General features: G+C 41.4%; 3 protein-coding genes and 1 long non-coding RNA gene across 5 annotated transcripts; 2 read left to right on the plus strand and 2 right to left on the minus strand.

The window, feature by feature from the left end:
- Positions 1 to 37,517: 37,517 nt before the first annotated feature.
- CITED2 (Cbp/p300 interacting transactivator with Glu/Asp rich carboxy-terminal domain 2) lies at positions 37,518 to 40,723 on the plus strand. Its single transcript, XM_015858421.2, has 2 exons — positions 37,518 to 38,022; positions 38,580 to 40,723. The coding sequence occupies exon 2, from the start codon at positions 38,587 to 38,589 to the stop codon at positions 39,298 to 39,300; it is 714 nt and encodes a 237-aa protein (XP_015713907.1). The 5' UTR covers positions 37,518 to 38,022; positions 38,580 to 38,586; the 3' UTR covers positions 39,301 to 40,723.
- Positions 40,724 to 55,016: 14,293 nt separating this feature from the next.
- On the plus strand, positions 55,017 to 88,654 carry TXLNB (taxilin beta). Of its 2 annotated transcripts, XM_015858413.1 has the most exons (11): positions 55,017 to 55,218; positions 59,150 to 59,243; positions 60,913 to 61,344; positions 62,921 to 63,012; positions 67,307 to 67,477; positions 72,570 to 72,764; positions 74,385 to 74,504; positions 79,603 to 79,677; positions 83,934 to 84,026; positions 84,240 to 84,335; positions 85,438 to 88,654. In XM_015858413.1, exons 3-11 carry the CDS (start codon positions 60,927 to 60,929, stop codon positions 86,206 to 86,208), a joined length of 2,031 nt encoding a protein of 676 aa, XP_015713899.1. In that variant the 5' UTR covers positions 55,017 to 55,218; positions 59,150 to 59,243; positions 60,913 to 60,926; the 3' UTR covers positions 86,209 to 88,654. The 2 variants fall into 2 exon arrangements, with proteins under 2 accessions (XP_015713899.1, XP_015713898.1); XM_015858412.1 differs by lacking the exon at positions 59,150 to 59,243 and having other exon boundaries at positions 55,018 to 55,218.
- A 10,841-nt stretch (positions 88,655 to 99,495) lies between these two features.
- Positions 99,496 to 129,002, minus strand: HECA (hdc homolog, cell cycle regulator). The gene is given in 5 exon segments (XM_015858410.2): positions 99,496 to 103,886; positions 106,827 to 106,981; positions 110,084 to 111,124; positions 128,761 to 128,879; positions 128,881 to 129,002. Coding segments are annotated over 5 exon segments (1,587 nt in total). The 5' UTR covers positions 128,988 to 129,002; the 3' UTR covers positions 99,496 to 103,721.
- Positions 112,106 to 122,437, minus strand: LOC107311673. Its single transcript, XR_001554186.2, has 2 exons — positions 119,036 to 122,437; positions 112,106 to 114,234 (listed from the first exon to the last, which is right to left on the minus strand). It is a non-coding gene; the product is annotated as an uncharacterized LOC107311673 (long non-coding RNA).
- Positions 129,003 to 144,179: the final 15,177 nt, after the last annotated feature.

Below are 144,179 nucleotides of genomic sequence, written 5' to 3' on the forward strand. Positions count from 1 at the left end.
TGAAACAAGGAATGCAAGAAGAGGAAATGAACACCAGAGAAGTCTCAGAGTGAATGTTATCACTGTTTCACTTAGCTATTTAGAAGAAAGGGTTTATGAAAAGTGCTCTTCAGTGACTTTTTGCACTAGCATTTTTGAACAAAATCTGGACCTCATTCTCAAAACATTTATGAGGAAAATCTAAAAATGAAATAAATATGTATAAGAAGTAAAAAGGGAACCTCTGAAGCTTTATCATTTAAAATAGAAGGCAAGTGTGTGTCCAGGTGTAGAAGAGGACTAAGTATCATATAACAAATTATGCACATGTGAGAAAATAATATTTTACCAGGAATTTCATAATGGAATCTATTTTTTCAGAAATGTTGACTCATCAAAACTGAAGTATTTTTTTGTTACAATAAAGGCAAGTATTGGCACACTCTCAAATTAAAAAAGTTGCAGAAAAAAATGCTTGAATATCTGATTTCTTGGTGTTGTTTGTTTTTGTTTTTTTTTTAATTGCAAATTATATTTTATCTTTTAAAATAACATGAAAGATAATTTATCATATTTTTAAAAACTTATTAAAATCAAAATGCTGCTCTGTCACAATTTTCCTGCTATCCATCTTGCATTTCAGTGCTGTCTATTCCAACATGATGTGGGCACAAGATTTAAATTGATAATTTCAAAAGGAGGCTTGTGCTTTTAAAATACGTTGCCAAAATAAAGTATAACACAAATATGACCACAGTATTTAAAGACCAAGGCCCCGCTCTTTAATCCAGAAAAAATCTACTGAATCCAAAGTTCCATTTTCTGGCTGCATACTATCCCTCACTTCCAGACTCAACCTGTATTACTGCATGCTCTTTCATCTGACAAAAACATGTACTGTGAGGAAGGGCTGTATACATTATACAAATCCAAGCAACCAGTATCTAGGAGCAGGCGATGAGTCTGTGGAGCCTGGAGTCTATTGGGAATGTTGAGTCTGCAAATGCCTTATACCATCCTTATGACAGCGCATAAAATTCTCTCAGAAATGATGAACATTGGCTATGAAAATGCATTTTAACATGCCAGGCAATACACTGTGAAAAGCAGAAGAGAGTGAAGGAAAAAATTGCATGGAGTACATTTTTCAGGAGAAAAAAAAAAAAAAAAAATAGAGTGATTTACTTTGTTTTCTACAATCTCATAAGTTTTCAAAGTATGAAGTAACGTGTTTTCTCTTTGGGTCAGAATTGTTTATAAGGAGCACCTTCATCTAAGAGTGGATTGTTGACTTGGTAACGCTGCTCAGTAGAAACTTCCTTCCTTTGCAAGTGCAGTAGAAACTGGCCTTCACCAGACATTGCCACCATCCCTAATGAAAGTGGCTAGCTGAATGGCTAACGAGACCTCTCATTAGGGAATGTTAATAGAGAGGAATCAACCTTATATGCAATAAGTGAACAATCAGGTAATGGAGTCAAGGAACCTTATAGGCAAGGTGGAAAATAAATGCCAGGGACTTGAGAAATCTAATCAATGCCTGATTAAGCTAATTGAAGCCTGGCCACTGAAAATTAATGATTCAGAAAATTGCTCCCAGAACAGAAAAAAAAGCAAAGATTGCTGGATCTCACATAAGAAACAGAAGGTTCAAATGTGAAAGCAGTTATCAAGAGATTAATACCTGATACCCAGGGTACATAAAAGTTTGCTATCTCACCTTTCGCCACATTAAGTATATTGCTTCCCTGCTGCTTCTTTAAGCCCATGCACCCACCAAGTCTTTGAAGCCCATTAGTCTGATTTTTTTTTTTTAACTGTAAGAATAAAGGGAGCACTAAAACAAAATGAAGAGAGCAGTAATGTTCTAATTACTCTGAAGTGTCTTCCTTTCCAACTTCAGTGCAAACAAAGGGCCTGTGTTCAAACTGCAAAACATAAAGTAGGGATGCTAAAAATAGCTATGGCATGAAAAGCAAAATACACTCTAAAATGTCCTTAGGTGCAATTGTCCTGATCCTGACCTCCAGAGTTTTCCTAAGTAAAACTGAATGTTCTTTTATACACTCTTACTGAACTTTATTTATTTTCTTAAACATATAGCAATATCTATTGATAGATCTATGGCTTCCTGGGTCTCACAGCTACTATGGAATCTGCAAGGGGTAATTCTTAAAGAGAAAGCCTACTATCAGAAAACTGCTAGGGAATTTTTCAAGGCAGTACAAATCAAAGAAAGGTTGAAAACTATTAGGTAGACCTTTGGCACAGGGAACTGCATGAGCTAGCAGGTAGGCAGCTTTAGTTCTGCTCCAGGCACTAGTAATCCAGGCACTTTGCTGAGCAATGAGCAGTGATACTCCATTTTTATAACCATTAAGATGTAAAAATAGTTAGAAGTGTACTTTTCACTAAGTTGTGCTTTCCTTAGGGCCTGACATCCCAAACCAGATTCTTGTGGTTTCCATGAAGCTCTGTTAAACCATGAAATGTAGACCATGGGCAATCTGCAGGAGCATATCAAACAGTACTACAACTCTTCCATTAAAATTCTGATGGGATGAAAATGCATGCTTTTACTACTAGCCATAGCATTCTTAAATGTATTCCAGACTCCTCAGATTATATGATCTGCAGCTCATTATTCATTTGAGATTTTTCACTTCTTTGCAATTACCTTTTTAAAAGACACCCATGGCAGAACCGAAGGTGTGACAATATCTTTTGGAAGAGAAAGATTTCAGGATCACAACTTTAAGGCAATTCTGCTTTTAGTCTGCCTTTATGACAACACTGCTGCCAGCTTTGTTAGTTCCTGCTGAAGTGTGTCCTCATTTCTTTGACCTTGATTAAATGACTTTGGAGTATGATTTTATACCTCACTGGTCTTCCATTAATAGACAGATTTTCTCCCACATGTGCAATCCTGAGATACCTCTAATGTTATCTTTCCCCTCTGATAAAAAAAAATAAGTACTTTCTTTCTATTTTGTACTTATATTTTTTTTAAATCAACGCACGATGCTTCTTTCTTACAATATGACTTCGCTCAGAACATCAGAGATACTAATGTGTTACTATGCCTAACTCAGCCATGCCCTGATGTGTAATGGCATACTTGCACATAATTAATATGCAGCTAAAGAGATTCCCAAAGCTAGCTGAAAGTGACACTGCTAAGCAAGTCAGCAGTGAAACAGAGGAAATGGGTGGGGTTTAGGCATCAGTGCAGCTGAGAGAGGCATTTTGCCAGAGACTGTAAATCCTATCAGAACAAAGGGAATGAAAAATTCACTCCTTGGAATCTTGGAAGTCTATCGATTTGAACAGCTATTTTGAAAACAGAGAATATAAAATCTAATCTGTCTCTGTGCTGATTCAGAATGAAGACCTGAATCTCAGACTTCTATCTCCTCTAGATATCTTTTTCAGGAAATTTACTTGCTTTCATTTTCTTAGCTCACACTTTTAAAATGTATCTGCGATTTGGTATACAAATATATAACCTTGTTTTAATTGATCTTATACTTTATTTACGCATTTAAAGAATTAGTGAGGTGCAATATTCCTTTAAGAAAATCATGCTGAATTTTGTCTGCCATATCGCCAAGTGCAGGGGTTTTTTTGGATTTTTTTTTAATATAACTGCATTTTTAATTATCCTGTGGGTTAAGTTGCCAAGAGCTGAAGTAAACCTTACTGGTCTGTAATTCTCCAGGATATTATCAGCATTTATTATAAATACAAGGTTTGCTGTCCTTCAACTTCTGACTTTAATAAGAGAATGTATACTTTAATTAGCAACCATTTTACCCTTAAGTTCATTAACATGTCCACTTAGAATACGTCCAGCTGGAGCTTTGTTCCTTATTATTTTATTCCCTTTGGACCATTCAGCAATTCAGACTGTGTCCCTCTCCACCCTCCCACCCCCCCGTCCCAATGGAAATAAATCCCAAGTCTCCATATTACTGAAGATGAAATTCCTTGACCTGTTAGTTGTTAAAATGCCTTCCCTTGGAAAAACAAAAACAAAAACAAAACACCTTTTCAGCAGGATCTGCCTTGACTTAATCTGTCAGCTGCCACTGCTCCCTCATCTGGGACAATCAAAGAATAATAGAAACAGAAACCATACATAAAAAGCATACATTAAAAAATCCTTCAAAATTGCAATAACTTGTATAATGTCTCTAAAATTTTATTATTTGAACAGACAGACACTACTGAAGTGAGTCTGCAGGGAAAACAATGCAGAACTGAGAACTGAATGAGCATTCCCTCCTTAGTGTGTGAAGTACAGTAATTTAGAGATGTGGAGCTCAAAGGTTATTGGAGTCACCCAGGAAAAGCTCTTCCATCTATTTGCATCTGCCCATTTGCATTCTTCATTTCCCCTAAGTTACTGCCCTGATTCAGGATATCTTCTTAATTATCAGTGCATCAGGTTTCTCCTATATAGCTGTCCAGCATTTGCTGTTGATTTAGGAGAACATCAGGTCAAAAGCCAACTAAACATCCTGTTCCAAAGTAACTAAGAAAAGCATTGGCTGCTGAGCTGCTATCAACTCCTTCTTCCAGACTGTGCAGTCCTCCTTTCCAATCTGCCAAGTGCTATTGCACAAGAAACTGTTTCCTGAAAATATTGGTTATTTCAAATGCAGCACTATGTCACTTTGTAACAGTCCTATGGAAAACCATCAGTTTCAATTACCAGGTATGGTTGCTCTCCCCATCTGGCATAAGTCTGTCAAAGCAAATCAAGAAAGGCCCTTTTCCTGATCAATTTCGACATCAACAAACTATCAAAAAGAACCAAAGTAATCTCACCCTAATAGCATGTTGATGATTTATTCTCATGAAATCTTCAGTCTTAAATATTCCTGGAACAGTCTCAGCAGGAAGAATTGACTGTTCAAAGAGAGATAGTATGAAAGGACAGTAGACATGATCAAATTTAAATTTGCACTTGAATTCAAATGACTACATACCATTTTTTTCCCCACTATTTAGTCAAATCTAGTCAGATGTAACGTTAATGTGGTAACCTACAGAAATATTTACATTGTGCAGGTACTGATCGAGTGTGGCAGAGTAAGACATTTATGTAGAGATTTAAGAGAAAAACACTTTAAAAACTGGAAAAACACCATATAAATACAGCTGAGCTAAATATTTCTGTTTGCTACAGAAAAATCAAACACTGTATCAGAGCTATATAATGAATACCCAAATCAATGCTGTGATATGTAACAAAAAGAAGCATTTTTAGGTTTACGATGAATTTTTCATAGTATTTACCCACAACTACATTGAGTGAAGTGGACAAGAGTGAGTTGCAGATTAGGAGTGTTTAAAAAAAAAACACTTCTAAATTTATTATATATCTGCACTTTTATTCCATGCAACAATTACAAAATGCCACTCATGCATGAAATGCCATCTCAGAGCTGACTGATAAGATCACTTCCTTATCACATTCTAGCTCTTGTCATTCCCCTTTGCCAGGCCTGTCAAAAAAACATACTCATGTTTATGTGTAAACATCTGAATAGTTAAAATGAGCCAGCTTTGCATATGGAAACAGCCTCACCATGGTCCAATGGGATAAGTTCTGGGGGCGGATCATATTTTCATGTGCTGGAACACACTGGAGACAATTTTTCAGATAAGAATTTCAGAGATCTACTAGCATATGCACAGGAACTGAAATATAAATATAAAATAATTACTAAGAATGTGTTCCACCTGAATCAGTAAAACATAAATCTCCAGTCTGAATTCATCTATTGCCAACAAAGAAGAACAGACTCTGATTCTTTTAACAATTTCATGGTGTATCCCAGTGTTACTGCAAGTCCTGAGAGATAAGGGTTTTCCTCTGCTAAGGAAATCAAGTTATTAAATTGGTCAAAGATGACTCTACCAGAAATGTATTCAAGTCTCCTTCAGTAATTACCTTAGGAATTTGTTTGAGAATCACATACAACATTTTGCTCAGTTTTCACAGATAAAATATACTATGCACTAAAATTCCTAGGATTTTAATTTAATAAAATCCCAACAGTACTTAATTGAACAAGTTATTGTCTGTGCAGAGAAGAGCACAGAACCGACTCATTCTTTTATAGTGAATTAGTTAAATCACCTAGGAGATTTCTAACAGACAATGAAATCTAAACAGAAGCAGGAACTTCAGTTATCTTTGGATGAACATACTTAGTTTCACATTCTAACCTAGCACCAAGGAAAATAAAACAGTCTAAACACACTTCAGTTTCATCCACGCAATTCATTTGACATTTTTTTGATTTAAGAAAGCACTACCAAACATTTTTCATTAAAGCTGCAGTTATTTTCATGTTTCCCTGTTTATAACCTCCTTGAAATAGAAGTCTGTATAATTTCTTCTTTTGCTATTTTCTGACATAAACCAACTGCAGTTAGAATTTACTTAGAATAGACAAATGAGTCAAATTTATAATTACAACAAATTATAGAGCAATCTTATGTTGTACCCAATATCTTTTTTTAATCATTTCTTGTGTCATACAGTCTCCCAATTATCAAGAGACACCAGAAAAACTCTCAAGACGTTGTGACAGATTTTTGTTTGAGCTGTTAACACTAAACTCTAATGAGCCAACAAAAATCAACAAACAGAAAGGACAAAATCATATTTTTTCCTTTTCAAAGAATATTCCTTCCTTGTAAGAAGAAAACACAGTGGATCACTCTCAAACCTTACAAAAAAAAAAAAATAGAGAGCTGATAATAAAACATACATGGTGACAAGTTTGTAGAGAAAACACGCATAAAAAGAAAGTGAATGTTCACTGCAATCTCGTCTATGTCTAGTTTTTCAGTGCCTTTGGCAGTTATAAACATATTTTGTTCTATAAAATTCCATATTTCCTCAAATCTTGTCCAGCTTTACATTTTTTAAAAAAATGACAAGATTATAAAAATATGGAATTTTAAAGAACAAATCCTGTCCAGATTCACATTTTTAAAATGACCTTTCTTTATTCATTTCTTTTCTGGTTAGTAATTGCAGAATTTTTCATAATCTATAAGCTCAATTGTTAATATTATTTAATGTGCACTACCTGGTTTTAAGATCTGAGTACATAATGAGAAACAAACATTCAGAAATATACCAAGTGGAGCTAACATACATACAAACTCAGCGCAGAAAAAGTTTTGCCGTAAAGCTCAGAAAGTTCTTTATCTAATGGAACTTTGAAGTAGTAAATGAATATCTATCTCCTACATCTTCTCTCCAACTCCACTTGATGTTAACAGTGTCAAAAGAGACACTACTGTGTCTTCCTATTCTGCCTGCCTACATATCAGATGGCTCATGGCTTTTCACTGAAGTAAGGATCTTCCCAAAACACAGGCAGATAGGAAAATCCTATCTGGATGCATAAAATGACTTGCAAAGGACGTCTGAATCCAGAGGTGGTAGAAGTTAGACTTACGTGGAAAACTTCTGGATGTCTTCATTCCCAGGATCAGTATATTGATTTATTGTTCTATACAACTTTGTTAATTCGAGTCCAATATTGCTTTTCTTTATTGTCAAGGAAAGCTTTGCCATCAACACTTTATGGAAGTCAACCTGCAGCTAGCAAATATAAGGACATATCTGTTCCTCTCCCTGGTAAAATCAGAACAGTATCGACAGGATAGAGTAGGTCAGACCTGCTTGTATTCTGCACTCATAGGTGACAAAGTCTGAATTCAGACTATGATGGCAGCAATAATAAAGAGTCAGTGCAATTTTTACCAAAGTGAACTGTGAGGAAAATGGGAAAGGTATGATTGTATTTCAGCACATATAGTTCTTAGATGCACCTTCCTAAACAACTGAAAAATAAATTGCTTGTTAGTGAGTATGTTTAGAATAGAACTTCTGTGTAGGAATATGAAGTCTAGAAGGGAAGGAAGAATATATACCACCACAAATAAAATGACACACAGTGAATAAATCTCCAACTGGAGCTCTAGTTTTAGGAAGTGGGTACTGAACTGAGGAAGAACAAATTACACTTTCTTCTAAATATTTTCATATGCAACTTTCACAAGAAACAATGTAAACAGTTACTAAAATAAATAACTGTTACTTAGATTGCAGTCTCTCTGATGTAGTTTCTTGAACTTTCTTCAGCATGCCCGGTTCACATCACCCATCTCATTACATGTTTCTCAGCAACAGTCAGTGGAAATGGGGTCTCAGTTCATAATTCCCTAGAATGCTAACAAATTTTAAGAAATTAGACCTGTCAGAACTTGCACAATCATTAAATATATTAAAGTACAAGCGAAGTTAAGATTTCCATTGCAGTCAGAGAACTAATGCCCACATGCTAGCTAGTTAAGTGATCAAATCAAGGGTTCCCTGACATCTCTCACAAAACCATTAATCCAACCAGCAATACAGATAAGATCTTATATGGTGATTCTCAGTACGAATTGTGATGGGGAACAAAAAGATACACACTCTGGAACATCTGTATAAGATTTCTTTTTGGTCAAAAGAAAGTCTTATTCAAAGACTAGCACCAGGAAATGAGTTCCAGGGCTAGCCAGATTTGGGTTCCCAATGTTCCTATCTACATGCACCTTTATGTTTCTGATCCCAGTATTGAAGGCATCAGTAGAACACTCAATATCTCTTCCTTTTGGGAAAACAAGTAAATAACAACATATAAAGAACAATTCCAGTTGCTCTGATGCTTAACAGCTATGGAAGTCTTCTTTGCTTCTCAGATTTAAATTTACCTGTTACTTGCCCATATTAATTTCTAGACCAAGGTAACATCTCCATTCCTCTCACCTGTGCTCTTATATTTCATTTTAAAAAAATGTGTAAAATTTATCTGATTAGAAACTAGAACGCTACACCCCATTTCCCCAGATGATAAAACAAATCCATTATCAGGTTCCTGTCTAGTGTTTAGTCTCTCCCTTCAAGCATGCCTCTGAGGATGAAAGAGAGAAGACAGGTCACAGATATGCATTTTAAGACCCTCATTTACATCTAAGTTCCATGCATAGAGAACTGGACACCTGACTTAAAGGACTTAAATGAGACACAAAACAGAGAGCTACCTAGAGACTGCCAGTAGGAAATATCAAGCTTGGGGACTTCAGTGAAATTCATACTATCATTTGAATATGACCCATAATCTTCCTATACCTTCCAGTGTCTTACAAGAGGTGTCTCTATCATGTAGTGAATCCAAACTACTTGTACATCTATGCCAAGCTAGACTGTACTACACAAAGATTCCTTCTCAGGTCCCAAGAACATGTAATCAAATTAGTAGAGAATGTAATTCTTGTTAATCCCTGTTAGTTCCTGTCATTCAGCAGGGCAAGCATCATACATGGAATCATATTATGACTGTTACAAAAACATAGCTATAAGATGTTAATAGGGTTATACTATTTAGGCAACTCCACACTGCGTTCTGTTCTGAAATGTAGATAAGTGTTAGCCTATCTGACTTTTTTTCTTCTTTGTTTATTTTGACACCTCTTGTTACTCTAGCAAGAATTCACAGTCTAGTGCCCACAGAGCACTTCAAGAGTGAATACACTTTATTTTAGAATATTGGGGCCTGACTCTAGGAAATTTTCTCAATCCAAATACGCTTTGCTGAGTGCAAATTCAAAGCTTGGAGCATGGCCCACAGGGTAATGAACTCAGGGGCTATTAATCCACAGCCTACAATTTGTAAATGTGCAGGATACTGAGTCAGTAGAAAAAATAATTTTAAACATCTGTGGTATTCTTTCAATCCCAGATTAATTACACTGCTCAGATTGTAATGTTAGACAGAAATTTCAAGTCTCTACACTGCTATGCTGAGAATGCTGTATTTCCTTTTGTGTTTATCACTGCTCTGCTAGAGTAGGTTTCCTGCACAACACAAGCTTGTGTTCAGTTCTGTCCTACATTAATTCCACTGCTCACCTTGCCTGCCTTTTCTTTCTCTCTTTGTCTGAAGTCCTTCTGAAACTCTTTCTTACAAAGCATTAATTATTATTATTACTCTTAAGAGAAAGGCTGTGTACATACCCCCACATCGCTCCATCAAAATGGTGATATAAATGAAAATCTAAACAGGCTGTTTAATCCTTTTGAGAAGCTAATAATTATTTTCAATCAGCAAAAACTATTCTGCCATTTCAAAGAATGATTAATGAGAGCAAATGTGTTTGTAATTTATTAGCAGCAGCTTGGGGGGAGGGGGAAGGACAACTTAGAAATGGCAGCCATAGCATCAACATCTGATGATGTGAAGGCACTTCTGCTCCATATTATAAAGTCAAACATGAGGCTGCCTCTTTTTTGATTTATGCTCTGTACAGTGATACCGAGTGCCTGGGTTTTATTCATGAATGGCTTTGTAGTTATTTTTTGTGGAACTGTAATGGAAAAAAGAATTCCTCTAGCATGTACCTCTTCCACAACACTCATTCAACCCTCAGAATTCATCAGAGTGTGTTTTTCTAAGAACAGAAGCATATCTATCACAATAAAACTGGAGGGAAAATGCAAACAAGGAGAAGAAAAACATAATATTGAACAGATTGAGATATAAGCAGTGTTGAATTCGTGTATCATAACACGTGGTGAAATAACTTCATGGCCTGCACACAACACATTGTCAGAATACCATGAAGATTTGAATACAAGAATAAACCTGTGTCATGAGTGGGGAAGCAGAGGTAGAGCAAGACTAAAAATTCCTTAAAACCCATTATGTTCCTACATGCTCAGTTAGTTACCTAAGTACTTCTAAAGTATGACTTTTAAGATTAGACACCCCTCAAAGAGGACTCTGATGACTAAAATGGAACCTAGGCAGACCTTAACTTATGTGCCTACACTGAAGATGAATTCATCTGGCAGTTGCCAGACTCGGGTATCATTTTGCCATGAAAGTGCCCTCAGGCACAGAACTTTCCCCCAGCCTAAAATATAATGACACCTAAAAACCAAAAGGTAATTCCTACATCAAATTCAGCCAGGAGCTCAATTTCCCTAATTAAAAACACACAGCATGTCCATGGGCACAAAAATTCAGCCTATGGTATTGCATACATTCTTCTTAGAATATAGAGGCCATGGATTGTCTGACAAATGGACAATATAGAAAAGCCTCATGATCCAAAACAATAACATTTTTACATGCAAAGGAAGCACATTGGGAACACTGACCATATATCCAAAGATCACCTCTAACCTCGCCCATACTTTGCTTTTGCTCAGACCTTCTTGTAGCCTGAAAATAAGGAAAGAGAGGTATGTCACAAAGGTTGACCTTCAGTGTTCAACACAACATCCACATTTTGAGGAAGTAATGTCTTAGCTTGTGAACTGTATTTAAACAACTTAAGCAATAGTGACTTCACAAAGGAGAAATGAATTAACTATCATGACCACTTTCTGAAAAATAAAAAAAAATAAGTCATTCCAAATAAATTCACTTTGCAAATTTAGCAGTTTTGCTCAAATCAGCCATAGCCTGTATAGGCAATAATAACATTTGGCAATCTTATATGAGTTATATTTTCCTAAGGATTAACTATTCTTGTAGCATTTTGCCTGTATGTTAGACACAGATACACCTCCTCCCCCAAATATCAGCTGGGATGTATAGTGTCTTGTTCCATTTCACTTTTATTTATCAGATTTATTTACAGTAAACAATAAAGTTCTTAGAAATTTTGGTATGATTAGTTATGAATCATGGATTTCAGGTTCTTCTTTTACATCACAAGGTAATGTCCACAGCTGGAAGCAGAACACAGTCCTCCTCAGATCAATGGTCTGCTCTGATATGACAAATTCTGTGTTTTCATTCTGTTCCCTTTGATGCCTCTCTCTTTTCTCAAGCTTCATCTTGTTTTTATTCTATACATTGTATTTGGTTAAATTAGACTACAAAGTCTTGCAAAAGACATTGGTTTGAACAAGACTTCAAAAAATGGCTTAGTACATCTGGATAGCTCAGAGTTTGAGTGACAGTTTAATATAACTGGATTTTTACAAAATGATGGACACCTGCTCTTTGAAAATAAGGCTTCTCTTAAGTTGTGTGAAGATAAGCACCACAGAAGTGATGCACCTGAAACTAATAGACACTTCTGAAAAATCCTGTGCCTTTACCATGACTGATAGAGAACCGCGTGCAGCATTCTTTTAAGAAAGAGCCACATTTCTGATTCAAGGGTAACAGCATCCCTAGTTTCATGTGCAACTACCTCTCATAGTGCACAGCTGTAATAATCTATTCTGAATAAATGAGAAGAGTGCTAAATTTTTAATGAACAGTGTTTCCACCTGTGTCAAGATAATGAAAGAATATAAAGCTGTTCTTAGAACTTTACAGAAAGCAAAAGCAATTAGGTGCTAGCAGCACCTATAACCTTGGGCTGATTGCATCCCCGCATTTTGTGCAGAGAAGGGATTTTTAAAATTTTTTTATTTTTTTATTTTTAATGAATCTGTTATTCTGAAAAAAAAATTAAATTAAAATAAAATAAAATAAAATGATTCATCATTGTTATAATGCTCAGGGGAACAGTGTCAGGAAAAATGAAGCTCTAGTCCATAGATTACTTTGTACTCCCAGTGTACTCCCAATGTTCCAAAGGAACATTGAGGTTTATAGAGCAAGGGACATCTATAGAATGTCTACTTGGGAATGTCTCACACTCATATCCCATCTAAAAGAATCCCTCTGCTGCAAAAGAAAGTGACCCGTTTCTGTATATTCATATAATTCTCATTTGAACTTCTGCATCTTATAACATGAAAATCTAAAGTGTTTTCCTTACCTCACTGCTAATATTTTGGCAGGGGAATGACAAACAATTTTCATGTCCACCTTTGCAACGAGTCTCTTGCTCTGCCTTATCATTCCAAACAGCTTGTGTGCAGTGTGGGTGACATGGTAACTCCTTGCTAATAAACAAAGTACAGCATCCTGTCTGTGACAGGACACTCGCTTACTTCTCTCAAGTCAACATGGTGTCGAATTTCTTTTGTCCAACTTTGAAATGCAACATCCCCCCCCCCCCCCAAGAAAGTATGTGTGATCTTGTAACACACACCAGACAGTGACACTAGTGACACTAGGGTAGCACAAGTCACATATGTGAGGCAGAAAGAATTTTCACCATTATGCTGCCTAATGAAATCAAATACGTGAGTAGATCCAATGCTAATGAACAATACCATTTATCAGAGCATGGATTATTAAGAGACGGTGTTTCTATTTCTCTGAGTTGTCAGAAAAGACCTCTGCAGTACAAGGCTGCAGGTGTCCTGGGACTGTTCAATTGATTCTTGAAAACTGCTGTGGATTCTGAATTTGGAGGACCTGCTGGCAGCATCAGCACTGTCCGTGATGATGTGGCGCCCTGACAGCTGGACAGGACAGATGAAACTCTTCAAATGTGAAGTAATGTAATGATCTTTCTCTGCATGCTCAAAATGCTTAACTGGACTATGGTGCAATCTTTTAATGGTGGGGGAATGAAGATATGAGGGGACATATTGAAAGTTTCTACTTATCACTCAGCGCAGGTTTATCCTGGTTTTCAAGAATGCAAGAAGGAACACAAACCAGCTATCTCAGCTTACCACAGAGATGAAAATAGTGTTATCAAAAAGAAAAATTCTCTCTAAAAAGTGAAGGGTAGTGACAGAGAGGTGAAAGGATGAAACGGAAACTGATCTCAATTAGTTATGTAGGGCATGTATAAGAAGAATCACTGAGACAAAAATGGGTAAAGGGCAGAGCAGTGCAAAATACTGTGGTGTAGGAATACTTAAAATCGAACTAGTCAGAGACCTTGACAGAGGACATAAGAATGTCTGAAGACCTGAATTAGGATTTACACAATCTAGTATTAAAATAAGCAGATAATGAATACATCCTAAAATGTGGTTTAAGCATATCAGGGAATAAGAAAGAAAGATGCTGATCTAGCATCCACCATAGCCAGGCACAAACAACGAAGACATATATAGATTTAAACAGGCAAGAGTCTGAAATGCTGTTGATTCTAAAAGGCTGACACCTGACAAGATTCAGCAATTATGAAAAATAAATTGTTGAAAAATAAGGACAAAAATGCATACTATCATAAGGTGTGTACCATAATTATAGAAAGATTCCTGCTTTAGCCTTACCTATAAAAAGAAAACAAACAATGGAACTGTGAAAATATGGAGCCTCAAGGCATCACAGAGGAGATAAATCTTTGGTTGGTGTCAACAAACAATAAAGGTTTTTGGAAGAGCGAATGTGGCATTATTGTAGTTGTATGCTGATTTCACACTGATAAAAATCACTCGTATTTTATCTGGCAGATTTTAAATATAGAAACCAAAGACAGCATAGAAAAAAATGTTATGTACATGTTTTACTTGATTTGAAGGGAAGTTACTCTGCACATCAATCAACTGTTCTAATGAATGAGGAATCAGACACTATACACAAGTAATTTTCCATATTCATAAAATCTGTTTTTATGGATAGCTACTGTGGCAGCTGCTCTGGAGAAAGGTTAATTCAACATATATTTCATAAGAGATTTGAGTTTGACCATGTAATCCAGCACAACTTGTATTATATGGGACAACTGTGCCAACACTACCCAATGCAGACAAACTACCTTAGTGAAAACAAACAAACAAATATTATGACTGCAGTTTTCTCAGAGTTAACTGCCTACCTTGGTGCAGGTAGAAGTTCTCACTGCAGATTAAACATGACTGCAAATACATCAGTTCATAACTCATGGCAAGAAAGCCTGAGTCAGTTTTATCTAAGACTGTGGAGTCTTCCATAAAGGCAGAAGTGATAGGCAGGTTTATAAATAAAACAAAGACACATTGTTTTACAAAAACAAAAGAGGGAGATGGAATCAAACTGCAACAGAAAGTGACTAGCAATGTACACTCCTGTCTTCCAAATGCTTTTGTCAAAATATATATTTCTTAAGCTTTAGACAAGGCATGTTACCTTTAATACACTCTAAAATTACTCTTTTAAAGCCTCACAGGGAACCCAGTCTCTACCAGGTTAGCATGGGTTAAAGTTGGTTTCACATGTTAACATCACACCTTTAAGTCTTTGTCTAGACAGAGCATTAGAAAAGATAACTTGTTTGTGGGATGCAAGTATATAGAATTAGATAACAAACTGCTCCAGTAGGCATAAAGAAAAGGTAATGTTCTGACAATGAATTGCAGAAGACAGAAGTAACAAGCTGGGTTCCTTGGGGATGCCTGTCTAGCTCTCTGTTCTTTATTAATGACCTTGAACAGTGCTGTCTGAATGTGGCCAAAAAAATATGTGATACTGGAAACATCATGAATGTCTTGCATATTTAGGGAATGTTTCAGCTATTCACATTTAAGTTAGAGGAGACAAACTACAAAGCAGCATTCAAGCACCTGCATTGACAAAGGTAATGCCATCGTGCAATGCATCTGAAAAGACTTTTGGGAGTACATCCCCTGCACCATTAGTTTGTATTAAGCTGAGCTTCTCTGCACATTCTTCTTCTGTGCTCAGTGGGAATGCACAGCCAATTTGTCTAAGCATCTGTAGGAGCCAATTTACCTGAGCATCATGGGAAAAGATAGAGGGGGTGTATAGGACTCTGGAAGAACAGAAGCACTTGAGTGTAACTGGATTGCTAAGAAGTTACATTTACATGTCTGATCTTCAGCCTTTCTCAACTGCCATTGATCAGTCTAGTAAAGGAGATGTATTCCTAAATTACAGAACCATAGAACGGCTTGGATTGGAAGGGACCCTTAAAGATCACATCATTCTAAGCTTTCAGTCAAGAAAGCCTTAGGTATTAATGTTTCCTTTCCTGATAATACTAATGGGCAGACTGATTCACTTAGCTGTTGGTTGCATGGCAATAACTATATCCTGGCTAAACCAAATCAACCAGTGTCTGATTTGCATGTCAGAGGTGGTTTAGCCATATGAAAATACATGGATGTTTTCTGCTGTGCACTTTATCCACCTTTTTTTTTGTAACAGTTCATCTAAGGCAACATCTAAACTTCATCTATTATGTCTCAGGCATTAAATTAAACTAATCAACAAACCATAAATTAGGAAGATATTTCCTCAGTGAATGATTCTGTGCTAACAGTGCAGCAAAAGCTAACCTGTACAGTTTGTTTCCTCTGATTCCAAACTTGCAGCTTTCTTTTTTCTGAAACAATCAGGACTTATCATTGAATCTGCCGGATTTTGTTGTACCTTTCTGTATAAGCAACCATTTGGGCCCTAAGTAGTTTAACCACTCAGAAGTATATCATAACAACATGTTCCCCCAGTTTTCAAATCATGTTCTGTCACACCCATGGCACCAGAACAGTATCACTGGAGATGTGGCAGATAATTGGGTGTTTGGCTGCTAGTTCAGTATCCTTCCATCCAGCTGAAACAACATATGAGAGGTGAGATAAATGAATGGTGAAAGCTGATAGTCAGGTTCACATCTTTTGTCCTTGAAGGAAAAAATAAATAATAAATAAATAAATAAATAAAGAGAGCATTCATATATACCTAAAACAGTCAGGAGTGAATAAATGCACATATAATTTCTCACTGTCTGAAAATCACCTGTAGGATTCTCTGTGCTTCAAAGATAGACAGGAAACCCTGGAAAACTGTTCAAATACAAAGGGAGTTTCCTCATAATGATCCATGTTTGAGATCCAGCTTATTAATTGCGGCACGGTTTATCTGACTGTACCTCCCTCTGATTCTAAAAATAGGACTGTCAAAAGGCATTGCTGTATCAGCTGGTTCCTCTCTGCAAGTTAATCTATTATACAAGAAAAGGACTTTACAAATGACTACATTAAAGACATCTAATGAAGTCAAAGCAGCTGTTTTAAAACATATTCAAACAAAATCCAGTCAATGAGATTTGGCCTCTGAATTTCATGTTGTACTATTAGGTATGTAAAAATGGAGCTTTTCAGTGAAATGAATTCTTCAATTTAAGTGAAAAGTCAGGCTATTTGAGCACCTCATTATACTCTGTATTGAAGATCTTTCTCATCCATATTATCCTATTAAGGATTGCAGTGATACCCACAACTGCATTCACTGGCATAATAAAGGACATAAGCAGCACTCATGCCAGTGCTTTTGATGCTTCTGTCTTTATTCAAGCTTAGTTCCTATTTATCTCAAAAGAAATTTTGTTACAGGATACGGAATTAAGCCGTGTGTTTTTAACCCAACAATATACTATACTCTGTAAAAATGTAATTTTCTGGGCCTTACAAAATATCAAAGCTTCAGATCGTTATTAATTACTGATGCATGCATATTATTCCTCCTACCTACTGACAGATCTTCTTTGAAGCAGAATGGGTGCATTTCCTTCAGGCTGTTCTGCTTTAAAAGGGTCAGCTTGAAAACTGCATCTATGTTACGCCTATCAAATGCAGTATCCACAACAGTAAAAATAACACTTAAGGCTACAGTAACTGAAAGAAGCAACAAAGAAATATACACCATCTCTTTGACATCTGATTACTTGCCCATCCTAAAAAAGCTGGTATAGGCACGTTTTCTGTGTTCAAGCTTGCATTTCTTCGTCATTCAGCACACTCCTGCATTTCATCAAGGAATTAAAAATTTCCCTTTTTTCTTCTTTTTCTTTTTTTTTCTTTTTTTTTCTTTTTTTTCTTTTTTTTTTTCTTTTTTTCTTTTTTTTCTTTTTTTAATAATCATGAGTATATTACTTAAGCACGCTTCACCAGAAAGTGCATTTGTTTAACTTTTTGGTTAGACATTGCAGGAGGGTCCCTTTAGTTGTCCAGAATAAAAAAGAAAAAGAAAAATGTCAGCCTGGTGATTCATACTCCAGGGTGATAAACAGGGAATATACATTCCATTCCAGGTATGAAAGGGATATCCATTGCGATGAATAGGAGACACAATGCTTAGGAAATCATTTCTGTAAAGGTATGAGCTTGCTTTAATTGCAGACAAATTGAAATCTGATATTAAAATCAGTGGGAGTAAGTGCAAATACTCTTTTTTGCAGGAATTGTTTTAAGATGTGGTACTTCAGCTAGCAATTCTGACAGCTATGTTACTGGTGAAAGGCTGGGAGATTACTCCCAGCTAGAAACACGTACCAGAAAAAATGGGAAGTCCCCATGATTTACCTTAATTTATCCCTTCCAATTTTCACTATTGCCTTTTACAAAAGTTACAGTACTGTATCTGGTGAGCCCTGCTAGCTGCGGCATGACTCACCTAGTGTCAAAGATGATCACTAGTAAGGATAAACAGGAGGAAAAAGCTTGCCATAAAGCAGTTAGTTACAGTCTATCACAAACTGCAAAACTAACCTTGTTAAATCCAAAACATCAAATAATCAATGGCTAAAAAGCTCCTTTCCATGTATTGTAGAATAAATCCCTACTTAAGAGTGGCATTGTCATGATGAATAAAAAAAAATTAAACAGATGGATATATATAGTGGATGCTTTTTCAAACCATAAGATGTAACATAAGCTAGCATGCTTTTTGTTTAATTTAACTCCACGACCTCTTCCCATCACTTTCTGCTTTTTCCTCTCATATTCCTCCCATTTTCTTCTCCTCCCACTCCCATCCCACCCTACCATAATTTCCCTCTTCTCGGTGTTCCCTCCCTACATACACATCTTGTTCCAACTCATGTTCACTGAACAAAAATACTGTCACAGCAGCATACCAAACACTACATCTCATCCTCTAGCCACGGCCTTCAGAGCTTTTTATTCACTGCTCTTTTGCTTCTATGCACTGCAAAGAAGCACATATGTATAAGTATTGATTTGTTTGTTCACATGCCAAGTTGGAGAACACAAACAACCTTCCAGGCAATCTCTTGGTGGAATGGATTACTCACCCTACAGATATCTTTATTTCAGCAAAGCCACCAATTGAGTTGCACATAGGACTGGAAACAAAGAAACTTCTAAGTGCAAGAAATGGCATTAATGAATTACTCTCTCAGTGGATCCTGGCAATTCATTAGTCCTCTTTGTCTCAGATACTCTGCAAAGATTGGTGTAATAATGCTTTGCTTGCCTTCCTCATAGGATCCGTGACAGTCTGACATACATACTCTTTTCTTAGATACATACACACTTGAATTTAATTTATTTCACTGGGTGTTGTGCTGCTTCCATCTGAAAGCAGAACTCAGCCCTTTCCCATTCAAGATTATGTTGCTCTCTGAAGATGTAGAACTCAAGTTTAGTTATTCTTTTAGTAAGAGACATATGCAAAAACAAAAGTTGAACAGAATGCTGTTACTTCTATTAAGTAGAGACATGACAGGAAAAAGCAAATAAGAAAAATGAAAAGTGGTTCTCCCCTTAAATAAGAATAAATCTGTGTCGTGGAATAGAATATGGAACCAGAAGATGCGTGCTTTCAGGGGAAAGTATGTTAAGTGCTGAAGACATTGACTAAATTGTTCAAGAACACTTCATGCTTACTTAATGACTGATTACTCAGTAATGTTCCCGAGGTCAGCAAAACCTTGAGTATCTGTCATCTGAATGCCATCTCCATGAGTTAAAGTGACCAAAATTACCATAACTTTGGGAAGCTGACAGTTTTAACACTTGTGTCCCTTTCTTACATTGTTTATTTATTTAAGCATTGTAAAAATAATAAGAATAACTTTAAAAAATAAAGAAATAAATCAGTATTCCACCCCTTCCAAGCTATGTTCTAATAAACAGCACTCATCTCCACTTAGACCTACTTTAACTCCCCAAAATTTTAAAAGAATTCTTCAAAAAGCCTGTCTTTAATCCCTTCATTTCTCCTCCCAGAGAATATGTACTAGAAGAGGCTGCATGACCCAAAGGTCAACAGATTCATGCTCTGGCAATAAATGGAGGAAGTAAATTCCATGGTAATAGATCCCTGACTTCGATGTGCCCTGCATCCAGCCCCTCATCTGACCATTAGCTCAAGCTTCTCAGGTATCCCCAGTTCAGTATTATCACAGATGGAGGAGATGTTCTTTATGTTAACTAGGAAAAACATACTTATGGCTTTAAGATATAAATCTAATCCTTTATCTCATAACCCTAAACATATCAAAAGGCAGTACAGATCACAGAACAAGAGCTTTTCACTGTTTGGCATAGGAAACAGGAGAGTATGCATATTTTGTTCCAGTGGGAGATCCAGACAGACTCCAAGGTGTGGCACTATGAAGATCATTTTGCCATGAGCTAATGATGAGGTTTTAATGCATAAATCAATGGAAAGGAAAGGTTACAAATGCCAAGTCACTATTTTCCAGCTTTTTGGACATGTAGAATCAGTAAGAATCTCTAATAAAAGCAGCACACACTCCTTCAACTGACTTTAATTTTCAGCTGTTCCTAGAATTACATTGGAGTGTCATGACATTACAGTATAAATTATGTCTTTACAGGAGTATTAGAAAACTAGGTAATTAAAAATGCCAATTTATACATACATGAAAAACATTTTATTGCTAAAATGAAGAGCTTATGGTAGAAACTGATTATTAAGCTATACCATGGTTTAGATTTTATGATCTAAATCTACGAATGGTTTGGGTGCCTAGCTCTACCTTTAGGTACTCCAGATTAATATTTCAGCATTACCTCAACCCATGAATCCCTTTCAATGGATACTGATATTTGAGGGTATAGTAGGAGATAGGCAGCTATCCATTACCCAGAACGTGAAGCTGCTCACAGCCCCATCCTCATGCCTGTACTGGAAATCTCACATTCAACATTTTTGGAGAAGGTAAGAGGGAGCATCAAGGTCAGGGCATGTACACAGAAGTTGGGAAATAGATTCTGAAGTCTCTCTGCCCAGTTCATTGAATGAACTTGAACTCATTCTCCTGTTTTTCTGGGAAGTGGCCAAATGTCAAAGCTACTCGGTATATTGGGAAAAAAAAATATATCTATCTTAATATGTCAAGCTACAGCTGCTCCACTTTGTATAAACATTTGTACAGTTATTGGAATGTGTGTGAAACTGAGTCTCCTGAATGACCACTTCAACCAGTAAGTTCGTCTTCCTGGTTCTCTTTCCCAACAGAGTAAAACAGCCTTCAGTAGGAGACGATTGTCCAAACGTACTGGAAAACTTTATTCATACGTTGCTCCAAATCAAACCAAATACAAATCTGAATATTAGCCTACTATTTCATATCCTCCCCCACAAACAAAACAAAAAACCTATCAAGGGATTTTGTGTTGTTTCACGAGAAATTATATACTAGAATGAACACTAAATTTTGAGTAGAAAAAGCAAATCATTCCAGCAAAGTGCATCTAGGGCTCTCTCAACCCATTCAGGTGCAGAGACAGAGCAGTGACTTCTTGGTCTGAACACCAAAAGGCAGAGAGAATAAATAGAGAAAGGTACTGGTCACATCCACAGCAAGCTAAGATAGGCTACCAGCTTCTCACAAAATGGTAAAGAGAAGACCTTGCATAAAAAAACAGCGCAACAGATAATTAGGAAATCAGCTCAATTATTGGAAAAAAATCCCTGAGCACACCAACATATTTCCAGAACATTCTTGTTTCCTATCAGCCCCAACTCAGATGACACTAATGACTAACAGGAAGATGTTATCTTGTGGTGAATAAAACCATCCCAGTCTTTAAAAGCTGCCCAGATAAGTGTTTGTCAACAGACTTAAACTAAAAATATTTTGCTTTTAATCAAGAACATTTAACTCAGATTTATCCTGAGCAAATAAAACCATTTAGTGACAAGTTGTTAGGTTCTGTGAGATTACCCTTTCTTAAGATAAAGAAGTAAGTATACTTCCTCAGACCTTTAGCCAGTAAGACCAATATCTAGAAACATATACAAAGCATTTAATTTACCAGTCAGCAACAGCAAGAGATGCCCATTTTAATAACCCACACTTGTGTTCATAGGACTGCAAGTAGTTGATGACGTAAGAATGGGGGGGGTATTATACCTGGCAATGAAAAATTAAGTCATTCTCAAACATCTATTTGTTCCCAGCCAAGAGGGTATTATTATCCACATGGAAATGGCAAGCAATTACTCATCTGCTCTGAAATCTCTCTTCTATAGAGCACCATCCTGTGACCACCCTCACATTAAATTTGGGCTTGTCTACACATGGGGTTGTTCCTGATTAATTATTCTTGATTAATGTCATGTGTGGCCAGAGCATTCACATGTGGCATTAATCAGAAATAGCTTTATGTGTAGACAAGTCCTGATATACGCTAGTAGTCCTAACAAGATTAGAAGGGTTGGCCTATGCTCAGCACCTCTTGGGGCCAATAGTTTTTATATAACACAATATAACATGCTCCTCACCCAGTCTAAGGCTCCAGCTACATGGCATCTTCAGAATATTTACCTAACCCCTTCTGAAGAGCCATCTCAGCTGCTTTCCTTAGGATCCGTGGTGCTTACCTTTAACAGAGTATTGTGGGCAGTTGCTCAGCTCAACTTGGAGGCAAATGTGCAGATGCTCTTTAATTAGTCTCCCTTTTTAGGTAAATATTTGCCTTCATGGAACTGGAGGACTGAATTTGTCTTATGTCTGTTTAAGCTTTGGATGATTTTTGCTCAGATGACAAAGAAAGAGGATTGAATTCACTTAGCTGACTAAACATAAAGCAGAGAAAGGGAGCACTTTTCTCATCAACAACCTATAAACTCATTTCTTTTTAGGTAGCCACCAAATCTTGCATACTCCTTCCTTCTTTGCCCTGGTGTTAAAGTTCTCATTCTCTTGAGTTCTTTTTACCCACATATTTCTGATGCATGGAGACATCCTTCTTTCTTAGCAAGATTTTTTTTCTTTTTTTTTTTACTCCAAGCTGGTTCAATTCTATATTGTATTATAGTAAGCCAAGCTGTTATTACTCCAAGTGCCACAATTCAAAACTACTTTCTTGAACAATTATTTACTGTTTTGTTTTTGGTTTTGGTCTGCTGGGCACCTACGCTCAGTTCTGGCAGCAAACAGAATTTAAAGAATAATTCTCAGCAGAAGTTATTAAACCAATGTCATCTGAGCACTCCAGTTTTCTTATTTATATACTCAAAACTGAAGCAGTACTTAAATTTACTGGCCATGATAAAACACACTTATTTTGATGGAGACTATCTCGTGAATGCTTATTTTCCTGGTTTCATACTAACTTGTTTCTGGTTTTATGATGATTCAGAAACTGAAAATTGATTTAATACAAACATTAATTAAAAAGAGAACAGTTCTGTAAACACACACTTTTCTGCTCTTGCCTACATCTTCTTCATTTTTGTAAATCTTATTTGTAAAGTTTTGAGATCTGAGGTTTTCTGGAGGGTTGGGGGGGGGGGGGAGGGGGCAGATGGGTATTTAACTGCCTGTTTATTTCATACTGTAACTTATACCTCTATGTGTTAGATGTGGCTTTGGAATTCTCTTTTAACAGTATATCACTTGTTTTAGACCAGGTGTCGACTGGTCAAATTACAGGAGCATGAAGTATAATTTGTACTTGTCAGGCAGGCAGCTGTTTCTTAAAGGTATTAAGTACTATCTTTTTCACCTGATTCAGTGAAAAGAGATCTAAATGTGTGGTGGGCAGTTACACCCTCCCAGTGTGCCTCCACCTGCATCACCCTATGGATAGTACTTTGTTATCTGAACCAGCTGGAAAAGAAGAAAAGAAAGCAATGTGGGAGGAGCGGAGCTCTTAGAAACCATTCCTGGTTTTGTCAATAGGGAAAAACAATTTAAATTTGAGGTGATGTCCTTTCTAAGTGATTAAGTCAGAGAGAAATATTAACTTATTCTTCCACTGAATTGGAAGAGGCATGCAGAAAGTCCCTAATGTATGCAAGAGGCCAAACTGCCATATAGGGGAGCAAAAATTATATTTCAAAAGTCTATTGCTATGTTTATAACTAGCCAGTAATTTGCTAATCTGGTCGGTGCAGGTCAGTTGGTCAAAGCTGCTGGTATTTAGGTTCCCTACATCTCCAATTCAAGCAGCCAGGGACATTTCAGACTAGGTTTAATCCTGTCCCCTGAATTAAATCCTTCAAAGGACTACTTATGGAGGTGGACTGTTACTGGCTTTCAAAGCTTTGTTGTTGTACAAGCAGAGTGAAGCTTCTGGTTTAGTTTCTCTGCAAGGAAACAAAATTTAGTTAGCACATACCAAAACCACTTTGCAAACAAAAACAGAGTGTGGTAAGCAGAGGCAATAGGGGAATTAACTTCAAAACTGCATTGCAGCCCCAGTCTGGAACACTATGCACAGCTTCAGGCACCTAAAATAATCTTGATTTCCAAAGAAGCCAAGTACTAAAAGTACCAATAGACCATTTATTTTCAGAAACAAAGCTATGTTAAAAAGAGCAATTAATTAAAGGAAAAAAAAATAAAGGAAGAACCTTCATCCATTCTGTCTAATGACTCACATGATAAATCACTGGATTAGAGAGCTCCTAAGCAGTTGTTAGAGCAGAGAACAGGAGGCCAAATATTCAGACCAAAAGCTACAAGGGTGTAAGGATCCCAGCAGCTGAATAGATGGTCAGAGCACGCTGAAATTACTTGATCTCAATGAGGTGCCTAAGTAACTTCTTGCATCCTGTTTTCTTTTCCACCAAATAAACTAGGACAAATAATTTTGTAATCTCTGGGGTTAAATTAATAGATCTCTGCTTAGGTTGTCATATAATAATTTTGTACTTTGTCATTTCAAGTGCAAAAACAACTGAGAGACTTTCAGACTATAGATAAACGAATACTACACACAGGTCTTTTTTATTCTTCATAGAATACTGCATAAACTGGGATTGATTTTGCAGCTATTGCACTTGTACAGCCCTTAGCTGAGGAAATGAGTGCTTGTATGGGAACAACTACTGAAGAAGCAGTCCTTAAAATGTGCTTATTTACAAGATTAAACCTCAGTTTTCCTTCACAGCCATTACAAGCTGCATCACCATTATTTCATTGTTCCTGGATGGCTTCTCTACATTTCCCAATGTGGTATTAACAAGAAGTATTAAAAATATGTATAGCAAAAGTTTAACTTTATTAAAAATTAATAAGTAAATCCCAGCAACTGTCCCTTAAGCAGGACATTCTTCTTGGTGATTCCTCCAGTATTATACAATTGCCTCCAAATTTAAATTGAAACCAACACGGCTTTAAAAGTTGGTTTGGACGTAACACTTAATTTTGCAGATGCCTGTTATGAATGACATAACATCTTATTGGCGTTTTGAAAGTCTTTGATATAATTGCCACTCTATGTCTCAGCTATTAGTAAAAATATAAGTTAATTTCTTTACTCTGAGGAAGTTGTGAGATGAACAGAGGAGTGAAAAGAGTAAAACAAATTCTGTATAACCAGAATCCCCAAAATAATTCAAAACGTATGTGGGAGAAAAGGGTAAAGGTCTATGGAAAAAAAAAATAAATAAAAAATTAAGTACAGCATTCAGTTAAAGAAAAAAAAAGTTTACATTGCTAGAAAAGTGGCAATAAATTCCATTCCAGCGTGCTTGTTGTTTCACTATTTTTGCCTCTTTTAAAAATATATATTTACCGTTCCATGCACCAATTATGAATTCTTAGCAGGCCTTCCAAGGAGTAGAAATTTAAATTAGATTACAAAAATAGCCTCAAAAAGCAGAGAGAGATTTTAAATAGATCATTGAAACTAACTGCAAAATTCTTTCATAGCGAGGGGGAAGGGTAATGCTTTTTAAGAGTGCCATAAAATTAACCTGAGTACCATTTACTTTCAACATGTCGGATTTGGCAGCTCTAGTATGAGGTTAATGTGGAAGTGAATGTAAAAAGTTTGAAAGCTTTTTATTTGCCAAACTGGAATCCCATGAACTAAAAGCTTTAGGAAACCATTGTGATATCAAGTACCAGCTACAGATTATGCATAATGCTCCAAGTGTTTTTCAGGGACTAGAATCAGGGCAGAAGTTGCTGTATCTCTTCTTTCTGCTACCTGGAATAATGAACAAGATATCAGAATAAGTGTTACTTGGGGGGATCAGCAATCCTGCCATGCAGCTGCTCCATTTGGTTTGATTCAGCAAAATATGTGATCCAACCTTGTCCCAAAAAACTCCCATTACCCTCCTACCTTTGCTGGCACAATGCTCACATCTTGACCAGAATCACAGCTGGTCTTGCATATTTAAACCTCTTATCTTTTACTAGCAAAAGCCAACAAGTAGTAAACAAAGCAACCTTCAAAAATGCAACATCTGCCAGTTGGGACAGAATGGCCTTGTCTATACAAGTGCATTTTCTGCATCTTACAAGACTGACAAGGCCAGTGTAACCCCATCTGAATCAACGGTGAATGGAGTACAGCATAAGATGAAGATCTCTGGCTGCACATATTTTAAACCTTGCCACTGAGTCTTTGCAGCCTGACACCGCAGTGCTAAATTTTCTAGCGACTGCTTTATCTTCACCAACACTCTCAAAGCTTCTGCTGTGAGCCCCACCCATTACCAGCACTTAAAAACAGAAGGAAAATAAATTAAAAAAGGAAAACAAAAACTAACTCCACTCAAAAAAAACAACAAACCCTACCTCAAAATCCCATAGGGAAGAAAGATAATGCCCTAGTGAAAGGCCCTAATTTTCAAGCAGCTTTGCTCTTCAGTTGCTCTACTGCTTCTGACACATTGTCACAGGTTTGTAATACTCTCTGCTATTACTTTATCCTACCTTTTTAGAAAAAAAAAAAAAAAAAAGATTTTCCATTCCTAATATGCATGAAGAAGAGTTTGGAAAAACAATAACACAAAGCAGCACAAATTGCAAAGTGTGAAAGTGAGTGAAAGAAAGAGTGTGTGTTCATTTTACACAACATCAGCGTGAAAAATGATCCCTTACAAATGAAATAATCACATAACCGTAGAATGGTATGGGTTGGAAGGGATATTTAAGGTCATGTAATTCTAACCCCCTGCTATAGACAGGGACACCTTCCTCTAGACCAGGTTTCTCAAAGCTCCATCCAGCCTGGCCTTGAACACCTCCACAGTGGGCTCATCCACAGTCTCTCTGGGCAACTTCTTTCAGTGTCTCACTACCCTCACAGTAAATTATAAATGATATTGTCTGATAAAATCAAGACTCAAAGTGGGCACTTTATCGAGCACCTAGCATGGAAAGGAAGTTCAGCAACCCATGGGTGGCCAGTCCAGCTTGGCCTGGCCTGGGGTCCACCTGGCCCTTCTTCCACTTCCCACAGGACACCAGCCAGCCCCAGATATGTCTCCTCTGCCCTCTGGGCCACAGATAATATGCAAGGGGAAAGGGAGGCTGCAGGCAGCCACCATGTTGCTGAGAAGTGTGGAGCCAGGAGGTGATGCAACTTGCCTGCCCACACAGAGCAGTAGCTGCTAGTGACAGATGCTGAAAGGCCTGTGTTAAAACTATTTGTGCAAGCATGAGATCTTTGAGTTGAAAGTGAGCCCTCAGCCAGTACTGGGATGTGAGTACTAAGATGCATCCTTGTTGAGAAAGTGTGGTTTCTGTTTTATTTCTGATGCTCTCAAGTGTATGAGAGAACTGTTTCAGAAGAGATTGCTGCTTGCACAGAAACAAGCAGCCCTTTGGTTTATTATGTAGCTCCCCTTCACAGCAGCACTGCAGTTAAATGTGCCTGGATCTCACCTGCCTTGATTGGACATGGAAATAACAGAGTCCTTAGCAGTGAGAACTTCTGGGTCAACAAATAGTTTGTGAAGACAAAAGGTTTAGAGTCTGAGCAATTTTGTGCAGCAATAGCAAAATGCAAGATAATGGGTAACCAAATGAACTTACTTAAGCAGCTGAGAAGACTTTGAATAAGGCATTTCACAGAGGGCTACTAAGGAAAGCTATTTCTCAGGAGGAGGAGAATCCTGCCTGTGGTGGGTGAAAATCTAGCACGTAGGGCAGGAGTAGGAATAACCACTCAGTTCTCTTTGAAAACTTCATCACCCTGGATCGTACAGCATATGATTTTCAGTACACTTGCTGAGGACATACCAGAAAGGATGGCTATTCAGGAGTGGCAGGAAAGAGGAGGCTGGTGAGTGGGGAGACACTTAAGAAAGTCTTGATATAAACAAGTAATTGGGGAATGCCATGGCGGATGGGATACAGAACAGATAAGTGCAGAGCAATGTGCCTTGGAAGACTTGATTTAACTACTTGTGTACGCATATGGGTTGTGAATTAATTGCCACCTTTCTACAAGAAGATTGAGGCATCAGTGTGGACAGCTTAATGAAGATGTCTGTTCAGTGTGCTGCAGCGGTCAAACTCAGAAAATAAACTGTAATTAAAAAATGGAAGACAGAAAATACTGCAATGGGATTATGTAAAGTATTGATAAAAAGTTTCTCTTAAGCACCCTCATAGGGATGTGGAAGAGAAATATGCCTACAGAGTAAATCAAATGACCTTGTTGAGGGCAGCTCTGCCAAGTCCTGAGTTATTTCCCTGTAACTGACTACAGGGCATCTTAGGCTCTCAGCATTTTTGCACAGCAAAATGGACATTTTTGAAGAAAGACTGCAAGAAGTTTATACATTGAAATGAAACAGACGTCACATGCATGTGTATGTTGTTCAATAATAATAATAATAAACAAACCAACCAAAATACAATTCACAAATGGATATAGTTTAACAATCTGTGGAAAACTAGTCATAAACTTTTAAAATGGCAAAGAGCTTAGTTTACTACCAAAACAGAAGAGACTTAGACATACAGAAAGAAAATAAATAAAAATGCAGGAAATGGTCTTTCAGCTGATGTAAATCGAGTTAGCCCATTAACTGCTGTAATCAGCAAAAATGAGCCAGGGAGGTACCACATTGTCTGCTGTACAGAAAATAATGTACAGCATACAAAGTTCAAGACTCAGAAATGTTAAGACAGAAGTTCTTCAGATTTACATCCATCAGTGATTATATGACAGCCTAGGTGCATTGCATTAGAGGTTTGTCTCCTCAGCTGTATGACCACAAGGAAATCCTACTCAAAGTACGGTATTGTTCAGCGCCAGATGCATTATGAGTTCTCTGGAAGATATTATTGTTGGCATCGCTAGTAGGCAAATGCTGAACGTACTGTACCAGCAGCTTTTTCTGTGCTTAAGTACCTATATTCAGGCATAATATGTGTGACTGAATTTCTGATATCCTTTCAGCTATTTGTTCTTTCTCAAATCAAGTTCCCTTGTGCTGTGCTAACAAAATTGAGCCAGGGATAGCTAACCATAGTACATAAGCAGCAAGGAACCTAAAATTACAGTTAAAAATAGCATTCATCAGAGCTATACAATCAATTTAAACCAGTATTAGTCACTGAGCTGTTTGTTTTATTCTGCAAGCTACATAAATATTCCCAAGCAATCAACTAGCCTTGAGAATTTATACACTGAAGACAATGAATGAAATGTTCATAAAACATTGTAAACTGGCAGGAGTTTTATCCTCAAATATGATGACTTCTAGAAAATCTCTAAATGAAAGTGCAGAGTAGGGAAAATTTCTCACACTCTTAGTGGAGTGTAAGCTAAATGTACATGGTTAGTAGTTTAGCTACCATGACATGAGAGTGGCAAGTAGAGATATGAAGAGCAGACAATCACAGGAGGTAGAAGAAGAGGCCAAGGAAATATTTTTGTCAAATATGTTATAAACTATCTCAGACAAGAATAACAGCCCTAACAAATACCCCTTCTATTGCTACACAGCTTTCATACTGGAGAAAACTGTTGGATATCTGTTTCATTGTAGGTAGATCTGTAGCCAGGGAAGTTGTTGGATTTAATACATTCTGTATGAGTGGAAATTGGTTATTGGGATGTCAGAGTCTGGAGAGAAGAAAGAGTGTATGGGTGAGGTTATGCAAAAAAAAGTTATTAAAGGACATAACTTCACTATAATAGGTTTTATGTTTTTAGACTGTTGCAACTCACTGGATGATGGTTTTGGTTTTTTGCAAGGGAGGGGATGTTGCATATAGCTGCAGGAAATAGGCTATTTGGAAGGAAAATTGCAGAGATCTTCCTAGGCAAGTGCTATGAGGATTGAAAGTTTATAAGAATAATTCATTCTGGAGCAGAAAGGAAGCAAGTGCCTCCAAAGAGTCTTGCAGGGGTAATTGGTAAGAGGCACTGGGAGTGGAATATTTAGGGCATGGAGAAGGCAACAGAAGAGAGGGGAGAGTTTTGATGGGCTTAAGGAACTGTTGCTAAGAGATTGTTGAAAAGGAACTTTATTTAGGGTGACATTGAACGTTCCTGAATGGACCTTGCCTAAGTTGAAGCTGATGGTGATAACGACTTTCTAAGAGAGATCAAGGTGGCCAGGGTCCCACTTGTAAAGTGAAAATAAAGCAGAAAACTAAGATACCTTTAAAATATTTTGACATAAATTATCTATGGCCACAGTAATAATACTCACATATTCACACCAAAAAGGTCACCACAAGGCATTTTTTAGGAGGAGACACTACTTTTCCCATTTTATAGGAAGACGGTCTAGAGTCTGTTTGAGACTTTCACAATGAAAAAGGAATTTGGGTGCTTAAGACAGAATTTCATTACACTGCCAGAACTGGGAAGTTGGGGGAGAGGAGGGAGAACAAATACTCTGACTCCTGATCTGTTGATGAAACCACTAACTAGGCTGTTAAAGGTCTTGTTTTCTTTTCTGATTACATATCACCATTTGAATCCATCAGCTTCTCATTTAAAAGGAAAAGAGTGCATGCTCAATTCTAGAGTAATTAGGTGGTGCTGGTGTTATGTACTGAAGCTGTAAAGTGCTAATTTATGTAAAAGGCAACTAGTAGTATTATTAGTGCTTGAGTGTGATATCATCAGTCTGACGCACAAGAACAGCAATGTGTGAAAAATCACGTACATCTCCTGTGCTGTCCTAAAAACAACTTCAAGCAAAATTAATCATTTGAAAAAATCACTGTATCACAGTTTTGCAGAACTTACATAGTTATGCTTGATCAGAAAACAGCGTTTATCTTTGTGTTTCCAAATAAGGGGCTACAAAACTTGGGTTTTAACTAACTTGAGGGAATCTGAACTATTTTGAACTGTTTATATTTACTTTCCTGGGTCTTCGTTGTTTCTTAAGCATCCGGATGTACACATTTCAGAGCAAGACTTGAAACATTCTGAAATTACTGTCTGTGGAGAATATTCTCTGTGGAGAATCCCACAGCCACACACACCCCCTCAAAGAAAAACAGCTACTTACACAAGTGGAAACAGCATTGCCTGGTGCCAGCCATAATGAAAGGCTGAGGGAAAACAAGAAGTAATCCTCATAGAAAGTGTGTAACTAATCTTGAGAGGAATAACAGCAAGCCTTGTCTGCAGCTAGCACTCGGGGAGGGAGAAGCCTAGATAGGTATCTTACACACCGAGAATGGCCTGTCTGTGCAAGATTAACCCTTGCCACAAGGAAGCCAGATAAGATAGCACAGCTCCAAAGAAAGATGATGTGAAGTACTGGATTGAGATGAGACACAACTTGAAACATAAAGCCTCAGAATAGAGGTTTGGATTACAGGCTTTCAACTAAAGAAATGCAGTGAAAATCCACTGAAAAGATGGGTCCGTGGTGGATTCTTTGTGCTTGTAAAGCTTGTAAAAGGAAACAAAATGGAGAAGGAATATGTGAAAGAATTTAACTAAAATGGTGAATGCAGTGGGAAGGTTTACTTCTTATAAATTCCCCGTGAACCGCAGCATATTCTTAAAGGCCTGGAATGAATGCTGCTGCCATCACCATACAGTACACACATTGCAATTATTTAATTTAGGAGAAAAACATAATCAAATCAAAGGAGAAACTGTAACTGAAACTGCAACTGTCTGCTGACTGCATGTGACACATGACCAACACCACAGCTGCCTGTAACCCTTTATCATCATCAAAAGGATTAAACTACTTCCCCATTTATTTAAGTAAAATTAAAAGTGCCAAGGATGCTGGAGAAACCTTAGCAACCACGGTGATTATATTATAGAACTAGTTTGCTACATAATACAACACTGTTTCAGCACATATTTTGTTGCTGTTCAGTGAACCCTTGAAGAGCCCCATGGGAGTCAGTATTTCTCCAGTGATTTAGGAAGACTCTGCTGCATGAGGCCCAATGAGCATTCTTAAAGTATGTGCTTACCCAAGTCGAAATTGTTGCCCCTTACAGTAACAGGACATTTCTATTATAAACATTATGCTAATTTCACTAACCTTTTATTCATATCAGAAGTATTGGAACCGTAAGGGGAAAACATGGACTTAATCAATGGAATAATACAATCAGATTTCAGATTGGATACTATTAAATTCCAAGCTAGACACTTACACAGCTCACTGTCTCAAGCGGACTGTCGAGCTGTAAAGACGCAACCACCTGGAAACCCAGACCCATCGTTGTGTTTAAGTTGAATCAATTTGCTCAGCTGGTGGTCTGAGAAGTCAGATTTTGTCACCCTTACTCATACTGAGAAGTATTTTACTTCCTGCTTAGACTCATTGGTTTGAAATAAAATATTTGTACATAGATGCAAGAAAATAGGGTAACTGGGTGAAATGATCTGCCTAAAAAAAGTGAGCGGTAATCATATGTATAAATGTATCCTGGACTGGGATTTATATTTGTAATCCTACATTTTTATTTATTTATTTTTAACTCCAATTCATCCTAATAAAAAAAATTCAATTATTCTATGGACTTTAAATAAATTACTTCTTAACTACCAGTTCAATTAATTATAGAATGTATGCAGTGAATACTTGGGGTGTAATCATCCAGGTCTAATACATACTTAGAAATATATACTTTACTTTCTAACAGTTTTTAATTAAATAAAACATTCCATTCTACTTGAACATATTTAAGAAGCCTTTGTTGACCTAAAATAATATTATTATTACTTGCCTCAGTTGTCAAACGGAACAAAATTGTATTCATACATCCTCACTGGTGGCTGCTTTTAATCTCTGTGCTAAATTTGAACCTGGTGTCATTAATTGGCTTATTGAAGAAGGTACTACCTACCACTTCCCCAAAGTGACATGAACGTTTTCCTTTTGTAATATCTTTTTTACCGCTGATGCCTAAAAGTAAAAAGGGTCCAAAAAGACCCACATTTGGATTTTGTGTGATAGAATACAATGGTATGCTGCTTTATCAGTCATTTGTGTATATATGAGTTTATTTTTGTACGATTACATCCTCCTGAACCTCTTCATGAAATAATGTTCTTAGTAATAGTATTTATTTTTACAGAACTTTATATTCAAAGAAAATACTTTCCAATAAAACTACTTATGGGTGAATCTCATCAATCTTGAAGCACTGCACCAAGAGCACACAACAGCAAAATGATGGAACATGTCACCCTTCCCAAGACTTTCTCACACATATATAAGACAATATAAATGAAGGGTGTAAAGCCACATTCATTATCACCATTACAAAGCACACCAGCATACTACTATCTTGAGCCATCTAAATAAACAGGAAAAGGTGGGTGGGAGAGAGAGCAACACGATTTACATAGCCCGTATGCCTTAATTTAGAAGACAATTTTAATTCATACATCTTCTGTTCCTGGCACACAAAAATGGATGTAAGAAGGAAACCCTAAAACGCACTTCCAAATGGCTCAGAAAGTTCCTTGCTCTGAGTAATTCTTTGCTTTTCCTAACGGTTCGTTCCTAACAAATAGACTGCTAACCACTGTTCTTAGCAGAATAATCACAGCAATGTAAGCACAGCAATCATGACATTGTGAAGCCTGGCAAAGAAAAAAAAATGAGCCCTGTGCTGCCTGATGACAGACTGCCAGACACACACTCTGTCTTTCCATCCACTTTTCCACACTAGCCAGGTACAAGGAATATGGTAAAGATTTTCTCTTGCTTGGACATCTTTCCAGTAATTCCTTCAAACGTGACACCACCAGTGGGGTCACCTCCTCCACACCTGGTGACCAGTATGGCAGGCACATCACCTCACCAACCTGCAACATTCCCAAGGAGAGAGGATTGTTGAAACAGGAGAGCTTACGCTGAGCTCTGTGGAACACCTGGTCAGTGTCTGGAACCAGCTGTGGAGAGCTGTGATTGTTTTAGGAATTGTATGGAATGAATCGAACCAAGTTAATTCTATGCATTCTGCCAATCTTTGTGCTTGTCAAACAGCAGAACTTGCCAAGGTCATTCCTTCCCACCTGGATTCTTGGAGGATCTCCTGAACAGGCCCACAGATAAGCACGTGTCCATCTCAAATCATTTAAGAACAATAGGTCTCTCAATAAATACGTCAGAAAGAGAAACACCTCCTCTAGTCAAAAATCTTGTGTTTTTTCCATAGGCAATAAACTCACTGATCTGAAAAAGGGGGAAAGGCACACTGAGAGGTCAAACAGATCTCTGTGCTTCCTGGGTACCTATTTGGAACAAAGTTGCCGAGTTCATTGTTTTTCCTAGGGATGGGTTGTGAAACAGGCAGCAGCTGTGCAGCTGGTGGAGCCATGGCTGGAGCCGTCCTGCAGCACAGTTGTGTCTTCCAAGTGCCAAGTGCCCAGGGAAGGGTGGGATTGAAGGAAGCCGTGACGAGTACAGAAGTGAGAGGTGCCAGAAAATAATGGCTTGCCTTCCAATACAATAGCTTAATCATTTCTACAGAAAGGGCATTTCTTCCAGGATATCGTTCTAATATAAAATTTCCTATCAGATAACCCTAGCAGATGTCCTGAACTGGGTTTTCCTGACTGCTTTGTGTCAGCGTGGGAGGGAACACATAGAAACTCACCTCCAGGGGTGATGTGGGAGAAACAAGTCACAGAGAGTTACAGACTGTATTTGGAGTTGGAAAAAAATAATAATAAAAGTAAATAATAAAAGTTAATAAATAAATAGAAGACCTAGAGGTCCAAATCTCCCAGAAATTCATCATTCATTTGGTTCCAGAGGCAGATCCCTACAACTGTAAGTATTGAGTTGACTTGAGCATTATCCTCTATAATTTTCCTTTCTGTTCCAGCAGTGTTCCAGCCTGGAAGGAGTGAGTAGGGCTGCAGCCAGAAATCAGACTTTGTTCCCCTGTGACTTTCTCATATAAAATGTTAACACCCAAATGAGGACCATTTTTCCTTGCTTTTCCATTGCCGTGTTTAATCGTTCTCAGTGGTTTTTCCTGAATGGGCAAAACAATCACTTTCTGATTCCAGCTGTACTTGAGATCCTCACTGAGGAGTACATCTGTGAGCTCTGTTGTTCCATCCTCACCCTGCCCACTTCCTGCATTCTCTGGCTATGCGCTGCCTTTCTTGTTATTTTACTGAAGAGCCAGTTCAGGTACGCAAGATGCCTTTGTAGACTATGGGTGACAGGATAGCTTTAAATAAACCTGGCTCAAATCAGGAGTGGCATGCATGAGATCCAGCTTGCTACCAGCTCCATGATGGTCTCGTGTTTTGTCCTGCATTCCCTTAGCTGCCTGTCACCAAGTCTTCCAGCCATTTCCTGGAAAGCAACCAGTTGATTGTGTTCCTATTGTGCTACAGCCACAAGCCAGTAACAATGAAAACATGTCTTACATCACTCTGCTCAGGTTTATCTCGACACACTGCAGCCCCTGATGAAGAAAGCTCCATCATGCCTGCTTCACTGCACGTGGGCTGTAAATACCTGAAGATGCATTCTGTATGAGTGAGGTGTCACAGAGGCTGTGACATGCCTTCTATTGCTTCTGGCAGTCTCTTGCCAATTCTCCATAGCTCATTTTGGCATCTGATACCAGCTCCCAACATCTGAAAGCTGAAAATAGGAAAGGGCATTTGCAGGGCTGTGATATGATGTGTGCTTGGCTTTAAAAAGGATCTAAAACTCAAAGCAAGGGAGAGCAAAAAGGCATACCGATATCACCATGGATATGTGACATTAAACAAACCACTTGTCATGATACACAGCTGACAACTTGCCAAATGGAGCAGTATCTTCTTCTTATTCATGGCTTTGCCCTGTAAAACCTACACAACTACAGGAAAGGAAAACCTCCAGAAAGGTAGTGTCACTCTTCTGATCTCCCCAGGCCAGAATGGAGGTCCTGCTGAACAGCTTCTCCTGAAAGTGCACCTACTCAACATGTATCAGAAGAACAAAATACAACTTTATGATGGCATCCTGCAGGGTGAGGTCACATCCTCAAGGTAACTCTCGTACTTGAGGCATTCCCTGTCCACCCAGGGCTTTAATTCCATCCTTGCCATGCATCTCAGCTGGGGTTTGAATGGGGTATTCTTCTGGTGTTTTGTATGAGTGAGAACTGCAACAGCCATCCAGGGATTTACTGTATTACTTCACAGAATAGTAGAATTATAGAATATCCTGAATTGGAAGAGACCCACAAGGATAATCGAGTGGATTATCTCTGTCTCCACCACAGTAGAGAGAGGTGGAGCCACTGCTCCTCCTTAATTTCCTGTGGCCAGGTGAGGGCCACACAAAAAGCAGCAGGAGGGCTGCCATATGGTCTGTACTTCCAAGTTACCCCTGTGGCCTTTGCAGACATCATCTCCCCAGAAGCACTTGTGCACCTCTTGCACTGCTATGTCTTTGCACAGTACATGGAGGAGCAGAAGCTCCAGCTCAGCCTACATGATGGCTGCTTTGACCTCAAAAGAGGAGCGGATGATCCCTCCTGTTTGGGGAAGAGTCCTCCTGGACAGCCAAGAAGGGGAAGCAGAGAGGAGAAAGCCAGGTGAAAGCTAAAATCAAGGCAACGTCCAGCTCTCCCCTGCAGCAGGCCTCCCCCATCCTACAGCATCTGTGTGCTCCTCCAGCACAACTGCCTCCCAGAGCAGGGTGGGACTGTAGCAGAGGTGCCCTGTGCAGGACTGCTGCTTTGGGGGCAATTGGGGCACACGTGTCCCTCTAGGGTGGCACAGGATAACCTGCGACAGGAGGGGTAGAGGACGTGCCAGCCAAGAAGGTCACATTCACAAAGCATTCACCCGTTTACGGTTGTTTTCCTTTGCCGTTGTAAAAACATGGATCGTAAGCAAGAAAATGGGCAACACCGGATGGGCACCCGCCCCGCACACCCGAGGTGGTTGCTACACTGTGGGGCAACGCGGATACGGAGGGAGGCCGGGAGGGAGAGATGCGGCACCGAGGCTGTGAAAAAAAGTGGATCTCGGATCTCACCGCCGGGAGAGGCGCCGGCCCGGGGGAGCGCCCACGCGCGTCCGCGTCCGGGGTCGGACACCTGCACGGCGAAGGCTCGGGAGGGGCGAGGAGCGGGGCCTCTTCGAGAGCGGGCTGCTCTGCATTAGCGACCGGCCCCACGCGTGTCCGCGGCCGCGCGGTGCAGGCGGGCAGCGCCCTCCTCTGTGGCATTGCCGGGGCTGCGCTCCCCGCCGCGGAGCCCCGCTTTGTTCCCGGGGGAGCCCACAAACACACGTGTCGGCCGGGCAGGGGGAGCGGGGCCTCTGGATGCTGTCCTGCGTGGCTCCGCGCGTGGATGTGTCCGTGCGTGAGCGTGTATGTGTGCGCGCTGGGTGTTGGTTGGTTTTCGTTGTTGGTTTGTTGTTTTTTTTTTTCTCCCCTCGCTTGCTCCAGGTTTTACTTCTGGTTGCCTGTAAGGGTTTTGCTCCTCCCTTCTGAAATCCTATATTAGCTGTGGCCAAAGCTGGGTAAGAAACACAGCTCATTGTTGGCAAGTGCCGATGAGCCTCGCGGAGGAGTGAGGAGCGGCGCTGGGGCTGCGGCAGCGGCAGAGCCCCGCCGTCACGTCAGCCCGGGAGAGGAGGGCAGAGCGCTCTATGCGGGGTGACTTCTGCTGACTGATTCCACCGCCACCTTTGAAGGGAAAGAAGAAAGCAGCCGGGAGGTGAGTGCGGAGGTTGGGCAGCTGCTGCGGTGCGTCCCTTTTGTGTGCGGCAGGAAAAACGCGACCGCTTAAACGCGCGAGAAAAGGCGCTCCTCAGCCGCGCGGCTTAATTTCCGTATATATGCCTTGCGGTATCTGAATTTATTTCTTTTTAATTGGGACTTCATTCCAAAAGTTGCTGACAGCGGCGGGGTGGGACTTCCCCGGTTCTTTGCTCGCTCTCCGCAAGTTGGAGGAGCGCCTTTGAACGAACGCAGCTTGTGACACGCTCGGGGCTCCGGAGGAGCGGGGCCCCCGTCCGGGTGGAGGCGGCTGTGCCGGGTGCCACGGTCCGCCGATGGTGCGCACAAGTTGGAGCGGGCGGGCTCGCCGCACGCCGGCTGAGCGGAGGGGAGAGGGGCGTTCGCAGGGCGGGCGCCGCTCGCGTTTCTCCCTTTGTACTCCACGGTAGAGACGCGGTAGCGAGATTCCCCCTGGAAGGAGGACGGCGAGAGGCGCGGTGGCTTTCCTCGGGCCGCCGGTTGAGGGGCGTTCTCTTTAACACGCTCGCTTTCCAGGTGGGAGATGGCGGAACACATGATGGCCATGAACCACGGGCGATTCCCCGACGGCGCCGGCGGGCTCCACCACCACCCCGCGCACCGGCTGGGCATGGGGCAGTTCGCCGCCCCCCATCACCACCAGCAGCAGCAGCAGCAGCAGCCGCACGCCTTCAGCGCCCTGATGGGAGACCATATACATTACGGAGCGGGCAATATGAACGCGAGCGGCGGGGTCCGGCACGCCATGGGGCCGGGCGGCGTGGGCGGGGGGCACCCGGCCGGCAGCATGCCGCCTCCCGCCCGCTTCAGCGGCTCCCAGTTCATGGCCCCCGCCGTGGGCAGCCCGGGAGGGCAGCTGAGCGCCAGCATGCAGCTGCAGAAGCTCAACAACCAGTACTTCAGCCACCACCCGTACCCGCACGGCCACTACGTGCCGGACTTGCACCCCGGCGGCCACCCGCTGAGCGGCGGCGGACAGCATTTCAGGGACTGCAACCCCAAGCACGGCGGCGGAGGCAGCGGCTTGCCGCCCGCCGTGCCCCACGTCCCCGCGGCGATGCTGCCGCCCAATGTCATAGACACTGACTTCATCGACGAGGAGGTCCTCATGTCCTTAGTCATCGAAATGGGGCTGGATCGCATCAAGGAGCTGCCCGAGCTGTGGTTGGGACAGAACGAGTTTGACTTCATGACGGACTTCGTTTGCAAACAGCAGCCCAGCAGGGTGAGCTGCTGATTCATTTCCAACAAACAAAGGACTTTCTAGCGGTGCGAGTGAAAACATTCCCCCCCGACGCGGTGTCTCACTTTTCGCTGCCCGAAAAGGTGAGAGAATCTGGAAAGCAGAGTAAACTATGCGCTTGCGTAAACTCTTTATTTTTTTTCTTTTATTTTTTTTTCATTTTTTTTTAATTGCTGCCACTTTTTATTTTTATAGCCTCGACATTCACGTGTCCCCCTCCCCTACCCCCCTCTTACCCCCCCCCCAAGGCTCCCCCCCCCTCCACACGCACACATCCTTCCTCCATCCCCCCGGGGATCATTCCCATCGAACTGTGCCTTTGGGCGCTCTTTGCCCCCTCCCCTTTCCTCATTTCCTCGCAGGAACGTGCCCATCACTCCCACCGTGTTGAACAGATAGATGTTAATCTCGGCAAACTGCTTGATCTTGGGGATTTGGGAAACGACGGTTTCCGATGACTCGAGCTGCATTCAAATTCTGAGGGAACAGGGAAAAAGGCATTCGTTGGTTGCATGAACTTTGAAGGGCAGATACTACTGCACAAATGCTGCCATCTTGCTTAATTTTTAACTATGCATCGCAGTGCAGACTAATAAATCCATCATTTTGTTTTCTTTTTCGGATACGCTAAACTGGAAGCTTAGCAGATGTGGGCCAAACCTTTCCGGATCAGAACAAGTAAATAACTGTTACTTAAGAGTCTGCTGCCCATTCCCCCTCCCCCATATGTACAGACAATAATATGGTGTGGATGGAATGCTGACTAGTGGCAAACATTTCACAGGTCTTCTTTCTCTCTCTCTCTTTATTTTATTTTATTGTTTTAATTTTTATTTCGGTTCGAATTATTTTCTGTCTCCAGCATTTGGACACTGTGCTAATATAGTTTATTCCATACATGAAAAGATACTACTGTGTTGAAAGCTTTTCAGGAAATTTTGACAGTATTTTTGTACAAAGCATTTTTTTGAGAAAATATTGTTAATTTATTCTATTTTAATTTGCCAATGTCAATAAAAAGTTAAGAAATGCTTTAGTTTTTCTAGAAGTCATTTACCAGTATTTTTTCTTCTAAACTCCCCCCACTTTCCCCAGTAAGTAAAGCATCTCTCTGTAGTACCATGTTGGTGTTCAAAAAGACATTCCGAGATATGAGGTACACTTCACCCCTATATATGTCATGGTGAACTGGGTAGGTGAGTGGGATTTAAACATACTTACAGCATACAGCCTCATACGTAGCATTGTAATATGCCTGTCAGTGTGGTTTGATGAAATACGAAGTTGCTGAGATGCGACTCTTTTGTGACTTGCCAACATACTTGCTTTAAATGTAGTTGTCCAGAGTTATGATGCATAAAGTATTTATTATATTTATCTATTAAACTTGTAATTTTATAAATCCTCTTTCATTTTATACAATAGACTTTTTTTTCTTTCTTTTTGTATATTTATTATCTTATCTGAAAGAACTACTTTGAAAGATGGTTTGAGAGGTTATAACTTTGTAACTTGGGGAAGGAGGGTGGTGGGCTTTCTCATCTCCCAGAGAGGGTTAACAGAGGGGAGTGCAGCCCAGATCTGCATCACGTCAGCACTGACCTCATTCCATTCCTAGAGACTTAGGAATACACACTAGCTACTTCCTGAAATATTCCACCATGGGACGTCTCTAACCCCTCTCTCCCATAGAACTCCCATAGAACATACCACCCAACCTCACTGAGATAAATCCATAAGAATCCACTTTAAATATCTGGGAGAGAAAAAGGGCCCCTTTTTGTAGGGCAGATGACATCTTGCTCCTCCAGTGCCAACTGTTGCAGTCTTCTGCCCTCACTCCACCTTTGGCAAAGCTGATATGTTAAGTTACTGCTAAAGAGCTGACTGCAGGGCCAGGCCCTGGTAATACATATATTCCCATTCACTTCCTAAATTCAATACAGAACCGACACCTCCATGCTTTCTTTTCACTTGACTTTCAACCTTTTGTTTTGAGTATGTTAGGAAGAAGAGTAGCATGATGGAGACAGTTAAAGTTTAAACCTGGGCACATAAGTAGGGGAGGATATCATCACACCATGGGAGTGGGGTTTTTAATCCAGTGGGGAAAATAAACTGATTACTATTGATAAAAACTGTCCCAGCTGGTGAATAAAGTGCTATTTGGCCTTCTTTGCACTATGTGGATGTGAAGGAGTTAATATGTTTTATGATGGTTTAAAGAAAAAAAATGCCATAATATTAACAAAAGTAGATATACGGAAGTGAACGCTACTGGGAAAATCTGATGATAATGTGGTCCTCACAGCTGGTAACAGCCCTTTGTTAGACAATCCAAGAGCTTAAAAATGACAGTCTGGCTTGAGCCAGTGCTTGCTCATGTAGTGTGGAAGCAAACTGAACATCAAGTGGGAGCATTTAAAATAACATGAGTGTTTATAGAGGAATACAGGTGTGCTTCCAAGAGCCATTGCCCAACTGGCCACTATGTAAGTCCCTTTTCTATGCTAAGGATGTTTGATCTGCACACATTGCATTGCTCTCTTCTGTAGAGCTCTGGAGAGTGTCTCTTCTGATTCTGATCAACTTCTTACAGAACAGACTATCAAATTATGGGCACGCCAAATAGCACAAATGTTTAAATCCCCTGCATTCTCCCAAAACAAAAGGAGATACTCCCACTTATGTTATAAAGTATCCTTGCTTCATAGTGCTGGTTAAGCAAAAGATTCTTCACAGTTGAGACTTTACTACTTAAGTCATAGAATCAATGAATGGCTTAGGTTAGAAGAAACCTTAAATGTCATCCAGTTCCAACCCCCTTTGCCATGGGCAGGGCTGCCCCCCACAATCTCTGGCTGCCCAGGCCCCGTCCAACCTGCCTCCAAGGATGGGGCACCCATAGCTTCTCTGGGCAGCTGTGCCAGCATCTCGTTACTCTGAGTAAAGAATCTCAACATCTAATCTAAATCCTTTTCCAAGAGGCAAAACTTTTCACAGGCATACTAGCAAAGCCTATTGGTGTACAACTCTGTAAAACTAATGAGAGCTGCTGCAGCCACCAAAGTCTCTGGCATTAGGCTGGGCATTGTCAAGGATTTTTGCAAATTCTCAAAAGTAGACCCTGGGGAAATTTGCAAAATAATCATATTGCCTACATTGTCCCTTAATTTCTAATGAAGAGTCACATCCCAGAGGATATTACAGTTCTGTATATTCTTATGCATAATAACATCTACTGAGCAATATTGGGGGCTTGACCCTCATCTTCCTGATCTGAACCCTGTGGTAATGCTCCCAATGGCACATGCAGCTGAAGCAGAAACGGGCCTTAGAGATGATCCTATATTGCTTACAAATAAGTTAAACTGATTTATTATTTGAGCACAGTGATCAGTGAAAAATGCTCAGAGATCCAGTTTTCCAGCTACCGTCAGACACCGGACAGTGACGCTGAAGCCCTGCGTCCCATTAAGTTGCTTTTAGCACAGGAAACTTGACCTCTGTGCTTTGGCTGTTTTTCAAGAACTTCGAACATGGTACATGAGATCTGCTCCTCTTTAAGCCACGTCCATAAATAGCCACACTGCTTTATTCGGTACGGAGATCAGCCTTAAGCTGTCCTGCCACGCAAGACACCCTTGGGTGGAAAAATTGGTGCTGATGTGTGCCATCCTCTGCTTATTCCAACGGGTATGAAGAAGGTACAGACGGACGCTGGGTAGGGTGAGGAAGAACCACTCCCTCTGTAGCCACAGCTGCATGTAGGGCCCGGAGATACTGGGGGGCACTGGGCACGGCCCAGCCATAGCACCTGCGAGGGGCGGCGCTGAGCGGCGGCACCATGGCTCCCCCCTGTGGGAGACCGCTGGCCTTGCGGTACGCGGCCCGAGGGGATGCGGGGCCTCACGAAAATCCTTCCTGTGGCTTTTAGAATAAGGGCAAACCAACCTCGGGAGAAAAAAAAAAGACACGTCTGTTGGTCGCAGGTTTTACTTAAAAACAAACAAGCAAAACCGGAAAGAAAAAAAACCCGAAACACCGTTATATAAACAAGGATTATCCCCCGCTTATCTTGTCTTGCAAGAGGGATTGGAAAATTCCAACATCTGGATTTGTAGAGTTCCTTTTATTTGTTTCTATTTTACTTCCTTTCTTTTTTTTTTTTTTTTTTTTTTTTTTTTTTTTTTTTTTTTTTTTTCCCTTTTTTTTTTTTTTTTTTTTTTTTTTTTTTTTTTTTTTTTCCTTTTCTTTTCCCCAGGAGATGTTTTCCACACACCAGATCCACCAGGGAATTTGGGTGCAAAAACACTGTGGATCACTGCTGTTGGGCCAAGGGCTGCAGCACATATCAGTGGTACTGTATGGTAATACTTCCTGATGGCATGAAGTGTTTCTATAGCTCCTCCTGACTGTGTGGCCTAGTGGGACCTAACATGGGGCTGTTAACCAAACAGCCCATTTCCCCCTTGAACTGGAAGTTTTGCCAGACCTACCTAGAGTGGGCAGGGGCATGAAGAGAGGGGAGACGGTGCCAGAAAAAGCAGTTGTCATCCATGACCTTACCTCTACTCTTCTTGAAGCCTCCATGTCCTCCAAAATGCTTTACTGAGGGGCTATCACAAACAGGAATAAGAAGTGTCTGTGTTACAGATCTGGAGTACATGTACTGACCTTAACCTGATCTATTTCTGTATCATCACTCTTAAGCATAGAAGTGTGAACAAGGACTACGTGACATTGGCAGGAACTGTTTAAATGACAATACTTTTATTGATTCATTTGTTAATATTCAGGCAAAAATATTAGATAAAATGGTACATGCATTAAGGCTAAGCTGAGGAACCAAAGCAATTAGGAACTCATAGCAGCAGCATTTTCTCAGGGTTTCCTAGATTCTAAGTGAATTGTGTTGTCAGTACAGAGGAGGTGTTTCATATCTTTTCTTCAAATATATTTACACATTTCAATACAGTGCCACTATTGTGCTCACGCACAAGTTGAGTCCCAGTAACTGCAACGATAATGAGATACATCAAATGACCAAACAGATGAGCCACTGTTATGGTAGATTCTCTGTTATTTGCCTCGTTTTAGAAAGAAATTTGCAGCAGCAGGTTTTTAATAGAGAAGGATCAGGTATTTCAGTCCCAGTCCATCTGCTGTGCCCTCCCCCGTTAAAAAAATTACACAGGGGCAATTTGATCACAAACCTGAAGCAGGCTTTTTCAGACACATCTTTAACATACTTAAAAGAAATAATGTTTTTTCCAGCTGATCACTTCTCTCACCCTTTTTCTTTCAGCGGGACATTTTGTTATTTTGGTTTATTGCAATGTTCATCTGACAATATATTCCCTACTTTATCAAGAATAAAGTAAAATAAAACAAACGTTCAGACCCATCAAGCTCCTAAAGCACTGGTTGAAGACAACAGAGCAAGTACAAAGCATCTCTTAATCACAGAAGCTAAATATTTAGCGGATGCTCTTCACAAGGAGATCCTGGAGCTGCACCTACTTATCTGCAGTTCTGACACTGAGCCTCCTAACAATTGCTCTGTGCATGTGATACCACAGCCTGCTTAGCAAATACAAGTACTCTACCAGGGAGAGGGTGGAGCTGTTGAAAGTCTTTAAAAAGTCTTATCTGCTGCTATTTAAACAGAAGTAACACAGAGGATTTCAGATTCCTCACTCTCTTCACCAGGATAAGCACTTAAAGGCTTGCAACTCAAAACGTTTTTTTCTTCCAGCAGCATTATTTGATCTAGTAATCAATATTATCTCTGTCTGCAAACACGTCCTCCATCAGCTTTGAATGAAGTAATGTATGTATTTTGAAGGCAGGAGCAGATTCCTGGAATTTTCCAAAGACAAATCACTGCACCAAGCCTCCGCACACACCTGTTTTGTACAGAAGCTAATTAGCGATGGTTTGGGTTGCTCTTAGGCAGGGTGCTGGGCTGCTTCTCTGCAAACTGCATTAAGACTAGTGTGTAATCCAGAAACAAGGTAAAGGATAAGGCGTGTACGTGGTGTGGAGATGTGTATACATGTTTCTAAGTGGTAGCAAAAAATGATAATTAAAAAAAAACCAAAACCCACAGTTATAGTCACCACAAAGAAAGTTTTACAGATTGGGCATTAGGGGAACAGTCCCATTCCCAGTCTGTCACCATTCTATAGGCTGTTTTAGCCAAAACACAGACTTGGAGCCTGTGTTTAGTCCTCCTTCCAGCCAACTTCTCCATTTTTAAAATCCCTATAATCCAATAATTTGGACTCATGTTGTAAGGAAGTTCTTTGGTGACCAGGAGGCATCACAGACCCCATGTTTTCTCTTCTCCTCACCTAGGTTTAATCAGGGCAAAACCAAGCCATTGAAGGTAATCTGATCTAGCTGTGCTGTCCCCACCCATTGCAGGGGAGTTGAGCTAGATGGCCCTCTCCTGTCCCTTCCAACTCTAAGGATTCTGTGATTCTATGAAGGTGTTCTGAGGGGGTGGTGTGTTTGCCTTTGGGATGCATGCTGACCTTGTGTGGTTGCAGCTGCGCAGGGGATGGTGACAGCTGATCTCACACATCACCTCTGTGTGACTTTACCCTACAAGGCCAAGAGCAGCCTTTGATTGGCATCTCACCCCACGTCCTGCTTTGTGGGCTGGGACCAGCTGCACTGCACTGGAAGCCAGCAGTGCCCACGGTGGGACTGCTGGTCCTCTTCTCTCACTCTTACCTTCTGAGACAATGTCCTCTTTCCAGACCATTTAATCAAGCACTTCACATTAAAGACAGCAACTGGTATAATCATACAGATTTTTCAAAGCTTTTGTTTAAATGGCTGAAGTGTGCTTGGAGGGTTTAGGTTCAAGTCACCGTTTATAAACTGAAACAGAGCAGGAACAACTTAACGCGACGGATGACTGTAGAAAGGCTGCAGTACTGAGCGTTTGTCCACTAGGTGTAGCTGAAACCCTGCATTTCTTATTGATTAAAGCCGAAGTGAAGCATTTACTTCATGGCATACATTTAAACTGAACGAAGAGTCATTGGAATTGAAAGTGGTAAATGCTTATGAGGCAGAGCCTTCATCTATTCAAGAACTATACCCAAGCCCACAACAGCACCACAACAAAAATAGATTAATTTGCACAGGGATTCTGTCTCCTAACTTTCTAATCTAGAAGTCTTTTGGAAATGATTCATTCTACATGTAAATATCACAGGTAGTGAAATGCCCTCCATAGAAAGTTATTAGAAACTTTGGTTTTGATTACATGTTTTTTTTCCAAACATTATTACTAGAAGCTCTATTTAAACAACGAGGTTGGTTCCATAAAATGAAACAGAAAACAGTAACAGTAAAGTGTAGCACTTCTAAAATCCAGATCTAGTTCTCTGTTTTTATTTGGGCCTAAAGAAGAGAGGTGTGATACTTTGCTTCCTTGCTCCTCTTTCTGGCCTCTCTACCTTTTGCTGCACATAACAGCTAAATCCTGAATGGTATTCCCATTCTTCTGCTTAGAGAGCAGGCAAAACAGGAACAGTCCTAGTGTATAAAACAAAAGAGTCTCATTCTACATTTTGTTGATTTCTTGTACAGTGAATTTTCAAAAGGCAATGATCTTGATTTGTGAAATGTAAACATTACAGGAATTATCATCCCCTGCAATTTTCACCAAGATCTAGGCAGACGATGCCCTGGATCTAGTTCTGGTCTTGAAAAATGCTTGGCCAGAAGTGTCCAACTCAAAGATCCAGACAGATTACCCAGTAAAGCTATGCCCTTGGGATCCCTTTTGAAGTGCAGGCAGTACTTCATGCCAAGACTGCATTTAACATTCTGAGTCTAACGCAGTTATTCTGGTGTTCCCTTAAGCCACCCACCAGTGTCAGTGAGCTTGGAAGTGCTCTGAGAGCATTATTATTTAAAGATGACGATTCACAGCTTAGTCATGGCACACTGTGCTGGTGTAAGCCAGACTCTGGTCTCATTAATCCTTCTTGAAACTCTGAAATGGTAACACTGAACCAAGTTAAAACATTCCACAAGCACATTACCATAGGTACAAACATTAACCATCCCTTGTAACTCCAGCACCTCTTGCTATGATTTAAGATTACATTAAACCAGAGTTCACAATCAGAGTTGACAACCAGGGGTCTATCCAAGGTCCTAATTAACTGAATTCACATATATATCTGAGTATATATTATAATATACTATACATATTATGGCAGGATCAGGATAGATTCATATATTTTCAATACACCCTGGTAGCAGTCAGCCTGTACCTACTGAAAAGGAAAGGGAGGCAGATGAAAGGCTGTTATGATGTTTCTTGCTAAATCTGATCAACTAATGTTTTCCTAAAATGTCTGTGGCTCTGTTTATTTTTTCCCCCTCAACAAAAGTGAAGAATTCCAAACTCCTTTTGGTCAGTGGCTTCTGCCAGCCTCTTTCTTTCTGATGAAATTGCATATTACTTTTTCAAGAAACTTAAGTATATGCACACTGACGTCTTCACTTTCATGTATGCTACATCTTAGGGGGATAGGTACTTTTCCCGATTGTTCTGCTAAAATAATGAAGTAGATATATATCTTATTTAATATTCAAACCAGCTCAAGTTTCCAGTAAAACCTTTGTTGTTATCAAGTGGGTTGCATGCTCTGCTTTAGAAAGGCAAGTTGCCAGCTTATTCTCCTTTGTGCAGCAGTTACTGGGTTCATGATTCCTCAACATGTGTTGCCTGAGATGGATGATCACACTGAAATGCTGTATTTTGCTCTTCTTCTACCTTTTAATCAAGGTTTCTTGGAAAACTGATGACCTGTGCATATCCTTGACACCTGACAGTCTAGGAAGGAACAGAATGACAGAACTGTGAGACTGATAAAGTGTTAGAAGAACCCAGCTTGTCAAACATCTTGTTGGTGACATAAAAGGAAAGAAAAGAGAGAGTAAGTCAGCTGTAAAGCAACCATGCATTCTGCTTGTTTACTTACAGCTGACACAAGTATTTGGTAGTTTCTCAGAGACTTCTTGCCTGACATGTCCTCCAGTTGCTTTTTCCTTTTTGTAATTGTTTGGCAAATAAGTTATAGAGAAGAACATAACTAAAGACAAATATTTTCTTTTCCAAGCTCTGGCTGATGAAACAAGTCTCCAGCTTTACAGACAGTGGTTATTCTTCTTGCTTACTTTACTGGATGATCTCGCTGTGTCCAAAGATTGCACCATTTTTTCCTCTACCATATTTAGCCTGTGTAGACAAAGGGAGAACTCTCATGTTCCATGTGAATTCCCTAATACCAAGAAAACTCCCCACTTGCTACTGCTGGATACCAGGAGACTGCTCCACACTACTTTTTCTTTTGCACAAAATTTGTCCTGAGGTTTGTATGAAACACACCAATGTAGAGAAACAGTCACCACTGATCTCTTTCCAACAGAATGACTGGACAAAATAGCTCCAGGTAGATTTATTTCCTACCTTAAGAATCTTCTTAAATGCAATGCTTATCATGCCAGACAGGTCTGTGGAAAAAGATACTGAGATGTAAATCCACTGTTACCCACTATGGCCAGTGTGGTCCTTCTCAGTTCACAAAAGAGATTAGGAGGCATTTTAAGAGAAACAGACCTTGTCCAGGCAGCCTGGTAGAAGTACTAATGGAATGAACATAGATCCAAATGCAGTTTTTGCATGATTCCAATCCCTTTTCTTCCTAATTTAACTGGCTTAAAGATTAAAGAATTTTACAGGACACTCTTCCCTGAGAAACAGAAGATTCACAGAAGAGAGTGAGTATCTTGCATCAGTTGTTGCTATTCTGTACTGGTGTGGTAGCTTGAGGTACAAATGGGGAGCAGGAGACCCGTGCTAGCAGAGCACAAAGAAAGGCACTGAGTAACTTACTCATTGGTTATCCTGTAAGGCAGGTGGGAGAACAAATGGTGAGGAGAAAAGAGTATATGAGAAAACTTGTTAGTTACTAGAACAACAATACAACAATGTATGATTTTAATTACCTTGTCCTGAGTACATTTTTGTGAGGTAGAATCCCCCTCTGTTCTATGCAAACAACTCCAGTCTTCATGTATAAAGTAAGCACATCTCAGTTAATGTAGAAAAACATCTGAACACATCTTGTTTCTACCCACACGACCTTCAGCAAGTCTTTATTTATTGTGCATTAACATCTAACATTGTATGTCTCAGTTTACTCTTTCAGGCAATGAGCACAATGTTCTTTTTGCTGCTCAAGGTTGAACTTGCTTAATAGATTACATTAGATGCTTGCAGGCAAGCTACTGAACATCTGAAAACCACTGCCACAAAAGTTTGCTCCTAAATTTCAATTCAAAACGTTTGTTTTAAATATTTCACTAATAGATAAGTAGGACCTTCAGGAAAATACATTTTATTTTCAGAAAACATTTACTAGCAACCAAAAGATAAACAAGGACTACAAGTGTGTCTTCCAATGCTATAGGAACACAGCTGATTTTGCAGACAGCTGATGGAGGTTTCAGAGTGTCAGCATGTAGAAATAGAATTATTCTCTCTGATTCCACAAAGGATGCCAAACAGCTGATTTTTCCCTGGTTCAGCAATTCCCAGCACTCCAACTGCTCTGGGACTATCCAGTTTACATAGTGACCCTGAAGTAACTGAGAGCTGAGATCTATGCATTGATACCTTTCAGAGTGCTTTAAGAGAAATAAATAAATAAATAAATAAATAAATAAATAAATAAATAAAGTGAAATGAAATGTATATTAGTTGAATCTTGGAGAGATACCTGAAGGTTTCTGAGACTGAATTTTGCAAATATGTCTTTCCATACCTCCCTGTTCAAGCCTATGACCTAAGTTAGGGGCCAAATTTGCCTCTCACAATAAATACAACATGCATCCTTGCATTTTTTATGTACACAAAATGAATATTTGCTATATTCTAGCGAAGTCATTGGCACTGATGTCACCTCTGTCATACCTGTCTTTCAGCTCAGTACAAGTTATTATTCAGTCTTTTCTTTTTTCATCCTTCTGTCTGTTGGGTTTTATTTTCCTCCTTTATTTTTTCTCATTTGGTCCCCCAGAAGGTGGCATGTCTAAGAAGGAAATTCTTCCTGGACTACTAGGAAAACCTTATCCACATGCACAACTAGAACTGTTTTACTGTTTCAATCTATTAACGCCACCTTTTTTACCCTTTTGCATTTCCCCTGCGGTGATTCTCTTTCCACACATGTCTTAAAATAGGTCATTGGTGTTTACATCAGCAGCCATTTTAGACATTGCACAGTAGTACTGCCATCTCTGTGAGCCGCTGTGCTGCTCCTCCTGAACTAACTTTTCATCAGCCACTCTGTAATTATCCTATAAAATTAGGGTCTCATTACAACTCTTTTCACTATTGTTGCCTCTATTATTTCTCTTTTTTCATGTCTTTAACTACCAGCACAAATATCTCCATTACTTCCAAGTTTCATTTAAGTAGTATGCCAATCTATGCCCTTCCCACTGTAACAACCACCGTTCTTCCAACCTGTGTTCTTAGCTAAGTTAGTCATTACCTTAGCTTTGCTCAGCTCAGCCCCTGAGCAATGCCCTCAGATTCCTTTGGACTGTCAGCCAAATTTGGATCACATCTTTTTCAGAGAAAGATGTTTGGCTCCTATTTTGTGATGCTTTACTGCCCATGTGTAGCTCCTATAACTGAGAGCTAGTCTTCACTTTCTGATTTGCTTTATTCTCTGTTTTGTTCACCAGCAGGTGTTCCTCATGAAATCTATGAGAGCTTCACATGTAGAGCAGCTGCAGAACCAAGCTCTTAATAAATCTTTTCCTGTCCTTTCCTAATTTTTTGCAATCAAGATCAAGCAGCAGTCTTTATATATAATATGTTATATATAACAAAGCTAGTGCAAGTGAATGTTACTAGAAAAGGGAAGGAAAGAGGAAAAGCACCTTTACGTAAGTCAGTTTACACTATCTTACTGGAATAGGTAACTTTTTTCTCTGTAAGTCATTTTTGACTGGTGTACTGTCTGCTATGTGATTTACAGAGTGACTGCAGCTGAATTGGACCCAGAGATATCCCCTGGTAGGATTACAGAATGTCCTGGGTAGACAGTTGACTGGGTTCAACTCAACTCCCACTATCTTTTGATAAAAGGTTTCTTCTAGCTGGAAGGACATCACTTTTAGATTAAATTAAAAATAGACAGTTTTATGCAGTTTGTTTTAAAAGTTTCAGACTTGATTATGCATTAGCTTACAACGGTGTTAACTCAGCAGTAACTTCACTGCAGTACCAGTATAACTGGAATCAGATAACACTGTTCTTTTCCTTCCTAATAAATTATCCGAATATAGTAGAGAAAGGTTATTTCCAAACTGCAGAGATGCATTCAGGTGTGACTGTATGCCTTACCTGAGGGATTCCTTTACCTCATGTGTCATTTTTCAAGTGAATCTCTTCTTCATTTTGCCAAATTCTTCAAATAGAACACAGCATAATGTATTTATGGAGAGTCTATCTCTTGGGCAAGCTGAAGCAGTGGAAATTGCCTGTAGAAAATTGAAACCCTGATAATTGATTTTGCTTGCTCTTAAGGTTTCAAAAGACTTGAATCTTTCCAGGAATAAATCAAAAACTGTTTAGTAGCAAACCATGGGGAATTCTTTCAGTTTCTTAGACTGGTTTTTTCACTAAAACTCAGAAATTATATTCTTACTGATGTAGATTAAGAATTAAACTATTTGCTTAAATTAGTTATGTCTAATGCCTGTTGGGATTTTCTGTGTCAGCCAATTTGGCTGTGTTATTAACTGCCATTTGTAGCTAGGATCTTTGAGTTGTAAAGATGAAACTTGGCAAACCTTCAGTATATGACAAACCCTTCAGGCCATAAAATCTTATTAGAAGGCAAATCATAACCTCTCAACCCTTTTGAGATTGATTTGGAGCTAGGAAATCTGCATTAAATTGATGCTGTCTAGAGCACCTGCTTTGTGCATGCAAATACATGTAAATATCTTTTTTTTTTCTTTTTTTAATGTAGGACTCAGCAGGAGAGAAATGATTCCCAAGAGGTCACCATGCAAAATATCTGCCTGGTCCAGATGTTTACAACGCTTCTATAGAGCTAAATTAAACCCAGTGGAGATCAGTCTTGAGAGACCTGGCATTGGGACCTCATAGGATTCTTCTCACAACACTCTGTTCCCACAGTAGGGGGATGTTGCCTGACTCATCAAGCTTCTGGCTTCTAGACCACTGCATTCATAACACTCTGCTTTTGTGACTCAGGACCTTTGTGGGAGTTATGTCTGAACCACATTATTCATATATGTTATACATATGTATGCTTGTTACTATACTACATGTTTTATTATTATGGGATAATAGTGTTATGCAAATGCACAGTAGCACAGAGATATTATGATACATAATGGTTTAAGCAGAATGGATCAATTTTATTTCCAACATAATTAGGAGAAGCAGTAGTGTTACATGAAGTGACTCTGCTCAGGTACAATATAATCTGAAAGACCTGCATCCACCCAAAAATAAATCAAGAACTGAAAAACAGGAAAACTGTGAAGATCACCAAATTGTTAGCAAGTTTTCTTTGCTAAAACCCAGAAATTACTCTCTCCCTGCTGCAGACCTGGCACTGAAGTGTCAGGCCATGGTGGTTCTGCTGCAGTCCACATCCCCATGCAAAACATGACCAGAAGCAGTTGTGTCCAGATTTTCTTGTACTGATGGTAAGCAGGAGCACGTGGAGCAGAGCAGCTACTATTTTCAGAGGGTTGCAAAATGCTTACTTGTTCCTACAGGCTGAAATCCAGCAGATCCCTTACAATCTTTGGGATCTGCATATACACGCTACTTACATGCTCAGGACCAAGGATTTTATTTTTCCCTTTCCATTTCCTGACTTCCGTATTGCATTAATGGGAGCAATTCAGACCTTTGGATTTATTGTAGCTAATATTTATAAGGATGGCTCCAACTAATTTCCTTTTATCAGTACTCTTCAAAGTCTCCAACACACAACCATGTTGTCACTGCCCACAAATCCCTGCATGTTATTGAGGTGTGACAACAGTCCGTGTGCATGCCATTTGTTGCAAAAATGAGTGAACACATAATCATCTTACCATGGTAAGAGAATAGATGGTGCAGAACTTGTCTTGCATTCTGTTTACCAGTTTCTGAAGGTTTAAAGAACTGTTTTTTTCTTCAAGCCACATAGCCCCCATATCTCCAGATCAGATGAGCTGCCCTTTCCCAGCAGATAACTATCTCCACAAAGTTCTTTAGTCCTCTGAAGAGAAAGACCAGGATGCTCTCAACATATCAAATACCTCTAAGACAGTACTTCTAGATATTGAGCAGTCCAGTGCTGTTCTCTCTCACTTCTTCATGAATCAGATATTGCTACAAAACATTTCTAGATCCTCCAGTGCCACACAATGCATCAGTTTAAGAAATTACTCCAAATTTTTTTAGTATATACTTATTTTTCCTCCTATTTTTGCTCCGAGGCTTATTATTTTCCACTGGAGCTGAAGTCCTATTTCTCTTCTCATAGCACTGCCTGCCACTTCCAGCACCAGTCTATTGCTTCCCAGTTGCTTGCATTTTTGTGCATTAAACTGACCTACATCTCTCCCTAGGGAGTAAGCAGCAGATGGTCCTTAGGCCATCTGGCATCTTGAGATGCTGCCTGAGTGACTTGTGGGCCACAGCAGTGGGAGATGCTGGTCGCTGGATAAACAGCATGCAGCTGAACTCCCTGAGGAGTGCTTGCCTATTTATACAAACAACTTCAGGCCGGAGTGAGCCTGCACGGTATCATGAAGAAAGTAGGTCAGGCAAGTTACCTTGGCAGCAACAAAAACATTTATTTGAGAGCTCCTTGACTCAAAGAGAAGACTACACCAGCCATCTCTCCTAGCATTCCAGTCGCAGAAATGAGTCCATTCACCAGAGGGACACTGTGGTGGCTGGGGTTGGATTATTTGCCCCATGTTGTGACTAAGGAAGGTGGGATGGAGAAGGGAGAGCTTTGAGAACTCCAAACTGCAGCCCGCAGTACCTATGAGATTAACAAGAAGACAGATAGAGGCTTTCCATAGGGGTGTAGGTGGGAGGACAGGAAGCTGAAAGGAGGTTCAACCCAGATGTGAGGAGAAACGTTTTCACCTTGAGGACAGCCAAGCAGCAGGACAGGTTGCCCAGTCTCTTAATGCTAATACTTAATACAGGTCTTGAGAGACCTGGTCTCAGCTCATAGCTAAGCTTGCTATGAGCAAAAGGCAAGAGACATCCAGTGGTCCTCCTGTGAGTCTATGACCAGGAATCAGGTTTATAACAAATCCAGACCAGACTGCAAAGGGCAGTCACAGGTGTGAGCTCACACTGTGGAAAGCCACCCTAGTCTTCCTGGTGTAGACAGAAGACTTAGAGTTTGATCAGTCCATGTTTAATAAAGATAAGTTTCACAGAGCACAACACATCAAATCCTTGATAGACTAAGACTTAGCTTTCAAGAGTAGCAGCTGTATTTGAATCCTTCCTGTATCTCTTCTTTCTAAGGGCCTGAGTCACTGACCTCTCGTGCTATCTCTGTCAGAGAAGGGAATAGCCAACATAGTTGGGTTATGCTGCCAACTAGCAGGCAGCCTCCCTGCTCGCCTATCACAGCCAGTCCCCTGCATAGTGCGCATTTGGGCTCTGCAGTGGTTGTTCCTGCTGTGTCACTCTCTCCTTCCCCCTTACTTGATCTTCTTGGTGGCAGGATTATAATCCGGTGTTCTGCTGCTGTTGTGCCCTGGTTTGAGCTTTCTACCTGACTTCTGCCTGCACTTCTCTTTGCTCTGGTAAGTCTGACAAAGAGCTTCCCTGCTGTTACTGCTGGTGGCATGGCACAAGGACTTTAATCTAAGTGCTTCCCTTTGAGACAGTCAGCCCACTTTCCCCACTGGAAAGCCTGGGCACTGTGTGGCATGTGAGGAAAACAGGAGAGCATGGAAGCCCATTGGTGAAAGGATGAAATGCTTGAATGATCAAAAAAATGTAAGCTGACTTGGGAGAGCTGGCTTTTGGGTGCAAATAGAGGCTATGGCTGTGACAACAAAAACTGATGAAGACTCAGGTACCACATGAAAGACAAGACAGGAGACATCAGAAAGTCTCTGGGTCCAGGCTCTATCCATGCCTGTAAGAAGACGTGCCACCAAACAGCCAGATTTGTTCGATTTTGTGCTAGAAAATCATGCATAAATCACAACACCATTCAGCTGCAGCACATAGTTGATAAAGCTGATTTTGTCATAGCGTTCTGAAGTAATATATAGAACAGCCTTCAGGCTATAAGAAGGCACTTCTATATTTCTAGAGGGTAATTGGATCTACACCACTGCTGGCCATTTCAGGGTTTAATGTTTGCTGCTGGGAGGTGTTATGTAGTTTAGTATGGTGATATGCTGAAGTGAAGCTTTAGGTTTTATTGGCATATGCTGCCTGGTGTAATTATATAGAACACTTTGTTTTAGGGAACTTGTATGTGCGAGTATGTGAATTTTGAGCAAAAAGTGTGAAATACTATTCCCCGTTTTAGAAGTGCTTAAAATAACTCCTGGCTGCAGAGCAGGTGCCATGTGTCTTTCTGTTGGACCCATGGGGAGGCAGGTGCTAAATATAGGCGAATTAGTAAACCCTCCAGAAGTTCAGACTGCAAGAAGGGAAGGACAAAGAAATTCCTGTGAGAAGGAATGGTAAGAGTTCTGTTCAAAATAATAATAATAGTAATAAATTGTGACAGCATGCAAGCCCAAGCTCAAGACCTGTGTTTTATGCTCAGTTTGTGCTTCCAGTTACAGCAGCACCTCCACCCCAGCAGCACAAGGAGGGCTGGCACAGGGCACTGTGTGGGGTGGTTTGTCCAGCAGCAACAACACAGCTCATGAGTTTTTGCTTTGCCAACCTTTTGCTTCGGAAGCACTGACAGATGTCTAAGCAGAGTGAATGCAGATAGTGCCATATATGTGAAATACTAAGGGATACGGTCAGATCTAAACCAACTCAGTACATTATCTAACTGAACTTGCACACTTCTTTTCTGTTGCCTCTGGTTATGTTGCGTGTTTGCCGCATTTGTGTGCTCTCTCACCCAACATGCTGATTGCATCAACCCCAGGCACCAGTCTCACTGCAGGACAGCAGGTCTGGACAGGAGTCCTCCTACAGAAAGGCATCAGCCTGTGCCTGGCATCAGTCACCTCTCATCCAAGGCTGGGGCAGTGTTCAAAGGAGGTCCGTCCTTCTCTTGGGATGTGCTTGCTGAGTGTTTACTGAGGGAGGAGAGGAAAGGAGAAGCTCTGCCACAGTCAGCATAGGGAGGCAGTAGGCTCTCAGGATGCTTCCTAGTGGTGGAAGACCATCACTACAGCTAGGTCCTGGGTCTTCCTGGCTAAGCAACCAAGAGCTGCATTGCCAACACCTCCTCCCAGCCATGACTTGCAATGCTGTCCCCACAGACTCCAGCATGGTTTTCTCTAACTTTGCTGATGATGAAGACAAACTTAGGGTTTCAGACTTACACTCAGAATCAAAGTGAAACATACACACACACCTAGGGTCTGGGCTTGAAATTTAGACTGGCTATCTCAAGCAGACACAGAGCTAAAAACTGCAAGGCTGATGTAGAAACAGCATTGTATGGCTGTACTATTTTCTCAGTCTGTAGGGAATATCTGTAGGGAGCAACTATGACTGTCTGGAATCAAAATTGCGTGCAAAAAGGTAGGGCTGAGAGAGATACTGATCTCAGAGTTGTGGGGCAAGTACAGGGTTTGGAAGTGTAGGAGGAAAAAAGTAAACAAGACCAAACACTCAGAGTCAATCAAATGACTGGTCAGTCCTACCCCTCACCATAAAATAAGCTAAGGCCCTATAGAAAATCCCTGTGTGTGTGAAGACAGTGATAGCTGTAGGAGTCACAGAAGTCAAGAGGCAGAGTCAAAAAGCAGGCTCTGTCTCCTTTGCCTCAGTCTGTTGGAAATTAAGGGGCTGAGGAACTTCTCTTCTGGGATCAGCCACCTAATTTTTAGACATTACTGTGTCTGAGACAGCAGTAATGTAAATACTTGGGATTTTGTTGGATTGGCATTGTAAGTCTTTTATGGCCAGATAAGACAGAACTCCTGATGCATATCAAGGTTAAACAAGTTGGAGCAAGAGCAGGACTGGGAATTACTGCAGTAAAATTTCCCGTCGCCAAAGGCTGTTTTCAGAAGATGAGAGCTGCTCTGTCTTCCTGAATATAAACTCTCTCACACTGTGGAATCCATTACACAAAACAAGGTGCTAAGTCTTAACAGACATTGTGTTTGTGCTGAAAGCAGTTATCAGATCTCTGATTTAGCCTAAAGGAGAATGAAAGAAAATGCTAAAATGTTTGCTTGCCTGTGTAAACACAATCCTCAGTATGATATAGTAAGTGACAACTCTGGAGTCACTGGTTATTTCTATAGTTCCTATTTGCTTACCATTTCAGGCTGATAGCCTTAACCTCAGCACATGTGAATTGCTGTGGTTTCAGAAACTTATAACTAATCCCCTTCTAGTCAGGAATGATATAGATCATATCAGTGAAGATTTCCTGTGAGGTCAACTTTTGTTTTGTTTGTTTTCAAAACATTCAGTTTCTCTTCAGTTCACCCACGTGTTTCACTTCTAACTGAGAAACACTGTTTATAACTCAATCATTGCTGCTGATTTAGAACCTACTGTGTTTGTAGGCAGTCTTAGTGATTCACTTAGGAGAAGAACCTTAGCCAGACAGTGATGCTTCATGAGTGATGCTGTTAAGACTTGGAAGAGAGCCATGAGCCAGCATGATGACATGGCTGACGGAAGTAGGGACTTCACCGCAAGGAGCCATGATATGGGTTAGGGTCAGGGCTGGGTATGTGGGGAGTTCAGAGATAGATACAGATTGCAAACCCACCAGCACTTTCGCAGTGATAGGGCAGGTCCATAGGCAAGCAGGGATGCCCTACTGATGCATTCAGGTCTGGGACAAAGCGAATAGAGGCTGAAGATGCGCATAGGTGCGTCTGGGACCTTGCTGTGATCGAGGGGGCTACTGGTATGCCCACAGCTGAAAAGCAGCTCCCAAGGGAAAGCAGGGCCAGGTTCTGGCTTCCAGTGCTCTTCACAAGAGCTCTTAGTGGAGAAGAACTGACATAGGACACAGCCATCCCACTTCATGTCTTCAACAAGACTTCAGGGGTTCACTACGAGTCCTGATAGAAGGAGCATCAACATGTGCCTTCTTACAGAGAAGGGGAGGTAGGAAGAAGAGAAACTCGTGTTTGAGAGTGAAGCATTTGTGATCTGATTATCCTTCTGTGTTGAACATATTACAAAACAACATGGCTTAAATTGGGGATATATTTCACAACATTTTTTTCCTATCTAAACAAGAGCTGATGATCCTGGATTTTCTAGCTGATTGATTGCCAATTGCCAATTACCTCAAATTAATGAATACAATTGTAAATACTAGCCTGAACATGTCAGAAACAAAAACATATTTTGCAGAGCTTCTAGCTTAGCATTTGCAGTAATATTACTGAAGTGGTATTAATTGGCTGTCAATTAATGCTAGTCAAAACAAGATCACAAACGTCTGCCTAACCTGAAATTGCTTACCTAAATTGTACATGTAAGGCCTAATCTTTCAAGATAAACTGAAGTCAGTAGGACACCAAATCTGACCAATATAAGTTTACCATCACTTTTCAGACTGTGCCAAATGTAGAAAGGAAAGAATCAGATGCATCTGCCTGATGGGGTCCATGAGACTGCATCCAGCTGTCTTTCCAAGTCATTGCTGTTGGTGAGTTGTGTTTGGAGGGGGCCATGGTTCTGTAGATACCAGCTTTTAGGCACATCTTGAGCCACACTCAAAGCTTTCAAATATAGTCTTACAGTGAATTGCTTTAGAGATGATGAAACATAATATTTGAGTACCATATCCATAAGTCTGATCAGATATCTCACCAATCAAATCTTGAAAAGTATTAGCCTTAGTAGTGACAGTTACTGCAGTACTGAGAACCACTTTGACTGGGGAGATTTTAACAACAAACACCATGTCATGTATAACAATGAACTACAACTCTGTTATCACACACTGCCTTTGGCCAAGTTTGTTTATGTCTCTGAAAGCTGCAGAAGCTTAGACACCATAGCAAATATATGTTACAGCCAACTGAACAGGAAACAAAATGCTTCTCATTTAGCTCCATATTTTCAAAACAAGTTGTCTTTTCAAAAATAAGAAAGCAGCTTCCTTAGATCTGACAAAGCAATATCCTTCCTGTTCCTTGTCCCCACTAAGTACCTGGCTGACATTATTATGAATCATATAATTACAAGAAGGAATGTTGAAACACATCATCCACCACCTCACTGCTCAGCATTCAGCAAGTGTCGATGAATGTGCCAATTCCACATGTTTGCTTCATCTGTACTTTATCAAAAGAAAAAGCACTGCGTATTTTTCTCTGTTCACAGGACTGTGTCTAGCCAACGTATCAAAATCCATCAACGTATCTGCCAGCACTGTGAGCTGGCACTGCCCTGTGCCTCCATGGGGCTGATAGCACTCCCATGTTTGGTTGGTGCTGAGGGGCCGGGCTGCTGCCATGATGGCATGGGGCAGGGGGAGGCCACAGTGCCAGCTGTGCCGGGCTGCATGCAGCCTGTGGGCTGTGGGTTGGATGTGTCTGGAAAAATGCAAAGTCTCCACTGCAAGTTGGGGAGCCAATTATGCAACATTCAAACCAGATACTAGCATTGAATATCAATTTGTGTTACACCTGGTTGATTTTACAATGCTCTGATTTATTCAGCGCTTTGTACTTTATCAAACAAGCTGTCAGCAGTGCACTGCAAGTACAAGAGAAAGGTGGTTTGTAGTTGTTTATCTTATTATGAACTGTTTGTTGCTGTTACTATGTCACTGCCAGGCAAGGCCATTCACATATCAAGCATCATGCTGGGCACTCCAAGAGCATAATTCTCAGTTCTCTAGCTTCTTCTAAAAACTTCATTTTCCTTATTATTGACTTAAGATGTGCTGATGGGTGAGAAACAGGAAGTGAAAGTGATGCAAATCTGAAGCAAAGCTGCCTGTGTCAATAGCCAGTATTGCAGGTGAAACTAATCAAGAAAAACAAGCAAGTGGCAAATTGTGTTCAGAGAAGGAAGTAGTATGGATGGCTCTGGTGCCCTTTTGTGCTTTATCACTTGCAACAGTAACAAGAGGTCAAGCTTTGTCAGTGTTATCTTCCTCTTGGCAGATGTACAATTCACTTTTCTCCCAACAGGTAAATCACCTCGTTGGTTTGTTTCAGTGTGTTGTATTCATCAAGCCAAAGTGAAAGGATGACCTGCCACACCAAATCCCACACCAGATCACTCACATCCTGGCCAAGCCTTGTGATCACTGAGAAAACTGATTTCTCTGCTTTTAAATTAACTCTATGTTGTTTTGCTGTCAGGTACTGCACCAAGCATGGAGAATGACCAGTTCACCGAGAAGCAGCAGCAGGTTTCCACTTCACCTAGGCAAGACATTCAGGGACAAAGCAAGGAGGAACCTGTCCCCAGCTCACAGCCCCTGCCCCCCACAGACCAAACCAGTGCCCAGACTGAAGCAGCCACATGTGACATCTCAGAGGAGCTGAGCCGGCAACTGGAGGACATTATTAAAACCTATGGGTCTGCAGCAAGTCTGATGGAGAAGGATGGCACTACAGCAGGAACTGACAAGCTGGAGAAGGGAGATGTGGGCAATATGGAGGATGCAGAGTATGAGGATGCAAATGAAGAAAGTGAGAAAGACAAACCAGCCCCTGGAGATGCTTCAAGAGCAAAGGAGCCCAGCACTAGCAAGGAACAAAAGCTGGAGAAGAAAATCCTGAAAGGACTAGGCAAGTGCTTGTGTACTTACATAGCTATTCTGCTAACAGTAGTAAAACCTCCCTGGGCTTCACTTTTTCCTTTTTTAAGTCTTTGCTATGGCTGATAGGGACCACTGAAAACCACGGCAGCTGTCATAACTTTATTTGATAAAAATTGTCAGCAGTTACCTAAAAGATACAGTGGGCTTTATCAGACATTAATCCTTGTACAGGGATGAAAGCTCAGGATTTTATCACATGGCTGGTAGATTAATGGTCCACCCAAACTAGTGGCCAAAGCTGTGAGTTTGAAGAAACACTGAAGAATACTTTTTCTTAGACAAAGGGACACCTGATCTCTTGTTTATGCCCCTGTACATCTATTTTCCTACTCCCTCAGTTATGATTTCTCAATGGTCATAGCTGTGCCAGTGGTGTTACTACATGGAGTGGCCGAGAGGGAAACTGCAAAACAAATTCACTGCTATGATCTCATTATATTTCATTCAGCAGACTCATCACAGACTGCAATAAATCATTAAGTTTGCTCCCCCTAAGCATAGTCATTGGTCCTTTTGGCAACTGCAGGATCCTCTTAGCTGAGCTTAAAATCGTTTCTACTGTACAGCCACTAGAGAGCAATGTAGCTGCATCCCAGTCTAGCAAATGTATAGTTTATTTCCATTTATACATAACTTCCACTGATCCTCATGCCTCTTCTCTGCATGAGAACTCAAACCCAACACTAGACTAATCCTACAGAAGAATCACTGCAGAGTGTGCTTAAAGAAACAAGGCTCTTTGTTCAGATTTCTTGGATGTCCATGTGAAATACAGCTTCCCCATTCCGATATCCTTGGCTGTGGTGCACTTGTTGGTACCTCTCCAAGACAAGTGGAAACACTACTAAAGTACATTTCTCCAGCTGCACTTGCAACAATTTTTACTCCATGATTGATTTTAGCTCCTTTTTTTTTTTTTTTTTTTTTTTATATATCAATGCTATAGGGATAACTTAGTCTGAAATAGTGGATATTCTCCACAAACAGTACTTCTGGGCTTCACTAGACTTGAAGTAGAAAGAATCTGTCCTAAAGATGAGGGTGAATTTTCCCTCCCAGCCTCTTGGGAAGAGGCACATACAGAAAAGTATGTCCAAGCCCATTGTACCACAACTATCCTCAGCTCCAGGGAAGCCAGGGACATTTTGTATTCTAAGAACTAGCAGTATTCAAGCTCTAGATCATACTGAGGGCTGAAATGAATACCAAAAAGTATCAGCGTGGAAATAATACATTACTATCTACACAGTGATTTAGTGATGTATGCCAAGATAATTATTAGACTGTCTCTGGTATCCATATTCATTACACCAAGTCAGGGAACTGATTTACACCACTTTCATGTAGCCCAAACCTGGCTAGACAAGTGTATTGAGCAGCACAAGAGTAGCCCAGTTTCTATCACTTCACTCCTGCAAAGAGATTTTTCATTCATAAAAAACAAATATACAATTCATACATAAAAACCAAACACACTTAACAATTTCGTAACAGTGTGTCAGCTACAAACTATCTCTACCATCAAATCTCTGCTTCCTTTTAAGGGAAGGAAGCCACCCTCCTGATGCAAACGTTGAACAAGCTGACTACGCCAGAGGAGAAGCTGGACCTGTTATTTAAGAAGTATGCTGAGTTGGTGAGTATGGCAAAGGTTCCCTCCTAACTGTCTATAGAGGAAGGTATAAACACACCATTCATCATGGCCCAACCTCACACAGTAGTAGCATCTGTGCTGTTAACTTTATAGAAAAAAGCAATTGTCAGGGTTAAATAATCAATTACGAGTGAGAACAAGTGGAAGGGGAGTGGGGAGGAAGAAAAAAGTGAGGAAAACAAGCTGGAATTTGAGTTGAATTTGGAAAGGGCTAAAAAGTTGATAAGACAATATTTGTACTTAAAGATAAATCTGTATAATATTTCTGGCATAAGGAGGTATAACAGAAGGAATGGAATCACTGAGATGCTACAGTCATAACAACAAAAACATGTCTTTATTAAAACTGTTTATTCACTTTTATTCTTAACATGTCTTTCATATGTTTCTATATACATTTTAATACTGTGAGCATAATTCCATTTTTCAGGGAGAAGATGATTTTATTCTAATCCTCTAAACATCTCTCCCTTCTTCGAGGGATGTATGTTTCTTCTCTTATACAAACTGCTTTCATTAAGAGATTATTCATGACTATTTTAGACTAAATACTCAGTTTATGCATCCCTAGAGTATTCATTGGTGTTCATCAGATCTTCATGAAACAGGTACTGGAATAGTGTGATTAATTTTTAACCCATAGTTATTTAACAAACCTGTTTAGTTGGGTAAATTAAAGAAGGTGCATAGGGGAACAAGAAAAAAAGAAAAAAAAGAAAAAAGAAAAAAAGAAAAAAGAAAAAAAGCCTTTTCTCTAGTGGCATATTTTGAAAAAAGCACAGTCCTCCTTTTCTTTGCACATACATCAGTCTTCAAAGTCAATCTGCCTTTCTTGCTCAGGCCATAGGGATGTAACAGGCTCAAGTTCTCCACAACTTTTATGCTGGCACTCTGGCATTGCCAGTGTGTTCAGATAGCTAAAAAAGACAGGATAGATTCCTTCCACAGGTTAAGAAAAATGGAGCTATGAAGCTGTTTTACACTACCACACCAACACACACCCTGGAGATGAGCTCAAGCCTACAGCAGCTCCGAGTGGCTGGTACTCCTGTTTTCCTTTTCTGCAAGGACCCCTGCATACCTCTGCACACAGGTGCTCCTTCACCTTGCATACCAGTGAGCTGATCAAAGTGGAAACAACATGCAGTATGAAGTGTCAGAGTGTAGAAAATCAGAAAGTAGAGAGCCGAAGCCAATCATCAGAGAAAACAAAGTATAGTGAAATGAACAGTAAAAGCCCCTGAACCATAATGTTACACCTGTAATGATGACATAACTCCCTTTCTCTGTTCTCTCCACAATGAAGATGGGTTATTTTCAGATAAAGGATTTTCTTTTCAGTAGTTAAAGGTCTCAGTGTCCTTAAGCAGTGGAAATCTCACAAGTGAAATGGCTGCAGAATTTTAGTTTACGGAGATGGAATAATGTGCCAAGCAGAACACTGACTTTGTAATCGGTTTTATGCACAGATGTGTCCATGTCTCATCATAATGTGATGTTCAGCTTTCCTTTTCTTCCATGTAAAATTCTCTGATTTCATAAATTGGGCTCTGGCATTTTATAATTGAGCCCTTGCCTAAAGGGACCTTGCGTCCACAAATTAACTGAAACAGGATTTCTCTGATGTACTCTCCATTGCATTCGGGCATTGTTGGAGCACTGAACATGGCCCACATTGCCAATAACCCATGAAGGAGAAAGGAACTAAAGCAAAAACACATTCTTTTTTGACATCCTATGCAATGTCACTAAAATAAATCCTTTAACTAATACAACTCAAAGCTTATGGGAAAAACCCTTACAGTACTCAGTGCAGCTTGTTAGCAGTTACCATTCTGTCTGTCCCCTGTTGCCCATCTCCATCACACACTTCAGGTCACTTTTTGCATTTACTGAGTTATTTTCCAGCTGGATCAGCTCCCTGGTCCAGTTAATCATGTGGTGATGTGAGCATTTCTTGCAGCACAGCTCTGGGAGAGAGCACTGTGCCAGGCTGAGTGAACTGGGTGCTGGCCATGACTTCAGAGCACAAGGTGATGCTACTGGCTCTGATTGAAGAGGCTGTTCATATGTAGGGACACAACAAAGCGCTATGTCCCCAAAGTCACTCCACTATATGCTATTTAAGTGTTAGCACATGCTCTGGAACAGGCTATCATGATGAGTACACGCAAAAATTGATGGCATCAGAAAATAGCATGGGTTGCATCCCTGCTAGTATTAATGAGGCCATATCTGCAGGGACAGGGAGGAAACAGTTGAACCATTTGGACATAAGCTGTGCCCTACAACTTGCCACCAGAGTGCATTTTATCTGCTCATTCTTATGTAGCCAGAGTGGTTGGGGCCAGTAGAGAAGACTCTGCTTCATTGTAGTTTTTGTCTACAAACAGTCATTATGGAATTCCATAAGAATGGTTTCAGTAATCCTGAGCATCTCTCAAGTTCTGGGTGTAACTGTACATTGATACATAGACACGAGTATTGTAAGAGTACAGTGGGGTAATGATAAAACTGCTTTTTTCGTTTTCTTAAACTGAGAGTTTATATAATCAGGTCAGCCATCAAATTCCTTATACTTGAAGTAAATTTTAGCTGATATTTCATTACTTATTTCTAAAAATTCATCTCTGGTGCTCTTCTGTCATTCCTATTTACCAGTGAATTTCCTTCTTCCGTACAAAAGTAATGCAACATACTAGATATTTCTAAGAACTTTCAAACCTCAGTTTCTAGAGTAAGGCATTTAAAATGAAATAATTAAATAAATAGATAGATAAAGAGCAAAAGATGCTTGGAAGCCTTTTGGTATCTGACTAAGAGCTGTTTCATTCTGAATCCCCTACCTCAAACACAGCTTGAGCAAATCATCTTAAATTTGGACAAAGCATTATCTACTAAGCACAGGCTATGCATGAAAAATGTGAAGCAAAAAGAATGGGGTTTTTTTGTGTTTTAAAAGGGAAGAAGAAGGGTCCAAAACCAAGCTTATAAAGGAAAACAAATCCTTAATTACAGAGAGGCTAATTTTCCCTACAGTGATAGAAAAAATATTACAACTTGATTAGATGTAAAGGCTCCTATTCTAATCTACCAGGGTAAAAATGCACAGCTCAACATGCTGAAAGCTGAGCATCAATTGTAAATATCCTCCAAGCTGGTGATTGCTTTGGTTTGTGGTATGACTAGCAGTGATGTGATTGGTAATACACAGACCTCCATACCATAAGCATAAATTACAGAACATCTGCAGAAAACAGATCCTTGGGCAGAGCAAGTGCAACATATTATTCCTGCCACCTGTCTTGTCTGAGCTGCACATCACTCCCCCACACTCACAAACTTTCCCAGTCATAGTGGGGTAATAATACCACCAATATCATATTGTTAAATAATGTGCCCTAATGGCAACTATTACTATTAAGGTTTTCATATTGCAGCTCATGAATAACTGGAAAACATCTTTTGGACTTTTGGAATGTCTCACAATGCATACATGCCTGTAATTGAGAAAGAAGGGTTGCTGCAGGTTGGGATGGAAGAAGAAATCATTAAATGCTTCAGAGGTGACATGCCGTTTTGCTTTACAGTGTTAATTTGCAGTACAGCAAATTTGTCCAACAGCCAGTAACAGGAATGTGTCAGAGGAAATGACTGATATTTGTGGGGCTGCTATCAGCAATTCTGATGTTCCCTTTCCTCCCACCTCCAACGAGATTCTTTCCTCCAGCCCTTTGAGAAACACAGTTCCTACACATCTGCAGAAACAGCTGCCAGGTTTTATACTCCTCAGAACTGAGGTGGAGCCAAAGAGACAGAAAGATGTTTGATTCCCTGTAACCCATCCCCATGACAGGGGCCTTCAGAAATATGACTGATGGACACTTCATGAATGAGGGGAGCCTGTCAAAGAGGAGGTGCCCACTGGCACTTCTGGGGAATCCTTTCCTGAAAAGCCTTGTCCTAGTTTGGCTGAGGACAAGTAAATTTTCTTCCCAGTAGCTCTTAAGGCACTGAGTTTTGGTTGTAGGATGAGAACTGCACTGAGCAGCACTTGGAGTAAGTAAAGGCCTTTTCAGCTTCCTATACTGCCCTGCCAGTGAGCAGGCTGTGGTGCACAAGAAGCTGTCCCTATCTCACTGTGTAAAGAGCTACTGACTACTCCAGTTCTTAACATTAAAACAAAACTAAAATCTCACAGCTGCCCTTTGGATAAATTCACTTTATTTTTTTCCTTTCTCCTCTCCACTTGTTTTAATTCCCATTCCCTGCCCAGCTTGAGGAGCATCGTGCTGAGCAGAAGCAGCTCAAGTACCTGCAGAAGAGGCAGGCCCAGATCACTAAGGAAAAGGACCAGCTGCAGAGTGAGCACAGCCGAGCCATCCTTGCTCGCAGCAAGCTTGAAAGCCTGTGCCGGGAGCTTCAGAGGCACAACAAAACTCTCAAGGTGAGTGCTGACACTGGGGAAGGATGTTTTTTAAGCTGTATCAGGTCTTGCAGAAGGTATCTTATCAGATACCCAAGACTGCAAACGTGTATACATGTGTGTGGCCAGAGAAACATGAACACCAGATTTGCTATACAGGACTCATAGAAAGCTGGCAGCTGTTTTTGCATTATTTGAGCATTCAGGCATTTTCAAGTGATCTGTCATGTCCATCAATCAGGACACTTGTTTCAGGACATCAATCTTCAAGACAGGAAGGAGCTGACACTGTTTGTGAAAGCTGTCTGGATTATGAACACCAGTTCAAATTTTCAGGAGTGTCAAAAGGCTAGGATCCACATATCACACCTGCCTATTCTTTGGTGCATCATGCCACTTTAATGTGAAATTCATAATATGACTGTTCTTGAAAAATCTTTTGATCAGGAGGTAAGTTTCTGTTGTGATCTTCTTTTTTTATTTTCAGTGTATGTCAGTGACAGTGATGTTATACAAAAAGCTTCTGCTTTGGTCTATTAAAAATCCTTTTTTATGGGGATATAGTTATCTGTAGAATTACACACATGAATTCTCAGCAGCAAGAATCTCACCTCATATAACCTCTACTAACAGATTTCTACTCATTTTTACCAGCTCAGGAGCAGGCTTTTAGGATCTAACCTCAACTTTTATTGTATGTTGATAAGAATGGGGAATGGCCACTTCTAAACAGAAGCAGGCATGAGTAGGTAGATGGCAGTTGTAACAGGTAGGAAAACTAGAAGCAAATCTCCAGGCACTCAGTCACAGGAGCTTGAAACCATCAGTTAAATTTGTGCCTGCCATTCATACAAAACCTGGTGTATATTGGGCTATATACCTCAGTATCAATCCACACTGATCTGCCAGACCTTCTTGGCAAAATCTCTCAGTAGGAATATAAACCAGCTTTGAAGTGATCTAAGACTTATGATTTATGGCTTAAGATTTATGTCCAGGACAGCGGAAAACAGAGGTATAGAGAAAAACATTTGATATTTTGATCTGTTTTTGTCTCTAAGTTTTTTAAGAAAATTATTGGAATATTTGCCTTAAGGCTTTAACTTCTGGAAACCTCCAGAATGTCATCTTCTGGTTCTTTTTTAGTGTAATATTCTTTTACTTATGACTGAACTGAGAGGGCCTAAAATAGGAGAATCCACAGTGTGTTATTCTTAAAACTTCATGCTTAAGTAATTTTTATTTTGGCTTTGGCAGAACAGAGAAATTGATTCCTAATTTTTTTACTACTTGGGATTAGCACTTCTGATTATGTTCCAAAGAACGGAAAATAAAACCTGTCAGAGATTGTGTCATTTTAATAGCAAAGGAGAAGCCTGGCTTGCCCAGATCATGAATGTCCTCTGACTTGCCATGTGGTACATTATATGCACATCACGTCATGTAAATGTTGTCTTCACTCATCTGCTGTGTGGAGTTCCCATTAATTGGAGATTGGTGCAGCCAAGTGGCGATGAATATGCAATGCAGAGCTGCATTGAAAATCCACAATGCATCAAAGAAGATAATTTCTGACTAGTGCTGGATACTAGCCTCAAAATTTCACTTACTTACAGTCCAGCTATTCAGATTATTTCCTTGCAGTTACATTTCACAGCAGAAAACAGATGTTTAATTTTCCCTCCAAGAAAAGCAAAATAAATGTTCATGAAATAACAGAACATATTCCCACTGCAATAGAGAACAGCTCTGCTAAGAGCAATAGCATCTCATTTCTCTGCATTGTGTTCATGTCCTGCCAATTATCTGACAGTCTGGTGGCTACTTAGTGTCTTGTAATGACATAAATATCTCAGGTCTCCTGTCCTTCCTGCTACAGGCATTAAGCAATGACTTTCATACAAATGTCACAACAGTCAACAGTTCTGATTATGGGCTTGGCTCTAAACTGCGGACCTGAGGCTCAGTCCAGGCTGCCTGGGAGTGAGGAGAGCTCACTGAAAATGAGGAGTCTGCAGTCACATCATTTCTGCTGACAGGGCTTCAGTGGATTAACAGTTGTCTTGATTCATTCTGGAAAGATATAAGGACCAGAGATAATGTTGCCCTTCCATATGCAGATTATTTCACATTCCAGTGCTAAATCCCAAACTACAGAATACCCTTGTCATAGTTTTACAAGGTTTTATTCAATGCATTTTTACATTTTTAGCAGTAAAACACAGGAGAGTGATAGCGTTACTGCAGTAGGACACAAGAATACACCTTTTATAGGGCAGATAGTACTAAGATTAAGGGCAGAGGAAAGGGAACAGTAGTTTACAGCTGGATTTTAGTCTTTCACAAATGGAAATCTAAAAAGAACTTACAATGTTATTTTTGCTTGTTTATTTGTTTTTCTCATTAGAACTGGATGCTTAATTTCAAAGTGTTTAAAGAATAAACAGAGTGTGCAACAGTGTGGCTCTCACATATTATGAATTCATCATAGAGATACCAAGAACTCACTGCCCCAAACACACTCGGCTCTGCTCCCACAAGCAGGCGAGGCAGGGGCACTTGGCTCTACACAGCTACTAGGGCTGTAACAGCAGTAACACAGAAATGAGGACAGTCTTCAGTCCTGCAGGATGGGGACAAACTTACTTTTAAAGGAACTTATTTACAGTGTGGGGTCTTGAAATGGGAGAGATTAAGGCACTTACTGGAAAAAAAGGGCCACATTATGGGGCCAGGTCTAAAGAAAGAGTTGGAGCTGGAGCTTTCTGATAGTAGTCTGGGTGATGCTGATGGCTTGAGGCTGTCAGACTGTGCCTACCCAGGTGAGGAAGTGAAGAGGAGCAGACTTTTGAGACTGAACCCATATTACCTTAGGGTAACATGGAGTCTAGAGTCAGACAGGAGTGGTAGTGTTGCAGGTGGCTCAGTGATATAGCACAGCATCAGGCACAGAGAACCCCTGGCACAGGGACTCTGAGGAGCCTTCTGGGGCATACCCTAGTTCCCACAGACAGATATCTTTTGGCTTGTTCTCCAAAGGAGAAGAGGTCAAGATAAATATTCTGCTGTGCATCAAAAGGTTTCTTGGTTTTTGGTATCCTTAACCACGAATTTTTGCATTCTGCATGTGTTCTCTGTAATTATTCAGCTCAGAAGGAAGGATGAGCAAGATGCAAGATCCTCTGTAACACGTTCCCTTTTCTTAAAAATATATATATATATATATATATATGTGGATTTGCATGATTGCTACTTCCAAGACATCTAATTTCACCTCATACCAGAGCTGTTCAGTGTGACTTCAGTGCAAAACACCAGTTTTTCATTTTATATTCAGCTTCATTTATTACTCCAGTGAGATTTAAATCACAGCAATGATATTATGCTATGACACTCTTTGGTCCATTAAAACAGAAAAAAATATGTTTGAGGAAGGGTGTTTCAAAGCAATGGAAATAAGATTCCAGACATACAAGTTTAGTTTCTCAGTCTGTCTTTGACTTTCCTGAAGTGAGGGCACCTTGTTGCTCTTCTCCCTGCTCAGGGCTGCATCTATGCCATGGAGAAGAAAGAGACATGAACAGTTTTTAATCAGCAAATGAGAGGTAAAATGAACTTCTGATTTAACTAAATCTATGAAGGAGCTCAAGTTTTTGTGTTCAATTTTGACTCCAGGTTCTGAAGCAGGAATCCCTTATATCCGAACCACTGCCCAGCTCCCTCTGTAATTCCACCTCTTCTGAGTGGAAGCCCTTCTGGAGTCACACTTTGTTCTATTCTGTTTGTGAGCACACACACATTTTCTTGTGCAAAGTTCACAGCACAAACACAATTTCAGAGTGATTTCTGCCCATTACTGTATCATTAACAGATGGCTCCAGCAGTTTTCCTCCTGTCATCCAAGGCTTTGTCATCTCTATAACATTCTGGCAGCAAAAGGACAAACGTCCTCTACCTTGAGCAGCAGTTGTTCAAGATCAGTCTTGTGATTTGCATGCTAAGTAGAGCTGGGGCACTTGGTATTCAGCTTAGTTTAAGAATAGGACCTGAATCAACACCCTTTCTGTCACATTTATGATATGAATTATACCTCATTCGAGTCAGCAAAAGCTTTATTCAGATATATTTACAGAAAATATGCATATGCAGTGTTATCAGAGGTTTTTATGTAAATGAATAGTTGAAATAGTTGAAGCTTTATTAGAGTATGCATGCCATTTGCATGCTGTGGAGAGATTTCTTAAAATGGTTCTGGCATGATTTGTAACAACAGTAGATATGATACTAGGTATTTAGTATGAGGATGGCATTCACCATCAGGGCAGGCTGCCCTGGAAGTAAACAAGAGGGAAATAAAGTTGTCCATACTTCTTGATTGAAAGCAATGGATCTAAATTATTTCCCCAATCCCTTCCATAAATAAAACAAAATCCAAAACAGAATTGCAATAACTGGTGAAAACATAATCCATCAATCTTTCTTCAAGCCAGGTTCTGATTCTCTGCTTTGATTCTTTGAGAGCCAGCCCATGAGCTTTCCTCGTTTCTACCCCCATCCCAATATCTGTCAATTAGAAGGAAAGGGAAGGAAACTTGTGGAATGCAAAGGGATTCTACAGAAAATAATCCCTCTTTAAAAGTGGAAATCTCAAATTCCATAAATTTGATATGAAGATTTCTAGTTAAAAGGAGGCATTTTAAAAGAGTGGATTTTAAAATAAATCAAAAAGAAATTTGATAAAAGGGTTTTCAACGACTTGCACTAAATATCTTATTCCAAAGCAAAAGCTGTGCTGCAGTTTCATGAACTAAGGCATGCATGAACATCCCCTTTTCAGGGATTACTTTGATCTGAAATTCTGCTTTACATCCATCTTTATACATGCAAATTCGTAGTTATGTAATTTTTTCAAGACCACTGTATAATTTGCTCTCATAATTCAGCATCATGCCTAATGTTGGAGCACATGAAAGCAAGAAAATCTCTGAAGGGGAATACAGACACAGATAATCCTTCAAAGAGTAGCCTTGTGCTACTCTGAAACAGCTTTTCAGAACCACTTGTGTTATGCATCTTATTTACCCTACTGTCTTCTTACTCTACTTAACTTCAGGAGGAAACAATTCAGCGGGCACGGGAGGAAGATGAGAAGAGGAAAGAAATAACAAATCATTTCCAGGGCACGCTGAGTGAAATACAGGCTCAGATTGAGCAGCAAAGTGAGAGGAACATGAAGCTCTGCCAGGAGAACACAGAGCTGGCAGAGAAGCTGAAAAGCATTATTGACCAGTACGAGCTGCGGGAAGAGGTGAGCACTGCAATGCCCATAGGGACCAGCAGCAAACCCAGATCCATGGAGGGAAGTGGAAAGCACTGTGAACATGTCATCCCCACTGACTATCGTTTGGGCATCTCATGGGTAGCTTCTGCTGTGCTTTGCTGTCCAGTTGGGGGCCTGTATGCATCGAGCCAGCAGGATGCCACATGGAATATGTGGGTGAAAAGCTGACCTGATGGCACCCTGCATGCAGTACTCATGGCAGTTATAATGGTGGTGGGAAAAGGGACTGAGGTTCCCATGTAGCAAGATGGGAAAGCTGCCTGCTAATCTCTACCCCCATTCACTTGCTGCTCTCCTAGTCCCAAAGGACCCCAGAGTGCTCATAAAGCACCTCTCAGTTCTACCTTTTTGGACAGCCCGGCCCACAGCCAGATATATTTCTGATCCCCCCAGACACAGGTTGCTGAGGTGACCATTCCCCAGAAACAAAGCTAATAACAAAGGTAAAGCGGGTCCTTTGCATTGGAACAGACTCTTCTTTGCAGGAATAACATTTACAGTAAAATCGACAATAGATGAATTGAAAATTACATCTTTAAATATAAACATTAGAGCAGTTCAGGAAATTTTAACACCAAAAGCCCTCTGGAAAATTCCCAAGCTCCCATTTCTGTGGTGGTTTAATGACAAACACTAGCACATATTGCAGTGGGTCTTTTTATTGTTTCCAAATGTGCTTATTGTGTGGCTCAGTGAAACCAGACAACATTATCACACTGAATAAAACATGAGTAACCTGTCCTCACAATCTGGAATGCCTGATACAATACACTAATTTCTAAATCTGTTGCATCTTGTATGAAGTCTTGCGCTGAAAGAAGGGAACGTACATTCCTGTCTTGTGGTTTCTATGAAAGGAAAATGTAAAGCAGAAGGATGTGCTCAGAATATTGAGCTCTATCTAAATGCTGCAGCAGTGAAGAGTGATATCAGCAGTACTCACTTCCTGAAAGTCACTGGAGCCAGAAGTTTTACAGGCCATAGGAGACCTCATCTGTCCCACTTCCCCTCTCATTTACCCAAGCACTCCAGGCCCACATTATCCATGTGAGGCCAGATCCAATGGGATGTACTAGACATATATATACAGGAGGAGCTGCACACACACTCCCTCAGCACTGGAGGTGCAATCTGTCATCACACATTTACCCACGCAGTGGCTTAGAACCACAGGCTACTTTGCAGCTCCAAAAACAGTGCTTCCCCCACATGTTTCTAATTGATGGGCAGTTTTATGATCTACAATTATACTGGATTATACAGATGACTTTATATGCGTATCGTGGAACTGGAAAAGATGCTGAGGGTTTGCTGTTGTTGGTTTTGTTGTTGTTTTTTGTTTGTTTGTTTGTTTTGGGGGGCTGGTTACACATCAAAATAGATGATGTAAACACATTTCTTTTCCTATGCAAATTCTGGCACAGTTTGTTCTTATCAGCACCATGGCTTTTTCATAGCTGCAGTGGGTTGGGAAACTTCCTGTTTTGCAATATTTTTGTGTCCCAGTAGATAGCTGTGCATGCATGAGCATGAGTGTCTGTGTACATAACTAAACGTGCACATTCAGCAGAATCTATTCTCTTGCAGCACCTTGACAAAATATTTAAGCACAGAGAACTTCAACAGAAATTGGTGGATGCCAAGTTGGAGCAGTCTCAGGAAATGATGAAGGAAGCAGAGGAGCGACATCAGAAGGAAAAGGAATATGTACTTATCATGCTAATCTATTTTTTCTAACTTAATCTACTTTTCTTAATCTAACTTAAGGCCAAGATGAGAGCTGCATGCTATTTCACTAACATTTGATTATTCTGGTCCAAGCCATGACACAGAAGCAGAGTAGCATAAGAGAAGGATTTATTACTACTGCCAGTGCTTGATGTAAAGGAGTAGCATCTGAAAAGCTACTTTCAGGAGCATTTATAGATTTTGAAGTTTGTGTGCAGTAGGTTATAGCACAGACTCCTTCAGCAAACTCACTACTACTGCTCTAATGATTTGTCACGATGTGTCAGATGATGCCATCAGTTTTCAAATGGCTCTGATATTTGATACTCCATCTCCTCACATGGTAAATGATCACATTTAAACAAGCAGGGAGGGGAACAAGGTCTTGTGATTGAATCAGTTGAAGGCCAATATCCCCCCAGGCTCAGAGCCTCCTCAATCATTCTCCTGTGTGTCCAGTTTTATAAATGTAGGAGAACAGGAGCTGCTGCAGTCAAGTCCAACTTTTGGGCCATCCTGTGTAAAACCAGGAGTTGGAACATGATAATCCTTGTGGGCCCATTCCAATTCTAGATAGATGTTCTGTGATTCTCTTCTGCAGAGCCTCCCTCCCCATGATGGTTCAAAACGTACTTCCTCAGGCTGCCTAGCATTTTCACAACTACCTAGCATCTACCAGCATTCTCCACTGGCACAGAGACCCTCTTCTCAGCAGTGGCAGCTTCCCAGGCTACACATAGGGAAAATCTCAACAGCTGGAAGGAACCTGTAGTCCTTAGCAGTCTTCTGACCAGCTCAGGAGTTGCATCAAAGAATTCTGACAGGATTTTTATCCCATCCCCACGTCTGGAAAGAGATGCATTAGCACCAGCATAGCCTAAATACCACAGAATCATAGAATCACCAAGGTTGGAAAAGACCTCCAAGATTATCCGGTCCAGCTGTTCACCTAGCACTAATATTTTCCCACTAAACCATGTCCCTCAGTACAACATCTAAATGTTTCTTGAACACTTCCAGGGATGGTGACTGTGGACAAAACTATGGGATCATGTACAAAGGAAATACAGCAAACACCTCTCACCAAAAATTGTTCATCCTCTTTCTCTGCACTGCCTTTGTGGCTGGGACACCCAGTCCCACTTAATCACAGAGATTGGAAGGTACCTCTGGAGATCAGCTAGTCCAAAACCCTGACAAAGCAGGTTCCCTAGAGTAGGTTACAAATCTTTTCTGCTAGCTAAAAACTGAAAAGTAAGAGCAGCCAGGACTTCTCCAAGTGCACACTGGTGTGTCCCTGTATGACAGTGCATGGTCTGGCTGTACCTGCTCTTTCACTGTGGGGTCTGTGTAAAGCCAGAACCCAAAATTTTCTTCATGACAGTAGAACCTCAGCAGATTTAGTATATTCAAAGTGCAGGGAGCATTTACAATAAATCCCTTACAACAAAAAACAAATTTGGGTTTATTTTACTGCTGCCATTGTGAGTCTTCTTACTAAGACCCAGATTTCAGACAGTGGGGAAAAAAAAAAAAAAGAGAGAGAGAAAAAAAAAAAGACACAAAAGGCAGGGCACTGACTCTGTGACTCTGAAGAAAACCCACACACAGCCATGTATCAGCGACTCTTCTTCCTCTGCTCAGAGAATTTTGGGGCTGTGTGCTACTGTGACTGGCCAAGTTTGTAGCCAAAGTTTCTCACTACAATTTATTCAGTGCAGATATGCATAGTTCAGTTATTTTCATTTCTTATAAAGCAACGAAAATCATCTCCATCTACACACATACAGGAGTGGGAGATTTCCTTTGTGGCTTTGCTGAATGTACGATTAGCATCTATGAAATAGCAGGTTCAAAAACAAGCTACAAAGCCTTTAAGCTGTGGGTGTATAATGATACACACTGTGTTCAAAGACTTTTTTTCACACTATTGAAGCTAATGTTCAAAAAGACTTGCCTTAGAGGGAGTCAGGTGATACATTAGTAACATCACTTTGGAGCAAGGTAGCTTTGGCTGGAGAATATAAGTGACTGGCCAAAAGCCATGCAGCGAGTCAAGGCATAACTAGCAAATCCCAATTTATCACAGACAGCCCAGCACCCAGAGAGCTGGCCTAAACTCGTCTCCCACCTCACTCATAATGCCAAGTTCTTACTCCCACCCACTCAGCTACTGTGTGAGAGAATGTGTGTGTGTGTGTGTGTGTGTATATATATATATATGTATGTATGTATGTATGTATGTATATGTATGTGGAATTAAGATGTTTCTGATTGAGTCCTTCCATTTAGGGTTACCTCTCATTAGCTCAACTGCACAGTCAGAGCCCTACCACATCTCAGTATCCTGTCCATACCAGTTCTCTGCATACAAATTTTTTACATCCTCATGCATGAGTTTTGCTGCAGGACTTTTCAAATGTCTTTAAATGAAAATTTCTGTATTCTTTATCTATTTGATTACTCCTTGGAGGCTCACTTTGATGTTTTCCTACGCATTTCTTTCATACAGGAATCTTTGCTCCTATACAAAATTTCTTTACCTCATTTAGGGAGAGATGTCCTCTCCTGCAGACCCTGAACATCACAGCTCAATAGACAGAATCCCTTACAGAACTGTCTTATTGCTTGCACAATTCACTCCACACAAAAAGCAAGAATGCAGTCCCCTGTGTAAGTAGCAATCATCCATACTGCATAGCAGCATGATGACCCCCAAAGTGTCAGCCTGATCTAAATATGCAGTTTTACCATCATCCTATAAGTGCTCAGCACTATTTGTGACTTCCCCAACACACCATATGTTTTTAGCACTCATAAAGCAAACTTTGAACTGCAGTTAATTGCAGTTTAAAGCCCCTGTGACTTTGAAGAGTGTGACTGAAAGGTAATGATCAGATGTCTACATAATTGGAATATGAAAACTACGGCAGCAAAAAAAGAGGGAAACCTTTTTTTCACAAAGCCATTCCCTAGATCTATGTCATTAAATGGGAATGAGTGTTCTTGTTCTTTTAGCTGTGAGCATGATATGACTGCCTGGGCTTCCAGAAGCTATCATAGCTCTAATGATATTGTATAACATCACCACACTTCACTGAATTGCTGTTTTGTAAACCCCACATTCAATATTTATTCGTTTCGTTATACTACAGCCTCCTTGTTACTACTTCGTAGCCAATTAATAAATGTATCAGTTCTCCTGATGCAGTTTCTCTCAGCTTGGTGTTTGCAGATGACCCCAGGCTGCACGTTAATTTGAGCAAACCTGTCTGAGGCTTGCTTCCCTTACAGAATAGTTTATTAACTCTTAGATTTTCAGTGGCTACAGAAGTGAAACGGGTCAATAGTACAGAACAGTTTCATTAGCAGGCAAAATATGTACCTTTTCCTTGCCTTCTCTGCCTATCTTACATCTTTTGTACTGTAGCAGAAGACATGGCAGGGCAGGTGTGACCTCTTCATTACCTCAGATATGCTGGAAAAGAAGGTAACTGTAGACAAGATTTAAGGAGTACAGATAAAAGCCCAGATCTTGCAAGTAATGACTGGCCTGGGGTTGAGTAGCTCTGGAGGTTTTCAAAGCACTTTTCATTAAATCATTTGATCCAGACACCCTTCAAATTCTCAAAACAAAATAAATCACCAAGTAGAAATAAAATCATTCCCATCCAAGAAACTGTAGGTGTGAATAATTCAGTGGATTTCCAAAAAAGGGCCAAATCGATGGAATAAATGTTTTTCTAGTTTATATATAAATATATATACATGTAGGTATATATATTTGTATATGATAAATCTTATTCACTTCCTGTGCTGCAAATAGCTGGAGATGGCGAGATTCATTATATTGTTCAATCAGCATTTGTAAGGTGTATCCTCCTTTTTGCCAGGTGGCATTCAAGTAGTTTGAATGTCTTCTTTCTAACTAAATGTTGAGAATCAAAGTTTTTACTATAATCAAATACTTCTTCTACATGTAATTCCACTCACTTTTCACTTCCAATACGAATGGGTTCTACTGACTTATACAGTACTTTTCTGAAAATACCTCAGAGTCCAGCTTTGCTATTTCAAATGGTGCAGTTTAGTCCAACATAAGAAATTCTGTGGAAAACTATTATTTATTTAATCATCATTTCACAAGTTATCACTTGCATTTTTTTCCTGAAATAAATTTGGCTTAACCAGTAAAAATAACACTTGATACATGTTTGGAAGACAACAGATATTTCTTTAACGCTTCAGTAAATATTTCATTTCCTGCTTTCAGATCAAAGCAATTTCTGGACTATTTACTATGGACTTTGAAAGTGATGATTTCTAACTGCACTCTGGAGAAGAGTCTGTGCATCTCTTTCCTACAATTCCCTACCCTCAGCTGATCTTTCAGTGTGCAGCCCACATGTCCAAATGTCATTTTGCTAATACTCTGAAAAAGAGATAACGTCTTCCCAGGAGCAGCCAGGGATGAAACTGCAATCAAGCTGTTCCTGGGCTGTCTTCTTGATCTAAGCGAGGCATTTATCACCCTGAGCTGGGAGTCTCCTCCAATGTCACATCAGTGCAAAAGAAGCTCTAAGATAACAAGATAACAGAGCTTGTTTTTGTATGACACTTACTATGCATTCCCTTTCTGGAAGCCTTCAGATTTTTTTACACAAGTCTGACTGTGAACATGTGTAGGCTAAGTATTGATCATTAATGCAAAAGAAAACATGCAATAGAAAGGACATCAAGAATTTAATTCCAAGCTGCGTTGAAATGACAGTACCAGAAGGTGCTGTAACCACTCTCCACAAGTCACACGAAGATATGGTTAAATATCATACTTCTTAGAGCATACTATACTGCATGTTTCATTCTAAACCGGTTTTGAACTAATATTCAAGTATCCTTCTCCTTAGGGTAGCAATAAATATTCTATCTTGCCTAACTCCTCCAGCTAAATTTATATGAGAGTTAAATCACTACTTACTAAGTCAGCAGCAACAGAGGCATATGAAGCTTGAGGTTGATGGTTTCCAGCTGATAAAATGGGATCTAACAATTTTTCTCTCCATTGCTCAAAACACAGCTCCTGAATCAAGCTGCAGAATGGAAGCTACAGGCCAAAATGTTAAAGGAACAAGAGACAGTCCTGCAGGCACAGGTGACGTAGGAGAGGTGACTGCATGGTGTGTCTTTGTTTGTCCACTTCTAGCCCATTACACATATTTCAGGTAAAGTATCCAAACTATTTTCTGTGAATTCTTTCTATCTTCATTCTTCATTACACAAACTACGGTGAAGCCAACAGTAAGGTAGTGTCCCATACTGCACATCATGCTGTGGTATCTATGAGTGTTTACAGTGCTAAACCACAAAACAGTATGAGTGCCTTGGCATGATTGATTACCAGAAATATCGGGCTTGCATGTCTCTAATCCATAAAAGCGCTGAGGTACAAACATAGAACACATACAGCAAATTGGAACTGATGTGCTATGCAGTTTTCTAGTCTGGGGTGTGACAACAGAGCTTTTATCAACTTTATCTTGATTTTTGCCAACTGAGGGCTTACAACAAGGGACCTCTAGGGTTTCAGTACTAAGATTAGATTCTGAAATATTCTATAAAGCAAAATGATTTCCCCAAATTATATTAAAAGTCAGGCTACAGCAGAAGGCAGTAAAAGCAAGGAACAGGCGACAGACAAAAAAGTTACCTCCTACACTTTGAATGCAATGCGATAATTGACCTTAAATACAAGTGAGAAATCTAAATGATATGACAGACTTTCCATCAAAAAGAGACCGCACCAGTAGATTTTCCTACACTTAAAAAAAACAAACAAAAAAACAGCAGTATAGCTTTATTTTCTCCTACTTGTCTGTGAAAATGGTCCCTCCCAACCCAATTTTGGGGGTACTTGGTCCTGCAGCCATTCAGCTTGTCATTCATCAGCAGGGATATTCAATGCCCTTGCTCACAGTTTGGCATACTACTAAGTTGTTCTAGTTCTGCCCTTGCAGACAATCCAACTCCTATCTGTTGAGCAGTCAAGAAGGGCTGGAGTTAAAATGATAACCTGGAGACATGGTAAGAGAGCTACTGTCCCCACATGTTTTTTCAAAGACTGAGATAAGCAGGTAGCATACTGAAGAATGTCACATGCACTGACATGGACACTTGCTTGACAGGTTCTGCGATCAAACCTCAAAGGCCTCCAGCTGAGTTAGTCCCAAATGCAGGTCAATTTTCTGAGTGGTTTTAGTTACACTTTTATGTTCAGCAAGGAAGAATTTTGTATGCAGACAGACCTCTGTAGCCAGTTTAACGAAAGTGAAGGTACTGATAAAAACCAGAATATATGAAGCACTCATTTGAAATGGGAAAAAAAAAAAAAACGCTTTTAGAAAAAATCCATTAAAACAAGCCCACAAAGGCATTGATAATTCCTTTTCCCCCTTGCAGACTAGTATACATTTAAATTAAGGGGTTTGTGTGCTGAAGTGAAACATGCAGTTAGGTGTTCTTAAGTACATGAACTCTGGCACCTACACAGCAGTTTCCACTTGGAATTACTGAGAATAATAATAATAATTAGTACTATTTCCAGCATGGTAGCACTGATGGACTTCCCTCAAGGACCAGATGCCACTGTGCAAGCACAAAACAGGAAGAGCATAAAGAGCTCCCTAATGCATGAAACAACCAATAAATAATTGCAGAAGGACAACTATGTGGACATAATGAGAACATACTGGTCAATGAGACTAAGAGGAGCCATAATACAGTTCTCACCACCTGCTATAGCAAATGAGACACCACTCATTCTAGAGATGAGGAACACCCTGTGCTTCCTTGAGCTGCAGGAAACCAAAGGACATCAGCTTCATGTAGGCTGGATTCTGGTCAGCACAGCATGCCTGAGACAGCCAAATCCATCCTCCAAATGGTTACAGGGATTTGGCTCCAGCTCAAGGTATGCACCCAAACCATGCAGTGCTTCCCAGGGGTTGCACACCCTGCCTGGGAGCACTGCTTAGGCAGTCTTCTTCAGCTCCATATTTTGAAACAAAACAAGAAGGTAAGAGCCAGGCCTTTAATTTTTGGTAGCCAGCATCACACAACCATTGGTCTGTAGCAACTGAGAAGTAGGTGAAAGAGCCAAAGGGAAGCCTTTGCTGTAGCACTGTGCTGGGATCAGCCTCACAGCCTGGTAACACACATGTGCCACCTTTTCCTGAAGCTCTGCACTTGAGCCAGAGGATCCTCTCTTGCTACATGCATGGTCCTCATCTCCACAACTGCTCGCTCCTAGTGAGAGACAGCTCTCACTGCTTGATCCAAGCCACTGAAAGAATTTCATTTGTTTATATTCAACTGTTCTTTGTGCTCTCGTACTGCCTAAGGCCCCAGCAAAGATCAGAAGTAGACCTGTTCAAACTCTGTGGTTTTTTTTTATCTAATAAAACAATAGGTGAAATTTGGGAAGGGGAGCAGAGACAGAACTGAGACGTATGAGGAGCAGGTGAAATCACTTGTTGAGTACAGAACCGAGGAGCTGAGCAGAGGCCTCATGGAGGCTGCAGCTCCTCCCTAGGAGCAGAGGGGGAGATGAGCTCTGCTCTCTGCTGACAGAGACAAGGCCCAAGGGAACAGCATGGAGCTCTGTCAAGGGAGGAGCAGCTGGGGGTTAAGAAAAGGGTCTGCACCAGAGGGCTGTGCACATGCAGGCACTGACCCAAGCTGCTTGAGTTCAAGGAGCATTTGGACAGCGCCCTCAGACATAGAGTTTGGATTTGGGGTGGTGCTGTGTGGAGCCAGGGGTTGGGTTTCCTGATCCTTGTGGGACCTTTCTGACTCAGGATATTTTATGATTGTAGGACAAGATCTCTGTCCAGGCTCTCATACCAGCTCCCTCACTTCACAGCAGGTGGTTCTACAGAGCCATCAAATTGACTGAAAAAGCTCACTTGGCATCAGGGTCCCATCTACATGGTGGCACTTTGGCTGCTAAAATAATTCTTTCCAAATTTCTGTTTTTGTATGAGTCACAGCTCTGGCTGCAGCCTAACATAAATACACAGGCGTATGCTGTTTGTCAGCAGGCTCCGATATCAGCAGTCCAGAGCTCTGCAGGGATTAACCTGCCATGCATTTACCAGCTTGGCAGGGAAGGGCTGCAACCAGTGGTGCGTTCACAGCCACCAAGACCTTAACTGCCTCATTTAAACTTAGCTTGGGCAAATCCACACTACACTGCAATTATGGCAATGACATATTCCCAGAGGCACCGTAACAGCTAAGCAGAATGAAAATAAATCATAATATAACTATAACCAATTTGAAAGTCAGGATTAAACCTACCCCATTATTAGAAGAATTTTCTACATCCTCTTTTCCTCAGTGCAGCATCAGGGGACATGTGCACTGGCTAGCACCATGGGAAATAAAAGCTCCTGGTTAATCATTTTCTCAGCTCCACACAGGTGTGGGAGAGGGCAGCTGGCCCCACCAGCTGCTTGGAGCCTCTGCACCCACCATACACCCTGCTGATTGCTCTAACAAGAGCTATCAGGCTGGGCTGATGAACTGTCCAATCATGTCAGCAGAAAGCATCTGAGATTACTTTAGAACAGCTGGTATCTGTACGTTATAGAGAGAACATCCTGCATGGTTTTGAAGCTTTAGAAGCACTTTCCCCACCCGGGAGGAGGGAAGGGAAAATAATTTTTTAAAAAAATTAAAATAATAATAATAATAATAAAAATAAAAAATAAATAAAAAAGGAAAAGGAGAAACATATTCATAGATTTTACGTGGAAAAACAGGGAAATAGTGCTTACCGACGAAGTGCAACCACAGCTGAACATTCACGTGACTATCAGCTTTTATCATACACCTAACTCTTATCCAGGCTTTCTGAGTATCTGATAAACCAGGTGAGTGGCTGGATGAATTAAGGCTTAATGCTTGCTCAGACACAGTTCTCAGTCTTACTTAGAGCTGACCCCGTTTCCCAGTCCCACCCAGCATCAGTGGTCATACCAACTCAGGATAGTCCCTGCCATGCTCCAATAGCCCAGTGCACTAACAGACATGGCTCAGTTAACCAATTACCACTTTCTGTTCCATAGGTCACCCTAAATAAGTCAGCCTTTATTGTATAAGGAGTTTGTGAAGAAAGCAGGGGGCTGGAAATCTAGTCAGATTTTAATGCTATCCTCCTGAAACCTCTATGGAGTTACTTAGGGAAATGTTTCCACTAATCTTCCACTTCTAGAGAATTCTTTCATTTCTGGGCAACCAGCACAGAGACATCCTAGCAGCAAGGTTCCTGAAAACTCAGCATCCATAATTCCTAGGTCTTCTCCTCTGGAAACTCTGAAATCATTGTTTTTCTTTTTCCTGTTAATGTAGATCACTCTCTACTCTGAGCGATTTGAAGAATTTCAAAAAACATTGACCAAAAGCAATGAAGTGTTTGCTACCTTCAAACAGGAGATGGAGAAAGTGAGTAGCAGCTTACATCTGAACTCTGTCCTTGACACTCTTTTGTTTTGATATGTCACACTGCAGTAATTTTATCTGGGATTAGGACATTTCTGCATATTTTGGAGAGCAGTGTTATGACTACAGCCAAAGACCTGAGTAAAAGGGCTGTCCTAACTCCATTTGCAGTGCAGGACTGCTGTTGTGATTCAGCTTTTCTTCCTGATTTTATAGATGACAAAGAAAATGAAGAAGTTGGAAAAGGATACTGCTACTTGGAAATCCAGGTTTGAGAACTGTAACAGAGCATTATTGGACATGATTGAAGAGGTGAGCAGGCTTTTTGATGCACCCCTTTCACCACATAAAAGTTTAATTGGGAGATGCAATGAACTGCATCTGTCAAAAGTAAAAAATAAGTATATGTTGAACCTTGGGGTCATTTTTTCATGTTACCTTGGTTATTGGATCATTTAAAAGAAAAAAAGACAAACATCACAACTATTGGGACTTTTAGATTATGCTGAAATATTCATTATGTCCACAACAAACTGAATTATGTACCTGTGAATTTTAAGTGCTCTAAAAGTGCTTGATAGTGAATGCTCTTGCAAAGAACCAAATTGGCATTAGTTCACTTTATGATACTTTCTTTTTGCATAAGAGCATGCACTCAGAGAGTTAATGTGCCCTAGTGAATGAATTTTAAATTCACTCCTTTTGTTAACTTCTTATGCAGGCAAACTCTAGGAGCCATAAGCAAGCACTGTGGCTCACTATAGCTTTAACCACACTGTCAGAGAAACAGTGCAGAGGAAATTAGTAAGCATGTTGGAACTCATTCAGATAAGATAAGAGGCTGCCTGAAGTTTCAGCCCAGACTTACAATGAACTTGGACTGGGTCTTTCTGGCTAGTTTCGTAGTCCTGTACTATCGTCATTTCTATGGATTTTGATATTTCTTGATTCCTCATTGAAGAAGCAAGAAAATGTTCAAATTCAGGAAACTCTCACAGAATCTAGAAGGGAAGTTAAATAAAAAACATATCTGCTTTTTTTTCCCTCAAAAACAAACAAACAAACAAAAATCCGCAAACTCAGCCTCACTAGAACTGAGGTTCAGGTAGGATTTTGGATCTATTTCTGTATGAAGATACAGTATGTCCTCCTCAGGTGTTCCTACAAATATTTCTTGGTAAAACTGATCTGTATGACCAATGCTAATGCAATACAGCAACAAAGGCAAATTTCCTCTTGCAGCCTCAGTACCAAAGATCGTGGTAATTGCAGAGCAGTTTGAGAAAGCCAGAAACCTTGTAGAGTCCTGTGAGGACTGCCTAGATCTCAAATTGTTTCGTAATTGCTAATTCCACCAATGAACTGCATGCACACAAACTCAGTCTGTGTCTTTGTCTAATGTCTCTGACCACAGAAAGCCATGAGGACCAAGGAATATGAGTGCTTTGTGCTGAAAATCCAGAGGCTAGAGAACCTTTGCCGAGCTCTGCAGGAAGAGAGGAATGAATTGTACAGGAAAATAAAACAAGCACAGCTCCCTGAAGAAGTGAATGGAAATGACATCTTAGAAGATGATGACGACACTAATACAAACCCTTCCTCCCCTGAGCAGGCAAGCATTGAGTTATATGCTGCTGACAAGAATATGCTGCAGGAGCTAGCTGAAGCTTTCAGGGTGACCCACAAAGCAGAGGAGACCCTCCCAAGCGACAGCAGCAGTTCAGAGACATGCGATGTTCAAATGTGTAAAGCCAGCTCTGCGCCAGAACTCCCCTCTCATCTCACTTCACAGCCAGAGGCTGGGAACCACTGTGAGCAGTTCAGCATGAGCACATCAGCACCCCCTGAACACATGCCAGCATCCACTGAAAATATGACAACACCCATTGAGAACATGCCAAAGGCCACCAAAAGCATGCCCATGCCCCCAGAAATGGTGCCAACACCCACAGAAAGTGTGCCAATACCTACAGAAGGTGTGCCAACACATCCCAAAATCATGCCAGCAACCCCTGAAAGTGTGCCAACACCCATGCAAAACACATCTGCTCCAGTTGGAAATATGCCACCATCCACCAAAAGCACACCAGAAGCTGTAGAACATGTGGGTGACATAGCAGAGCTGTTTGTTCAGGATCAGCCTGCAGAGCAAAAAGGGGATACAGATATGGAAGCAGTAGATTAAAGACAAAGAAGAGTTCAGGCTCATATTAGACAAACCATAGCTCTACTTTGTTCCTCAAATTTATTGTGTAAATTAAAAAGTGAGTGGTAAAACACAATTATACATACCTGTAGACAAACATAATGCACTTCTCTTTGATACCACTATCCAGTTTTACTCGGTCTGCATGTTTTGCTGTCCTTCATCTGATTAAAGCATAATATTTTCTTACTGATAGGAAAATTCAACAAAATTACAGTATCTTTTCTCCCAGCCATGAGTCATCTTCTTCAACAAAATGATTTTGAAATGCTGGAGTTAAATATTTCAAAAGTCATTGCTATTTTCATACATACACTTAAAGTCTCATAATTAATTATATCTATTTGATATGTTGCATAAAAGATGGCTTACTTGGAAATGCAGAGATCTCAATGAATGAGGAAAAAGGAATCTGTGATTATAAAGTAAAATAGTGAAACCATCAATGTGGTCAGCCATATCCAAATTGAGCTGTAATAACAAAAGGTGATTTATTATGCTTTTTTAGAGTAAACTACCACTGAGCACTATGTGGACTGCATATCTCTAACTTTCAGCCTTACCCTGAACTGTCTTTTCTGCTTTCTACTTGACAAGAGGTTTTGTTTTCATCAGAACAATGAAGGAAGGGAGACCTTTTCTAGATTCCTCATAAAATGACTGAAAAGAACACTAACTTCTAAGCTGATGGTGATTTCCAAGGTAGGAATCACAAATTTCCTTCTGCATCTAAAATAAACCTGACAGTTTCTCATACCATTTGGGATTGTGATATCAAACAGAGACACCTACCTGCTGCCAGCCAGCAAATGAGCTTGGAAGCCTGGAAGTTCAGAAGCTGGGTGCAGATTCCAGCACTTAAACCAGGAGCAAAAGGCAGAGATTACACCAGGAGATACCCTTGTGATAATGCTTCAGGATGATGTGATCCCTCCCAGACACAGCGACATGAACCTCTGTTCACTGAAGGTTCCTTCTGACTCCATTGTACGTGCTAATGCAACCAGGAGAAAGACAAGCACACTTATCTGTCACCCTGTTCAAGTCAGTAGCCCACGAGCAAATACGTACCAGAAAAGCAGGAATCGCTGTTCTTTCTGGGGACCAGCTGTATTTCTACTTCTTTTCTAAACAGCTCTTCCTATCTGCTTGTCAACACAACATTGCCTAGTATTTTCTCTCCCATGTTGGAACTGCCAAGCCAGAAGTACTGATTTTGACATCAAGTACAAGGATAAGGAAGGAAGCAAGTAAGGGTGTAGCTACCAAGACAGCTGTCTGGTCTCAAGGAAAGAGAGTAAGAAGGCCCTAGGGAATGCAGCCTAGGTCTTTGGATTGTGATCTGAATAGCTTAAGAATCTGAAAAGGGCAGTAACATGAGATATCCAGATGCAGGAAAGCTAAATCTTACAATCAAACAAGCTCATGACTAGAAAAAAATTGCAAGAGCCCCTGAGGAGAATTTGATCTGAATTTAAGCCAAAATTGAAATACAGTTGAATTAAGAGAAAAGATGCCACCGTTGGCAGAATGTGGGAGACCGTGGTCACACATTCATTCCTGCATGTCATCCTCCAAAAGTGAGGTTTGAATCTTTGTGTTCTGCTATTGTGTAAGCAGCCTGGCTGAGAACATCTGCATTTGTACTGTACATTCAGTCTTTGAGAGCTAACTCAAATATACAGAGCACAAGTTGCAAATGTTGGTTGTTCTAATACAGACTAACAAGTAGCTATTAGAGCTTCAGCTACCAAATGTAGATGTCTTAAATTATGCTGACAGGACTTATTTCATGCCTTCAATCACCTGAAAGTGGATCATTTAAGTCTTAGTTATGTTAAGCTCCTTTTATAAGTAATGGAGATAATAGGCGTTTCTTGAGGACAAGTCCTCCCCTGGTAAAACAAACATCCAAGATTGAAGAAAATGTTTTTCTCTTCAATGATTCTAGAATCAGCCCAAAATAACAATGTTAAATTTAAAATGACAAATATTACGTGTCTAAATTAGTTAGGTAAGAGGAATACCACCATACATACAGGATCAAGGTCCTAAGCAAATCAACCAAGACACTCTGAAAACCAAGACTCTTACGTGCCTTTGAAAATGTTGCCTTTTAGCAAAATTTCATCCTAAGAAAACAAGCTGTATTCACTTGATTTACTTTTAGTTTCTATTGCCTTGAGTCTGTAGAAATGTGGTTTCCACTACAAGCTCTGTTTGTTTTTTTTAAGGGTGGTTTTAAAATTTGTGTAATTTATATACCTTTTCTTTTTCTTCTCCTCTTTCTTGATCTCATTTGATTCTGTTGTCAGTTTTGGAACTTCCTGCATGTAGCCAACTCTTATTTTTTTAAAGTAGGCCTTTAAAATACCTTTAATTGTTGTAGTTGTCTCATAAAGTCAAATATTCAATTACATAATGATAATGATTGACATGTCCTTGTAACTTGGTTCCATTTTGCATAAGCATTATGGTCACGTCTTCAGTTACATAATAGTTGCCTCATACCTTCCAACTTCAGCAGGGAGACAAGGATCCTACAGATAAAAGTTTCTACATAGTTATGATTTATTCCTACAGCTTCGTCCCTCATGATTAATTACACAACCTCCAGGGAAAGATCACTCCCACTCTATTTCTCCTTCCTCATTTTGTCCTTCTTTAATTTTTGCATCTAAAACTGTACTCACATACTTGTAATTCTCATTACTCTAAGATCTGCTACCCACATGGCAGTTGCTTTTGCTCTTCCATGCTCTCTACCAACTTGCACTTAATCCCAGCAGTTTCTTCCTCATTGTCAATACTTACTTAGAGTGCTGAAAGCTTTTAGTATGGGACTTGGCCTCCTGTGCTTGCAAGAGATGGAAGAACAAAAATGTAGGGAAGATTTTGGCTGGTCTCAGGCTGGATGGAGAATTTACAGTCACACCATAGGGGTGGCTTACATGTTATCTCATGGCCTGTAGGAGGGAGGACCCTCAACAGAGGCAGAAAATCTAGAAAATATAGTTGTGTACCCGTTCACCACCCATCATGTCAGACTAGCATATTAAGCTGACATGACCATTCCTGTGTTATTTAGTTTTCCCTCATTCATCTTCACTATAAGCTGCTGGCCTCCTCTTGCTGTCTTCCAGTACTGGTGCCCTATGCAAAACTGCCTTTGTACATAGCAGTATCCTCGTGAAAAGCCTTTGGGATTGTAGGCTTTACAGTCCAAGGCACTTGCCTCAGTTACCACCCAAGAGGCAGAAACCCAGCCCCCTTCTGTGGTCACTGAAATGCAGTAAGCAGCAGAGACATGTACTACTTCCCTACAACTCATCCTTACTGCCATTCTCTTTCTGACATTGCCAGTCTCATCAGTCTGTGTGCTGTGGTTGCTCCTTCAGCCTTGCTTATATTTCACATACTTTTTTTCCCATACTGTCAGACACAGATTTGGGGTAAGAAAGGTGGTGATGGTAGCTGTATCCTTCTGTACCCTTATTAAAACCAATTCACTGCTGTACTGCTTCCAAACCAGCAGCAGCCTTTGATTTGCAAAAGCTGCAAAAGAAGAAACAAAGTATGTGTTTTCCTGTTCTGCATGTCTGACCTTAGTCAGTTACAAAAATGTAACAACTCCCCTGCTGAACATGTAAAACAAACTTTTTCAGCAATCCATAATTTATCCACATCTGAGAGGATTTTTAGGATTACAGCTAAAATCACATCTGTGACACTATCACAACACTCTTACCTAATTTCTGTGGCAATCCACAGATATTTTTGCCATCTTGACACATCTTATTGGCAAGAGACTGGTAGGAAATATTACAGTCCAGAAAAAAAACTAAACTAAAAACTGAAACAGTTGTGCTCATCAGTATGGAACTGAGACTTCTTTACCAGGGAATTACAATAGGACTAGCTTCTCTCCTGGGCTAACAAGATACCCCCACGTTTCCATTCCCATTATTCTTCAATCATCAGCTGTGCTTAGCCAAAGGGCAATCACAAAGAGCAGACAAGGCATGAAGGAGGCATTTGCACTGTTTGTAAACTCCCCATCAATTGCTGGCACTAACACAGTTCACCACTTTGCAGTGCTGTCTTTCCTACTGAGAAAAGGCTTGCCACATCCCTTTCAAAGATGAAGCAGGCGATATCGATTGTAACCCTGCTGGCTCACAGCTTCACTTGGATGACAGCACTGGCTGCCCAGCAGCACCAGCCACTCATTGCACTTGACCCAACACAATGTGTCAAATTGTAGTTGCTGGTAAGCTGCAGATGACCAAGTGTGGCATAGAGCAGCTACCCTCCCGCAGGCACTGCGAAACATGACAGCAGGTCTTGCAGTTCAGGACCCAGTCTTGGGGGAGGGACAGCAGCAAAAGGGAAAAAAAGGGAAATAAGACAAGGAGGGAGAGGCTTAATTGCATGTCTGTCTCTGACAAAGTTACCAGGATTCACCTTTGAGATGCAGGTGAAGCACTTGCAGTCCGGCCTGAAAGAAGGGCAGCTTTGGCAAAACATGCTACACTCAGCACAAAAACAAAGATTCTGAAGTTGGACTTAGATGTCATACCTTGTAGCAGTGAGACAGAAGACAGGGAACAGATGAAGAAAAATATCTCACCTTTGCTGAAAACTAAAACACAAGTTTAAATTCAACAAAATAAGTTCAGAATTAGTAAAATATTCCCTTTCTCGTGACAGAACACACAAAAAGTAGTTCAGGAAGCCCTCCTACTTGCATGAATTGCTTTATACACAGATTAGCAAAACACATAGCATACAGTGCTCTTCATCTCAGAGGATCCTAAAATGCTTTTCAAGCTGTAAGTGTTAAGGAATTACTTCAGTCCAGACTGGTGGGCTGCCTACTCTGCCATAAGGCAGCAGCAATGCACAGTAGAAATAGAGTTGAGCAGAAGCTTTCACTAGATACAGATCCTCAGAGCAGAACCCAACCTCTACATGTCTCGTAATAAAAAGAATTTTCAATGACTAGTTCATTCCCTAATTGCCTATTTTCTGTATTTTGCCCTGATAATTCTGGCACTGCCATCAGCAGAAAATAAAGGTCAAACTCTTTGCAGATGTAAATCAGGGGAGGTCCTCTGGAAACAGTCGAGCTACACATATTAACATCAAATGTGAATCCACTCCAAGGGGCTGAATTACTGTACCATTAGCAAGTTCTCTCTTCCTGTGCAGCAAACATTATGCCCAGCCGATACTTCAGGAGTCCTGAGAGAGGCAGAATGGTTTTACTCAATTAGAATTCGACCAACACATTACACTTAATAAACCTACTTCTAGGAAGAGTGCCAAGAAGCAATTTTGATCGACCACAAATGGCCACAGCCTGGCCACAGCCTCAGTTTTGCAGCTTATCCACACACCAAGTGCTGCCATGTTCCCACTAACATCCTCTCCTCAAAGACGATCAAAGACAGAGCACAATTTCTTGAACCACTTTGCCCACTTCCTACAGCTCTTTGCTCTTTCTCACACTTCTCCCATCTGATGACTACACTAAAGTCATTCAGTTCACTACAGCTTGCTGGAGGTGCCTTGTTAAAAATAGAACAAAATATGATGAGTTTTAGGTTTCATTTCACATCAAATCTAGGTCATGTCTGACAAGATGGTTGGAGTTTGCAGTTGTCACAGCTCACATCACCATGAAAAGGGAAGTCCTGTCCCAACAGTTACAGCTCCACATTATTGAATCAAAAATAACCACATTTTTTTCCAGTGCAGCTCCCATACTGGCTTACAATAGGATTAGAGTGCTAATACTTCACTAAGTGAGGAAACTGAGAGCACCTACCAGCCTTTGAGCATCCATGTGCCCCTGCACAGCAGTAGCTGTTCATGAATCACTCCTCTGCAAATCACTTCCAGTTTGTGAAGCCAGCGCTTTCCTAGACCAAAAAGGTTATCTCAAATGAAAGGTTGCAGCAATGGCTGCCTTCACATCCCATAGGAAAAAGTTGTGCAATAGCTTTTTAGAAAATCAGCGCTTGTTGAGATTCATCAGTTTTCTGAAACTCCTCTTTTCTCTGTCAGCGTGGTCCCTGTGTCCTACAGCAAACACCTGAAAGTTTCATCCTACTAACTGCCAGGTATTTCAGTTTCTTAGAAAGCTGCAAGCTGAACACTTCCAATATCACAGCAATTGTACAGAGAAAAAATCCTAAGCAAGTCCTCCCAGTGGGAGAGTCGAGTTGTGCTAGTCATCATGTTTCACAGCTGCTATCTCTTCTCTGGGGTTGCCACCCCCTTCCACGGAGCTTAAAATGCAATGTTAGCATTAGCAGCAGCATGACTTACAGATTCCTGCCCCATTCAAGGCATCACTCCTGCCAATGTACTGAACTCCCTGCCCTCCCCAGTGTGTAGCTATGCTACAACTAGGTCACTCAAAAAATCTAGGAAAAGAAAAATCATCTTCCATGTAAAGAAGAACTATTTCTTTTTTAAACTCAGATCATCACAATAATCCTTCCTTTAAACAAACAAACAAAAACCAGACAACAAAAATACCACCAGGAGCTCATGAAACTACAACCTTAATTCTCGTCACAATAACAACTAATTGAACTTTGTAAATTATTTGCTTGTAAAGCAAAGAAGGCAAATGCACACAGATGTGCACTCTTTGGCTGTTAACTCCAGAGCATAATACTGTTCTCAGAGTTCATGCTAGCATTTCTACTGATTATTTTGCAGAGATCTCCACTTGGGGACAGCAAACTGAACTTGAAGAGGGAAATTTGTATTTTAAGTACCAATCTCACCCTGTACAAAAGACAGGGAAGACACCATAAGCATTTTGCTATGATAACAACCAACTCCACAGTTTGGAGCTGTACATTACTTTTGCTGGTAAAGGAAATAAAAGCTTTGATATAGACACCCTTATCTGTTCTCATACCTGAGCTTGTCTGCCATTACCTATCTTCAATCTGATAAAATCACATCAAGTGGCTTTAGACTTAGTAGGAAAATGCATTTTCATCTGGCTTCGCTTGAGAAGGATGGGGAGCAGCCTTTGGAAAATGGATGGGTTTGTCCAGATACATTGGGAATGCAAGATCCTCACCTCCTGCAGCTCCAGCAGGACATATGACACAGCAACACTTTAATTCTGCTTCCCACAAGTTCAGATTCCTACTTAGAATCATAGAATAATTACGGTTGGAAAAGATCACTAAGATCATGTGTTCCAACTATCAATCTATCCCCAACATGCCCACTAACTATATTACTACCATCTACCCTTTTCTTAAAAGCCTACAGGGTCAGTGACTCCAACACCTCCTTGGGCAGCCTGTTCTGTTTTGCAGAACTAAAATTACCCACCCAGCACATCCTTCCAGTGCCCAGAGTGCATCAAGTGAGCCTGGTCACGGAAGCTTGGGGCACACAGTGCACATTAGCTGTTCAAAAAGTATAAAAACAACAACAAAAAACACACACCCATGTTCTGCATGCATTTATGGTTACCACTGCAGTCACAGATGTGGTTGTTTATGTGAAGAAAGGTTTTGGGAAGTTCCCTTTTGGGGAGAGCATACAGCATCTCCATGGACTGACTCATGTTGCTCTTCGGGATCTTGATGTTCCTGTGGTCATTTTTATTTACATGTTATATGATTTGCGAGGAGGAATAAACCACACTCCTTCATTAGCAAAACAGAATTTGTGTTCATTGATTTGGTATAAACAGGAGACAACAGAACTTTTCCTGATTCTGACTTTCCAGGTTAAAGACTGAGGACTTCCCAAGAGCTGGCAGTAATAATAACAATAATAACAATAATAACAATAAGCACTCATGTAGTGCTGACATAAGGTGCCAGTTCTCTTCCAAAGAAAGCACTCAATGAAGTTCTCCCGAGTCTTCAACAAATCTTTCCAAGTTCTAAGCAGAGGAGTAATTGGTAACAATATTGACACAGGTGTATGAAAGTCCCACATGTTCCTACAAGTATTAATACTAAAAAAGTGCAGCATCACTCGGAACTCAGATAGAGCTCAGCCATGTGTGATGCCTTCACAGAGAGAAAACAAAGCAAGTTTCTTATAATCCTTAAAGGTTAAGAAACTTAGGCTGGTCTTGTAAAGGCTGCCTTGTCACACCTGCCTAGCACAAAGAAGCCATTTCTGGAAGTGTTCCTTACTGGGCATTTGACAGGGCTATTGCAACCAGCAAAGTTTGAACAGTAAACATACAATGGCCATTTTGAAGTTCACCAGATACACACTTCTGTTTTGAAAACTTCTGCTGAAGTAACTTAGCTTAAAAGCATCAATCACAGCTAAAGAATAGCAAATGATTAACTAATACTTAGCTTGAAGATTTGGTGAGATGCCTGCGTCTTGGTCCCAAAAGCCAGGGGCAAGGGTAAGACGCTGGGTAAGTTCATACTCTTTGTGCCCTTCCACTACTGACTTCAGGAGTCAAAACCTGCCCTTCCTCTGTGCCAGTGTAGTGTGTACCATGTCAGTCAGAGGGAGTCATGGTGCACTGGAGGAAAGCCAGGCTTCCTTTGAGGTCCTTGCTGCCACACTACAGGTTTTCAAAAGTGCAACACAGAGGCTTCTGAGTCTTGTTCATGAAAAATGATGCAGTTAAACCACTGTGACTTCATGCACACAGGTTTATCACGAGACAAATGTGAAGAAAATGAGAGTTTGCAGTTGCACACACACTTCAGAGTTTGGCCCACTTTCTCTGGCTTGCCTCCCAAAGCAGTGTTTTCACTAATAAGCTGCTGAGTGCAGGAGGGAAAGAGGATCCAGAAGGAGTCCAGCTGCTCCAGGGGTAGGTGTGTTTGCAGACTTGGCAGCTGTGCAGAGAGCGGCACAGCAGTCATGCCACCAACCTGGGAGCAGAGCGGGGCTGGGTTATCCAGCACTCCTTGCTTGCAGCACGTTTTCATTGGAAAAAGTCAGGCTCAAAGTGTGCCAAAATCCACACAAATAACAAACTTCCTCTAAGGCTTTGACAACAGAGAGAGAGATGGAAAGCAGACACCTTCCTGTGCAATATGGGAGTGAAACCTAGAGGCTCTCCTCCCTTCTTGAGGCACTCTTTCGATGTCAGGTACTGTGGTATTAACCCATACTGGCTCTAATGATAGTGACAGGAAGGAGAGATCAAAGTAAGCTCTTTGTACTTGAAAAGAATTTCTCCAAAGCCAAATTTTCTATTGCATGAAAACTAAACTAGACATCAAACGCCTTGTTTGAACATCTCCCAGTCTTTCACAAAATCCTAAATCCACAGTTTTCCCCCAGACTCTTGTGTTAGGACACCCATTCCTCTCATTAGGGTCTACTGTACACTGCATAGAAGGGTGAGTGGAATGTTAATCCCATCTCCTCTTTCATTCAGCATGCCTTCAGCCAAATGTCTTCCCCTGGCCTTATGAATGAAACTTCTGGTTATCTCCTTTGAAAGGGGTTTATGAGTGTAGCTCCTCTTTAATAACAACACTATAGTTCTTGTTAAGAATTCTTTGTTAACAAGAAATCTCCCAAACACATGATTAATTTATACAGTGCTCATTCTCTGCAATACCAGCACTCTGAATTATTGATGCCCAGCAGTTAGAATGTCCGGCACTGGTAGAAACTCTCCTCTGTTATTAGCAGTCACACAATCACTTCCACAGAATTCAGAAGATGGAGGGCAGCTCCCCTGCCAAAAGCCCAGCTTGGCTCCCTGGAACTGCAGCAAGCTACACCTTTTTCATTTCCTTCAGCCAAAAATGGGCAATTTGTGAAAACTACATCATCTGCCCCGCGCATGACTAAGAAAGCAAGAAACCTCATGAGAAAGCTTTGTTGTGCAAGGAATGCTTTGTGTACCCCTGGGCAACAGGCATGTGGCAGCATGGGCCAGCGAGTTCTTTTCTTCCTTCATTTTCCACACAAACTTTAAGATAAATAGTCCTCAGAAGAAAGTCACTGGTGAGGGAGAGAGAACGCATAGGCAAAATAATCCAGCTCAGTCACACCCATGCTGGTGCTCACCAGGGCCAGCTTCCATGCCTCTGCACCACACCCAGGAGCTGCAAGCACAGATGCCAGATGAGTGCAGTTGGTCTAGAGGACCACGTCCTCCTGTCCCTCCTGTGAGCATCACTGCAGCCCTGCAGAGCTGGGTAGGAGCCATCCCCAATAGAAAGGAAGAGGTGCAGCAGGGGAACAGATACCCTTCCAGATGCACCCAGAAATGCAGACGCTATCAATGGGAAGTTGAATTCAACAAGGTACAAACACTACCCATTTTCAAGTGAGGATTGCTACCAAAAAGCTAGGAACAGAGCTTGATGTGCACTGCAAACAAATCTGGCTGCCACAGTGACTTGGGCAGCAAATGACAGCCGAGGTAAAACGCTGCTACTGGGCATTAGCTTCTCATGTCCTTCATGAAGGTATGGGAAGGTCTTCAGCCCACTCCCATTCTGTCACCAGCCAACACCATGCTGGCTGCACCAAGGGGAAAGGCTGCCTGATGCTGAGGACACTCCCACACAGTTCAATATATTCTTTGGCAGAAAACTGAGATTAAAGCAAGCTAAACTCGATTACTATTTGTGTAACTAGAGTATCCTGGTTACAAGGCTTGTAACCATAGCAATCATTTAAACAATGCTTGAAAGAAAAAAAAAAAATAAAAATCTGCTATTATTGAAATGCTGATCTTTGATTCAGCTCCTTGATCTTCTTATTGTCTCAAGTCTCAAAGGTGCTGTCTGCCTGCAAGTTTTATAGCTCAGCTTAAAGCCACCGAATGCCTCAGCTAGCATTTGTGCCTTGTGCTAATAGAATTATACTTCCTAAACATATGAATGTGAAAGGATCAGATTGTCACACGGGGATTCTGAGGTCTGTGAACATCACACAAGTAATCAGCTAGCAGGGATGTTTCTTACAAGGCTCAAGCAATTAAACCGAGCCTAATATTAATCACATTCCAAAGAAGCTATTACTAAGTCTGGAGCCAAATTCATTCAAAACCTTAGGGACTGAGAATAAAATAAGAAGATGGAAGTATTTGGAAACTCTATATTATTATTTAAGTTTTTTTGATTTTACAGCCAGATTACCTTCCATATCCAAAGCACCCATTCCACAGTCATGACTCTCATATTAGTAAGAGTCATGCAGGCATTACACAAAGAGCAGCATTGATTTGTTATTCTCTATCTGTATAACCAGGGAGATTTTTATTTTGAAAAGATCCTGCTGGAGCTTTTTGTTTTTTCTCCGAATGCCTGTTAAACGAGTATGTACCAGGAAAACGGGACACTGAAGCAGTAAGACAGATGTGATCTGCACTGGTGTTTTTCTCACAAGAAAAGAAGTGCAGAGCATGTTTAACAAAAGGGAATAGCTTCAGGGTTACGTTACATAATGCAGCCAGATGTAAACTCTTGAATACATAGCTCTCCAGGCAGGTCACTAGAAAAAGGAAACCTTTTTGTCCGTGGGGGGAAGGAACAAATATCTTCTTGAAGTGTAGCTTGATGGCTGCTCCTGAATGCCACCACAGCTGGCTTAGCCCACAAGATTTGCTCACATGAGCACTGCATCAGGCTGACGCTGGGTAAGTGAGCTGTGCCAGCAACTGTAATTTCTCTGCATAACCCACTGATGTTAGTTGGACATCACTGAATGAAAAGAGAATATTCAGCAAACCCAGTGACTAATACCTGTATTTAATGCAAAAAAACCCCCAAAAAAAACAAAAAAAACCCCACTGATGTATCGACTCAGTGACAACACAGCAGCTGGAGCTGGAACAGGAAATCAGGTTTTGCTTTATGTAGCCAGGTTTTAGTAGCATCAGAATGAGCAGAAGTTGTTTGAGAGAACTGTGTCAGAACAGAAGACAAACGGGAATATAGCTGTGTGAAACCTGGACATTTAATTTTAGGTACACACACCCACACACATATGCAGCCTGAATAGCTCCTTCCCCATCTTGGATACAATTAGGGATACCACCAGCAGGAACATGAGCCCAGGCCGGTTTCTGATCCAACTTGCCTGCGCCTCTCCTATTTAACTACATGCTGTATCACGTAACAGCTTGAAAAGTTAGGGTTTTTTTTTCAGTCTTTTTTTTTTTTTTTTCTTCTTCACATTCTCCAGTGATATTCAGTTTCTTTTAGCAACACAGTGATTACTATTCCAGATCTAACCTGAGGTTCTACAATTTAATGTTCAATACCATATGCCTCTCCAAACATTGTAAAGACTGCAGTAATTAATCTAGGGGCAGTCTCCCCTTCATTTAGTTCCCATATTGTTTTTTTAGTCAAGGTTAACCATGATCTAAGATCCCTGTAGGAAAACACCAACACGGAACCACTGCATTCATTTGCACTTTCTTGATTGTGGCCTATTTACATTACCATGTCATAAATAGATCTTTGTGCAGATATCCATAGCACTCTCCACCATTAACACAACACATATTATTAAACCTGAACGTTGTTCAGGTCAGCCACAGGACCCGCTTCCAAAATTAAACCTCAACAGCTTGGACTGGCTCTTTACAGAGCACTTCCAGCCTCCTCATCACACCTCATCTTGTCTGAGCTGCGGCACTCCTTCACCCATGGCAGTATTTGCTTTACTTTTTCTAAGTCTGGACTGCCTCCATCCTTCATGTCTCTGTGGTAAAATGTAAAGGCTGGAAAATCTTGCTGTAAGCATATGTAGAAAGCTCTGCTAGAACACATGACAATTAGTCAGACTGCTGAGAAGCTCACACGGGCAGCAGGGATGTGAGGCTTCCTCCCCTGCAACAGGGCTTCAGGGATGAAAAATTCACTTGTAACACAGCAAGCCTTTTTGCCAAGTACTGCTGTATTGTACTCACCCTCTCTGAATCCCTTCTGAGATGTCTCAGGCACCAGAGGTCACATATCCATGAAGAGGACTCAAAAGAACACACAGGATTCAGCACTCTGCCCTCTATTCATCCCTCCTGACAGCACACAGGCATTCTGGGGATACAGCTCCCAGACCACCCAAGGCTGCAGGAAGAGCATTTCAAATGCCAACAGGGTGAACAGACCTCCATTGTGCCAAGGGACATGTCACACACCACAGCTTCATTTCAAATGGCACTAAAATACTGTTTTCTTTTAATATTTGAGGTGAATAATTTTACATCTCTCTGTACAGGGCATGTTTAAGAAAGTCGTTGACAGAAGAGCAGGGAAAGAAGAACCCACACCATTAGCTGTCTGGTATTTATTACTTTTTTAATACAGAGAAGTCACAACAAAATATTCTCTAGCAACACACGCAAATGATATAACCAATTATTTTAATTTCATCAACATTCATTTGCTATGTACATATTCTTCCACCTGCAAAAGTGCAATCCAAGAATGTCTCAACAAGAAACCTTTATGAACAAGTGTATTTTTGAGGGGTTTTCTCACCAGTGGCCTTACAACAACATGTTTGTCCTCAGCTACCTGGTACAGCAAAATGAAGAGTACATGAAAACAAAACAAAACTGTGTTAGATGCCTCCCTTGTAGGAATATTCCCTATTTTCCGAACTAAATTCATTATGAATACACTGCTCACTACTGGACACATTAATGCAAATAGACTGTAGAATAGTCTATGGGCTACAGAACACTGTAGTTTTCATGACTGAGGCATTAGACCAGAACAAGAATTTCAGCCTGTTTACCTTGGTAGATGTCAAATGACATGTCAGCATGTAAAAGATGTCCATTTTGTTAGTTACGGTTATCAAAATTTACTTTAAAATGTACTAGTGATGGATGAATTCATTTACACATCCAAAATATTAAGTCTAGCTAAATGCAAGCCTCTCCTATGGAAAACATTGTTAACTACCGGAAAGAAAAGCATTTGCACATGCAACTCCTATTACTATCACAAGGAGTATCGTGCATTTCGGAAGAGTAGAATGTACCTCCACATCCAGAGGACTGTATTCTCATTTACAAAACATACTTCAGGCACAGTTTAATCTGACCACAGGCCAGACTAAAAAGAACACACAGCATCAGAAAAATCAAAGGTAGTGAAGAGTAAACTTCAGCCAAACAAGCAAAGCAAGCAGTTCCTTACCTAGACAAATCATTTCCCTTTTGACACGTTTAACATCTCACTGATTCTTTCCAATGGTCATCATGATAGATAGCAAACCAAGTGCTGTCCAGTTCAACCTCTTAAGTAGCTATTAAGACTCAAAGAAGTTAGAAAGCCCTTGTGCTTATGCAATGCCCAGCCAAGAGGGTAGGCCTAATTGCTTGATTAGAATCTGATGCATCTAACAAAATCTTACATTTTGCAGTAACCCACAATCAGATTTCTGTATTAGCAAGAAGCAGAGAAAGCGTTCTCTACAAACTGGGACTAATTGCTTTGGAGGAAAAGTTCAGAGAATCTTTTCTGTTGCTCAGCTAGTTTCCATCAAGGACCATTTTTGCTGCTCTACATCCAGCTGAGAGTTATACTTTGCAAGAAAACAGGCATTTCCACTAGTGGCAGCAAAGACTCACTTAATAGTAGAATTAAAAGAAAAAGATGAAGATGAAAATTGTTTTCTTTGATATATTTGTATTTAGCTTCTCACTGTTAAGAATTTAAATAGTTGTTTCCATTCCTGCTTTCTCATTCTGCCACATTCTTGGTTTTGACTTGAATATACTGTACAACCTTACATACGCTTGTGTTTTTAAAAAGTATCCAAATTCCCTTTTTTCCCACTTCTGCTCTTATCAAGATTGTCATACATACGTATCTGGAGAGGCATCTAAATACTTAAAGAATAAAATTATAAATTAAGCTACTCTAAGGAAAGTAAATGAACAAGTATTTAGAAGATCTCCAGATCCCAGCTCTGCCCTACTGCATGCATTGCACGGTGACACCTCTCCTCACCAAATGTTTGAAAAAAATGGGTGCAGAGTGCTACTATTTTGTTATCCATCTAGTGCATGTGGGGATTAATACCCCAGGCTTGAGGCTCAAAAAAATCCAGATCAAACACAACACTCACATACGTATCTTTTTAATTTTTCTCATTACAGGAGTTTTGCCTTTTCTGTGTGATTTTAGACTGCTGGAGCTGGCCAGTACTTGTGCTTTAATCTGATTCTCACAGCAATGCCATATAAGGCGACTCCAAACCACCCTAAGTCCATCAGGTTTTGGGAACACACCATTGAAGCTGAAGGGCCCAAGTTGTTAATTTAAACTATAACTTGTTTCTTTTCTACAAGGGAAGCCTGTAATGCAAAGCTAATAACATTTTATCTGCTAGCTACCTTCTTCCAGCCCAGGTATGCCTGGGCCAGATCCTGCTCCCGTGGGCAACAATTACAGTGCTGGTACCACTGCAAATGGAGTAGCTGTAAGTTGGGTTTGTGGCAACCACACCAGAATGGTGTTACAAGTCTCTCACAATTTTTCCCACAATTTGTCTTAAAAAGGAAACAGGATTTCCCAAAACTTTTAAAACACACTCCTAGGGAACAACTGCACAAAAGCCCAAGGATGTGCTCCAGATACAAACATGTGGACAAGAAATGAAGACGGGGTGAAGGGAGTGCCAGAGATGTAAGACAGCACGGCCTGCTAACATCGCTGTTCTGCCTCACCAGTGTAACTGCACGAGACAGCCCAGCCCTATCCAGATGTGAAAATCATTAGGTTGAGTTGACTTGCTTCTAAGGATATTACCACTCAACTTAGGAGTAAGTGATCTTTGCCAACATAAGCCCTCTGTGCAGCTTGAGTACTATCTGAAGTGCCTAATACTAAAAAGCTAATTCTGCAAGGAAGACAGCCAGGAATAAAACTGTGAACCTTGTGGGTTTTTATGCACAAAGAAAAAGGGATATTCACTTCAAGTTTTATGTGCCCATTAATTTCTTAAATTAGCAGAAAGCAGTTAGTTCTCTGCCCAGAGTATGCATTGCTTTTTTGGCTTCTGACTTTTTTGTTTTCTTTCCCAGGATGTGCAGAGTATCAGGGTCATTTTCAAGATCGTGATTTCTACAGATACACTAAGACAGTAAATTGAGGAAAACCAAAAAACCTCTGAAGAAACAGAACATAATCCTATCTCATGAAGAGAATCAAAACCCACATCCCTTGAGTGACCAACCATCCCATAAATACACTGTGAACAAGGAAAGCCCTTGCAAACATTTCTGCTGGCTTGAGTAGCCAAGTAAAGTATCAGTGACCTATTAAAACTTATATTAAGCCTATTTAAAAACTTTTATTTATGGAAGGAAAAAGTGGGGAGTGAAAAACAAAATCTTCAGATTCTATAGGGCCAACCCCTATAACACAAATTCACTGCCTAATGCACAGATTACTATATACAGCAGAGAGGCATAGAGAAAGTAAATACACTAAGCCTGCTTTCTAAAAAGTCTGATTTTTTGGACCCTGATCTTACTTAACTTTTGAAATACAAAGGTGCAGCAATTCATTGACTTAAAAACCAATGCCATGTGTTATATTAGGTGCCCCTCAGCTTTTACAGGTCTGACAGCCCAGATCCCACTATGTGGTCCTCTTTCTGAATCAGTCACACCAGTCAGCAATAGGAAGCAAAGCCCCAGTCCCAGCAGACACATACAAACATCCTCATTCAGTTCAGCCTGTTCCTCCCACTTATCTTGAGGTCCTAAAATAACTGTGAAGAAATACCTTTAAATAAAGCATTTTAAGATATTCTGCTTGTTTTGGTATAAACAAATGACCCAACTGGTAACATTACAACACTGGTGGAAGCAGGCCCTACTGTGTGTCAGTGTGGGTGACACACATCAAACATACATGGCAGGAAGACACTATGCTAAAAATATTTCAAGATTACTTTTTCTGGCATAGATTTACATTCACTTGTCACAATATCTCAGTTTTCCCCCATCTTGAGAAACCTGAATGAAAGCCCACAAAAATGACCAGAAGTCTGGGATACGTATGCTCCTGCCCCCGCTGAGATGCAAGAGACTTGATGAATTTAACACTGATGGGACAACTTCTTTCCAAGGATTTCCCACACTTCCACCATGCTAGAGGGACAACAACCCTACACAATTACCCACCTTCCATCTGGACATATTTCTGCATCCTGTATGTCTCCCCACACCCTTCTATCAACTGTATTACAATAATACAAAAAAACAACCAAATAATTATAGCTGAACATTTTATCCCCACACTTGGGATATACTCAAAGGCCATTAAAATTGGCTTGCCTCCAACCTTGACAGAGATCTCATCAGGAGGATTCTAATTTAACAACATGTATATATACATATTCATATGTACACAGACAAAGAAGCTGCTCTTTCAGTTAGAAAAGAAAGTAATTCCATCACAGAATGAATTCTATAAAAAGATATGTAATAAAGTTGAAATACCCATAAAATAGCTATTACTAAAGCAAAGCTTTCGTCAATAAGCCTCCAAAACTTTAAATGAAGAAAATGGCTTCACGAAGTGGTAGTCTAGATTTCCACAGTGAGGACACTGCTGGACGTTGCTGTATTCGGAGAAATACTGCATGCCAATCCGTACATCTATTACTGGCTTCCCACAGTGCTTACAGTTCAGTCGAGCCTTAAAAAAAAAAAAAAAAGAAAAAGAAAAAAGAAAAAAAAAGAAAAAAGAAAAAAAAAAAAGGAAAGAAAGAAAAAACAAGAAAAACATTTTTGAAATAACCAGATTCATTTCCATTCCTCACCTCAGCAAGAAACACACTGCCCTGGCCTCTGGTAGTTAACAGCTTCAGTCAGGAAACCTGCAGCCATGGTGCCTGCCAGTAAGGACATTTTTCACCCAGAGCAGTAAATTACAGGCATGCAGATTTTTGTTTTCACATGAAATAACATCTATAGCCCATGGAGTTCAAATATCATCCACTGTGACTGACTGGTGGTTCAGAATCTCAAAGCTCATATATGCATAGAGCTGTTTTGTGTTGGTTCACCTCAGAACAAATTGAAGTCCTTGACATACGAAGTGCTGTCTCAATAAATCACAAAAGCAGCCTTTAAGTGAGGAGAGAAACTTCACATGCATGCCACGCAATCCTTATCCGAGAGCTCACACTGTGTGTCTGTTTAGGTTTACATTTGATCCCTCCAAGAGATGTATCAGCACTTTAATCTTTTGGTTTAACAATCTAATATTTTTGACTTAACAAACATATAACTCAATTTACTTTATCAGTGTGGCACAGTATTGTATCATTTTAAATATCTACTTAAACAGTTATAATACAAACCAGGTTACATAAACTACAGGCCACTTAAAGCACAGAAACTATTTTACAAAACCCAACTGAGGCAGGACCAACATTAACTCAGTAGATAGGAGAAACAATTAAAGATGAAGGGAAAGGGCTGGCAGAGCTATTCATGATCAGTACTAAGAGCAACAAAAAAAGACTTCAGGAGACATCTCGCTGAGAAAATAAGCCCATTTCCTGTACAGAAAGCTCAGCAGGCAATACAATAACACTCAGGAGAAATGAAGGAGACTTAAGATCACAAAGAAGGTTAAGAGTAAAAACGACAAATGAGCAGTGAGGGCCTGATACATACCACAGCTTAACCCCACAGACTAATATGCCAGAGAGAGCTTCAGTTTTTCATTGAAAAGAACATATGATTTTCTGTATCACCTTTGATTTAATGCATTTTCTTGGGAGGAGAGGAGGAAGAAATTATTAAAGTACTACTGCTGTTGAGACATGGCTCAAAAAGAAAGAAAACATGAAGCCCTCAGATATCTGCCCTCCTTGAAAAGCAGAAATACTAAGAAATACAGTCTAGTAGGGAATGGAATTAGAGTATCTTCTTTTCAATGACTGTGCTTTTTCCTCTTGCTGCAGTTCAGCCCATCAGCCAGCTGCTAGCAAACTGACAGTGGCTGTAGTTCATTATCCTACAAGCACATTCATGAGTACAATTAAATATTTTGAAATACGGTATGAAATTATTCAAAACAGACATCGGTGAGGCAATTCAGAGTTAAATTATGCACCATATTTAAATGTCATTCCTCTGTATGCCCAGAATCATCTGTAACAATCAAATTGAAACAATAATACATATTACCCAGCAATCACACACACTGAAGCTAATGGTTTTACATTCAGTTCTATTACTTACCATGTACTGTCACACTGTCCATTAATCATACAATTAAGATTCAGTATAATGAGACCTTAATTCTTGCCTTGCACATTCAATAGAATCAATTCAGATTTAAATTTCCTCTATTTTATTGAGCTAGCAAGTCAGCATCAATGTTTTATAACTGAAAGTCCCTATTTTAAAATAGCTAAAATCTCAAGCACAAAAACTGAGGTAATGTCTTAAGTTACAATCAATATGTATATAACTGATATATTACATCAATATTATCAGTCATTTTTTCCAGTTCCAGGAATTCCACCTGCCTTCTGAGCATTGGTAGAAATGTTAAATTTAATATTAAATTGAGTTTCACATACTGGCAAAACCATATTGCAGATGTCCCCTGTACTGCCACAACTTTAAGGCCAGGGACAGTCTTCCTTTTGAGCTTCCCTTGGAAACAAACTGCTGGAACTCAGCAGTAGTAAGAAACAAAGAGACCACAAAGCTTTGTGGAAAGCATCCACAACACCATGAAGTGGTAGAATGCAAACATCTTGGCAAGCACCTGCTCTAAGTCAGTGACAAGTCCTGCATGTTTAAAGGCAATGGCTGGTTCCTGATGAGCCAGAAGGGACCAGCAAGCCATACCCATGAAAATAGCACTCAGTGCTATTTTGGTGGCTCCCTACTGTGTATCATCCCTACCTCCACAATAAAACTGCTGAGTTTCCACTCCTCAGAAAGGAAGACCTCTTGGATGCTGTTGGTCCTGCTGCTTCAGGGATGTTTCTACTTTGGAGTAACCTGAAGTCTTGACTCCTTCCAAAAGCATAAATTAAGTGAGCATTTAATGAAAATTAAGCTTCTTCAGGCTGTGGCAGGATACTGTTAGCACAGTCAGTTGCATAAAAGATTAAGGAGAGATGGGTTTCTCTATGCATAAAGACTCCTTAGACCTTCCGATTTTCTTGGCTTTTTTACTACATTTGTCTTAGGATAGAACATACCTCAATCAACTAGAACCTTGAATACACAGATCACCTGCTAAACAATGTTCAAGTACTACTAGAATTGTATATGATAACAAAGATACTTCCTAGTGATCATCCGAAGTATCGGCTTTAATTGTGAATGCATTTTATGGGGATTTATTTAAAAAACAAAACAAAACAAAAAAACCAAAAACACAACAACAAATCAAGCATTGACCACTGACCATTACATTAGCTTTTGTCTAGCTATTGGCCTTTGTACTCCATAAGTTAAGATCAAGGGACAGGGGCTCAGTCAGCTTTCTTGTACTGCACTCATAGGCTGCAAAAGAAGGGTGAAGGAAGGGATGGGAGAAGAGAAACACAAACCTTTATTATCATTAGTGGAATTTCACCTTAGGAGTCTTACGTACGATACTGACCTGACAACAGGGAGATGCTGCCAGAATATCATAGGTATACATAGTTCCCAGTTGATGCCAGCTTCCATCCCATCGAGACTTGCACTTAATGCAGATAATTTTGTGAACCCCTTCTAAGCAGTCTACACAAACAGCATAGAGATGCATAAGCCTTCCTGTGGACAGGAAACATACTTCTTAAGGAGACTGTAACAGAAGATTAAAACAGACATTCCCCACAATGTGTTACTTGCCCTTTAGTGACACAAACCTTACCTTATTAAAATCTTATTTTTAAAAAGAGTGAAAAACAAGCAAAAAAAATGTTTCTCTATGGAAAATACACAAGACTTGACTGCAGATATTTTCCATAGATGTGAAACTCAGGAACAAGTCAACACTGCCCATTTCTGATCCCCTTATTCCTCTATTTGCTGTAGCCTTTAGCAAAATACTTTGTAAAAGTTGCTTAAACCACATGAGCAGATGCCAGGATATTAAGCTATATGATCAGCTGCAGTTTTTCCAACAATACTGTGCCTTAGCTGCATCCCCACCTGACAGAGAAAGTGCAGAAACGTTGAAGCTTTTTAGCAAGCTGGGTACAGACTCATTTAACAGCCTGTCAAAATCTTCCAGCAAGCAGAGAACTGAGGAACTAATATTCCCCGTGGAAAAAAGCAACAACCAGATCAGCAACTTTCTTTTCTTTACATTTTCCTGACAATTCATTGATAGTAACCGTATTTAGAAACATGATATGTTACACAGATTTTATCGTGGCATACAAACCTAGTCTATTAAGCTCTACCATGAACTTAAGCACTGTACACACAATGACTTCCAAAAACCCACTTATGCAGCCTCCCACTAAAATCAAGAGGTTCAGGTTTCAAAACAAAGTATCTTCTCTGCACAAATGTCACTGAACACAACAATGCAAAATCCAAGATGTGAGCTTCCCACAGAACAAAAAGCCTTATGCAAATTACAAAGATCTCAAATCTAGATAGGTCTGACTTGCAGGGACTGAATCAATCTGTAGTTTAGTGGACTTACTTAGGGCACTAATTCTGTAATATATCACAATTTGCTCAGCTATGCAAGAAAAAGTTACAAAGTAATGCAGTTACAAATCAAATACAATGCAAGACTGACTGCATACAGAAGGTCCTTTGTTGGATTGCAATTTGTGCTCATTAGCATCAAAGCACTGGACACATCACAGTTGGTAATTTAAAGAGCAGGCAACTTGTGTGCCTTTTCTACATAAGTGAAATAAAATATTAACAAGGTATGAATTGCTCATGCCAGATTCTTTAAAACTAATGGATTACTTTTGATTTGCTTTATTTTTAAACCAAATATTCTAGAAAGAATGAGAAGGAAAACCAGATTCTTCTTAAAATATAAATGCAGAAAAACATTTGTTGGTATGAAATAGTAAACTGACTTACTCCAGAGTGTTCAGCTCTAGAAAATGTGATGTGATGATACTGAAGTGCAAATAATAAGCTCTGTTCCTAAAGTGAACAACTCAGGATTGGAGACTTTCAAGTAACTCCATTCACTAAAGCTTTGTGTTGCAAAGTAGGACAAGTAGTTTTTATCATCTTAAGTTCTCCTTCTGCATATTAAAATGCTGCATTTCCCCAACACTTAATTTTCAGGATCCTACACAATCCTTCCTTTGCTATAGGAAATGAGGCTCTTGATATCTTAAACATGCCTGAAATAAAGAAGTGATTTTCTTTACTGAAGAGAAAATAACACCCTGGAACAGCATCTTGCAAGCATAATATCATTCCAAAGCTGAGAACAGCAGTTCCGATAATAAACCATTTTACCCAAGATAACGAGTTAAAATTTTTAACAATTAGTGACAGCATTTTGTCTGAACACGCTTTTCAGGTGTACCATCAGATGGGTAAGGAACACTTAATTTAAAAAAGCAAAACAACATTTGGCAGAATTTCTTTCCTAGTGGCCAACAAGTTTGCAAGTGACAAATTCCACTGTTACTAAACCAGCTATTAGCACTGGTATGAGCACAAGCACACTGTGCATGCCTCCTCACAGCAGCCAACAGTTCTCTCACAGAGGTATATTCTATTTACCTTGGAGATTTTTCAGCTTCTGCATTTCCCTATAACTTTTTCCCCTTAAAGTACATCAGGTAAGACAGAAATGATAATGCTAGCATGAATACAGGTCAGTGACTTAGCACACAGTGATTTGAATAAAGAAAACAATACAAAGTTTGCTGAACAAAGGAACATTATTATATAACAGATATTACGACCATGAATGAGATAATAACAAATTTAACCAAAGGAGAGTAAGCACTAAAATACCTCTTGCTAATGCATTCCCATTGCACTTTTCAAAACAGAACTTTATGTATTTGAGCACTAAACTAGGACTAGTTTCTCTGACTCGTGTTAGCCACACTGGTCGCCAGCAGACGGCAGAACAGATGTGTTTTGCCCTTCTCACTCAGTTTGAGACATACTTTTTGGGAAGAGCTGAAGCTCATCCCAGTCCACATTTGTTTGTTTCTCTGGGAGGAGAAAAATAACATGTCTTGGCCCCAGCTCAGCATGGAGTTGGGACATGGTCAGGGTGCTGGCCAAACAGGCGGGAATTTGGAACTAAGTCTAAATCCCTCACGACTCCAACACCACTTCTTCCCAGAATAATAAAAGCTTACTTTCACTATGTACAACCTTTCCAGGCCACAGAAATCATCCTCGCCAGGCCTGCACTAACACAGGCCAGACTACAGTCCTTGCCATGCAAAAAAATACCATCTCCAATAAAACGAAACTGATATTCTCAAGTCTGAAAGCAGATGAGAGGCCTGGCTGGCAGGAGAAATATGACTTTCATCCATGTAGTAGTACAGCACGCTGAAATGTAAAAGGTTGTTTAAAAGGTTAATGTATGTCTTGGAGGAAAACTCATAACATATAAATCAGTATATACACACTGCAACAGGGTGGCTGAAAAATCCTCCTATAGCCTACCTAGAAACCCGGTAAGGTATCTCCTGGTTGTACACAAACCACAAGGAATGGATCTTTCTACACAGTATTTGTTTTTCACAGTTTCTGCCAAGAATTTCAACCTGACCCACACTGTAATTCGAACATGCCTCCAAGCCTTAGAGTACAACTCAAAAATGCTGAATCAAAATGAAAATCTAAAACAGGGAGTGGGGTATGGAAAGCAGTCCCACCACCAAATGAAACCTAGCATGATGGACAGACAACCTGTACCTTGAAGGTGACAGGGAACATCATATTCAATTTCATCATGTCTCGATGGGCTAAGAAATAGGGTTCCATCCACCAGCGGAAACTGTTCAAACACTGGCAACGCCCTGTGGCACAGTGCACAGTTCACAACGTTCCTGTGGCTGGCACTAAGAGCAGCAAGAATAAACTTTCGCAGGTCCTCCCCTTGGCCCACCTGGGCATCATCTTCCATTCGCACATGAAAAGTATTCAATTTATGTCTGGGTATGTGAGTGAGAAGCTCGGATAGATCAAGCCTTCTCAAAAACTGCACAGGGGCATCGAAGTGTCCCGACCGATGTGCTTGCAAACCAGCTGCCCCATAATCAAAGTGCGCATTCCTGAACATTCCCCCTCCAGCCATGTTCTTCTTGTGTGGCTCCAGGTGTATGGCATTCTTCAGAAACTCTCCTAAGTATCGTGATGAGCGGGGGCCACTGAAGTGGGTGGGGGCAAGGATCGAGTAGCCAGTTGGTGGGGACTGCCCAGGAGAGACACAGGGGGAGCGAACGGCATAGCTGCCACCAATAACACTCTTCTCTTGGGAGTTCTGCCTGTCCATTGAATGCCTTCGCTGGATGTCATGACTTAAACCCTTCTGTGGCTTGTTGGCTGGCCTGCCCTTTTTGGCCTCTTCTGCTGATTCCACCACAGACCTCCCTGTGCTCTTCTCCAACACTGATTTCTTTTTCTTGTCATCCTGCATTCGTTTCACCTGGTACCAGTCAGTGTCCTTCTTTAAATGACCCTGCCCACACCGACAGGAGCAGAAGCGAAAAGCGAGGTCGTATCCCTTCTTTGTCCACATGTTCTGACGACACTGCTTCTCATTCCAGCTCCTAGCTCTGCCAATGCAATTGAACTGGACAAGAATGCTGCTTTCCCACTCGTAGAAGCACTGAAGGTGCATCCAGGTGCTGTAAGGGCAGTGCTCATTGTTGCATATAACCTTCTGGTAGTCATCCTTCTCAAGGTCCACTGGCCTTCCAAAGCTACAGATCAATGGAGTAGCGCAAGGGGCTTCTGTGGAACAAAAGCAGACACATTAATAAGGTAGGCTGCTTGTGGCCTGTTCATCATACTGCTAGTTTAAATGCTGTGCCAAATACAAATGTGAGTTCTCACTAATGTTCCACATTATCAAAGAGCCTACAAGCATTAGGTCTGGGTCAGAACAAAAACAGTCGTCATTCCCCTTCCCCCCAAAAAAAAGAAAGAGAAAAAAGGTAAATACATAGAAGAAGCTATAGAAAGGAAATAAGAGAATAAGGAAGCAAACAGACAATACAAACAGTTCAGTATTCAAAGACAAAGAACCTCAGAAGCATTAACTCTCCTCAAGGCTCTGTGGACATCACTGCATAAGTAAGCTTTAAGGAGAAAGATCTGTGAATGTTTCTGGAGAACCTCTTTGAAGCCTGAGAGACAACACAGAAAAAACAAACAGAGGTGCTGGTTTGAAAATTGAGAAGGCAGTACAGACAGACTTTGCAGTCACAAGGAAAGGCGTAAACTGATCTCTTCTTTAGGAATGAGCAAGATACAGGGGATATGGAGGGAAACAGAAAACAAAGGACTTTGAACAGCAAGACAAATAGCTCACGCTTCTTGTATGGAAAGGAAGACCTTCTTTATATCTTCAGGCAGAGGACATACTGCCATTACTGACCTACTTGACAGCTAAATTTCACAGACCAAACAGTTAGCAACACAGACTGGTTAAAAAGCCAAGTGACATGTGGTCTTTTATCAGCAAAGCAGCAGCCTTTGCCATATCCTTGAGCAAAGAATAGGAGTATTTCAATTCTTTCCCTGTAACAGTATCAAATGCGCAGATGTTCTGTATTTATGACCAATAACGTTTTCCCCTCCCACACCTAAGTACCACAGGCTACAGAATACTCCAGTTATCATCTGCACAGTTGAAGCTGGAAAGCAAGAAATTTTTGTGTTGACCTTCCACTGGATCTGAAGTGAGTCTAATCATGACGTACTTTTTTTTTCTTTTTTAAACTTCTTACTTCAACAAAAGAAACACCATTCCAGTAGGGCTGGCAGGCTGCCTTTTTACCTCTGCTTTTCTGAATTCAAGTAATTGCCGGCTTTGTTAGGATCTTCCCCAGTCAAGTGCTGCCTCACCCAGCATGAACCAGCATGGCAGTCTTCCTGGGGCTCCCAAGTCCCAGACAGAGCCCGAGGACTTGTAAGGGAGATGCACCATGCCTCATCAATCCAGCCTGCTGCAGACACATTATTTTTCCCTAGGATTTCAAATTTGTATCAAATAAGCCAGGAAATAAAAAATACATATTTGATGGCATTGCTTTAAATCCAGCTCTTGTCGCTGCTAGCCTGAATAATGTAACACAATTTGCACAGGGGTGATGGGTTTTATGCTGTTACATTCACTTTTACTTTCAAAAAGACTCAGTACCCATAATCACCTGCCACACAGCAGCAATACATAAACCATTTTGCAACCACAGGTCATTGGCAAGCAAGTGGTTTTGCCCCTTTCTAACAACTTGTTAAAATGCTAGAAACAAACAAAACACCTTCAAGGTAACCTTCAGAAAATTCAAGATCACTGAAGCTCTTCAAACTTATTTACCCAGAACACATGGGCACAAAGCACAAGATTTTCCCAAGCTCTTCCCTGGAACAAGCTACATCCTTCATCTTGCTTCTCTGCCTCTGCTTCAAATGCCTAAAACAGCACAGATGCAACGAGAATTTGCTGCAATACCTTTCCTTCAGGGACTGAACTATAAACTGCAACAAGGGCACATTCAGGAGAATATTCTTCCGAAGCAGAAAAAGCCTTCTTCAGTCATAAAAAGGAAAAGAAGACAGATTACCAGATTGGAGAGAACACTGCTAAATTAGAGAAGCATCCCCTCAGGTCTCTTTAGAAGTTCCTTCTATACAGGTGACATTCTTCCCCTGCTGGTTGTCTCAGGTGTCTGAAAAGCCTACTAAGAACATGCAGGCTTCAGGTTAACACCTGAGAGGCACGGATTTCGCTGGCAACTAGTGACTGATTCTTCTCCATGTTTTTACTCCATATTATTGAGTATAAGGACAGAAGCTAAGAGCAAAAGGAAACAATAACTTATCTGCTCTCATTCAAAACCCACGAGGCTACCAACTCACACCAGTCCCCATATGTTCTCACAGACTGTCACCTTTGATTCAGGTCACACTATGTCATACCAAGCACCTGTGCAAATTTTTTCTTCGTTGTCAGTCATTCTTTTATCATATTTAGGAACCAACAGCACAGTTTGCAATTAGGGCATCTGATGCAGTTTATCTCAGAAAAAAACAACAGTTAAATTGAGACCAGTGAGGGCAAATCAGCATGTGCAGCAAGATGCAAGATGTACCATCACGGACAGCTCTCACATATTTCCTACATTTACCCATTCTAGTATGTATTCCTGAATACATACTGCAGGAAGGCAGGAAGAAAGGACATGCCAACAATTCACTTATGGTCCCCCTGTGTTCCAGAGCGTAAATGTTCTAACAGCTGCACACATAATTATAGCTGACAACCAAGAACATAACTGCACAGACACATCTAGAGATCTCCAGTTAAAACCATACACTTGTTCTTCCATACTGGTAATGCTAATTGACTCAAAAAGAAAGGTATTTCGTTAATGAGACAGAAACATGGCTCTGGTTTCAGATGAAGAAGTACATCATAATTAACTCCCTACAAAGTTCACTGCCTCTTCAAGATGTAAACAAATACTGAGATCAATACAGGAAGTGTCTGAAATAGAGAAAAAAAAAAAAAATCAAACCACGCTGTGTATTCAGCAGAATGTGTCCACAATTATTTGATTACAAACATGTTCTGTATGTATAGAGACTCTTTTAAAGGTGATTTTCAACAGGTTTTTCCTCTTTTCAATAGTCCAGACCTATACATTCCAGGACTCTGGAATATGATCTTCTCCAAATCTTCCTCAAGAACACAGATGACAGATTATCTGAGAACCTCCCACCTAATGTAACTAGGAGGAAGAAAAGGATTTCTGTTTTTGACAGTGACGGCCTTTTTTTTCCCCCACATTTAACTTAGTTAGATGACCACACCTTTTTCACACATTTCCTCATCTGACCTATTGTTATGGTTTTGCAATTTGGTTGGTGTTGGTATTCCACATCAGAACACCATGCTTCATAATGGGAGTAAAGGGGACAAGTTTTTTTTTCTGTCGAAACTGCCTTTAATGGGGCTGTGGGGAGGGGCACCGGAGGAAGGGAGGAAGGGGACGGCGTTGCTGGACCGGCTCCCTGACGAGAGAGAACAACGTGGTCAGAGCTTCCTGCCTTTCCACAGCTCCATCCGTGAGATTTGGGATTGGTATTCTCTTTGTTGAGACTCTCTTGTTGTTGTTTAGTGTTATTAGTAGGTTATTAAACTGCATTCGTTCTCAGATTCCACTTTTTTCCTCCCTTCAATTTTTATGTTAGACCTAATCGGCAATCTCCCTTCCCTTCCCCGCTGCTCCCTAAACGCACGTGGCCGGGCCGCGGCCACGCCGCACTTTGCCGTACCGTGCCGTGGAGAGAAAAGGGGGGGGCTTTTTGTTCTGCTGCCCTGGTTTGTGCACACTGTCCCGGAGTGAGCTCTAGAGAGATCCCCGTGACATTTTTGGTGGAGAATGCGGGCAAAGCACAGGGCAATGTTTTGGGCAGTAATTAGGTGGTTTTTTCAGCAGCGCCTGTATGTAGGACATAGATACGTCGTAGGTTCCTGTGGTCCTGGCTTAAGGACTTCCGATGTTGGGGGTAGGGTAGATTTATTTAAGCCGGATGGCTGGCAGGGGATAGAGATATCTGCCTGGCTCTTTCCAGGACTAACGAACACATCACAGGGCACTTCGTGCTTGAACTGGCTCAGCGAATGCTCTGAATTCCTTAAGTATGACTGATGGTGTCAATTGGATATCTGTTTGTTAGTCTCTCTAATTGTAGTACGTTTACTATTAAATTGCAGAGAGACTTGCAAAGAATAGTGCAGAAGAGACTCAGGACAAGGGCCAGAAGCATCGGGACCCCCAGTATCAGGTAATCTCACCCCTGAACACCAGAGGGACCTTGGGAAATTAATAGAACCCCTGAGTGAGTGTGGGAGATCAGGGGGATCTCAGATCGAATGGCTTATGAAAAAGATAGAGAGTCTCGAAGAATGAGATCCCAAACCCTAAGGGGAAGGCAACAAGTCAATCCCAGCGACCACAGGAACAGACCAGCATCCAGTGTCAGTCGCCCCAGTGGAAGGCCAGGAGATGGGAACGTGTGTCCTCACGTCTGGAACGGATGGAGGAAGTAGAGGAAGATCCTGGTGAGGGACCCTCCCCAAAACCACTGAGAAAGGCAACCCAGAAGACTAACAGACGCGGAGAAGATAGTGATGATGAGGGAAAGTCACCTGCTTCCTCTACTCGTAAACCTCTGAAAATTACTGAAATCCAAAGTGCGAGAAAGGAGTTTGCCCGGACTCCCAGGTGAAACGCCTTGTCACTTGGCTGCTCCGGTGTTGGGACAATGGGCCTCCTGCATGTCCTAAGCTGCAATGAGGCTCGTCAATTAGGAAAATCACACTTGCTACGAGACTCATCTATTGATAGGAGGGATCAGCGATTGTCTGTGGCGATGGAGTCGCCAACATTCTGGGAGAGGATTACTATCAGCGTGTAAAGGTTCTAACCGCTGGCTTCTCAAAAGTGATTTGGAGGCCTGTACTGGAAAAATGGAAGTACAGCTGATGAAGGTATCCAAGTCACTGAAGAATGCGCTGTGGCAAGAAATGCTGTTCGATCCCACGTTTGTCCCTGGGACCCAGAGGTTACCGGATGACCCAGAAAAGGTGAGCGAGTACTTCCGTGAAATATGCAGAAACTCATTTACTGGTCAGCCTAGGGAAGTAGTTTCCAGTGTACTATTAACCGAACGTCTTAACAGGATATTGATGAGACTGGATAGGAGACCTAGAAATTTTTGAGCTCAATCCTTTCACTGCAAAATATCGAATCTCACTTAGCTGCCGACAGCCGTACCAGCCATTCGTCAGCCATCTGGTAAAATGGTGGACTAGAATGGACCGAATGGAGCAAAAAGACAGGACAACATGCAGAGAGCCTGGTCTGCGGCAAGGAACCAGCAGTGAAGCTCTGTGGCAGTCTCAGCTGTCAGACGCATAACGCAACCTGTTCCGAGTGAAGGACCGCCAGTGAGCCTATGTGGTCACGTGGTGCCATGTGGAAACTTATCCTGACGGTGGACCATGGAGAGCGGATAATGAAGAATGTGGCATGCGTAACCCAGCTTTGTACTGCGGGAGGCACGGGTAAGAAAATTACAAAAGAGGTCATCCATCTACTGAGTTGCCATCGTACCGCCTCAGACAACCGAATAGAGGGGCCCTGCCGCTCAGCCAGGGGGGAAAGGGATAATGAGTAGTGTATTGGACTTGTGGATTGCCCGTGCCTGGGCACATCAGAATCCACAACAAAAATTAAAGCACTTGGTGGATACCGGTGCACAGTGCACTCTGATACCCTCAGGTTTCGAAGGGACGAGAACGGGATACATAGTACCATTGGTGGTGACTGGGGGTTCGCAGGAACTGTCTGTATTGGAGGCTGAGATAAGCCCCTCACTGGTGAGCCGACTGGCAGAAACATCGCAGATGACAGGCTCTCAGTGGTGGCAGGCCCCACACGACAGTATTGCCACGAGGCCACGGAAGGAAGAGGAGTAATCGAGTCAATTTGCGGAGGTAAAGAGGCTGTCAAACTGGTCCCTAGACATTGCTGAGCGGGAGAAAATGGGCCAGTGCTTTACCTCTTGATACTGAGCTACATGGATGGTGGCCAAATGCCTTGTGGGGTTGGTATGCCAGCAATGGGCAGAAAACAACTGCAAGCGGAAGGTAAACCTATTTTGGGCGCTGAACTATGGAGAAACCATTGCTGCTCAAATTAAAGAATATGGTTCCTAAAAGGTGCGTCACGTAGATGCCGCACAGTGCCCAAGAGTCGAGCAACAGAGGGCAAACAAAGTAACTCACCAGGTAGATCGAGCTAGCCAAGAATTGAGGTAGCTGAGATAGACCTGGATTTGAGCAGAATAAGGAGAGTTATTCCTAGCTCGGTGGGCCCATGAGCCTCAGGCCATCAAGGCAGAGATGGAACAGTATTTATATGCGTTAGAGACCGAGGGGTGGAATAACTATGGACGCTATCTGCACAGAACATTCATCCAAATGATCTGTGACACCATGTGACCATGATCAATACAGGCCAAGGTGAGGATTGAGACCTCTCTGGGGGAAGGGCGATGGGAGGAAAAGTATAAATATGGGAGGCCATGGCAGATTGATTATATCAGGCTCTTGTCCCCCTATAAGACTCGTTAATGGTACGAGCATTATTGTACTCACCATGGTGGCAGTAACCACCGTGTGGCTTAAGACATATGGCAGTGTAGCCCCATGCCCCACTGCCAGAAACCATATTAGGCCTCAGAGACACAAATCCTGTGCGCGACTGAGCACCCCACGAGAGGATCGAATTTGCTATGTATTTCTATATATTATGGGACTCAATTTTTCAAAAATCTCAAACTGGTTGAGCCACTTGGGCCAGAAATGGCTCGAGTGGATCTCTCCTCCGTTTGTTCACATACCCCTATCACGCACCAGCCGCTGTAATATCGAGCGCCAACGAATCTGGGTCTATTATAACACGCTGAAAGAGCGTTATAATATGGGTGTTGAAACAGTTTAAAAACTGGCGAGGAAAACATCTAGCAGAAGCACCCTGTTGTGGGTGATAGGCGATCGACAGAGGATTCATCCACCGACGCACGGCCCTACACAGTCCAACTCCCTGCGTTACCAGTGGAGGGTATTTTACAAGGGTCATCCTGTGTTGAAGAAAAAATGAACATGTAAAGATATTGTCTGGTTATATTGCGGTATATAGGGTCTTCCAGCCTCTGGAAAATAATATATAGTTGTATGGAAGAGGCCCCTCAACAATTGGAAAAATCTAAATGTCTAAGTTGAACTCTTAGGTACCTGGGTATTTCAACCTGGTGTGGTGATATAATTTCATGTATATGTGTTTGGGGTTTGTTGTGGGGTTGGTGTGCCATCCAGGGAAACTGATTTGCTGGGGGAGGTGCACAGCCTCAGTGATTCCAATGTTGTTGTGGTGTGTGTATATAGTATCTATATATATATCTGTATGTTACATATGTAATGCATGTTAACTCTGTTCTGTTTATAGTTGTTTGATAAAGTTCAGGGTCATTGATTGATGCATGTTGTAATAAGGGGGTTGGAATGTTAATGGTTTGAACAATTTGGTTGGGTTAGGTATTCACGATACGACACATGCTTTCATTTAATGGGAGTAAAATAAAGATGTGGGTACCAAATGTGTGTTGGTGTCTTGTAATCTCTCCTTATTAGGTTGTGCACTGTGGGGAGGGGACCGGAGGGCAAGGGAGGGAGGGGACGGCGTTGGTCTGGGGACCGGCTCCGCTGCGGGAGACACAGTGGTCAGAGCTTCCTGCCTTCCACAGCTCCATCGGTTGAGATTTGGGATTAGGTATTCTCTTTGATTCGGACGGCTCTTCTTGTTTGTTGATTTAGTGATTATTAGCGTTAATAAAGCTGCCATTCGTTTCAGACTCAACATAATAATTTCCTCCCTTCCATCTTTTTTGTTAGACCTAATCGCAATCTCCCTTCCCTTCCCCGTCTCCCTAAACGCACGTGGCCGGGCCGGGCCACGCCGCACTTTGCCGTACCGTGCCGTGAGAGAAAAAGGGGGGGGCTTTTGTTCCTGCTGCCCTGGGTTTGTGCACACTGTCCCGGAGTGAGCTCTAGAGAGATCCCCGTGACACCTATCTACTCTACTACTAACTAACTCTTTTGAGAAACTTTACCAGTTCACAGCAATGGGTATGTCACATGAGTAAGAACGCCAGCATTCAGATTACCTAGGATGAGAACCACACTAGCAATCGTGAACAGCTCTCTTCATCAATTACTACCCTCAAGAGTGCTTTACATTATTTCATCATTTTCTAAATGAGACAAAGCACTTACTACAGAATTACAAAACTAAACCTACTTGTAATCAAACCCTTCTATTTCCCATTAATTATAAATGTATTTCAAGACTGTTCTCCAAAAAAATAGAGATGAGACCGTGATGTTTGTGTCTTATTGTAGCAGTATTGCAGTTACCATCAAAAGCTACTCAGACATAAATGGAGCAAACTGAATTCCATGTGAGCTAAACTACACATCCATATCCACAGCCCCAAGCTGGTTTGTCACCTGAATATAAACTGATTCCAATAAGCTAATATGACATCAGACTTCTAGTTTCTAAAGTTAAAAATAATAATAATAATAATAACTTACAAGAAAAACGAAAGACTAACAGGTATCAGAGAAGCATCCACTCTTCTGAAAGAAAGCCCAACTGACCACAGAAGTATCCCTACTTTATCTTTCAAGATGTTTCAAGATGTTTCTCATAGCCTAAGAGAACAAAACAAGACAGCCGGTAGTTTTGTGCAGCAGAATGGCTTTGGTGTGCAAACCCAAGTGCACAGCTGTAATAGGCAGGCTGCTGATTTGGAAGTACTGCTGCACACTGAGTCTTTCAAGAATTTATGGTTCCACATAAAAAAGAAATGTTTTCTCATATTCTGCTATAGTGATTTTCATCAGTAATTCTAAGTGTAGTTTTAAGGGGCAGCTCATAAATGCCTTCTAAAATAGAAATAATATGTAATAATCAGAGTAAATGTACATCTGGGCAAAGATCGCTCACTGTTTAAACAAGATTATATTTTTGACAGAACTACTATAAAATTAATTTTTCTTTCAAAAACAAGAACATGATGGAAGATTGCAAGCAAGTGACCTGGTCTGGGCATTTGGCAAGACACCTACTATCAGCTGGTTCCTTTTGATCAACCACCAATCTAGTATCTCATCACCGATGTCAAGGATGTTATACTTGCCAGTACATTACCTAGGCCAGAAAAGGTACCTAAGTGACATATGTTGCACTTGAACCTTTACTACCACTTTTGCATGGACAGCATTCCCTTTCACTGCCAGAATTTGTTCACTCTGCCTACTTGAACTAGAGTCGAGTTATATCTGTGGAAGGCTACTTCCCACCAACCATTTCCATGAATCTTTGCTATTTCCTCTGCCATCAGGATAGCTTTATTTTAATTCAAGTCAGAAAATACCACCATGCTAAGACTGCAATGCAACTGGACAACAAAAAATAACATGCACAATGACGATAAAACAGACTAAACACCTGCATTAATTGCCCAATGTGTTTGCTTTTGTAAACACCGGAAAACAATTTGGTATGTAAAAGATTACCAAGAAGTAACGCAACACAGTATTGCCATACACATAATGACTTGAATAGCATAAACCATATAGCACTGCAGAAATAATAACAGAAGTTTTGCAGTTTGCTTACACAGCAGCCATCAGTGCTCCAGGCTAGACCAACTCTGCCAACAAAGCAGGCAATAAGATCTTACAGAAATCACCAAAATCTACATCGTTTTTATCCTCTAGCCAAACTAGCCAGCTTATTTCCATTCAGGATCTGTCATCAAAACACAAAGAACAACTACTCCATCCAGCTTGGCCTTTTGTTCAGGATGTACAGAACTTCCCTGCATAGGAAAAGTCCTACCCTGACTTGCTGTAAACTTGCTTAAACAGTCCAGGCAAAAACATAACTAGTTCACCATATCAGGGAGAATAAATTCATGCCTCTACTTCTATCAGCATCACAACTAATGTCAATGTATTCCTGCTACTGCCACATTAATTCTGAGTTGGCATCACCAGGCCAAGGATTTTTACAGAGACGTCTACCATGGTGAATGCAGAGATTGGTGACTGTCTTAGGGCTGATGGGCACTATTATGTTCTGAACTTTGGCTATGGTTCTGTCCATTAGTGAATCATTCTCACAGCAAAGCACTTCTACCATTAAATTCTCTTACTGTAGCCTTCCAATAAACTGTAATATCCTGAAATGTTACAATAAACTAACCCTGGTGTCTCAAAAACATCCTTATACCTAAGATATTATAATAACTAAAGGGGATTCCAATTCACCTGCCCTATCAAGTTTCCAGTAGTAAATTCCAATTCATGCTGAGAATAAAGAAATAAATGCAATAAAGCAAATGAAGCTGCAGGTGTCCTAAATCACTCTCTGAAGTAAACATGGTGGGCTCAGTTTGCTCAGAATGAAAGCTAGTTAGCCACAAGACCCTGCTCAAAATCACAAGAAAAAGAACAGTAAAAGGAGAAAAGGTCAAATCAAATAGTATCTGCACCTTTTTTTTTTCAGTTTTAAGTCTAAGGGTGTTTGTACCATTGGTCTACACTTTCCAAGTTTCAATATGACAGTATTTTTATTTTCCACATGAAAAGCTAAAGAAGCTGGTATAAACTCAATGGGAAGCTGGCAATGAAGCCGCCTTAGCTGCAGTAACTAGCATCTCAGCAAGACAATGTCTCCTGAGGTTGAAGCTGTCCGTTCCAATAGATGTCTCTTTCAGTACGCTGTGTTGGCTTCCAGCCCCGCCTCTGGGCCATCTCTGGCATCTGTGCAGCACATGGAAGCCTCAACTGTACACTGCTCCCAAAATGCTTATCTATAGCACAGAAGCAGAGTTGGGGAATACCAGGAATACTCAACAGCCAGGCTCCGACTGAAGCTGCCTCCTCTCACAGTAAGCATTCAAGACAGGAACAGCAGCAATATCCCACTCAAGCCATGGCAGGAAGACTGAAAGACTATGCCATTGCTAAAGAGAAAGATAAAGGTTAGAATGCACACAAGATAAATGTCACAGAAGTCTACCGGGAAATGCCAGCACTCCACTCAAAATCCTGCAAGCTTTCAAAATGGAATTATCCACTCCAGTGACCAGGTTACTACTTCAAGAGGCCTGTTGAAATTATCTCAATTTCTGTGAAAGCTGTTTAAAGAAAGTCCATGCCTTACTAATGCTGTTCTAATTCAGATACCTTGAAGATTAGCTGGATTATTTTTCCCTGAGCTAGATGCAAGGTTTACCACTACTTTTTCCACAAGTGCTGTAGCAAGAAAAGCAGAGCAACACAGAATCACAGAATGGTTGAAAAGGACATCAAAGATCAGCCCAGACTCAACCCCCTCACCATAGGCAGAGTCACCAACCACTAGACCAGGCTGCCCAGAGCCACATCCAGCCTGGCCTTGAATGCCTCCAGGGATGGGGCATCCACAACCTCCTTGGGCAACCTGTTCCAGTGTGTCACCACCCTCTGGGTGAAAAACTTCCTCCTAATCTCTAACCTAAACCTCCCCTGTCTCAGTTTAAAACCATTCCCCCTTGTCCTATCACTATCAACCCATGTAAAAAGCCATTCCCCCTCCTGTTTATACGCTCCCTTCCACTACTGGAAAGCCACAATGAGGTCTCCCCAGAGCCTTCTCTTCTCCAAGCTAAGCAAGCCCAATTCCTCAACCTTTCTTCACAGAAGAGATGTTCCAGCCCTCTTAGCGGCCCTCCTCTGGAAAGATGTCAGCCAGTAATCATACTACTTTAATATCAAAGGACATGTCAGTATACAAGGCTGTAAGTGAGGCTGAAGGAAATTTATAAATGTCTCTTAGGACTAGAAGCTGATTTGTTGCTGCTTGTTACATCACTGGGAGGAAAATATGGGATGAGTACAGGCAAGATAAAGCCATCAGTTAAAAAACTGCAATTCCTCATAGGAAATCTAACAGATATCAAACCTAACCACTACTCGTGCAAGCGCTATAGTTGAACCAGTGACTGCAGAACGCAGACAGGCCTTGATAACCACTTTGATAGCAAAAAGAACTGTTATAAAAAATGAAATGTGTACTTGTTTGTATCAAAGGATATTTATTTTATTCAGCAACACTACAGACATGATCCCATTTGTGAATATCTGCAGAACATGCCTCGCACTTACCATGAAACGATGTAACTGCACAGTTTTAAAAATTCTAAAGGAAGATGAAAGTCCTTTCAAAGCCGATTTGCATTGATACAGTTGAATTTGCATTCAATTGATTTCTCCATTCAGAAGAACTCAATGGAATTAGAAAGAAAAATGGTTTTCTTTAACAAAGTTGGTATGAATTAGATTTTGATACTCACTGCAACAGAAGAGAAACCCCATATTCTAGGTGGTTTCACTGATATCAGTGAGACCCCTTCTTTCAAGCTGGGTAGTGACAAGATTCCAATACACAATTTCACTACAAGGCCGGACTGGAATTATATGTTCTATGCATCAGGGAATATTGATGCAGCAAATACTAATCCATGCTTAAATATTCAAGCAATTCATGCTCTAAAAATACAATTTTTAGTTGAATATTGCACTGACAAATCTACCGACTCTTTATCATACTTCCAGGATATAATCTTTCTTTGTAGATCTTACTGGCTAGCCAGTCATAGCTTTCAACACATTAGTCACCATTGCACTTATTGATTTCCTTCTTCATATTTTTATTCTGTGTTAACATCTTCATCTGAAAGTAAATAAAAAGCTTACAACTTGTGAAATCCAGGTAAAGAGTATGCAAAAGCAGAGCAGGCCATTTTAAAGCCAGGTAACTACAGTTAAGTTCCCTAGAAATCTCACATGAATACAAAGATATTAAGACACAGTTTTTAAGCTTCTTGGATTATTCTTTATTTGAAAAGTTAAAAATAGGAAATGGTTCTTCACCACACGGCAGTGGACATGGATCAGTCTGCCCAGGGCAGCGGGCATGGCCCCAGGCTGCCAGGAGTTCAAGATGAGTCTGGACAACACTCTCAGTTTTACAGTCTCATTATTGGGTAGTGTCGTGTGGAGCCAAGAGCTGGACTTGATGATCCTCATCAGCTCCTTCCAACTTGGGAGATTCTGTGATTGCATAATATCTCTGACTGATGAGAAAGCTCTGGTACCGAGTACGCTGCACAGAGCTGACATGTACTCCAATACTCCCACTGCGTGAAGTGAACATGGAGCACATCTCCCAAGAACATCTAATTTATAAGGAAGGCACATTATGTTTTTCACTGTGTCTTTTTGGGGTCTGGTCCCCAGCGAAATGATCCACAGGGAGTTCCTGTTGCTAAAGGCAGCTGAGCCAAAGCAGGAGAGCAGGTAGGACATGCAGCTGCAGCTCAGCCAGCCCAGCCCTATCAACATGGGCACCACTCATACAGCCCTTCCACTAGCACAGAAGAAACTCCACCCCAGGGAACAATCTGCTTGTGGGACCTAAACCACTACCTTTCTTCCCCTGGAGGATTCTCACAACCAGGATCCTGTATAAACCTGAATCTTGGCAATTCCACAACAACCAACACACTTAGCTCTGCCTGTTTTACAGTTTAAGGGCTCACCTATGCCAGTGGGGAGAAAGCATGGCCTTAAATACACTGTAATACAGCAACTTAGAGAGAGCTATGCTGCAACTTTTTGTTACTTTACCTTCAAAGTCTAAAATGAACCCCATGTTGAAGTGGGAAACTACACACACTAAGAAAAAGACAGCTAGCTTATTTTCGTTATCATTTCTCATTTTCTTGTGGTACCAAAGCCAGAGAGACCAGAGCGACAAAAGACACAGCAACAAAACAGCAAGATGTTAGGACAGGGACCAGCAAGAGGAGGAAGAGGACTTGAGTCTGCTGGACAATGAAACCAAGAACAAATGCAAGGCACAGAAAAAAAAGGTGGAAGAACTTCGGAGTCAGAAACAACTGCATCTGTGGACTGGAACAAAAAGCTTATGGGATAGAAGTTATAAAACATAGACTAGCTACTAGAAGAAGTGCTCAAGCTCAGCAACACAGAAGTGGAAAAGGAATTTACGACTCAGAACTGCCAGATCCCATGTAAACCCTACAGACCTTGCTCTGCTGCTGCTCTGAGCAAAGGATCCACAAAATGTCTTGATGCTGCTGTCCTCATGCTGCTCGTGCCTGCATATGAAGATGACCAGCTATTGCTATTGGGAACTCCAGTAATCTGCAGGGCTGAAGTCACTAAGACAAAAGCTAATGAAGCTGCCAATATAATTTTATATAATCATAGCTCAGATTTTCCAATTTTATCAAGAAAACTAACACAGAAAATTATCCAGAAAAATACGTTTTTTTTTAAAGGAATATCATTCAGAACCCTCTGAAGACAGAAAATCTAAGAAATAAGGCTATTACATCAAATTTCACTTTCACTGTACATTATGATAGTCAAATTAGTCCCCTGACCCCACGATCTGCATCTCACTCAGCACAGAAAATGAATGTCCCTTTGGTCAATAAAGATAGAGCTATTATATACAGAACTCCCCCTTGCTCTGAAGGAAAGCGTACGTATTTCAGCATGCTACCAGTGAATGGGAACTCCCCATGAAAAGAGGTGAGAAGGTGCAGAACAAGAAAGGGAGAAGAAGGAATGGAAGGCACGGCTGCAGGGCATGGATGTTCATTGTGGACACTATGCCAGTATCTGTAAAAGAGTTACAATGCAAGAGGGAGAAAAGCTATCACCTCTGGTTAGTAGTTACGCTTTCCATCCCCTTGATCCCCACAGTCTGAAGCCAGAACCTCAAAAGCCAGAGCCTTCCAGAGCAGACAGACCTCTGAACAGGCACAAATGCAAACACTACCAAAACCAAACACAAACAGGTGGTGAAAAATTCACTGCTATTCTGGGGGAAAACAGTGCAAGGATCAAAGCAAAATCTAACCCCTTTCCACTGCAAAGGGCTGCTGTAGCAGCAGCTCTGTGTAACACAGCACTGCTAGTCCTCCCTGCAGAGAGAAGCCCAGAGGAAGTAAAAAATTCTGTTTCATTCCAGCATTTGTATGTTGTGCAGAATCAGTACACAGAGCACATAATGAACAATGAAGACTTAAATCTGAGTCACTATCCCTTCCCTGGATGAAACAAGGTCCTGATGTGACTGCATAATTAGATTGTCATACCAACACCACAATGCCAAGACAAGGTTTGCAGTCTTAATTTTGCAATTATTAAATCTGCTGCTTTCATCTCTATATACTTGTCTTGTCACACTAATGAAAACAGAAAAACAGGTTATGTTATTAAAATTATCAACTGCTTTCCCAGGGCAGAGCTAGCACAGCAAGGGTGACAGGCAGCACAGGAAGTAGGGATGCTGAAGACCAGTGCTCATGGACAACACAAGCCACAGCGTGCAGCTGCCTGCTCCCTGGGCAGCAGCACAGGGAGGAGCCTCCCTGCATCCAGCACACTTAATCTGCAAACCAGATAATCTGCCATGAATAATCGAGAGTTGACTGCGGACAGCAGAACTCCATTAACCTCACAACTCGCTGTACCAGGCGGTGCCTTCAGTAAAGTGCTTAGTGACAAATTAACCTCAAGCACAGCGCCCCTCACAAACACCTCAGGACTAGAAACGGGACCCCACAGGCCTCTGAGGGTCTCCAGACCAAAACTGAGAAGCTTCATTTCAGATTCACAGTTTTTGAAGACACCACCGAATTTACTAGCATCATCTGATATCTTAATGTCTGATATTAAGAACATTTGTTTCTCAAGAAGAGTGGTTGGGCAATGGAATAGGCTGCCATGAAGGCGGTGGAGTCACCATCCCTGGAGGTGTTCAAGAGCTGTGTGGATGTGGCACTGAGGGACATGGTCAGTGGGTATGGTAGGGATGGGTTGGCGATTGGACTAGATGATCTTAGAGGTCTCTTCCAACTGCAATGATTCTATGAATCCCTGCATGTTGAGAACTGGATGCCCAGATCTGTTGCAGGACAGGAGACGCTTCTTCATTCACTCCTTGGACCAAACGTGTTGAAAGCTCTGGATGTATCCGTAAGAATGCAATTTACAAAACTTCCAGCTCACTGTTATTTGATGGGCAAGAACATAGATAAAATAAAGCTCACAACCACATGGACTCTTCCAGTCTCCAGGTGCATCTGAAATATCTGACTGGTCACGGTGATCCTGACAAACCACAGAGCAGCCATGCTCATCAGGCACTCCAAGTAAATACTGAAGCCAACATCATACCCTACAAAAAAAGGGACTGGGGTGCCCAGAGAAGAGGATGTTTCCGATCACTGGAATCAAAAGGAAACAAGGAAAGAGAAAATAAAGCAGCATCTCAGGTTAGGTGTTGGACAGGCAGCTTCAGCTTCATAGGAGCTTAGTCAACAACCCCAACATCAAGACATCACCTGTAAAGCACACATTCCGCCACCAGACTCAAGTCCAAGAAATGATCCTGCTCTTGTGAATCCTTCTAGATTTTCCCCTCGCTGATTATAAATACAAAAATAAAAATAATTAAAAAAAGGAAATTCTAAACATTCTTCATGATTCTCTGGAGCAAGCAATAATCTCATAAGAGTAGTATGGCAAAGGCTTTGTTAGCTAAAGAGACTCGTAATTAATCGCTAACATTCCTAAGGAAAAGTTTCCATTAAGCGATATGTGGGAATTGGACATCTTGAAAACTGCAGCAAGTCTCTTGGATATCCCGCTGGCTAACAGCAGCCAGGCAAAGCTACTGCCAGAAAGCACAAAGCTGTTGTACTTCACCCTCCCAGCTCCTCCAGTGCATGGGAAGGGAGTAGCTGAAGGCCAAATTCTAAGGGGAAAAAAATCTTCAAGATGAGGGTCTCTACACAGCTCATCGTGAGCATAAAGGCAGAACATAGATTCCTCCTTCTGCATTAGCAAAAAGTGTACAGAGATCCCAGCCCACCTCTAGTTGTAGCTTGAAATAGCGCAGTTTGGAGACTGCCTCCAGACAAGAACCGCAAAGCAAATAACCAGAAGAAAACAAAAAACCTTACCAAAATTCCTCTGAATCAGAAACCAAAGCACCAACCAAGGGCTGCAAAGAATGGCCGATCAGAAAATGAAACTTGTAACTGCCGCCGCAGGACAAACGAAACGCAGTTCAAAGAAGGGCTTTCATCTTTAATCGTGATGAAGTAAAGTAGGGATTGTTAGGCACCGGTATTTCCAAACCGAGCCCTGTCCTGCTTGGCAGCTGCCCTCACGCAGACGGACGGGTCACAAAGCAGCGGGGACCGCTCCGAGCCCCGCTCCTCCCGCACGGAGGGCGGCGCGACGGCGGGCGGACAGCGCCGGGCTCTGCCCCTCGCCCCGCCGCAGCCCAGGGCGGGCGGCCCCGCGCCTCCCCGCCTTCAGCATCACCGCGCGGCACCTGCCCGGCCCTCGCACCCTCCCATCCCTCCGGCCGCAAAGGCCGCCAAGGGCCCGCGGAGCTCAGCCCGGTCCCGCCGCTCTCTCTCGCCCTCCCGCCCCTTCCTCCTCCTGCTCCAGCCCGGGCCTGCCGCACCACCTCCCCGCACCCGCCCCGCTCGGCGGCCGCTCCCCGCCACCATCCCGCTCCCCGCTCTCCGCCCCCGATCCCGGCTGCCCCCCGCTCCGCCCGTCCGCTCCCTCCCGCCGCCTGCGCCACCGCAGGAGGCCGCGCTGCCCGGGCCGCCGCCCCGCCGCTCACCGCTTTTGACGTCGCCGGGCGCCGCGCCGCCCGCGGCCGCTCCGCCGCCCGCTCCGCCGCCCGCGCCACCGCCCGCCGCCGCCGCTCCGGCTCCGCCGCCCGCTGCAGGACCCGCCGCCTCCTCCAGCCGCGGCGCCGCCGCCTCCCGCCGCCCCGTTCTCCTGCTCGTCTCCGCTGCTGTTGGCGCGCTTGTTCTTCTTGCCCTTGCCGCCCTTCTGGTTCGGCATCCCGTGCCCGCCCCGGCGCGGCGGCGCGGCGCGGGGGAGGCGGCGGCGGCTGCGGAAGGCTCCGCCGCTACCTCCGGCTCATGGCGGGGCCGCGCTGCGCCGCGCCGCGCCCGCTGTGGGCGGCGGGGCCCGGGGGGGGGGGGGGGACGGGGCGGGGAGGGCGAAAGGCGTGTCCCGCTCGGCCGCGCCGCCGCCCCGCTTCCTCCTGGAGTAGGCGCTGGCGGCGGCGAGAAGCGGAGCGCGCCCGAGGGGGGGTGGGGGAACGGGGCCGAGCCTGGCGAGCGGTGCGGGAGGGGCTTGATGCGAGGAGGGAGCCCCGCTCCCGCCGGCACAGGGGCGGAGGGCGGTGTGCGGTTCGCAGCCGGGAAGTCGCCGTCGTGGGCCGCAGCGAGCCCAGGCGCGAACGGGAGGGAGGGCTGCGAGGCGGGGCCGACGGCTGTGGGGGTCCCTCTGAGCTCCTCGCTGGGCTGCACCGGCGGTGTGGGCTCCCACACGACAGCTCCCCTGCGGAGAGCGGCTGGAAAACGTCACCCAGAGGTGCAGAAATATGAAATATATTTATATATCCAAATAATGAAGTCTCGTGTTTGGAAGAGGCCTTGAGGCGTGATAGCCCTCAGGTTCCGGAATTAGTTTCAGTATTTTAGGGATGGCTGTGCAAGTGATAGGTAGCAGAGGTGAGATGTCGGGGTGCAAGTTGGATGCTGCGCTCATGCAGGGCTGGAAGAGGCCGTGCCTTCACAGAGGCTTTGTGGAGGGGCAGCTGCCGGACTGCAGGCTCGGTGGGAGGCACTGCAGAAAATGGGTGACAAATATTGCCAAGATTTCTACACCCAGAGTGGAGAGGTGCTGTCAGCCAGCTGCAAACAACGCTCCACTGACACCTCACTTCAAGTATCACCTGCTGATGTACTCACCTCAGTACTGACCGGCTTATCCTGTCATGAGAACAGCACTCCAGTCAGTGGGCTGTGTGGTTGTTCTGAGCCTCGCAAGCTTTTCCTTTCACATAAATTAGCTTAAATTAATTTCCAAAACTTTTCTTGCTTGAACATACCCGGCACACCTCATACCTGCAGCTTGTGCCTGAGTTCTCCATGAAAATCAACCTCTGTATTTCCAAACACCCTTTGAAGCAGCTATTTTCTGTCACGTGGCTCAATTCCTTTGCCTGCGGACAACAACATTTTAGAGAGACTTTAAAGCAGTTTCTTGTCTTGGTGGAAACCTGAAGTAATTTGCTTTGCAGTATTTTGTATTCCCATAGCTAAATGTCCTACCTGCCTTATCTCACAGCTTTGAAGCTTCTAAATTGCATTTTTGTCTAGAAACCAAAGGAACATGGAAAGTGTGGCCAATTTCTAAGGCTACAAGTTCAGGCAAATCCTAATCCTAGTCATCTCAATTGCAGAATTTTCATTTATTTTGGCAAGGGCAGATTTCATCTCTAGCTCTTCGGGTTTCCAAGACAAAGAAATGGATCCATCCCACTGCTGTGCTTGCAGCCTCATAAATGGGCTTGCCTGCTGTGATGGAGGTTGAGGAAATCTTTCCAAGTTTTCAGGTTCCTATAAAGCTGTAAAGCCATAAAAACCCCGTGGACACAAAATAGGGGCCTGGTTCCTGTATCTACTGAGAGTGTGGAGTTTCAGACTAAACGTTCCAGTTTGAGCAAGGAAGTAACTAATGTTGTCTCTGAGCTGCTGGGGGAGTAACAAATGACTGGATATAAGGAAAAAGGGTTTTGCTGTAAGGTTAATGAAGCACTGGAATGGGTTGCCAGAGAGGTACTAGATGTTTCAACCCTGGAGATATTCAGGGTCAGGCTAGATGGAGTCTCTGAGCAACCTGATCCAGCTGCAGGTGTTCCTGTTCACTGCAATGATAATGTTCTGCACAGAGTAGGAGTGACCATTTCACTCTCAAAAACGCTATTAAAAAAAACACACAGGTACACAGTTAATAGATTTGCATTAAATTTGATAAACTTAACTATATCTGTTCACTCTTGGGTCTTTTTCCATTTATAATACTCAGGAGTTCTTTAATCAGAATAGACCCAATTTCTTCCAGTATCTATGGAGAATAAAAGTTCCCATAAGATACGTATTTTGGGTTTGTGGTTAGTGGTCATTATTTCACACACAGTGTAATCTCTTTTGAGGTTAAAAATGAGCTGCATGCATCAATAACAGAAATAAATGACCGTGCCTAATCAGTGTGATGGTATAGGGGGAAACAAGACTTTCTCAATGGATACAGAGACTGAGAAGAGACTCGACTGGCAAGGAATGGGAGTACATAAAACAGCACCATTTTACTTAAATAGCTGATATGGAGAGGAAGCCACTCCATGGCTGTCAAAAAGATTAAGAGGCAGTGGAAAGAGGTTGTGAATCGTTTTACGATCATCCCGTCTGAAATATTCAATAAAAATATACAGGATTATAAAGATTTTATTTAGATGCTTGAATGGAAACATAAGGTGCCAAAGAAGGAATTCTAAGTTTGAAACAGCAAAAAATCAAACTCAGACATCTGCAGTTGTCCTGCACAACTTTAGAAAGCTCGTTCAAGTCCAATTTTAACTCATTATATCACCTAGAAAGAAAACGTCCTTTGTGGAAGGTAAAATAGACTAATTTGACCCCTTTGCTTTTTTGCTAGTTATCATTCTCCCTACCCAGATAACAGGATGCTGCTCACCCAGTTACTCGAACTGGCTGAAAAGTCACCTCTGGGCTCCAATTAGTTGTCTTTCGAAAACATTCTCACAGAAAATAGATGGATTCCTTGACCTCTTAGGTCTTAGGACCTCTTGACATTAGGAAGTATTACTTCTCGGAAAGGGCAGTCAGGCATTGGAATGCACTGCCCAGGGAGTTGGTGGAGTCACCGACCATGGGAGTGTTCAAGAAACGTTTGGATGTGTTGTTGAGGAATATGATTTAGCCGGGAAGTATTGGTAAGGGTTGATCTAGATGATCTTCTAGGTCTTTTCCAACATTGATAATTTTGTGATTCTGTGATTCGCTGCAGTACCCTCAGCAGTGCTGCAGTGTTTGCCATTGTCTCCCATTCCTGGTTATCGAAGCTCCTGCTGACTGCCCAGGAACATCTGCACAGCCCCCAGTCATTCATGGCTTTGGCTGAGACACAGAAAGCAACATAGGTGTGAGAAAGGAAGTGATGCTGATTCCTGGACCCACTCCTCAATTCTAAGTAGTTTTGTACGAGTCCTTCCAATTTTAAAGACAACGAAAGCGGGTTTCTCAAAGCATCTTTCCACTTCATGTGGAGTAATGGCAAGCAGACTGTTCTAGTTGCAGTTGGTTGGTGAAATTTGCCAGGGAAAAAATGGTTTAATCAGAAAATGTGAATGCATCGGCTCAGAAATGATTTGTGGCAGCAGACTGAATGCAGTCTCTTGAGAAGCTCCAAGTGTTTTTTAAGTCCTGGGAACTCCAACTCTAGAGCTGCACGTTATAACATTTTGCAACTATTGAGGGAAAATTGGTGGCATCTGTTACCTTCGCTGTTACTTTTCAGAAGAGGGAAAGTGATAAAGTTACAGGAAATTAGATCAATTTTACAGAGTTACTGTTGAGATGACAGGCGGCGCACAGATTTTCCAAGGGAATATCATGTGTCTGTGAAAAATATCCTTATTGTAGGAAACTGCAAAGCATAAAATTATCCACAACCTGGAAAATTTTCCACTTCTCCACAAGTGTTTACTGCAATGTAGTTTTTAGTATTTCTTCTGGTCATTTACTGGCCAAGCAATAAAAAAGAAGGAAACACAATATGTAATCCTTAAGCTATTACTTATTCCATGAATAATAGATTCTATTTTTCACAAAGGCCCCGAGCAATGCCTTCTTGGCATCTGTAGAATGATGCCACACCAACAGCTGTGGAAGAAGAAGTGAAGAAGTGTTCAGGTCACCCTCACAGTGTGTGCATTTTGGGTTTCAGAGCATGCAGCCCTGCAGGCTGGCTGTAGCTCTGAGGAGAGGGACACATAGGGTCAGCCTCCTGATATAGCTAACTATGTGTAAACAGCCGGGTTTGGGGATTTATAATGAGATCTCAGGAGATGGGTTCTGCTGTTGCTAATTGCTGCTACTCAACTGAATGAGAAGATGGGTTTAGACATCTGTGGCAGGGAAACTACAGAGCGCTGTGGAGCCTTCCATGAAATTAAGTGGTGTTGTGTGTAATACCTTGTGCTCAAATGAGCTCTAGTCCTGATGATTAAGAGTGAAGGCCCAGGCTCCAGCAAAGGGGAAGCATGAGGTTCAAGCTGCACTGAGAATGTCTGCTGCATTTCCCAGTATTGTAACTGGGATACTGCAGCTGCATGCTGGGCACAGGATTTGCCTGAGCACCACCACATCAGCAGGCTTACCTGCTCCTCGACAGAAGGGAAGGGCCCATATGGCAACCACTGCCAGCTGCGGCATGTTCCCTGCTTGGAGGTATATTTTCAAGCAACAGGGCAGCACTTGCTGTTCCCCCACAGCCTCACTCCTGCCAGCAGATGGGCCCTATACACAAGTTAGGTTTCTATCAAAAGCAATGATTGAAATCACCACTGCATCCACAAAGAACAATGAGGATTATAGTTGAGCCTAGCATGCGGGGAGACATATTTTCATCCCCTGATCTGTCTGCCCTCCTTTCCACCTGTATAAAAGCAACCCCCTATAAGCATGTATGACTGTCTGCACAAGAGAGCTAAAAAGATCTCATTGATGAAGGGATCAAAAGATCATGCTCTTCACATCTCTTTTATGTATCGTTCTTATGCATCATACATGTATTCCACAATTATCATTTAATTTATGCCTCTCTACAAACATACACCAGTCGCCTCTGTGGTCGCTCTGCTTACTATCTCCAGCAGTGAGCACTGCTGCCAGTCAGGTGCAAGGACAATGCCTGGCCATTCATTTCTCTGCACCAGCTGTTCCCCTCAGCATGCACTGAGATCACATCCTGCTGATGAGAGTCCTGCTACGGCTGCTGCTGTGTGTTCAATTTTATCCTAAGACCTCATCCAGTCTGCTTGTTCTGGAGATGTGCATAAATACAGTGAAGTGTAAGTATATTTTAGAAGAATGCACATTCTACATTTCAAATATCTCACAGAATTGCTTGTAGGTCTGTGAGCTTAAGGATTCCATTTTCCCTGGACACATAGGAGACGTGGTTTGCTAGGATGCAGTAATTAGCAGAAGAGGATCATTAATCTACCACTGGTACCCATTGTGTTCTGCACTCCAGCATGTGGCTCAAGTTGTGACTTAAGTCCCAAATGACAGCAGTCACAAGTCCAGTACCTGGTATAAGCAAGTGGATGCCAAAAAGAGGTCATGGTATACCCCACTACCTTGGAGCTGCTTGTGAACATAAAACCTGTTCTGCAGCAGGCAGCAATAAGGTGCTGGCACCTTGGAGTGCTCATCCAGGCTTTTGGTTACACGGACTCAACCAAAAAGATGGGAGGTTGCTATCTATAAGGCAATCATAGCGAACTGGTGGCACAGGAGAGAAAACTGGTATAGTAAGTGCCATGAGGTCTTTGATGTCCATACTGAAGATCCAGATGGAGCAGCTTGCCTTCAGGAGTATCTAATCCATCTTCCCATTTAAAAAGCCAACAAGCCTGTCTTTTCAGTGAATTTCTGGTTCTGGTTTCAAGTTCTGCTGCTCACCAAAACATTATGCGTGAGATTTTAGGAATTTGCTTTGAATAAGACATTTTGTAGCAAAGGGGGATGTATAATTTGCATCTGTAGGAAAACAATGCAAAAAAAAAAAAAAAAAAGAGAAATTAAACTGGGAAAATCTTTTCTTAGACATAGATTTAGCCTCAATGGTGTCATTTACAGATGTCTTCCAACTAATTGCTGTTAATTGAAATTTTTAAATAGCTTTATTTTCAAACCTCTTGCATGAATATCAAATGCAGATAAAGCCTTACAGCTGTGGCAATTACATTTAACTCATACCAGTGGAGATTTCCCTTCCCCTCTTCCTTTTCTTGACAATCTCTTCTATCAGTCAGAATTCCCCACTGAGGGACATACTTCTGCTTGTCAGATTTCTGCTTGCTTCTCCCACCTGAGAAAAGGCATTTGCTGGTACTTTCATCTTTCTCTGCCTCTCCCTGCTAATCTAAGTTGATCAGTAGATGCCAAAGCTAGCTTATTATTCTGTATTTTTCCAGTTTAATCTGCCAGTAGCTGGTCATTCTTTGTGTTGACTCGGCTGTCATTTGGGTAGCATGTTACATTCTTCTACAGTCTAAACAAAATAAACACAAATGGTATACTCTTAAATACAGTGGTAAAACTCCCCAGTACCAGGAAACCACCGGCTTCAAGAGATCACTCAGAAATAGCTTCAGTTTCAATAAACCTTGTGTTAGGGACTCAGAACTGAGTACCTGGCCAATTAAACTGTTGGTTCACATCGAGACCCAACAGTGTCTAGATTTACACAGAGGTTTCTAAGAGCCTCAGAATGTTATCCTGAAATTATATACAAGCACATACATTAACTCAGGAATGTTCAATTAGGACAAAGATGTCTGAAAATGTCATATTTCCAGACTGCAGACAATTTGCCTTCTTATTTTTTATTTTCAATTTTGGCCTAGCTCAGAACAAACTCAGAAGTAATTGATATTTCCTGGGCAGCAAGTCAGACAGTATGGGAGGGCTACCACTGAGTAAAAGCTTCTTGCAGGTACCAGAAGCAACACAGCTTTGCATAGGAGCCACTGCCATAATTTCCAACATCAGAAAACATTGGTACCAGTCAGTAAGGGAGAGCTAAAAGAAAATGGCTCTAATTTGCCATCACTCCAAGTGATACTGGTATAGCTTCAGCGATGCCAACCCTCAGGGCTTTATGGAGGATAATCCCAGCCACATTATCAAAAGGTCAGAGGCAGTGAGAGTTACATTCAGTCTTCAGAAGTACTGTGGATGGCTGAAGTTTCTTAGAAAACCTGAGCTTTTCTTCCCAAGTTCCCTCACCTCTAATGAGCAAGAGTATTTCTGTCAGGTATTGAGTTTAGTTTTAGATTGCAGTGTTGTTCGGTGTTCTGTTACAAAAGCCAAATAGATTTAATGTCCAGGCCTGTAAATCCTATGCAGTGAATCAGAAAAAAATGAAGTCACAGAATGGAGTGCAGTTAATGGGAGTGTAGGCATCAACAGCCTGTAGTGATTTCTCATTAACTGCTGTGCTGATTTATATTGTTGTCATCACAGTCTTTTGGTATTGTTTCATTCTACATGCACAGAATGTGTCTTCATGGGAGATGTTGCCCTAGCTCGAGGGCAAGCATGATATTCGTGGGCAACCTGTAACACAATTTGGCGCCAGAAGCTGTCAGCTCACACCCACTGTATCTCCATTGCTGTACACAGGGCTGGTGAGCACAGTGTACTCCACCTGCACTGAGCCTTTAGACAAAAGGCAAACACAGACCCTTGTGTGGGTTTGAGAATGGGAAAGGCAGACAGCTCTGCCTGCAGTGCCTCAGCACAGGCAGGATGGACGCCAGATGCTGTTGGGTTCCCAGTCACACCACCAGCAACAGCCCAAAGACATCCCACCCGCAGGATGCATGCATTCATTATGACTAATCACATTCTGCACACTGGATAGTAAAAAGACCAATTAATCGTCATCTCACTTTGCCAAGTAAGTAAATGCTATTACCCTCATCTTACCTGAAGGAAAAACAAGCCATCAAGCTATCACTGAAAGAGCTGGGGCTGGTGCCAGGACTGAGAAACAGGTATCCAGACTCTCAAGTTTGCTGGCATTCACCCAGCTTCTCTCAGACAACAGAACTGATTTCACATGTAGTCAGGATCCAGCTGGCTCCTCTGCAGCAGAGGAAGGTGTCAGCCAACTTGTCCCGATGTTCCACAGAATGTCCTGGGCAGCAGGACCCTGCAGAATCACACAATCATTGAATTATTAAGGTTGGAAAAGACCTCTAAGACTATCGAGTCCAACTGTCAGCCCATCGCCACCATGATTGCTAACCATGTCCCTTAATGCCGCATCCCCATGTTTCATGAACAGCTCCAGGGATGGTGACTCAAACATCTCTGGGCAGCATGTTCTAGTACTTCACTGCTCTTTCTAAGAAGTTTTCCTAATACACAACCTGAACCTCTGCTGGTGCAATTTGAGGCCATTACCTCTTCTCCTGTCACTGTGTCCTTGGAGAAGAGGCCAACCTCCTTTTAGGCAGTTGGAGAGAGTGATAACATCTCCCCTGAGCCCCTTCTTCTCCACACTGAACAATCCCAGTTCCCTCTGCTGCTCTCTGTAAGACTTTTGCTCCAGACCCTTCGCAGCTTCATTGCCCTTCTCTAGACACACTCCAGTGCCTCGGTGGCTTTCTTATAGTGAGGAGCCCAAAACTGAACACAGTGCTTGAGATGTGGCAACACTATTTCTGATACAAGCCAGGACACTGTTGGGCTTCTTTGGCTACCTGAGCACAATGCTGGCTCACGTTCAGCTGGCTGTCAACTAACAACCCCAAACACTCTCTCTGCCAGAAGCATATTACACTTCCTGGCTGCTAGCTTCTTGTAAACTGTTCTTCATTTGCTGAGTGGAATGGGGAGCTTAAGGAGCAATATCACATTGTTCCATGAGATGTTGTGGATAGAACAGTAGGGCACAGATTCCCTCCATGGTAGTCTACCTTTGATGACTCAGGTCCTTCCTTAGCCCTACATCTCCTTGCAGTAGCTCTAGAGACTTCAAAATGACCAGCTGGTGAGCTGTGAAAGTAGCAAACAATTCATTCCTATTTAATTTGCATGTGGGCTTACAAATGTGGGTGCAGAATAATGCTTCCCATTAGAAAATAAAACAGATAGCCTGGTCTGTCTTTCAACTCAGAGGTATCACAGAAGATGCTTCACAGGTCCCATAGATAACCCCGTCCTTTTCAAATGCAGACCAATGCAAAATCCTTGTCCCCTAGTTATAACTCAGTTCATCCCATAGACTTGCTGCAGGTAGGTCCATGAGACCACCTGTCTTGAAATAAGTCAGTAGATATCGTGCAGCTTACAGTGCTTCCCTGCTGCAAAGGAACAAAGAAAGAAAATATCATAAATAAATAAACAAAAAGCATCAAATTTACCAGAGAAAACAAGTGCTTGGCCAAACACGGTTATCTGGGGAAGGTGACAGTTTATTTGTTCTAATATATCATTAATTCTCCATGCTATAATAAAACTATCTAGTTCAGCTTGTTTACTGTTGTGGGTTTGGACATCCCAGGCTGAAATCCCCCAGGCACACAAACAGAAAGGAATACTTCTGTAAAAAAAACAAAAAAGAAATAAACGAACAAACAAACAACCCCTCAAACCCTTCTCTCTTTGCATTGTATGTAGCTGACGTTGCCTTTCTACGACAACCTTGCAGTGACTGACTGTAGCAGTGTGGCTACAATGTGCCAACAGCAGAATGTAGCCCTGGTTTGATGGAGTAAAGCAGACACAGATGCTGTCACATTTGGGAGGGCTAATAACAATGAGGAGGTCTCGGTGGATATTACTAGATCAGTGGCAAAAGTCTGCAGATGCACAGGAAAAAGACCTGTGGTACAGCAAAGGGAAAACTGGAAGAGACGGAACTGAGCCTGGCTTGAGGATTCCATCCCCAGACAGACCTTGCTTTTGTGTGCACAAGGACACTGAGGACATTTTTTGTGCATGCAGCTGGTTGGGGAAGGAAATCATCTCTCCTTGTTTCTTTCTGGAAGGTAAAAATTCATCCTGCCTCACATTTCAACAGAGTAATAATAAAACACTGAAACAGGAGAATTTCCACAGTGGACGCTTCCTAGCCCACCTGTGCAAATACCTTTGTATCCATTGGCAACAAATCTCCAAGGTCCATCTGCTTCCAGCCAACACCCACTGATTCAACCCCACATGCTCCTGATTTATAGTCCTTCATTTCACCAGATCATAGAAAGAGAGGAGGAGGGAGAAATCCTTGGGATTTATTTTAATCCTTGAATGCAGCTTTAGATCTTGTTTGTACTGTGTCTGACCCACCCCCTTGTCTGTAAAAGCAATGCCCCATGCTTAGCAGGTGACCATGGGGACAACAAGGAGAGAAGAAGGGGGGGTGAGAAACTGAGCAGAATATAGAGGCACTGTCTGCAATTTATGTCAAAAGATTCCCACCAGTTTTTCTTGGCTTTATTACTAAAACTTGCTGAAGTAAGGAGGCAGAGCACGACTTTATGGACTGTGACACATTTGGCTGAATGACAGGAAAAAGCTTGGGAAATACCTTTCACATCCAAATGCACAAAATAATACATCCAGTAGTTTGTATCAGCTTGGCTTCCTGCATGCCTAAGATCTAAATGTAAATCTTTGCCAAACGTAGGAGTTTTTAAGAGCGTTAATCACACAGCCCTTTTTACAGAGTGCAAAGTGATTTGAAACCATTGGGGAGCATTAATACCTTGTGGGGAGAGCTGCAAGTTGGAAGCCTGCAGTCTGCAGTACTGCTGAAACATGTAAATCACCTCAGCTACAGTGGAATGTGATGATTCAAAACCGTCAAGCTTTGGAAATGGAAGAAAGGTGTGATCTTGAAAGAGTCAAACTGCTTTGCATATGCTGAGCCCAGTCCTACAGCTCTGATTGAGATGTGCAACAAACATCAAAGCACTCGCTGTAAGATCTAATGCCTTCTGTTGGAAATTTTTCAGCAAAAGTTACCTTTTCTAGCTCCACAAGTATTTAGAAGCACCAGGCCCAATTGTATAGCAGTTTGCACTTGGCATAATCACCTGCTGTTGTGCAAACTGAGCATAAAACACCTCTTTTGATCCACTAATAATTGTACATCATTTTGCCATCTACATGAGGTGCAAAGCTATTGTGTGTGCTTTGTTCTGTAAGGAGAAAGAAGAAGGAGTGACACTTCTCTCACTTCCACGACATCACCAGGCTATAATAAGCAGAAAAGATGGTAAAATGAAGGCTGCCTATAAAATTGTGAAGTTACATAAAATGGAAGTGAAAAGAAAATATACACTTTAGCACAGCAGCTTCACCCCTACTAGCATTATCAGCTGGAGAGCAGGTAAGAATCATCATCCTTACTTCTTTTCCTCTAACCTTGCTCACAGTCAGTCTCGAATACAGAGAAAGAACAGCTTGCAAATTCTTCATGTATTATTTATGTTAAACCTGCCCTAGCTGAGATCTATACCATGCTGATAGGACGTTTTAGGAAAGGAAAGCTCTAAACAGAATTCAAGAGCAAATAGTTGTTAATTGTTGATGCTCTGTATGATGCAATTAGTAACAACACTCTTAAAAATTCCATACATCCTTAAAAGCTTTCACTTATTCATAGAAAAAAAGAGGAAGTTTACAAATTTCTAAGTGTATCAAAATCATTCTTCTTCTGAGCAAGTTTCCATGCCTTTTGCCATGATTTATTTCAGCAGTTAGAATGATGTGAGAGAGCAAACTGGACTTGTATGTGCAGGTTATGAGGAGCTGCATATTCAGCTTGATCAGTACTTGCTACTGCAAAAGATATCTGACCTTTCTGGAGAAGCTGTGTTACTGTCAATGCCATGTAGCAAGCCCCTGCAAGTTAGAGTGGAGTGGTGACAAACACTCTGACTGCCTTCCATGGAGCTCCATTCAAGCTGGGATGGCAAACTGTCTTCTAGGTTGTCGCAGTCCTTCTGTCATTGGCATTTACACCCCCAAGACCTGCCAAAATAACTAAGTGTGAGCCCTACCAAAGGGCTGTGCCCATCCATGTGCAAAAGCTGGAGCATGGAGCCTGCTGCTGTGAACAACTCACACACAGATCTAGGGCAAGCCCCTGCTTGGCTGCATCCTTTGTGGAGGGCTCCATGAGGAGAAAGTGTTCCCATCAGCCTAGGGACAGAAAGGAAAAGAAGGAGCTCCAGCCATGCTGAAGGCCTCTGAGCACAGATGCTGATAAAGAGTCTGTCTCCTTCACCTAAAATGCAATTTTTGCATAATCTGCAGGAATGTAATGTCTTCAGGGCCTCTGCTGCTCTATCAGATTTGGGTGAAAATGGCTGACAAATTCAAAATGCGTAACAGAGAAATTGAGAGAGAAAAGCCCATCACATATTTTATGTCCTCAGAAAGCGCACGTGCATTCAACATCCCCATGTGTGCATGCTTATGTATGTATATTCATATATATATGCGTGTGTGTATATATGCTTACCAATATGTAACGATCCTTACTGATATGTATATATGCTCTTGCATACACCACTTACATAGTGTGCTCTAAGTTGAGGTTAAACATGCTAGAATTTTAAATGACACCTTCCATACAGCCTTAATTCAGTTTTTGTATAGGTGCAATGGGAGATATCCTTTAATTTAATGTGGTCTTTTTTTGCTTTATTTTTTTTTAAGGGGAGCTAGTCATATGGTGAGAGCTGTGATAAGAAGTGAGACTGGGAAGCAATTACGCTCCTTGCTTCATTTGCTCCGTCATGTAGGAAACGAAACTTCTGCTAAGAGCAAAAAACATGAGAGAGCATGACTTTCGGAATAAAGTGAGTGAGCATTAGATAGTAAAGTTAACTTGTATCCCTGCCACCAGTACAGACTTCTTTACTAACGATAACCACAGCTCCCTCACTTTGCTTCACTGGCAGTGAGTTTAAAGGTTAGACAGGGCAGAGAAAAAGCACGAGGGTTAGTGAAATAGAGGCTGATGTGACAGCATGTAGCAGCTGCGGAAGAACAGGCAAGAATGAGTCTTCATAAGAATAGAAAAGTACAAAAACAGGACAAAGCACCCAGTGGGTTTATGTAACTATTAATACCTCAACTTTATGTGATATGATACAGTTCTTCCATAATAGAAAACTTGCAGTTGTCAAAATTCCCCCTGGGACACTTTCTAAGCTTCGCTGTAACATCTGAAATACCCAAGTTTTCCAAAAGACCGGTGACTTTGCTTGAAAACAAGAAGACAGGTACTTCCCCAGCTCTCCTTCCCATCACCACTGGTAAGATAAAAGACTTCATATCAGAGGTGACTCAAGAAGCTGTTGTTTAGCAGTTTGTTAGAAGAAAAGCATCTCTGCTGTGACCCTGACCAGGGGATCACTCTACAGCTCCAGGCTGGGGGCAGTGCTGCTCACACAGCAGTGCATGGCTTCCAGGGCTGCACTGTGCTGCCCACAGCCCCGGGCCATGGGATGAACCCAGCCACTGCTAAGTAGCACAGGAGCCAACAGATATCTCCCATTCCCTACCAGTGATTATGCCACCATGCCCTTCCCTTTATCTGGGAGTGTGGCAATAAGTTCTCAGGCAAACATCTCTTTAGGAACAGTCCATAGTATCTCAAAGGACTGAAAGGCAGGAACCTCTCCATAGATGGGATCTGTGCAGCACATTGTAGGAAATCCCATGTGGGGCCCATCTAGTACTTCATGAACACAGAGTGCCTAGCATCCAACTTACTCGCTATTTATTTTCTTCTTATTATTCTGTCTCATTAGAATGTAAGTTTTATTAAGCCATTTGTTGTCAGGCCTTTCTTACTGAGATCCATAAATAAGCTGGCACTGTCCCTATCTGTTTCTCTCCAGCGCTGTCTCCCACCTCACCACTATACTGGTGCAAAATGATGTCTAATATGGGATTTTTAAAATAACTTTTTGCTGTATTTGTGAATGGACTTGAACAGCTCACACGCTACCTGTGTTGGGGATGGGAGCACACACATACAATGAGCACAGTGATGATACCTGTGATTTTCGCTCTGATTGACCCTTTTTTCAGGGCCATATGCATATCACGTGTCAACATCCCCACTGCCTGCTAAACACTGGCAAAACTATGAAATCCAGAAACATTCCTAGAAATCTGATGTGAAATGTGTTTTTCTTACAGCTTCACCTCAACCACAGAACACCCTCAGGTTTTAGATTTTAAAAGCCTTGCCCTTGTATTGTAGGCTGTGGCTTGAAGACATAACCCATTTGCAGCCGGAAAAAGAGGATGGCCAAGAAAAAGAGCCTCAGGCATTCTTTACAGAAGAACTTTCTAAAACCTCATCTTTACATCAGCCTCTCCGTATTTTCACAGCCTGAGTCATAAAACACTGTGTGCGTGTGGGAGAGGTAGAGTAGGAGTGGAGGGATGGCACTGCCATTTTAAAAAAGCTATAAATAGATGAAACACCAGCTGTCTGCATTTTACCCTCAAGACATCACAAACTGGCCAAGATTGTTGCCATCATCTATAACTAATAATGATATAGATGGGAAGAGATGATTAGTTTTGTTTCTTAAATTTAAAGGAGAGTGTCACAAGACTTGACAGCAACGCATCCATCTTGCAAAGTACAGCTCAGATCAGGGTTTTTCTAAATAGGTTTGGTTTTTCCTTATAAAATGAGGCTGACTGACATTGCAGCTTTAAAAAGTGCCTTTATAAATCATAGCAGTCTGTGTTACAGTGAAGGAAGAACTCACAGTATTGTTCGCTTTGCACCATTGATACCACTTATTTCCTTTTGCTTCTGCTGAAACTGGCTGGTTTCGGTTTCATTTCTGCAGAACCATAGGGTGCATTGCGTCTTACCCCAGCTTCCCTGCACCAGCACATCCCAGTGGTGTGCAGCCTTGTGGAAGTACGTGACTCCTAAACCCAAATGCAGAGCCTGCTGTCTTTGGCTGTATTAAAAATGTAACAGAAACACGCTGGGTATAGGCCTAAACATAGTGATGGTACTGAGACTGTAGCATTATCACTTTTTAACCTTTTGTTTTCTAGCCTCTCCATGAGACTAGATGTGTTCAGCAGAACTGTCAAGACCTTTATTAGGACATGTATCTGCGCATGGGGTCCCAAGGATGATTAGGAGCTCTTTTCCTCACTATGCAAGGTATGTGACAGGGACTTAAGCTGACGTGGGCTGCAGACTGCCAAACGTGTTTACAGAAAAGAAAACAATTCTGAGAAGCTGCACCCTGACAATTCCTGCCATCTAGCCAGCTGGCTCCGTTTGTTTAAGTGTAACACAATATCAGTGTAAATAAGCAAAGTGTGCATTGTTTTCAGCAAGGTAAAGTAAGACAGAGGTTGAGGA

This window comes from Coturnix japonica, chromosome 3 (genome assembly GCF_001577835.2).
Source record: "Coturnix japonica isolate 7356 chromosome 3, Coturnix japonica 2.1, whole genome shotgun sequence".
In the NCBI taxonomy this organism is placed as follows: Eukaryota; Metazoa; Chordata; class Aves; order Galliformes; family Phasianidae; genus Coturnix; species Coturnix japonica.

Coding starts and splice junctions, on each gene's coding strand:
- CITED2 (XM_015858421.2), top strand. CDS start 38,587: ATGGCGGAACACATGATGGCCATGAACCACGGGCGATTCCCCGACGGC.
- TXLNB (XM_015858413.1), top strand. CDS start 60,927: ATGGAGAATGACCAGTTCACCGAGAAGCAGCAGCAGGTTTCCACTTCA. Junction 84,027..84,239: donor TCAAACAGGAGATGGAGAAA/GTGAGTAGCAGC, acceptor CTGATTTTATAG/ATGACAAAGAAAATGAAGAA. Junction 84,336..85,437: donor TATTGGACATGATTGAAGAG/GTGAGCAGGCTT, acceptor CTCTGACCACAG/AAAGCCATGAGGACCAAGGA.